Source organism: Anomalospiza imberbis, chromosome 3 (assembly GCF_031753505.1).
Source record: "Anomalospiza imberbis isolate Cuckoo-Finch-1a 21T00152 chromosome 3, ASM3175350v1, whole genome shotgun sequence".
Classification (NCBI taxonomy): Eukaryota; Metazoa; Chordata; class Aves; order Passeriformes; family Viduidae; genus Anomalospiza; species Anomalospiza imberbis.
The window spans coordinates 74,317,653-74,440,763 of record NC_089683.1 but is presented as its reverse complement, the minus strand read 5'-3'; the positions used below and the strand labels follow the sequence as shown (position 1 = coordinate 74,440,763).

Genomic DNA, 123,111 nt, shown 5'->3' with positions numbered 1-123,111 from the left:
GACAGTATCTGAGTTCCTTAGTAAAGGAATACTATCTCTTTTGTGCCAAACATGGAGGGATTCACTGCTCTGTGTCGTTGGATTTTCTACTGTCCATATAAGAGCACATTTACCATGTTCAGTAGAGAGTAACTTGAGATTGCTATTTTGCAGAACTGAATTCCTCTGTAATTATCATGTTGGTTTTGGTTTTTAAAAAAAGAAACCCAAACAATTGTAGTGCAAAAATAGTGCTATTTCCCACTTCCAAGAAGCTGACATGTCTGTATCTGGTATACTTCTATATTTTATAGCCAAATAGTATAATGACTGCTTTCAAGACCACGTAAATCTTTCAGTGCAATAGAGTAGAGTACCAAGTAATATTGCTAATGCATGTCACATTTTCACCTTGGAAACCTCAGTGAGAGACCCCCAGCCATAGCCTGGATGAATAGTTCCTGTTCTGGGTGGCTTCTAAGGAGTCCCACACGACCTGAACCCACAGGCTTCGTGCTTGTCCTAAGACCAGCCCTGTTGGTGGCCGTGTTCGCAGTTAGTGAACAGACTCTGTAGTGCATCATCCAGCTCAGTGTCAAAGCAAGGTCAGCTACAGCTGCTTGCCCAGGGCTGGGTCTAATCGGGGTTTGAGTAGCTCCAAGGATGGAGACCCCATCATCTCTCTGGGCAGCCTGTGCCGGTGTTTGACTCTCCTCACACTTCCCTTAGACTCCTGCCTCTTGTCCTGGCCCCTGGGCACCACAGACCACAGTCTGTTGTGTTCATACTCTCCCATCAGATATTTGCACATACTGCCTGGATCCCACTCAGCCTTCCTTTCCTCCAGGCTGCACTTCCCCCAGGACACTCCGTGTAACAGATGTCCCTATCCCTTAATCTTCTTTGTGGCCCTTACAGCCTTAGCCTAAAGCACACATCATCAACTGCTAGGGGGGAAGTCGCGTAAGCCAGTGTCAGAGCTCTCAGTTCTGTCCTTCTCCTCCTCACCCTTTGCGCTGATGCGAGGTTTGTGCCCCTGAGCCCAGGAACGGGGTAGCCTGACACCGGCCTTGGGAGCTCCAGGCTTTCCTTCTGTTCCTGCACCCCCTGCCCTAATCCTTTGTCATGGTGTCTGAGATCGGGACGCTGCAGGCGGAGGGATCCTCAGCCCCCATGGATAATGGGTATGGACCTCTGAGGTGACTTGTCCCACGGGACGCTGCAGGCGGAGGGATCCCCAGGCCCCATGGATAATGGGTATGGACCTCTGAGGTGACTTGTCCCACGGGACGCTGCAGGCGGAGGGATCCCCGCCCCTATGGACAGCACGCCCGCTCCCTGCTCAGCCTCCCTGCTGCGGGCGCGCTCTGTCACAGGCGCCCGCCGTGGCCCCGCCCCGTTCCCGCTCCCTGCTCGCGGATTGGCTGACTGCCCTGCCACTCAGGGACGGGGCGCGGCTGGCAGGCTGTGGCGCTCGCTCAGCCAATCGCAGGGCGCTGGGCGGGGAAGGGGCGGGCCCGTCGCCATGGCAGCCGCGCTCCCGCCCCAGACGCGTCCCGGGTTAAATCCCCGCCGGAGCCGGAGCCGCAGCCGCAGCCGTTCTCGCTCCGCCTCGGCGCGGGACCGGGCAGGATGATGCGGCCGGGCTGCGGGCTCGACTCGAGCTCCGTGTGGGCGCAGCGCCTGCGGCAGCTGGAGCAGCGGTTGCGCGTGAGGGGGCGAGGGGCGGGGCCGGGGCGGAGCCTGCGGGCGGGCACGTGCTGCGGGGCCGGGCCTCGGCCGCCGAGCGGGAGAGGCCCCGGCAGGGCGCTGCCGAAGCCGGCGCCTTCCTGGGCGGGCGTCCCGAAGCCGGCAGTGTGGGGCGGCTCGTTAGGCCCCCACGTGTCGGAGGAGCCTGCTCCTGCTGGGGCTGGGGTAGAAGTAGAGTGTCAGAGGCGTGAGCAGCTCTCCTTCCCTGCGGCCCCGCCGCCGGGCGGGGCGGGCGCTCGGCGCTCTCGGGAGGCGGCCCTGTGCTGAGCGAGCGTCTGGCCCCGACGCCCTTGAAGACCTCTGATAGTGCTGCTGCCTTGGAAATGGAAACTTACGTGCTTATGTGTAAATAAATAAAATAGTGCTTTTCTAAGGACCACGGTTCTGGGAGATGGTCCAGGAGGAGGTGGTTTCGCAAAGCAAAAGCGCTTTAAATTGTGTACCTATGCGTTCCCATGCAAGCAAGTAACAGAACAGAAAATATAGAAATAAAGGAATATTAAGAGTTTATCCTAATTTTTGCATGCCCACAGACAAATACTGTTGTGATTAGGAGATGAGGGTAGGTAGTCCATTGATCTCAGAAGTTTGAGAAACAGTGGAATATGGTAATGAAGTCTATCACAATGAAACTATATTAATCAGACTAATTTTTTTTTAACTTTAATTTTTGTATATTTGGATGTATTTTCTTCCTTAGACCAAAGAAGAAAGAATAGTTGTCCTGGAAACTGAAAATGCTGTTCTTCATCTAAAACTTGCAGAGGTGACTGTTGTTTATTTTTTTCAGAAAGAATTCTTGTGGAAATAGAAAAAAAATACCCTGGAACCTGCCTTCCTCTTTTCAGGTTTTGCCCTCTTTACCAGCTGGGAAAATCTATGAAGGGTTAAGGCTCAGCATCTCTTTCTTTTCAAAATCATGAATAGTAGCAGTAATGATAGGCTGATTAAGTAGCTAGAAGTTAGCTTGAATTTAAATGTTTGCTATTGTTTTAAATCTAGAAAGCTGAACTGAAGGAATGACTTTGGAAGCATTAAATGTGGAATATTTCTTTCTTCTGATAGCGAACATGTTGGTCTAAAAGACAATGGCAGATTTTTCAGGAATACTTTTTAGACACAGTTGGAATGATGCTTTGAAAAGAACTGCTCACAGAGTGCAGGACAGACATTTCATTAGGAGCAGACTTACCAGGGATGACCTGCTGTGTGTGGTTTTAGTACTGGTATTGTTGCACATGTGCCTTGTCACACAGCATACAGCAATAACTGGATGTCCTCATTGCCTTATATCCTTCTACAAAGCAGAGGTTATTCCTAGATCCTCACTGAAATAAGCAGCAGCCTGTGATAATGTTTGGGGCCTTCAAAGGGGGGATTTTAGAGACTTAAAGAATTTTGAATATAGATCTAGGCTGCTAGAGCAGAGCCAGCTGTGAGTATTAGTGGTGAAACAAACTGTTGACCAAGAGTTTCTAATCTGGGCTGAAATATTAACTGGTTGGGTGACCTCAGGGAAGCCATTTGCCCTCCCTGTGGGTTTGCTATCACCCCTGGATAAAAGTGGGTTTAACATTTTTCAAAGTCTAACTGGAAACAGGTGGTATATCTGAGATGAGTTTTGCTAGATATACAGAAGAACGCTGATTTATTCTGAGGAAATGTTTTTATTGTCTTTGTTCTTCTTTACAATATTCATTGAAAGCCTTAAGTATTTCAGCTGATTATTTTTTATCCTCACAAGCACAAGAAATAAATTATTCAAGTCAGTAAGGTATATCAGATGTAGGAAGGAGTTGTCTGTGTATTAGAGAATGAAGCCTTGTTTTTGAAATAAAGCACTGCTTCATTTTATTGAAAAATGTGCTGGAAGAAATGGGCACCTACAGACACACGAGGAGTGCAGGCAGTGTTGGCACCATCAGTCAGAAACAATGTCAAATTAAATCCTTTGCAATTAACCTTGCACTAATGGTTCTTGCACTGATTCAGGTGGTTATTTAAACACACTTTAAAAATTTGCCTCTTCTTGGTTAATTTGCTCCAGCAATCTGAAAATATGAGCTGAACTGACATCTATGAAATAGTTTTACCTTAATTGAAGACCCTCTATTAAAAACAATACTAATTGAAATGAGTATTATTTAAGGTTGTGCAATATTCCACCATATGTCCTAATATTCTACCAGCTATGCTGGTAAGAAAAGTTACTGCCCTCGACTGTCTATCCCTGATCCTTCAGATCTGCCAGTGGAGCTGCCTGAGTGATTGAGCTGTAACAAGTTCAGTCACACAGACCAGGGTTAACAGAGGTCTCATTCTTAACTTGTAAAAGCTAATTGGATTCATTTTGTCTGGAGTGAGTTGGGAAGCTTTGGAGACAAACTTATGAGGATTGCCATAAATTAGGATTTGCAGTGTAAATGTTTGTCTATAGATTGCATCAGTCTTATTAAAATTTTATCTCCTGCTACAGACCTTCCCTTACATCCTTGAGACAGTGATGAATTTCAGCACTTCTCCTGTATTCTGCAGCCTGGCATATTGTTATCCCAGCAGCATACTGGAGGGGTTTTACTGCACATTGGCAGTCAGATTTCTAGGTAGACCTCCTTTTGCCCTGTTTTTTCCTGTTTGGAAATCTGTTTATCTACCTGTGTAGCCCTTGCTTTTATTAGCAGTCTTTGAGGTCCTAACCCTGCAGCCCTCTTTATGTAAAGCTAAGTCTGCAGAATGGATCTGTTTGCAAAACTGAGTTTTCACTTCAGAGAACACTATTGAATAGTTCTGTTTCACTTCTGCTTATAATAAAGCTGACTGTAAAAAGGTTTTAGTCCTTTTTTTGCTTCTGTGCTCAAGCACAGGATTGCAAGTGCTGGCCTATGAACAACTCTGGTGAATGTTAAAATTATATTAGTGGAGAAAACCCCAAAATCAAGGCAACGTTTGCAATAAAGATGAACTTGATAGACAAAGTGATGCAATGACAGTAGCATCTAACTTTCTGCTTTTATCTTAGTGTTGAGAAATATGGAGGGTCAAAGGGAATCTGTGCAGATGGTGCAGATTAGGTGCTAAAAGGAGGTTTTAACTACCCTAATCTTACTTAATAACAAGGCTTGAGTACTGCAATTGCTTATATACATATGCTTAACTTTTCACGAGATACTAATTTTGGTGCACTACTAGTGTGCATTTTTGGGAAGCTGTTTGTAAATATTGCACCTGAGTTACGTGAATCTTGAAAATCCTTATATTTTCAGAGCATATAAACACTGTATAGACTCAATCTCAATATCAGGGACCTTAAAGCCTGTAACAAAAAATCTCTTCCTGCTGTTTCCTGTAAGAACTTTTTCTAATTGTGCTAAGGTGGTGCATTTTTGTACAGAGCTTCCACTTGCATGTGTAAATAGAAGATTCATGCTTTGTGAAGGTGAAAAAGCCACATGAAAATATTGGTTTTGATAAGTGAAGTACTTTTTTTTTGAAAATACAATCTGTCTTTATCCTAACAGCTCCAGGATGTTGTGCTGTTTTTGTCAATTTCACCTGTAGTTAAGCTGCAATTAAATGTTTGCTTTTTACCTGTTATTATCAGGTGATTGGAATTGAATCAAATCCATTGTGTGAGTAGGTTTAGCTCTTTCATGTCTTTTGTCTCTTCTATGCGTTGCCAATTTAAATAACAGGGAATTACAGTCACAGAATAAATGGTGTGAATAAAGTAGGAAATAAGTCTGTGCAAGAGACAAGTGCATTTCAAAAATAGAGGCAATTGATACTGGTTAATGAATGATAGATGTGAACAGGTGGCAGGGGAAAATAGTTGAAGTTGCAGCTCATTTTAAGAACCAGGACTGTCAGAAAATTACAAAAATGCATTTTTTAGTGTTACACAGATTCTTCCATATTGCAGAATTTCACAAGAAGTCTCTACTGAGATCACTCTTCTTGCATTCATGCCTGTAAATATTTAAAGTTGCATTATTTCTATTTTCCTTTTGATTTCAACATCTCAAAAAATTCTGAAGTTGGCCATAAAAATTGCTTTTGCATAGTAGGTAATTTTAGACTGTGAGAAAGCATTCTTCTCCACAAACTTTTAAAATTGCTTTGGTTGTTGTGATCTCTGAAGACCCAGAGTAGGGCTTTGTTGGCCCAGCATGGCACCAACCCTACAGATTGTAGTAGAGTTGGTATTGTCAGGGGCACAAAGTTGGGAGCTGTGTGTTACCCACTAATTCAGGGCTTCAGCAGTTAACACATTTGTCTTTGTTCTGTTTCATGTCCTTCCACAGTGCTTCCTGCATTAAATCTTGCCTCCAGAGACACTTAATCCAGCTGTGTAACCAGCCCTTTTCCCTAAGTGAAGGCACAGTTTTAACCTTTTAGATCTACCTCAAGCATAAATAAGAGGGTTCAGGTACTGCAGAAGCATTTTAGTAATCTGGTGCTCAGGTGTATGACCCAAGAAAGTAGAATTTTGTGATGTTGGCCTGTTACTATGAGGTGATTCTTCACATAACTCAGAAAAAGGTAAAAGCAAAGAAATTAAGTATGGACAATATCCTATGTTATCATATAGCTGAATTACCAATATTTAAAGAGAAAAAAGGGACAGAATGGCAAAGGAAACATGAGTGTATTAAGTGATTTTTTGTGATTTTTTTTTAAATAGTATCAAGTGTTGGCTGGAAGAAGCACTAATGAAGTATTGCAGCTCTATGCTGCTCATGGCCAACAGATGAAATTTCAGAGGAGGTCTGTTGTAACCCAGCTGCATGGAGCAATAAAGGTAAAGGCATTTAGTAATAATGTAGACATAACCAATGCCCTAAACATTTACATGCTTGTCAAATATAGTAAACCCCAGAAAATTGTGTGATATGAATCTGATATGTGGTTTATTGTATTCACAATGGAGCTTACAGTGAGGCGTAACAATGATTTTATAGTAGTTTTGCTGTAATAGGTTGCAAAGTCACCTGAGAGGTTGGTAAAAGTGGATGGTCCTAAGCTCCAGGATCTTACATATAGGGTGCTATTAATACCTGAGGCAGATATTTTTGTGGTCAAAATTTTAAACTTTAATCTGTCATGCAGACATTCCTAGAAACAGTAATTGTGATATACTTTACCCAAGTAGGCAAATCCTTTGAAAAAAGCATTTTAGAGCTCCACTGATTACTATGAGTTCTCTGGCAGATCTCACAAGAAGAGTAGTTTGCTGTATGCTCACTCAGGTTTTAATTTTGCATCAGAGAGACTGAAACTGTTCTCCTAGTGCCAATACCATAGTATTTGCCTTTGTTGAAGTACTTATTTGTGAAGTTGCTCCATAGAGTAGTGAGTTCCTTTTATGGACACTACCAAATATCAGCTTTTCTCAGGGCAGCACCGAATGCCTGCATAAAATGACCAAAAAGTATCTCAGGAAAAAATCTGATTCTTAACAGACAGAAGGATGCAGCTTAACTGGAGCATTGTTGGACTAGATGATTGTTGTAGGTCCCTTCCAATAGAACTATACTGTTTTATTCTAATGATAACAGTTCCGCTTTGTAAATTTTGTAGTAGTATTTTACATTTTTGATTAGCTCGAATGGCAGAACTGCTTGTGATGCAATACCAGTGGACTGAGGTAGTACACTATCAGATTTCAAAATAAAAGTCTAGATGAACAGCCATCCTATACCCATAATAACAAAAATATACGCCTTCCCATTTACGTTGTATGGCTTTTGAGAGTGAGAAATGCAATGGTTTTGTCCCTTTAGTTTAGATTGCCTTTTTATCATTGAAACTAATTAATTAATTCCAGATCAGTACCACAGTTAGAAAAATAAAATGTCCCACAATATGTAACACCTTGTAACACAGTCTCATAATGAAATATCACAGTGTTTCTGTGATACAAGGTATTACTAAGTTCACCTTAGAGATGGCTTTACATGTCCATTTCAGGACTTGAATGTCAGGAACTTTACTAATCCTAAAATCAGGTAAATTTGTTTTTATTTAAGTGGACTTGTAAGTGAATATAGGCTGATCTTGCAAACAATTAAAAGTCTCATAATGTATATTACACTGAATTACATACATAATACAAATACTTATCTGAACAACATCACTTTCTGTTTTTTTTTTCCAAAATACATCTGTTCTCATAGGAAGACATAGAACTAGCCTATGCAAGTAATGCCTCGAGTGAATCCTAGCAAATACCTTCTGATCAAAGTGTGGAAAATGAAAGTAAGGGATATATGGATCACAATTTTTAATTGCTAATTCTGGCTATGACTTAAAAGTGGACAGAACCCACACATGCTCACACACACTTATTTTTGTCTGATGAAATAACAAAGAGACTTGGTTATAACTGAAGCTGTGTTACAGTCAAAATAGGTATGATAAAATGATAAGGATGCATAAAGTCTTGCTGGAACTTTTAGGAAATTACATTGCTAAATGTTTTGCAGGATCCTTCTCTAAACATACTGAAAGATATTCTCTCAAAGGCTTCCTTCCATCAAGTAGAGGGTTCTTCCTGCTTGTGATGTCTCACCATAATAATTTGGGTTGTTATATTGGTTCTTCTTAACTGCTGGTTCTGTGTTTTTATAACATATTTTTCTGCTTGCTGAAAAGAGGCTTAAGCAAGACCTGAAGAGCCTTCATTCATTTGCTCTTGAGCTTTCAAAAGACTTTCAACGTCAAAGCAAGACTTGTCTTTACCAAGTTCTGGCAGCAGTCCAGGGGATACAGCTGCAGAATGAAGCAATGCAAAGTAAGGCTCATTGCACTTAGATTTCAAACATTTAACATCAACAATGTAATTGTTCAATGTTACTAATGTTAAAAGGTTGAGCTTGATTTTTGAGAAATGTGTCACTGAAATTGTAGCATTTGTTTCTTGTTTGACATTAAATCATCAAGGAGTTCTGCAGCATTAGAAGAAGTACAAATAAGTCTGCAGAGGTTATGACTGATAATTGGTATTTTTCTTTTGTGTGGATTGCAGCTGCTATTAGACTGCTGCTGAGTTGGCTCAGCTGTAAAATTTTTAAACTGAAGTTCTCAGGCTTGTTATCTTGGCTATTTTAGAAGAGTCAAATAAAGAATGCATTGCTTTATAAATCTGAAATTTGTCTGCTTTTGACTGTACCAGGAAAGGACTTGGCTTATTTCAGAGGTTTCTGAAAATACTGCCTGAAATTAGGATAGACTCAATTTTTAATATTTCTCTGTGTTTATATAAAAAAAATACTTCAAAATCAAAAACCAGTTGCATCTGCTGGACTGTAGATACTAACAGCACATGGATTGCTGTTCTGGAATTCAGGCACTTCCCTGTTCATGTATACATAGGAAAGAGAGCCAGTGCAGTGGTACACTCTGCCCTCATCCCTGAGGATTAAGTGCATTGGTCCTACACCTGGATCCCATGGTGTGGATCTCTGCACTTGCTTTCAATATCCTTGATTCTGGTGAAGCTCCTACCAGGCCTGGCAATCACATGACATGTGCAATGCTTAAATTGTTTGATGTGTAGCAACCTGATGAACTACAACAAATACACAAATTTACAATCAGAAGCCCTTTGTGATGCTCTGAAATCCATGTGTCACCATTTAAAAGGTATGTTTTCTTTCCTTGAATTATTTCATTTTGGGACTGATTTGGTTCCGATGGGACTCCTCATGTCAATAGCAACAAACAACACTCTTGGTGATGGGTGTTTACAGAACTTATTCCTGTATATTAAGTACAAAGTTTTAAATAAAATGTGATTACTGTATTATTCTTATAGAAAAAAATGCTCCTTCAAGGAAAAAATCCCAAAGTTGAAAATTACCTTAATCTAAAAAGTGAACTTTTCTCTTATTGAAGCAGGGGGCTAAATGACAGATATGAGATTGAGTTTGGCACTTGAGCTATTGTGGTATAAGTAAATAATAAGTATTCCTTTGGAGGCCTGGCAAAATTGCATTGACTGTTCTCAGTTTGTACTTCCTGGTGCATTGCTCTTTGAAATCATAAGCAGGAGAAACTTCCCTAACTGTAACAATATTAGCATCCAATTTGGTGGATGACTTTTGTTTTCAAATTGGCTGGTTTTCAGTTGTCTGTCAAGTGTTTTAGATGGAGATTCTATTGTTAAGGTTAAATATGACCATTGGAATTGCCATCCTTAAATTACATGTAATCTTTTGTAGACAGAAAGCCCTAAGTATATATTCTGGAGACAGTATATATTACCAGTTTAATCTTAAAATAGAGATTGGAAACAAGGGAGAAAATTACAGAAGAAGCATTTGAGTAGGTAAATTTCAAGGTTGTAGTTGACATGCAACAAACTATAAAATTTTCTTATAATAACTGAGTAGTCCTTTGCTTAGAAATATTTATTCACAATCTGAAAACCAAGCTACTGCTACCTTTCCCACTGAATTTAAGCAGTAGCAATTCATAAGAGAGAGACGTGCCCATTATTCTGTTGTTATAGATCTGTTTCCCTCAGGGATAAAGCTGATATAATTTTTGCTAAAAATATTGGCCACCAAACTGGAAATGGTACTACTGAGACAGATGCAGTAATTCAGCAGATTTTTGGAAAGGTAGGAATTCATTAAAATTTAAGATTAGTTTTTAGATTGCTTCGCCATGCAGATATTATCAGAAAGAGGAAATTGTGGTCACTTATAAGCCTAGTGACTTAGATATGCTTTACAATTCTGGGACACTTTCTCTCTGGGCTGGAGAAGATTAAAAATGGAGCTTTCCCATTTTGTCTATGTGCTACCACCTATGCTCTTTGCTTTTGCTGGAGAAAGTTGAGCTCTACACTGTGCTAATGACTTGTATTGGTGGAATGTGAACTACCATCATCTTTTATCCTCAACTCCACAGGCGATTTTCACCAGCTCAGCTGCCTTTTGAGAGCATTTCCCTTATCATGGAGTAGGGAAGTAGGAGCAGGACCTTGGATTCAGTAACAGAAATATTGTAGCAGCCCAAAGATTAGTCCATAGAACGGTTTGGAAGAGATCTGGAAAGGTCATCTATTTTCATTCCCCTTGCAGTGAGTAGGGACATCTTCAACTAGATCAGGTTCTCAGAGGCCCATTCGACCTGACCTTGGATATTTCCAAGGATGGGGAATCCACCACCTCTTTGCCCAACCTGTTCAGTGTTTCACCAACCACACTGTAAAAACTGCCATTCTTATAGCTGATGTAAGTCGACCCTCTTTTAGTTTAAAACCATTACCCTTTGACCTATTACAACAGGCCATGCAAAAAATAATGTTACAGTGTGGAATATAAAATACAGCTGAATTCAAAAGAAGTTTTGGTATTAAGTCTATTGCATCATAGCTGCTTGTCTTAGAAGACATGATTAGATTGATCTTCTTTTAAAAAATGGACTCTAGACAATGTTTCTGGCAAGAAACATTAAAAACCCCAGGGAACTATGGGGGCTGCTACACATCCATGTCTCAGATGTGCTGTGACTGTGCTAGGTTATGCTGCACCTGTTTTTCATGTCCCTGTTATGGACCTTTCTGTTATGTTTGTGTAACTCTTTGTGAAACCACACACAGAACAGATCAGGGAGCTGAGCCAGGATAGAATTTGCTCAGAAGGAAGGATTCCTTTTAGACCTTTGTGTGACTGAGGAAACAGTTGTGTGAGCACAGCAGAACGTCTGGTGTAGCACTGAAGAGGAGGGAATAAAAAGCTCTGGGACTGTCAATTGAAGTAAGGGGACTGTAAATGTTACAGTCCTGAATATGCCTGCAAGACATCACAACTGTTAGACTGATGTTACTGTGGTCAGTAACATTTAAACAGAAAAATTGTTGGCATTCCCAGCTCTCAGAAAATTTCCATATCGATCAATGAAATGGGCAAAGGATGGGGAGAAGGGATGTCTGTAATGGCTGCATTCATGTGGTGACTACTTCTCTTGCCTAATGAAGAGTGCGTTATTAAAACAGATGTACCCAAGGTATACCCTTAGGTTAAGGATAAAAATGTAACTCCTGTATAGCTTGCATCTGATGCCAAGCAGAAAACTGGGAAAATGTTAAATGCGTGTTCATACTTCTAAATGTGCATAACTTCTAAACTATACTAACTTCTAAACTATACTTCTAAACTGCGTAACTTCTAACTATACTTCTAAACTGCATAACTCTACTTTCAGAAAAAAAAAATAGAAGTTCAGAAATAATTTATGCATTAGGAAACTTTTTTTTTTCAGGACTGGAATAATGGAAGAGTACCCTCAGCATCTATTGCTTTACCTTACTGCTTGTTTCAGAGACTTAGGGAACTCAAAGTGTCTGTACACAAATATGTAAATGAAAATACTTATTGTGGAAGTTACTTAAATAATAAATGGAATATTACTTATGTAATCAATGGAGTGTAACCTTGTGTTTTAAAAATTACAGTATAATTAGTGACTGTAAGTGTCAGTATCAGTGACTGTAAACAGCCCTTCTGAAAATTTAGGTAACATATTTGCATGGGGTTCTTCAAATCAAAGCATGCTCGTGTTACTCCACTGGATACTCTTTTGCTGGATGTAAAAGAAGGATTTTTTTCATAGTGAACCTCCTAGACAATGATTTCCCAGCAATTAACATCATGCTTCTCCTGCATGCATGCACTTGTGGAGGAACACTGTGAGCTGGAGGTGAATGGCATAGGTATTAGAAAATGAGACCTAAGAAATCTCTAGTGTACACAAATGTCCCTTGGAATTATCTGATTTTTAGTCTAAACCAGTAAGATTAAATTTTATGTGTGACCATGCTGAGATACTAAGTCTGTTCCTTGCTCTGCAAGGTAGCACATACTGAGGCTTGTGGCCATCCAGCTAATTCACCTTTCAGACCCTGGTTTTGACTTCTTGATACTCTGAATTTTCAAACTGCTCACTAATTGCTGGGGATATTGATTTCCCACTGGGGTTCTGAAAAGCTTGCTTTTTACACAAGCTTACAGTTGCATAATGTGTCTTCTGGGCTGTATGTTTGTTATAGGCCTGCTCAGTGTTAATGTAATTGGGCTGAAATAAAACCATTTGTGAAGTTAGAAGGCTTTTATAATGACCCATACAAGTCTTCTCAGTTTGGTGAAAGAGACCACCTAGGGTTCAAATGATCCATCTTTCCTATTAATTCCTCATGGAGTGATGGACCTATCTTAAAGGGGAACATTACAACTGTTGTAAAGGATTAGTAGCACTGTAAGTGAGGCTGAGGGTAAATGACAGGTTAACTTCTTGTAAAGTTAGCCCACATGAGTCTAATAAGTGCAGATGTGGTATGAGCCTTGCAAGTGACAGCCCCATCTAGCAGCAGGCTGCTTCAAATGTAGGTTTCAGGCTTTGCTGGCAGGTAACATCACTCTGCCTAAACTGACACATTTGTGCTGCCTTTAAATATCTTACATTATTGATTGCTTTTCAAGACTTCCCATGTATAGTTGGGGTAATAATTTGTAGCTTCACATAGCAAGAACTATGATGGGATTTTTCACAGATGTCTAGTAAATCAGAAAATAAGCCTCCTAATTGAAATTTGGTAGAAGTTGAGAGGATTTGTGCTTATATTTCATGAGGTGCTACTGGACAATTCCTTTTGTAAAGTCATGGAGTTTTTATATCTCTGAAACTGCTTTCTTCTAGTGATTCAGATAAAAGCTTTTGATCTTGAGCAGTCTCTACAAGAGGTGACAGAGAGATATGAGAAAGAAAAGCAGAAGAGGAAGGCTCTACATAACAGCTTAATTGTAAGTATGTTTAATAACAGAACATTGGCTTATTTTGTTGAAATTATTTCCATAATTTCCTCACCAATATAAGTAAAGAATATACTTCACATGGATATATTACTTGCCCCAGCTGTCTATATATTGTGTGTTTATTTGCTGAGGCACGTTTTTCTTATAATAAACCCTGCTCCTTTCTTTTTACACACAATCTTCCAAATGCTCTCATATGACCTATTGCCCTAAAGAGTATCATCCATTTTGAATAGTGGACAAAAGTTGAGTTTCTTTATCCTCTTCTCTAAATTTGCAGCTTCTGAAATAGTTTTGAAATTCTTAAAATTATTAACTTGATATTGCAAAGTAGTCATCCTTTATTTTTCCAAATATCTCAAGCTGTATCCTGCTCAGCCATTAGTGATGGTTCATTTGGGATTAACTTTTTCCAATTTGTACTTTAAATTTACTCTTACCCCCCTCCCCACAAATGACTAGTTTTGGGTTTCCTGAATCAAGACCTGATTTTTAGAAACACAAGCCTCCTTCAAACAAATTTTTTAAAAGTTTTTCTACCTGAGACAATTTATCTCTTTGTTAAAAAGTACCTACCTTCTAAAATTTGCCTTGTGTTGCAGTTTACTGAAAGGATATTCCCCAGAGCAATGGAGCGTTAATACCAGTGGTCAATAGTCCTCACAGGCAAGCTGTGTTCGGTCATACAAAATGAGCAGAACTGACCACCAACAAAATGGAAGAGATAAACAGGTCTAAAATGGCCTACAGTGAAAAATCAGCTACTGGCTTTTTAATCATGTAGGAACACAGTGGAGAGGAAAATATACAACATATTTTATATTCCACATCTCCTCAGGACTGGTGGAAGAGAAATGGAGTGTGTAATGTTGTCTGTTGAGTTAATACAGGTGTCTGAAAAAGCTCATGTAAGGAAGAAGGAGAAAAAGGAAGGGACGGGGAAAATGGCTCAGAGGGAGGTTTTTTTTGTCCATATGACCTCGAGAGGGCTATACAATTCCAGTGCTCTGAAGAGCTCATACTTCCTCAAATACTTTGTCCTACCTTACTGAGACAAATTATACCAATTCTGTTTTTTCCCCCACAGAGTCTAGGGCTATGATGTGTTAAACACTGGCTTTCTTAAAAATGTTCATATCTGTTTGACAAATTTCAGTGTATATATTCTCTCCAGTAACTTGTGTTAAATACAGCTTAATATTCTTATCCCAGGAACTGAGAGGAAATATCAGAGTCCACTGCAGGATTCGACCATTGCTACCTTTTGATGATGCTGCTGGACATTCACAAGACAGGTAATTTGTTTTGATTGTGTTAGGGCCCATCTGGCTCATAATTCAAATACAGAGAAAACAATAGTTATGTTTATGTGAGAACAACTGTGTCCTTGATTTTTCTGGTTTTATGTGTGTGGGGAGACAATGATTGTATCATAAAAACTAATTGCTGTTTTCTTTCTCCTGCTAAATTGGCTCTGGCCAATCTCATGCCCCTGCCTAAAAGTATGTCCATCTCAATAGAAAGCCATAGTTGTTCTGCCAAGCCAGGATTATCCTTGGCTTGGCAGAAGTAACACAGCTGCAATCAGTTTAGCATGTATTCACTATCCTGTACAAATTCTGGGATGCAGTAATGTGAGAGCTGCCAAAAGTCGTGGGTAGGGACACACACTCAGCATTACAGTTGTTTTGTAATGCTATAGAACACACTGGCTGTCACCACAAACATTGGTAATTCTATTTCAGTCTAATTTGGCTCTGCATCCCTAATTTATAAAACGTTTACTGTAACTAATGTGTCAAAACATTCCAAGATCCAAAAGGAAAAGAGGGATTAGATGCAAGTATCTGCTTAACAGGCTGAATTCTCCATAGATGACTAACATGAAAGAAAGTAGGGATTGAAGTGTATACAAAGAAGGAAAGAAAGAAGGGGAAAAGTAGGTGGGTGGTTAGAACCAGTAACATTATTGTTTGCTTTATCAGTAAATAGCTGATTTGGGGCTTTCTTATACTTTTACTGCTTGGTGATTCTAAAAGAGTACATTCAGTGTTTTAAAGTTTATTAATTTTTGGCAAGGCTTAAAAAGAAAAAGATTGTCATTTTTGACATTGTTTTAATTAAAACAGACAAGATATTTCAATAGCCCTGAAGTTGAAACTTGCATTAACCTGTGCTTTATACACCTGGGAAGGAACCCACTCACTTTTTTTGTTGCAGTATGAAATAGTGCAATCAGGTGCTGACTTGCAGTGTAAAACAGGATGGACTGGGCCAAACAAACAATTGTCAAGGGTAACTTTTCTTAATGTATCAAAAAGTAATTTAAATAAAACTTATCTGTAAAACTATGGACTGATTCTCCAAAAACTTGCACACATAAATAGATTTATACACCTCAGTAATCCCAGTCAGTGTTTGGACTAATCATGGATTCAAGATTAGAGACAAATACCTGAAAAGAGGGTGTTTTTCACTTTAATTTTCTAAAGTGAAAGCCTCTTCTTAAAGCTCATACAATAATTGCAAAATAATAGAATGGCTTGCATGTGCATTCATCTTAATTTGGTTTGTTCTAAATGTCTTTTCTAAAGCAAATTATTTTGCTTGATTGCACTTTAATTTGTTCTTTACTCAAAATTAACTGTGGTGTTAGTATGTTCATAGGACATAATAATACTGGCAATTCTGAAAGGTACTCTTCAGACAGTGTGTATTTCACAGACACTTTCAACATTGGTTTTTTTTCAGCCAATTGGAACATTTATGGTTTGAAGGTACCTCTTCTTCCCCTATTGATGCTTTTTCTTCCCTTACAGGCAAAGAAACTTTTCAGAAAAAGTGGCATATGCAGCTGATGATGTGAGTATTTGACGGTGGAATTCAACAGCACATTCATAGATACTAGAAGAAGAAACAAAAGGGGCATGAGAATCATGAGTTTAAAAAAACACAAAACAACAAGACCAGGTGGTGCTCAGATTTGATTACCTCTGGTTGCAATAGCGGGTGATTTGTGCTATTTTTGTCCTGACTCTCTGTAGTGGTAATAGCTTGGAGCTTCTGCTGGGGCAGCCGTCCTTTAACCCGAGGTTGAATGTTTGCAACAGTCAAACTGCTGCTGACTTCCTGCTGTCAGTCCCTTTGAACCACCTGTATGTGCTGTAGCTATTTCTAAAATTATGTCAGGTTTTTTTTCAGATTTTACTATTGCAACGCAGCTAATGCATTAGGACAGAAATCTGATACCTCGTGAACCACAGCAGCCTATGTGGTGCTGCAGTCAAGCATGTTAAAGTATCCTGGCTTAGATCCATCGGAGGAGGAACGGTCATTGAGGTTGCAAACCCAAATGACATTCCAGCATTAACTGAGGCCATTACCAAGATATAAAATTTTAAAAGGCACAGGAGTGTGAGCTAAGGTCAAAGTATTAACTTGGGTTTTAATTTTCATAGCCGCTGTAGTTCTTAGTTGGCTGCTCACTGTTACTTACATGGTGATGAGCCAAATTCTCTTTTATAGTGTAGTACTTAAAATATTGCTGAAGTGACATACAGTATGTTATGCATTTAAATCTCTGAAATTATAGTTTCATTAGGCAGATCTTACTTGCATAATATGCATAATTATATATATATCTGTATCTATATGTGTGCAATTAGGTAACTAATGGAGCTCATAAAGAGATGATGAAAGTAAATATATCAGGGATAAAAAACAGGGATCTGTAATGGTAGACATAGTATTCTGGATATTTATTGTACTATAAAATACTGCAGCCATTTCTGACCTGTTAAATTTTATTGCATAAGGATGAAATTAGGCATATTTAGGTTTTGGATTATTTAATATAGATATCAGATGTATTACAGTATTGGTATGTTTACAGGCAAGGCAGTGTTGGCTTACTTATGTCAATTGATGAGTTTTAGTTTGTATGAAAAAGTAACCTTCAATATGATAATCTTATTAAATATTTCAGGAATATAAACACGGGATTGAGAAATGAAATTTGCAAAATGCTAACTTCCTGGTTTTGGAAAACACAATATAGACTTCAAATGTTTTATTGGTATGCCTGGACATTTATTTAGTTAAAATACTTACCAGTTTTGATCAAACACCTGAAGTCTTTGTTAGTTTCTTAATATGAATTTATTTTTCTTTAAGGAAAACAAAAATTGTTGCAAGAATCCTTCTTACAAAATGCAGTCAATTTAGACTAATCTTATAAAAGTAAAGGAAAATAGTGTTTATTGCCTGTTTACTTTGCCGTTAACAACTGAAGATGTTATGCTAGTGGCTAGGAGAAATGTGCAATTTTCAGATTAAAATATGTGGCTTGACTTATATTGAGCTTTTAGTTGCTACGCAGTCAAAGATTGTATTTCTGGAAACAAGTTAATCATTTCCCAGATAATGATTTAAAGGAAATTTTAGATCAAGGTGAAGGGAGACTGTGTGTGGTAAAGATGCTGAGTTTATCAGTTTTGCTTTCTAAATCATGACTGTCTCTCCAGATTTTTTTTCCTGAAAATACTTTGTGTGTGGCATAACCAGGCAGTTATTTGCCATGATTGTGTTAGAAAGCAGATCCATGGAACTATATGACTTCCATTTAGTCTCTGAGTGGTTTTTGTTTGTTTGTTTGTTTGTAAATTCCTATCATTCTTAAGACACATGGTCTTTTCTAACATATTGTTCATCTTGTCTAAAGAAACTTGATTCTGATTTTAAATCTAAAAGAGACTTACGATTTTACTAGGTGTACCAGAATAGTATTGCATTTCAGATTTTGAATTACTTAAAGATTTTTTAAATTTTCTTTTTGCTGTCCTGTGTATGCTCAGCTCCTCAACATAACATTAACAACTGTTTGAGCCTTTCTGCTGAAGCTTGTTGTGCAATAACTGTGGAGAGTGAGTACACACCATATATCAGGTTGAACCACTCCACCCACATTAGGGCACTGAACAGTGCTGGTATTGTCAATACCTGAGAAAATGAGTAGATGAGGAGGTACTGAATGCACAGACTCTTTCTGGTGGTGACAGCCCAAGGGGGAATGAGTGCAATCTAAAATACAGGAAATTTAGCCAAAACATGAGAAGGAGCTGTGAGGGTAGTCAAACACTGGCACAGGATGCCCAGAGAGGATATGGATCTCCATCTTTAGAGATATTCAAAGCATGACTGGATGTGGTCATTACAAATGCTCATATGAAACTTCTGCCTGTTAACAGTCAACTCTTTTGTTTCCATGTTAGGCAAATAGAGGTTTTTTTCTCTTATTTCTCACCTTAGAGAAAGCTTTTCTGCAAGTAAATTAGATATATGAATCAGACATTTATTCCGTCATTCTATATATTTTTTTCAGTTTTTTTCCTTTTTCCTTTTCTCCAGAGCCTGTTGGTTGCAGCGTCTCGTTGGTTACTGATCCTATAAGAATTTTTGTCAGGCCATTTAGTAGCAGTGTTGTACTGACATCTGTACTCAGCTAAATTTACCAGTACTGGTGTGGGTAACACAGCTCATTCTGTAGAGTAATTGCTTTGTCATCATTAGTTTGGTAATTATACATTTCTCCTCTCCAAAGAGGTAGAAATACTCATAAATTCAAAGGAAGAAATTTGATGTTTATTAGCCTTTTGCATGCTGGGCATACTCTTATGTGATTGTTATTTGCTCAACTCTGTATAGCTTCAGTCTGTGGCAATACTTATTTGAAGGCCACTAGTTCAGCACTCCAACCCACTTGTCTGAAGCACCTTAGGAATTTCAGCACTCCCATCAAATGCAGTAATGTAACCATAGGTTAGAAACTAGCTAGAAAGTCTCTTTGAATTGGATGAAGTATTTTGTGTGCTGGAGAGCTTCCACCCAATTTGTTGTAAGCCCCCACATCCTTTTCTTTGCTTTTCTCAGCAATTAAGCAATATTTGCCATGAAGAGCAGAAGAGCACAGAATTTGCTAGCTAAGCCGTGCCAGACTGCTGTGATTGTACTTTGGTAATAGTTTAAATGGCTGCTTACATGTTTGTCAGACACAAAATTACTGTATAATTCATCTGGAAAGTGGATTCCACTAAAACCTCATGGAATTCTACAGATTGTTGTAGTGCAGCTCTTTCTCTTAGTTGTGGACTAGCATGTTTCTTAATAAAATCTGCATCTTCTGCTTAGTTCTAGACAGAGCTATCTATGAAATCAATCTGAAAAGGTGCTGTGAAAATTTGCCCAGCAATAAAAAAAGAACTCTTTTTTTGCAATTCTTTGTGCCTGTAGTGGCAGCTGGGGAGCTTGCGTTTACTTGCCTGTGACTTTCTAGGTCCAATAAAAAGTTCAGGTAAGGGTTTGGATCTTTCTCTTGAACTTAAGTGTATGTTTTGTATTGGTTGTTAGTTAATAATCTGAATGGGTTTTGAGAGCCTTTCCTATGGTTTTGCAAGTTCACTGCATTGTACATGCTCTAAAGCCTCATGAATTCGTGACTGCTGGAGAAAGGCTTTGGACTTCCTGGTCCTTAAAGCTGTGACCTGATACATTAAGACTGATGGATATTTGGTTCTGTGTGTGTGCCTGTGATATTAACTATAGATAATTTACTTTTTTCTCTTAGGAAACTGTCCTTGTCAAGTGTAGCCGTCCTGGTCATGCCTCAGTAAACAAGACTTTTCAGTTTGAGAGGTGGGTAGTCCTGTGTAGCAATCTGGAAATCTGAATTGCTGGAAGATTTGTGTAGTGAAGACTAATATTTTTAGTACACATTAGATAGAGGGTAATGCTCTTTTTGGTTGGGATTTTTGAGTAGGGCAGGCAGGATGAAAATTCTTGGGGTTTTTTTGGTGTAATATTTATGTTTTTCCCAGGACAGAATAATGCATTTCAGGGAATAGATAACAGTCTTCTCTCTCAGTAAAGACTACTGATACAGCTGAGTTTGAAACCTGTGCGAGACTTACTTGTCTCTTTTCACAGCCTGAGTAGCTGTCCTGATCCTTGCAACATGTTGCAATGTAGCAGAATGTTTCAAAGATAAGGAAGCCTTGTTTGCCTTCTAGTGCTTAAAGGAGCTCATAAGGAAACGGGGCCAAACTTTTTAGTAGGGCCTGTTGCAATAGGAGCGAGAGTAATGGTTTTAATCTAAAAGAGGGTCAATTGAGACTAGATATAAGGAAGAATATTTTCACAATGAATGCAGTGAAACACTGGAATAGGTTTCCCAGAGAGGGACTAGATACCATATTCCTGGAAACATCTGAGGTCAGGTGACATGGGACTCTGATCTAGTTGATTTCCCTGCTCATTGCAGGGGGTTGGACTAGGTGACCTTTAAAGGTTCCTTAAAACCCAGACAATTCTATGGTTCCATGAATTGAGGTGGATTGCAATATTTCAGCATTAGACATAGAGCATGACTTGGGCAGAAACTGGACTGAGCACTTGTATGAGCTGATGTTCAAACAGCCTGACCAGAGGCAGAGCAGTGGCAAGGGAATCGGTGCTCCCCAAAGGAAAGGCTACAGTGGGACTACTTTCCATATTAGATGCTCAAAAATCCACACAGATGAATTGGATAAGGGGATTTGTGATAAGGGTTTTAATGGGACACCAGAGTCACTGCCAGTCTGTCAATGAGACAGAAAACTGCTGGGAGTCAGGCTGAAGAGTGCCTTCTGTTCTCTCGAAACAGTGTTGACTTGGACCTCTGAAAACAGGAGTGAAGACTTAAATAATACAATGAGAACTCTGTAAATGAAGAAAAACACTATTTTACCCCAATGCCTCTTTCTAATACAAACTTTGAATCTGTATATTGCAATTACTCAGGAGGCTGTCCACACTGAACCATGATGCAAAACCCTCTGGAAACAGAATACAGGAGGACAATTTCATGCTTCCTTGCTTGAAGGCAAAACTTGATTTAAAGTCAGATGTACCCAGCATGAATTATCTGTCCTGGTTTAAACTTAATGTCTGAGCCTGTTCAGCTGAAATTCCTGTAGGTTTGCTAAACATTCTTAGTCTTTGACCCTTTCCCCAAGGCATTCTTGTAAAGTGCTGCAGTTTTCTACTCACAGGAGAATGGGGATTGCTGTCGTACAGGCCACCAAGCACCTGAAAAATCCTGAAGTAATGCAGATCTCGGGGAAGCTTTACTGATCCGACAGGTTATAGGACTTCTTTGGTTCAAGGCATGTAGGATCTCTTAGGGTACATGACCTCCTCACATGTTGCTAAGCTACTCAAAGGAATTCCTTTCACTCTTCAGCTGTACCTAACCCAGCCATACCAGTTGAAGTAAACACAGAAAATGCTGGAATTCAACTCTGTAAAGCAGCAGAGTTAATGGTACTGACACACTACTCCAGAGGCGCTGTGATTCTGGAAATATGGTGTAGATCCTGGTAATCAGGAAAAGGGTTAAAAAAAATGTAAATCCCCCAAAGAATGCAGTTCTCCAGGAATGTTTTTTTAGTGTCCCAGTACAGCTATTTTTTTATAAACAGAAAAGCATATGTTTCTTATGAACTCTAAAATGTTTATTTTTTTAGCAATGTTTTATGGAACTAATAAATGTCAAAATATTTGATTTCAGCTCAGGAAGAAAATTCCTGCTTTCAACATGTTATGCTTTTATAACTTTATTGGCAAATCAGTTAGCAAAATAAAAAGGCAGCTCAGAATTTTCAATGTGAAATTCACATTAATCAGTGCACAGGGACAAATCTATCATTCCGGTAAAAATACATGGGGTTTTAGAAAGAGCTTCTTTGGATTTGCAGCATCTTTCATGGTTTCAGATAGCTAATGAAGTGGGTGTCCATGCTTCAGCCAAGGCTGTGGTTACAGTGTAGCATAAACTAGTTCAAGACTACTTTAAACCACTTTATTTCAGTATGGATAGCATTTGAACCACAGCAGCTAAGTAGTGGCAGTAAAACCCCTTTAGGAAGTTGAGTAAATATTTGAGTAGTTACTGTAACATGGAATCACATGCCTTTCCTCGGATCAGCTACTGGAGCCTGACCCTGACACAGCTGTACTGACCCCAGCTGTGGCTGTACTTGGAAGAAATGGCCTCAAGCTGTACTAGGGCTTAGGTGTGTGTCCAGCCTGTGCTCAGGTAGGACGTCAAGAGGATTTTCTTCACAGAAAGGGTGCTTCAGCTCTGGAACAGGCTGCCCAGGGAGGTGGTGGAGTCACCACCCCTGGAAGTGTTCAAGAAACAGCTGGATGTGTCACCTACTGATATGGGTTAGTTGGCAAGGTGATGTTCAGTGAAAGGTTGGACTTCATGGCCTTGGAGGTCTTTTCCAAGCTAATTGATTCTGTGATTCTACTTTGCTGTGCAAATGAATGATTGATTCTAGCCTGGGTTGTGGCCAGTAGCAATGTGTTTGCTTTCTTAGGCAACAAAAGTCATCAACTGTGTATGTTTTAGTCTTGTCTGTCTTAGTATTTTCTTTTTTTTTTTTTTTTTATTTACAACATAGCTCTGAGATGTTTTGATGTGCAAAGAAAAAATATTTCAATACATACTGAGTTAGAGACCTAGTTGGTTATAATGGAGAACTGGGTGCTAATGAATATTTCATCAGTCGCAGATGATAGATTGAAGCAGAGAAAAGCGCTTGGAAGTGCTTTTGCTCTTTTATATTGAACTTGCAGATTGGATGTGCAAAGTTTACTGAAGCATATGCTCATGTGCATGCAAAGCAGGGACAGAGTATTCAGTCTCTGACTCCCAGTATGAACTGTACCACATATTTGTGCATATTCGTTGGTTTCTCAGTGCACTATGATGGCACATCAGTGGAATGGCAATACAAGCAGTATTTGTCTATCAAGCCAGACAAGTGCTCCTTTCCTGATTAAAGAGAGTACATTTTCATGCAGTTTACAATTAGTCTGTGGAACACATTGCCACAGGATGTTGCTCTGGGCCAAGAATTTTGCAAGATGCAGAAAGAAACTGAATGCTAATTCTAATAATTTTCTTTTTTTGAGACAGAGATTCAACTCATATTTCAGTTTTGAGGCCAGTATACAGCTTTTAAGGATTAGGATGAAGCACAGAGATGAATTATTATGTTTCTGGCCACCATATTGTCTCTTGCTCCTTCCTCTGGCTGTTGTCAGGAAAAATGCTGACTTCAGTGCATTGGCTCCAATCCTGTATCTGTTTATCAGTGATCCCTCTGTATAATCTTATTTATGGGAGAACATGAATACAAAAACTCTATTTGTGCAGTCTATAGACTGTCCCAGACAGATCATGGTCAGATATACAAAGAGGCTTGAGTAAATGCTGAAGACCACCCTTTGTCTTTATTCAGTTAACCTTGTAGTATCCTGTACAGTCTGTGGGATACTATTAAGTGAAGTGTACTGGTGTACTGTATACAGAGAGAAGTGACTACACTTTGTAACATTTGCTGCTACCAAAATTCCTGTTTCTAATTAGCCATTTTGCTGTGAGCTAAAAATAGCATATATCACCTATTGGAAAACAGAGCTAGACAAAAAAAAAATCACCACAGAAAGATACCAGAAAAGGAAACTTTTTTAAAAGATAAACATTTATGCCTCAAATATTTAACTGTGGGTAATGACATTCATGTTTTAGATTCTGTTCATCTTGTGTAAACAATGTGTGCTGCAGGCTGTAATCTTGGGAAGGATACATTTTGGTGTGCTACAGAAGAAATTAATGAGTTAGGATATCCATGTTTTATGATCAGAATTTCCTCTCTCTGATGATTTCCTGTTTTCAGGTCTTGATTTTATGTTGTGCAAACCTGAAAGGGTTGGAGGAAAGATTTCTTTGAAGATAACTGTTGGGTTTTTTTTTTTTCTCCTTGCATTCAAAAAACATATGGAGTTGTTTCAGACATCATTGTATTGGCCCAAGTATTGAAATGTCATTGCTCTTTTCTAAGAGGTAGAATAACTCATGCAATTTAATTGTCTTCCATTCTGTTTAAAAAGGTCTGCATTCCACATCATTATGTAAAAGAAAGTCTTCCCTTGAGTGAGAAGTGTTGGTTTCAGAGTAGGTAATTCATCAGGGCTAGGGATGGAAATACCTTAGGCTGATATTGCCCCCAAAGATAGTACATCCTTAAACATTACCTTCAGGAGCATTCTGATTTCTGCTGTGCCACTGAGTCTTCTGAGACAAGTCCTCAGCAAGTTTGCAGTCTCTGTAGCTCTTCCCCCCCTTGCCCCCCCACCAAACTTTACCCACATCTAAAGGGCAATACAACCTGACCACTGTCTTCCACTAAGCGATACATAGGAATCCCAGGCAGCAGGACTATTTCACATTCTAGTAGGTGTGAAAAAGTTACAGGGATCCAGTACAGCCTAAAAAAAAAGACTCTGTGCGCCAGAGGGGCAGGCAGAAGGTTTAGGATGAGCGCAATCCACAAGGGTACACCCATGTTTTGTTCTTCCCAAAACACACAACAGCTGCTCCCAAAATGCGAGTGAGAACTTAGGTGTTCAAATTTTCAGTTCTATGACAGAGAAATGTCAGCAGGTCCCAAATTGTATGTCACTGGCCTACAGTTTCTATGGTCTCGGGACAACATTTATATTTTTTATATTTTATATATATGTTTTAATATTTTTTTCTTTGGTTAATCCTTGCACTTTGTTCCTCAGAGTTTACAATGATTTGGAGTCTCAAGATGCAGTATTTGCAGATGTAGCCCCTTTGCTAACATCTCTCCTTGACGGGTAAGTTAAAAGGTTGCCATAAGAAAGCTAAAGCACAATAATTTACTGAAATCTATCAATTAAAAAAAATACTTAATAATGGTGATCTAGTAAAGTTGTATAGTTTTGCAGTTCCTTTTTTCTGTTTTCTTTCTACTCAGCACCAAGTGAATGCTGTTTCTCTGTATAAACAGTGAAAATATGGTTTACAAAATTTAACAGAGCAGAAAAATTTGTAAAAATTAAAAAATCCCATTTTTTCTTCTGATCTGCTTCTGTCAAACTGATGTTTCTAATGGAAGATGTTGTCTTTTTTCTTTGTATTCTTTAGGTTATGTTTTATAACTTTTCCAGTTACAGACATTGTATGATACATCTTTTCCAACAGAGTGTTCACTGTGAATGTTGTGTTCAATGCAAATGGCCTGCCAGGACCATAGGAGGTGGTGCAATTGATTCCTCATTGAACCAGAACTGAGTATTCTCAGTCATTCTACTGCTCCTTCAGGCACTGGGGTAAAACAGAATTCTGGTTTGAATACAAAACTGATCAGTGACAAGCATTAACAAATACATGAAATTACTTCTAGCTACTGAAGCTCATAAAGTGTGATTTTTCAGAATCTGAGCCAACTTAAGCTATTCTTGCAAGGAGGCTTTGATGTGCATATTGTTATAATCCTTGAGGCTTGAACTGAGTTTTATGCATAGCTTTCTTTCCATTCCTTTTTCATCCCTGTTCCAATACCACTTAATTATATGGTAGGGCTGTCATGGACCTTTCACTCCCTGTAGAGGAAAAGGCAATCCCTTTCCATTCACAGTGGCATAGTTGAACAGTGGCAGTCCTTGTTCCCAGCAGCCTACACACTGAAGTTTCCAAGGTTCCTTTTGTTAAAAGCATCCTAGAAGTGGTATCTAAAGATACCGTGACTATTGGGAATTCCATATGCCACAGAGAGGCCCCCAAGGGTCTCAAGGCTGAGGGAAGTCATAGATTTCATTATTCTTGTTTACCAGTGATGAGTAACCACAGTTTCTTTAGCTGACCAACCTAGGGACCACTACGTTGCAGGAGTTTAAAGAAGTCTTAACACTCCTGCTTTTTCTCCCTACTTTTCCTTTTGCAATGATTGTAATTTTGCCTTGGTTCAACAGGTCCCTTAAGTGTCTTCAGACGTATCTGATCTGTACCTTGATCTGCTGTACTTCCCACTTACTAATTTTCACATGAGGAGAATCCTTTCCTAGAAGCTAAGATTTTTGTATTCAGTTAGGAAATGTTCTGTAATTGAAAACAAAAGACCTGTCTTGTTCTTCCAGAAGTGCTGTTTAAACGTAAGCAGATTCTCAGGAAAGGTGAGTCTGTGCATATGAGCACAGCAGCCTTCCCACTGTAAATGGGAAACAGACATACTTAGTCTGAACCTTGAACCTCTTTGCTGCTCCTGATTGTTTTAGTCTGGGTTCCAAAGTGATCTGTATCAACTTCTAGCTCGAGTAGAAGGGAGTGTTCTCTCCTTTTCCTTATTTTTTTCTATGTTTTTCTTTCTTAATGGATTGTTTCATTTTTCAGTACAAATATACAGGAAGAAAAGATTGTTCCATATGTAAACCAGACAAAGTATAGCAGGCTTCGAAGTTTACTGTGAGCCACACAGGGCCAACGGGGGAGTAAAATAACTTTTCTTTTCTTTACAGCATTGAAGAATCCAACTTGTTAGTTTATTTTAAAGAATTATTTTCTCCTCCTTTCATTTCCTTTAACAGTGTTCTCTCCTAGGGGTAACTTTGCTAGAGTGAACACCCACACTCTTTTCAGGAGAGAAGTGCTACAAAACTATTGGTATTTTAACTTGACAGTAAGAACTTTTCTAAATAGTAATATAACTGTTATATATAATAATAATAAAGTAGAGAAGGAAAAATATTGGGGCACATAGCTGAAACATAGTCAAAAATCTTCAGACTTCTGTATTTGAAAGCTTTATGCTGGAGCTAGATCGCCAATGATGTAAACTATAATAAATAACTATTATTATACAGATAAATATAAAGTAATCTGCTTCCTGTCCTATTGTTGAATCCCACAACAATTCACTATCTCCTGTACCTGATTAGATATGATACTGCTTTGGCCAGTTTTACCTCATTAGGGCTGACTGAAACACAGTTTTGGCTTTAGCAGAGAAGTTACCACTGATTGATACCTGACTTGCACCTCTATCTTCAATGTTGCCATCCTCTGCCCACTTAACTTCTAATCATATCATCTGTATCTTGTCGGAACTATTTTGTCCATGATGCTTACTGTCTTATAACTAGCAGCAATTAAGGAAAATTTAAATATCTGGACTGTAGGAAAGTCCTTTAGGAGAGACTTCTAATAAAACTAATTCTGTTTTTCCTAAGGAGAAACATCTGGCTCCTTTTTTGGTTCCAAAGATCTGTTTAATTTTGAAATAGGGCTAGAAGTTTCAATAAGGTACAGGCTGGCCAGGCAGTGTGTATGAGGGGTGGAACTGTGAAAATTACTTCTGGTTAGTCTAGCTAAAAACTACCAAAATTAGTGTGAGCTTTTCTACTGAGTTATGTCAGCAGTGAATACTTCAGGAAATCTCTCATTCCAGATTTACAGCCCTAATTGCTATCACATTTAATTTTACTGTAGTGCTCTTTGTTTTCAATTACTGTTATATCATCTCCTTTACTTCATAAAATCTATGACTAGACTCCTATTTTATACTCTGCAGTGCATGCTAAAAACTGGAGGGACCTTACTATAGATTCATTGACTGCAGCTTTGACTTCACATTCTCAGAAAGGGTACCCAGGTATTTTCCGTGTGACTTATCAGCCCACATTTCTTTCTAACAAGTGAAAGCTTTCAAAATAATCCTTCTGAAATAATTGCTTCTAGGCATGTTTAATATGCATGTAAGTATTTCATTACTTGAAACCATACATTTAAAACAATTAGATGAGGGGTGTTCATTGAAATATGCTGGCATGTGCTTGAAACTACATTTTTGATATGAGAAAAAGCATCAGATAATCAGAAGCAGCTGTTTCAGGTCTGCTCACAGAGGAGGTAGCTTAGGCAGTGAAATTTTATTCCCTGGCAGAAAAGGAACAAGCCCATTCTTGCAACTCTAGTAGAGCAGAAGTTTCTGCAAACTGTGAAGCACTTCCTGTGTATGAAGGTTCTGCTAATGTCGTATCTCTGAACAAATAAGATAGTCCAGGGAGAGAGCAGTCCTGTCAGCATAAATGCCTGTCTTCCAAGGCTTTGGCAGCAACGAGTTGCTGGAAGGGGCAGCAGAGCAGGCACAGCCAAGGAGGGGCAAAACTTCAGCTGCACAGCAGTGTTGGTCCTCCATACAAAGCAGTACTGTGGCTGGATGCATTTGTATCCACCCAGTTATTTTGCTTAGGATGTTGACTTTGATCTGATTGTGTTAGTAAAACACTCTCTAGATAGGATTCATACATTTCATCACAGTTCATCCTTGTGGCACAGACATCCACAACAGTGCTCACAGCTGTGAACAATTATTTTTCTGTAATTATTTTCAGTGCAGCCAAGAGGCATTTTCAGAGTTCTGTTCATTAGACGTATTTACGTGTCTGCTTCAGAAGATGATATTTCATAGGTGCCTGTTCCTTTGCACTGATATTGTACATTTTCATTTTCTACTTGTCCTTATCAGAGCAGTTCCTGCCACCTTATTTCAGAGTAGTCATTGTGTGCATGCTCATTCTCAACTGGTGCTCTTGGTTTAAAACTTTTGCCTCCTATTCTTAGGGCTGTCTTCTCTGAGGTCTGTGACTGATGAGCCTTCCTGAAAAAGGCTATGAGAGATGAAGAGTTCCCAGCTGTTAGGATACAAGTGCAGTGGTTTGCAGCACAGCACTGTAACATAAATCAAGCCCAGAAATGGTTTACTTTAAACTGCTGTACTGTAAATTGCAGTGGTTCAGGAGCTGATTAAAAAGCAGCTCAGTAGTGCAAAAGCTGAAAGTTGGGCAGGCAAGGAGGTCTAACAGCATCAGTCATTCCAAGCTAAGGATCCTTTAAACTTCTACTTAAAAGCATCCCTTCAACTCTGCTTAAAAAAATAAAATCCGTTTAGGTGATGTTATGGGCAGTAATTACTGTCAGACTTTAAGATCTGTAGAAGGAAATCGGGGGCAGTGTTTTTATTGTCTTGTTTAAGTTTGTGTTCCTCAATTGTTTGGAGTTTGACTTGCCACCTAACAGACACATTTGGTAATGGTAAAATAAATTACAGCACTTCTATTTTTCAGGTACAATGTGTGTATCATGGCTTATGGGCAAACTGGAAGTGGGAAGACATACACAATGTTGGGACCACAGTTAGAGGAGAACTTAGCATTCGCCATAGAAGAGGAATCAGAACTTGGAATTATTCCTCGAGCTACCCAAGAAGTGTTCAGGTAAAAACAAAGGCTTGCTGTCAGTGGTAGTCACTTTAAACTGTATAGAAAGGATGAAATAATATTTGCAATGTATTTATCATTACAGATTTCAGTTTCAAAATGGTTAATATTTATAGCTTCTCTGACCACCATTTGATATTTGAGGCTTCATATAGATTTCTAGTCTCTCTCCTGCTTAATCCGATTTTCTGAGACAATAAGATTATGCAGTTTTACTGTGTGTTATCTGTCCATCTGGCTTTCAGACTCTAATTAAACTTTTGAAAATGCTTCAACCATAGTTGTGGGAGTCCAAAAGATAATTAAGTTCCAGAAAATTCTGTGAAAATTGACAACTGGAATACATGAAGAAGATTCAGATTAGAACCCAGTCCCAAGGAAGAAGGATAGTAGAATTTTTAACTGCAATCTGTTTCTTGTTTTAAGGGTTCTTAGATTTTTTTCAGTTGAACCTAACACAGGATTGAACTGAGATGCTGCTATGTTATAGTAGAAAAGCCATTAGAAGTTTTTCCAGCTAAGCGTGTTTGTTTTGGAAAAGAGTATAAGCTAAATCAAAGAACCAACCAATTTTGTATGAGAATAACTGTCTAACTGTAAATACTCTCCTGAATAGAGAAGTCCTTAATTTATGAATTTTCTGAGGCTGTGAACAGATAATTTCTTCCAGATATAATTTCCCATCTCTGTTCATTGCTTGCACTGTGCCAGATTTTATACTCTGAGTTCTGAGTGCAATAACTGCCAGCATAGAAATGGTATAAAAAAAATCCTGAGGTGGGAGGCTAGTGGAAAAAATTAGCTGGCACAGCTGTTTGGAAAATTAAATTCTATTTACTTCCTCAAGTATAAATAATCTGTATATTCTGATTCTTCAAGTTAACATTAGCATATGGATGAAGCAATTCCATGGCTGCAGATACTTAGTAAATGCTTTTATCAGATTGCAATTATATTACAAATAAAGAATAGATCTCTATTTATAGATTGTTCATTTGGGGTTTGATTTCAAGATTTTTGGACTTTTTTTTTCAAACTTTTTTCTCTTTTTTTATTTGCCAGGCTTATTTCAGAAAAGCCACCAGGAAGTTACTGGGTTGAGGTTTCTGTTGTAGAAGTGTATAATAATGAAATTTTTGATCTTCTGGCCAAAGACAGTTGTGGAAAAGTGCTTGGTGTCAAGCGTGATGTTGTCACAACCAGAGAAGGGAAGAGTGATGTACCATTGCTGACGCACGAGTAAGTACACAGCTTGTTCCTACCATCCAAACACTATCTGATGCTAATGCCATGTAGAGCTGTCACAAAATTGCATTATAGGCACCAGATTGCTTCTAAACAATGAGTCCTTACCATATGCAAAAGAACAGTTCTATTTCTGTTAGCTCAGTCTATTAGACTGCAGTTGGCTGCAAATGTCAAAATACTTCCAGAAATAATGTACAATTACTTTGAGTTATACTCCTGTGCTAAGTGCCTTCCTCTCAGAATGCCTGAAGATTGCCGCACATGTTGTCGTTGCTGGATCTATGGCATCTTGTCAGCTGTAGAAAAAGAAGTGATAATCTAGTCACAAAGCACTTTCCATTCAGTCTTATTGAATTATAAAATTTACAGATTATAATAGAAATTTAAGTACAAGTTGCAAATAGTTAAGCAGCTGTAGGGTGTTAGCTTTCCCTTTATGCATTGGAGTTACAAAAAATTAGAATAAGATTTTAAGTGATCTTTTAATACAAATACCCATCTTAATATTACTTAATGTTCTGTTTTCATAACTGGAGGTGTTAAAGCTGGAATTGTTATGTTGGCATTTGAACTGGTAGGTCTTGAAAATCGAGGTTCTTCAAACTAAAAGCTAAGCAGCAAAGCTTCTCACCATTCACTTTTAAGATGTCCCTCCCCAGCATTGGTGTATGCCAGGTTTGATCCTTATTTACACAACTTCACAGTGTAGGGAGTGCTAGGGTATTTAAGGCTACAGCTATACTTACTTTAATGCCTTCTTTTACTTACTAAGCATTACAAAGATTTGCTCTAGTACTCATGGGAATGATTCTTGGCATTATGTGAGCGTGGCATACAAAGCAAATGTACAGTGCTTTCTTTTTCATCCATTAACAAGAGGGAATCTGTTTCAGATGCTTCCTTTTGGTAATGGCTGTGTCATTTATCATAGAATGTCTTGAGTGGGAAGGGGCCCACAAGATCATTAAGTCCAACTCCTGGCCTGGTACAGGACAGCCCCAAGAACCCCATTCTAGTACCTGGCCACCCTCTGGGTGAAGAACCTTTTCCTAATATCCAATGCAAACCTCCCCTGACACAACTTCTGGCGCTTCCATCAGGTCACCAGGGAGAAGAGGTTGGTTCCTGCCCCTCTGCTTCCCCTCACAAGGAAGTTGTAACTGCAATGAGGTCTCACCTCAGCCTCCTCCAGGCTGAACAGACCAAGTCACCTCAGCTTCTGCTTATGTGGCTTCCTCTCTAGGCCTTTCACCATTTTTGTGGCCTTTCTTTGGGCCTTATGCTAGTAGTATCAACATTAGCTAGAAAAAAAATAAATTAGGATAAGTAGTACTAGTGGCAGCAGGGAGGTGATGGTACCCAGTGGGATTAAACTGGACATCTCTCTGTAAGCACCCAGCATGAGAACAGATTCCAGAAGGGAGCATGTGCATTATCGAGATGTCACATAAAGGTGTGTCCTGCTCTTTGAGTAAATAATGTTTGTAAAAAGAAACATCTTGCTCTATTGAAATGCTTAGAACAACATTTGTGTTTTCTATGTTTCTGAGGAAAGGTGATGTTTTTCTTTGCTTCTCTATAGATCTTGTAATGATCTAATCTCTACTTTTCCAATGGGAATTATCAGTTAGATATGAAATGCATCCCATGCCAATTAAATAAAATGCACCATCAGTGGAGATAATTTTGTCCTGTGGGACTTAGTCACATAAGCAGACCAGTAGTTTGTTTATGTGGATTTAATGCTATTCCCAGCAAGCCTTGATAAAAATACAAGAATGTACTGGAGGATTGTGCAAATGTACTTTTATTCTACCTAGTGATATGCATTCATTGATTTGTACTTTCTAGCAATTTAATTGCTCATAGAAAAGTAGGAGCCCAGAGAAATTGTCAAGTAGTTTTCTTCACTGTAGGAGCTATAGGACTCTCCTTTCTTTCTATGAAATAATAAGAAGTGCAATATTCTCAGAAGGATTAACATTTGTATCTGGGGTTTGCCTGCTCTTTGGTCTTGAGGTTAAATACAATTTCCATAGAAATTCTACAAGCTTGATTGCACTCTGCATGCTCCATAAGAGCATGGAATGAATGAAAAAGTGACTGGAACCTAAAGTGATGAATCCTTTTGCCCTTTCTGTCTGTATTATGCTGACTAGTAGCTTTCTCTATGTCTATTCTCGTATTTCTGCAACTGTGACTCTACTCCAACTTTTAGTATCTAGTTGAGGCTCTGCTGTCAAGGGAATGAAAAACTCCAGAAGAGGCTGGGAGCAGAACTTAACCTGTGTGTGCTGAATCCTTCTTGGAGGAGCTAATCTTTTTCCTTTGACTAGACAAGAAAGGAGCCATATGACTGAGAAAGTGAAGATGGATACATGTAGTTTAGGCATGCTGGGAGTTGAACTTTGCCTGTTTCATCAAAACCTCCAAGTAGTTTTTAATTATGGTATTTCAGTAACTAAGATGCTGGCCTGGCATAATTTTATTCCTGAAAAATGCCTGTTCCACTTCCCAGGGGAGCTTTGCATAGTTAGTGGGTGACCCATCTCTTTTCATAGGTTTTGGGCAAGAGAGAGGTGAGAAGCAGTGGGACTTGTGCCATAGAGACCAAAAAAAACCAAAAAAAAGCTGAAATAAGGTTTCATTTGTCCCTCTTGTTAATAAAATGGCTGCTCTGTTTATTTCTGTAAATTTTAATTTATGGCAAAGGAACCTGGCGCCTTGAACTAAAACTCTTAAAAGCCATTTATCTCAATCAGTTAATACTAAATTCTAATGCAAACATAAATAAAAATATGGACTTGTATCTCAATTACAATGCAAGCAGTGAAAAAAGTCCAATTCATCAACAGGTTATATTAATAATTACATAGAAAGGTTAATAAGAAAAAACAAACCCAAACAAAGTAAAGGAACCATTGAATGCGGCCACCCAGCTGCCCAAAATCTAAAGTAAACAGCTGGTGCTTTGAATAAAAACACATCCTCATTTATGATAATATTTCATCTAGAATATATTGGCCTGCTGGGTCTCATTGGCTTCTCCATATATCCACTAAAGTACAGTAGTCTCTTTCCTGCTAACATGTTCATCTTACTGAATCACGAAAGCCTCAGTCTTTCTTCTTTTATAGCTTGGTTGACTTTGGAGAACTTTCAGCATCAAATTTTTAACGTAACCACAACAGGGCTTCTCTTTGTAGAATCTGGTCCTGGAACGTGCGGCACATAGAGCACGATGAAGTTATAGAGATTATACTAAAATATTATTTCTGTCAGTCCTGTGGAGGAGCTACTGTGCCAAGCTCACCACACTGGGCTGGGGATGTTGCTTGTCTTCAAAGCCAGCTGCAGCTTCCCAGCCGTAGGTGACCAGCACTGGCAGCACACCCTGAGCCCTCTCTTCCTTGGCAAATGCAGGGATGGGGCAGCAGCTTGGAGCACTGACCCTTTGCCAGCTCACAGCAGCAGCTTGCAGAAGCCAACAGCCTGGTGCTGCATCTTAGCCAAGGCTGCTTCCCCCTCAGGCCTTCCAGTCCTGGCCGACTAGCCACTGGAAGATGCAGTTCAAGGCTTGGGAAGGCAGGATGTGTGCCCCCTTGGATGGGAGGCAATAGTCAGGTCACCCCAGTGTAAGGCTCTGACTGTAGGAACTAGAGCCACTGGTTCTTTGCTGGTACCAGGTCAAACGAGCAGGAGACATCCCTGCTGAGTGCCTAGGGGTAGAGGTGTCACAGTGGAGGCCAGCACATGCGGCTCAGGATTGATAGGGGAAGTCTGTAGTGATTGTTTACCTCATGCAGCCCTGGATACACAGGGAACTGCACTTAGATGGCTGCTTCGACCAAGTGCCTATAGATATGGTGTAGTCAAATGCTTTTCTGTGCTTCAGGTGCCCTTGCTTTGTTTCTCGAGGAAATTGTTTTAGTTGAGTATAGTTTGTTTTCTTTTGTTCTTCTGTCTCTAAAACTCTTCAAGTATGGCTCTTAGCATAAAATAAGTTTGTGCCTGGTGTGACTTTTACTGAAATCAGCCAAATCTAAGTCATAAACACCTTGCCTTTTATCACATGCTAGCTGCTGCTGACTGCAGCGTTGTGGAACCAAGCCTGTGGCCTGTCATGAGAGTTATTAATGGTTGTGCTGTTACAGAGCACTCCATGACCAGGCTATCATATGCAGTCATAATTTATACTCCCACCTAGAAACAACTGTTTAGGTGTTCTACCTTCAATGATTATTGAAGAAAGCAACACAGTGAAAGAAAAGGGTAGGCAGTCTTATCTAATTTCTTTTAAACATTGCAAACAAAGGGAAAATGATAGTGGGTTTTTTTATTTACCTAGCCTGTTTATTTCATTTTCTGTGTGTATTTCACTGTGTGTGCTAGGTCTTTGCCCTTGGATTGATCATATTTCCAGTACTTCCTTTTACAGGAAAGGAAAACAGATAGTATGAGATGAATGGTCTATAGAAATTCATATCTATTTATTCTGATGTTTTGCTCATTGAACAGTGGAACTGGACTTTTTTCCAGGGATTCTGGATTTAAGTCCAAATGTAAAATATGACTTCCAGAGGCCCAGAGAAATTTTAGAGGGTTTTGCCTAATTCTGTACCTAAGAAAATGAGCTACCTCCGCATAAACTGCACAAATCTACTTCTGTAAGACCAGAGATTCCGGCAATGTCTAAACCTGTGTCTTTTGTTCCAAAGTGTGGAGTACAGAAATGTCTGTTGCTTCAAGAGCGGAGCTGTAGTACCTCTGGACCTGCAAGGCTGGCAGGCCACTTCTGCAGCACCTTCAGGACTGCATCACAGCTTTTGGCTTGAATTTTCATCTTTATTCCACCTGCAAAAGTCTGTTTGTGCAGCTCAAAACTGAGAGTAGTATAAGAAGAAGAGCAGAGAAATGGAAATGCTGAGGTTCTCATTCAAGTTGTCAGCTTTCTTGTGTGATTTTTCCTGCGAGTCAGTTAAATGGCCTTTCTGTTTCTTTACTTCTTAGGACTGTTGAAAATGCATCTGAATTTTTGCATCTTGTCAACAAAGGCCTACAGTTGAGAGTCACGCACCCAACACTGGTGCATGCTCATTCCTCTCGTTCTCATCTGGTAGTGACATTGACCATAACCACAGTTGTCTTTGGAGATAACTTTGGTAAGTAGGATGTTACTAAAATACATCTGGAGCCAGTTGTGTTTAGAAAAACAGTCTGTGGACTGGGAGGTTTTCATATTGCTTTTTCTTCCTTTTTCCAATGTTTGATACATTCCCTGAGTTCTTTTCCATTTTTCAAACTTCTACGTTCCTTCTTAAATAACAGACCATTTTCATGTTTGAATGCTACTCAAACTTTCAGTTTCATAAAATCTTAGTAGCACTTAGCACTTTTCTTTACATGCCTTGACTTCCAGAGTTGTTGAAGTTTTATTGCATGAGGCAACTAATGAGTGAGTGTTATCAGAAAGTCATAAGATAAGGTATAAGATAGGAAAGATCTTGATAAGGTAGATACTCAAAGTAGTTAAATTACTTAGAATGAATAATTGCATGTCATACAAAGTTTGTGGTTAAGCTACCCATAAATTTTAGGGATCATCATATGCTTGTGGTTGAGAAAATGAAATTTATTTACTCTCTGCCTTGCAAAAATGTCCTTTAAATTCAGAATCTTTTGAACTGTTAATAATAGGCCACTGTATGAAAAGACAAAATACTTGTGCTATTTACTATGGCAACATTGATATTTCTACTTTCCCATACCACACCAAGACTTACCAATTTATTGGTTGAGGAACAACTTTCTACTGGGTCTCTTGGGGGTAACTTTGTTTTCTTTTGCCCATGTTATAATTAGGCTTTTTGCTTTCAGTGCTGAGGTCCATCTCCTTCATATTCTGCAACAACAATATGATTTTAGAAAGTGGAAAATATTTTTTTCCTTAGACTGCTATCAGAAATTAAACCAACAGTATCAGAAAAGCAGAACAAACAGTGTCCTCTTTTACCTATGGGCCTTGCCAAAAGACACAGTTACTTCATAAGTTACAGCTCCAGCATTCCCGATGTTAATTCTAGTCAGCTCCAGATTCTTGTCAGTTAGACTGATGGTACTTTTCTAAACTTGGTGCTTGTACCATTAGCACAGCAGCCATCTTGTCTAGTCCAGAATTCCCTTTGCCACTTCTAATTGCAGCCACCCCACTGTGCCATGTTGCCTGGCAGCAAAGCTCCACAGAAAAGTCTAATTGTTGTTGAATGCAGACTCTGGCTTTTGACTCACAGCACATGGGTGAAGATGTGCACATCTAAGGAAGAGAGCTGCACTGCAGCTGGGACCTCACTGCAAGCAGTGTGTGACAGCACAGCCTGGCTTGTTTAAAAGGAAAGGATCCTGATTTAAAAGCCAGGTGCCATCGTCAAATATCTCAATGTCAGATACCTGAGTCGCTAAATAAAAAGTTGTAAAGTCTGTCATGAGTTCTGCACCTAAAGCCAGGGTTGACAAACCAGCACTTTTGCAGGTTTGATTAAGGCATTTTAGCATTTTGATCAGAAATATCTGTTGTTTCAGGAGAGCTGTTTCTTAATTTAATTGTCTAAAACTGAGGAGGAGTGGGAACACTTTGTATGACACTGTATGGCCTGAAGCCATTTATTCTGTGTAAAACAACACAGCTGCTCTGCCTACACTGTGAAGAGCTGGCTCAGGGTTTAGCAACAGCCTGCTTGGAGAAGTATAGAACTCTGTAATGCAAGTCAGTCTGCTCCTTAGTCAAGTTTTGCAGTTGGAAACTTTCTACTATTCCAACTAGAACTCTGTAAGCACCCAAGGAGGTCTGTTGTCTCTATAACCTGTAGCAGTATATGTGCCTTTTATTCTTTTGCTTTTTCAGAGAGAGAAAGAAAGAGATAGATGAAAACCAAAACACTAAGAAAATGCTTTGGGAAATCCATTTTGCATATATTCCTGCTAAGCTAATGTGAAAGCAGACTTTCCCAGAGAGTCTTTGTCTTCCTACCCAGCAAAGAGAGAAAGACAAATGCTTCTGCTGAGGAATGATACTAGTAGGTAACCAACCTGAACAAGTGAGAATAACATTATTGAGGGTAATAGCTCATCATGTGGAGATCTTGCAGTGGGATATGAGGGCTGAAGGAATTCTAGGGGGAACAGCAGCAAAGGACAAAATAGAAGAGGCAGAATAAGGATTTTTTTTTTGCCAGAGCACCAGCAGATGATGTTTCAAATACGTAGAATCAGTTTTCAGAGCCTACTGCTCCCAAGCATCTGAAATTTTACTTTGGTTGCAAACAGTGTAAAACTTTTTAAAAAACCTCTTTAAAGTCCTTACTAGACTCCCATTTCTTGTTTTCCACACAGATGTGTCAACAATGGGGATATTGGGTACAACACAATCTACACCAAAACTTGTTACCAACTGGTATGATCAGTTTGATGAGTAAAACTTTAAATAATATAGAAAAAGTCATTCAGCCTGCCTGTGCCATGGATTCTGGCTTGTGCATTGCTTCTGTTAGAATAGCCTGAAGCAGCAGATACTGTGCATCCCCTATTGATGCCTCATTTTTAGCCCATCTCATTTTTCAGTGTCAGTGAGAAGCTTTCTTTTATTTTTTCCATTAACCAGGTACTTTATGGGAAGATGAACAAATCAGTCAGAGACTAAATAAAGAGGCTTCCTTCACCTTTACACAAAAAATGAGAGACAGTAAATCCACATCTTCTTCCAGAGCCTCTTCACCAGTGCTGCTTGAAGCAACTGAGAAAATGAAGCAAGTCAAAACGAAACTGCAGCTGGTGGACCTGGCTGGGAGTGAGTGTGTCGGTAAGTGAACGTCTGTTCGTGGGCATGGATCTTCATGGATCTAGATTACAATAAATGCCTTTGTTCTTTAGGGAGGGATACATGCTACCCTGCTCTCACACAGGGGCGGTTTGAACCCACAGATCCTGGCATAAACAACATTTTGAGGGCTGATTGATCCGGTTTTACACTGGTATAGTTTAATTCAAAGTATGGCTGTATAAGCTTGAAATAAGCCCAGGATGGTTGCCCATATCATAGATACACTATTTGTTCAGACTGCTTTTATTAGGCCTGTTTTTCTACTCTGAAAATTAGCATGTCTTTGGTACAGGAATGTTTAAAGGGCAAAAATTATTTAAATATTACAAATATCTGTAATAATTGATATGACCATGTGTGGATTTTTCTGCTTTATTGTGGAAAAAGTCTTGGAGGAAATTAGTGTTGAAAAGATAATATTGTTTTCATTGTTTCTTCAAAGCATTTTCCTCTTGCCTCCTCTATGCACACAATAATTTCAAAAACTTGATTATTTCCTAAAGGGAAGCTTTCTTACCAAGAAAAACCATGAAGCCAAATGTATCATTCCAGAAATAATGTTTTGAAAAGTGAACCAGTATTATGAAAGAGTCTTTTACTTTACTGCCAAGAATTCTTGCTGTTGCTCACTGTTAAACTTTTGTTCTACAGAGAAACCAAATTTAATACATTATTTTTTCATTTGCTCTAAATGCTGAAAACATGTAATTGAGCAACAGGGCGTGTGTTTGTTCTCTAAGTTAAACCAGGACAAACATTTCCTTGCTTTGGGGCTCGGCAGGCCAGATCCTCCAGTGAAGCCAGAAGACCTGTGCTCACATCAGCGTTAGATGAGTTAGTTAGTGGCAGACTGACCTCTGCCATCAGATGTGCTAGTGGACATACTCTTCTGAAAGTGAGGGCAGTGTTAACTCGTAATTGTTTTAAAATGTGGGCAAATCTAAGTGAGCAGCAGTACCTCAAGCTTCTTACACATGTCAGCACCCAGCCCTGTTGGCTCTACAGCTGGCCTGGGTCATTTGCAGCATTTACAATCCAATTGATCCGTTTTTAGCAAACTGTGTTTCACTTTGAAAACTCAGCTAAATGCTTTGTCAAAGTTCATCTAACTAAATGCAGATAATCAGCCGTTTAAACATATATCCCCTCCTCTATTTGCAGTTTTCTCCTTTAGGGGAATAACTGTTATCCCGGGAGTCCACTTTTCCTTGATATACAAGCAGACTGAGGATGGCTGTATATGTAATTACCCCAGTAAAGTTACCCTGAGATTCATCCTATCTTGGATTGTTATCCACCCTTTGGCAGGGTCTTCCAAACTGTTTTGCTCTGTCTCTTTCTGACACCTGGAGACTCTACCATTCCAACCTCATCCTCTCCCACAGTCACAGTTCTACAGCCCTCCCTGTCCAGACTCCTGGGGTTTTTGCTATTTCTGTACTTCTTCACATTTCCCTCTTGAACTCCTCCTTTGCTAGAAAATGCTGGCCTAAGGGGAAAACAAGATTTCTAGCCACTCCCTGCACCTGTCTAGAGGTAGGAGAGTAGGCAGTAGAGGAAGCTGTTGGCCCCATCTGACCATCCCACTGTCATCAGCTCTGCCTGACATGGATCGTGTGCTCTGGGTAAAAGTGATCTGTACCTCATCCACTATCCTCAAGAAAGCTTGAATTTGAATAATATGATGTAAATAGCAGATTTCTCTTCCCCAAATGCAAAGTTAAGGACAGCAGGAATTAATTACTCTTAACTGCATCCTCATCCAGACTGATCAAAGAGTTGAGCTTGCAGCACCTCTTTGAAATGGTGCAATGTGTTTCATAGACCAAACCTTTACAGTGTTGCCCAGGGGCAGCATAGCCACATACAACCATGCTGGGTGGGTGGTAGAAGGGCACCATTTCTTACAGCAAATCATGCCATAAAACATCATTCCACAGGCTTTGGTGAACAAAAACACTTCACACTTGTGGCTGTTGTACAGTTTTCTCTCTGCAGCTCGTGCTGTCAGTGTCTCTTCTCTTTTTCCAAAAGTATACAAATGGGACAGCTGACTAGTATAAAAAAATGGTGGAACAAAGCAGGCTTCTCTTTGGGGCCACTGTGGACTCGTGTTTTCAAAAAAAGTGTTGTCTTGTCTGATCTAAAGGTGTTCCTATTTTCTTGGTTCCTTGCTCTTAATACATATGGAGCCAAAAATGCATTGTATATCTGCAGAGATAAACTTTAACATGAGATGCTTTGGACCATCTGTAGACACTGAATCTTCTTTAACCTTTCCTCCACATTACAGTTTTGAAGGAGTTTGCTTAGTGTTACCAGTACCTTTTTCTACACTACCAGGTATGTCTGGAGTGACAGGGGCAGCACTGAGAGAGACCTCCTTCATCAACCGCAGCCTGTCTGCCCTGGCTGATGTTCTGGGAGCAATAGCAGAGCAGCGAGCTCACGTCCCATATCGGAACAGCAAACTTACACATCTGCTTCAGGACTCTGTAGGTGAGGGATTATTCTGACTCTTGTTCAACAATATAGATTTCTTCTCCTGATTTTTCCTCTCTTTTGCTGTGTAAAACTAGAAGATGATCTTATCCTCCTTGCTTAAATGTGCCCTCTATTTCAAAGACTCTGGCTCACTGTGTGTCACACAATGACAGTTCTGAATCAGGCTAAACCTTGTTGTTTCCAAAGCTCAGTTGAAGAACAGCATCTCAATGGGATCATGTAAAGGGTAAAAATTGCATTTCACCAGTGTTTCATGTCAGGTACAGTTTAAAAGTTAAACTTCAATCTTTATTACTACAGGAATGCTTGCACATTCCTTAACATTGTGCCTTGTAGCAGCAAGACAAAGGAGGAAGACAGGACATGGCACTTTGCTACAGTTTTGTGTTGGGGTCACTTCCTCTTCTTTAGCTCTTCATTAATGCAGTTTTAAAGCAAGTGTTATGCCTGCAGTAATGTCAGATTTGTGTCCATATGTGTAGTACATTAGTCCATTTTTCTTCAGCCAGAAAATATTAGCCCTTATGCTTTTATTTTCCAGTTCAAGGCATTGACAGTGAATGAGGTAACAGTTCTTCAGAGTTTCTGAAATACTATGAATTTTTTGCTTAAGCTTTGATTTTCACTTATTACTGGAGTGCCTACTGTGAAAAGGGAAAGACAAAAAGAGAAGTGAGAGCTATGTTTTATGGGTGCTGAGCCTGATTTAAACTAAGTCTGTTGTATGACTTTGGTGAAGTGTTGAAAATGGCTGTTTCCTCCTTTGTTTAATCATTGTTTGCAAACTTCAAGTTTGTTTTTTTTTTATTGTCAGAAATTTGTTTTTTTTTATTGTCACACAAGCCATTTTGCTATTACCCCAAATTTACAAATATTTGACAGAACTTAAATAAGTGTTCAGAGCCATAACATACATGCTGATTAATTGATGAAGCTAATAGGGAAAAAAAAAATCTACATTACAAATTGTGAAACACTTGGGGGCAAATATCATATTGTTAGATATAGACTGCTCATGAAGGAGCTGTCTGTTTCAACAGCACTTCCCAGGAGCAGTCTTCTACTTCATGAAAGCAATGGTAACCTGTGCTCACTTTTGCATAGATCAATATGGTAACAATGTATAACTTACTGAGAATAATGAGGTAAATAAGTGTGTTTTGTCTTTCCCCTGCTTTTAGGAGGTGATGCTAAACTGATGGTGATGCTGTGCATCTCTCCTGGCCAAAAATACTTAACAGAATCAATGCAGTCTCTGGGATTTGGAACTCGTGCTCGGCAAGTTCAGAGAGGACAAGTCAAGAAGAAAAATTTCCCAGTGCCGAGTAAAGGAAAATAAAACCTAAGACTCCTATGGATTAAAGTATCATTAATGAGTTCCTCAGACTGAAATGTATATTGTTGTCCTTAAGCCATTCTTTTAGATGTCAACTGCCAGCTAAAATAAACAATCCTCAGCATGGCATTAGTAAGCAATAAACCTGCTAATGATGCTCTTGCTCCAGATATAATAGCAAATATTGACAACAGCTACCCACCATGGTGGAATGGTAGAGAAATAAACTGGCCTATAAGATGTGGCTTTGGTGATGTGTTTCTTTAATTCTGCTTGCCCTAAGTCAACAGGGCCCTGATTTAGGGTGGTTTGCTTCTGAAAGGCCAAGGATGCATTCTGTCTTCTCAGTAGAAGCCAGGAGTCTAAATATCATTCCAATGCTTCATAGCAGCAAGTGAAATACTTCCTCCCAGCTTGGATTAAAATGAGACACATAATTTTTTAATTGCTTTTCTATCTGGCATGGATGGGGTCATTCCTAATGCACTAGCAACAGGTAGGAGTGTAAAGGAACCCATCAGCTGTACTGAACGGAGTTTTGTTCTCTGGTTTTAGGTAGGAAATAATGGCATTCCTGAGATGGAGAAAAATAAGTAAGGCTATATCTGTTAGCCCTCTGGAATGTAGCTTAGAAAGCAAATGAGGGATTAGACAACTTTTTGAAAACACTCTTAAGTTAAACAGTTGGAATGAGTCCCAGCTCTGCTGAGTTCATTAAACCCACAGCTTTGCCTGTTTTGAGGCTATTTTTGCTCCATGAATGCTGAGAGGCCCTGAACTACAGATCCTAATAGGACCCAACTTGTACAACTGTAGTAGTAATCTGGCCTATTGTTTCACTTGCATTTCTGAAGCAACTTAAACACATCACAACCTTCAGATTGTGATGTGCCTTCAGATTAAAAAAGACACTGTGCCTTCAGATTAAAAAAGGATAACCGCATAAATAAAACACAAAACACCAGCTTGTGATATGCTGTTTGTCACCTGCAAGAGGCTTTCACCCTTTTACACCAATGGTGAGACAACATCATTCAGGGTTTGTGAATGAAGTGACACTGGGAGAACTTTCAAGGAAGTTTAAGCAATAATGTTAGAGGTGAGAAGTAAGTCCAAGATGAACAGTTGGGTTCAAGCAACATCTGATGTGTTCAGTGCACTAAATTATTGCTCGGCAGAGGCCTCAAGAGCCACTCTTAATTTTTTTTCCACCAGCAATTACTCTGCCCCTAGACTGGGAGAGAGGTCGTTGTTAGGTCACTGCAAGAAGGCTTAAATTGCAGTGGCCTGCCACAAAAGTTGGAGTTTATAGTACTCCAAGTCACTTAACCTTCACAAGCACAAATATTTATCCAGGGATTATGTAGCATACTATTATTGGAATTTCACCCTTGAATATATAACAGCTGCTGTGTTGCTTGCAGTGCTCAGAAGATAAGTCTTGAACCAGAGAGCTGTAATAACACTTGCTATCCTAAATAATATTATGAGGGTAAAAAAAGCCTTAACTTTACCTGATTGCAGCAGTAACAGAGAGGTAGAAAACAAATCTGGCCATGGGAATTTAGGAAGCTGAGTGATCAGTAAAGCAATCTCAGGTGAGAAAGTGTCAGAGCGAGGAACATCAGCCTGGTAAACAAAATGCAGGAGCAGCTTCAAGCTCACCTTAGTCTCTGGACAGCTAGGTTACTAAAGCAGCCTGGATTGCAGCTCAAAGAGAGCTTAAATAACAAGGGCTGATTCCACCAGTAGTTAAAAGTAAGGTCAAGTATTTTAAGGATTTGACATTTTTAAGTGTTACACAGAAGTGCAACTTGCCATGAGTTGTTCTTTCTTTTCTTTTTCTGAAAAACTGCCCTTCAAAACTTTGGATTTATTTATAATCTTTGTTGTCGGAGAAGAGCAGCAGTACTTATTACTGAAGCAGAGAAATAAACCCCTCAAATATGAGCAAAAAGGTTAAGTTTCTACATTAACATTAACTCTGCCACACAGAATACGCAGCATTCCCTAGTCCTGTTTTCCTTGTCAGCATAGCATGTCGCTCACTGTTTGACTTGCACAACAGAGTGTACAGGATATGCAGGGCAGCAGGGTTAACATTTTGTTCTAACAACTTTCAGGTTTGGAATTTCCTGGGTTATAGAGATGTGATTGCTCAATCACAGTGTCAGAAGGGAAGAAGGGTAAAAGTTGTACGGGTGAAATGGCTTTACTCATGTGTCTAAGCTGAATTGCCTTCTGTCCCAAGAGTCACTGAGGCCTGCCAAAGGAGAATATTCAGACATGTAACTTATGTCTTGGGGAGCAAGCAAAACAGCATGTGCAAGGCCCTGTACTTCTTTCTGTCATTTTTCAATGTTTAGGTCTTTTGTGCTTTGCAATTACATCTATTTTAGAAAAGCACGTGATAGATATTCACAGAGCTGACCTCAAGGTTTCCCTTGTTGACTAAAGCCTATCCTGATAAACCACTCCTCACTATCTTGGCACTGTAAAGCTGAAACATACATACCAACACTAGGAGAAAGAAAGGTGATGTTTGAAAGAATTCTGAAATATTGAGATGGAAGGGCATAAGCACCAGGGAAAAGGTGATTGTTCTTAAGAGTGCCCATGTAGGCTATATGCTAAAACAGCTTTGCTCTCTGCAAGGGCAGGGGCACAACCAAATGAGAGTAAAAACAACATAAAATAAAGGAGAAGATCTGTTCAGTGAAGTCCATGAGTGCAAGTAGCATTCAGCTGGTGTCTTGGGGCACTGAAGCTGGAGCACTCTCAACCCTGCTTCAGACAAGGCACTAGGTCACTGTCTCAGAGTGCGGCTCAGTATAGAGGGGTGCTGTTTCCTACCCATGATCCACATGCCTTTGTGTCAGTCACCATGTTAACCTTCCACTGCTGGGCTCTCATTCTCCTCCCCTGGGCCCTGACAAGTTCTCTTGTGACATTTCAATTGGTGCTCACCTATGTCACACCTCACACTGTCCCCTGGCTGGCCCTAGGAAATAGGCACACATCTACAGGATGCTGCAAGGCTCCACAAACCCCAGCTACCCATGGGATTGGCCTTCAGGAGCTCCTCTTGAATTTATGCAGCTCCCTGTAGAGAAGCTGAGCAAATAATTTCAGCAACAGTATCCAGAAATCTCCAACTCTTCCTCCAAGAGCCTGCCCACTGCAGAAACCACAGCAAACATGAGAGAATTTGCTCTTGTGAATACTTTTGGTACTCAGCATCCTGGTTTAGTGTCCAGGTGGCCAAGGAGCCAACGGTGTGAAGCCTGACCAGCACAGCACCTGCCTGGAAGGCCCAGGGTCCCACAGCCATGCAGATGTACCCCAAAGCACCTTATTTAAATGTGGAAGCAGCTTCCACACTCCTAACCCATAGGCCAGGCATCCCCCCAGAAAGGAGAAACTTTGGATTCAGTTCAAAGACAAATCTTTGAGCTCCTGTCTCTCCCAGTACATGTGAATGCTCTAGCTTGAAGGTCGTTTAGTGCATCTGGAGATGGAGATCTGGAGATGGGGCAAGGAAAATGGGACTCTGCCAGACCAATCCCCAAGGCCTAATAGCAGCAAGTGCTTGTCTAAGGTAATATACACAGATATGTGTACACATAAACCTACACAAAGTTAGCAGAAATCTAGACATATCTAGAATCACACAATGACCTTTAAATTACAAGTCCAAAATTAGGCTCAAAATTACAGTTTGGTGCCCACATTTCTCTGTGGATTTATCATTACAGACTGAATTTATCAGCTGAGGTTGGTGGTTGACTTGAAGCCAAAGGAAAGGGATTAACAGGATAGATCTAGTTACTATAGATCTATAGTAATAGATCTATAATAACTCTGCAAGAACTCTGCTTCTGTGGTATATCAAGGGAGTCCAGGCACAGGGTTTAGAGCACCAACTCTCAGTTTGCTACAGCCAGGGAAACTGATTGCTCAAGGACTTGATATTGAAGAACATACAACTGCTGTGGAGGATTTTCACTTATGTTTTTCAGCCTTGAACCCTACTGTGCCTGCCCAGCTCTGCAGTGCTGGTTCACGTGCCTTTCGACCTTTGCAAATATGTCCCCAGTTCCCTTGCAGCTTTCAGAGCAGGGCAAGGTCACATGAAATGAGGCAGAGCAGATCACATGGCAAAGCAGCAGGTCTCCACAGTTCTCTCTGAACATGTTTTATTTGGCACCTGCAAGATACATCTTTGTGCAGGGCAGTTCACAATTTTTTTAGCTTTGAGTGCTAAACCCACACTGCAGTTCACAGCACTCTGCACCCCCTCCAGACAAGGCCTTAATCTTCCTCATCACCTAGGAACACTCTTATCAGCAGAGCCCAAGAAAGCACTGTGATCCACCATTGCTTAAGAGAGCTGCATATCATCATGGGGTTAAAACAAACCAGTAATCAAACCAGACAGTGCCTTTTGCCTACTCTTAAACAAAACCTTGACCTATGCTGACGTTTGAAAATTATATATTTAATTTCCATGTGTGGCTTCATGATTTGGCAGCAGCCACACCACAAAGAGAGCCTGCTTTTAGCCAGGCTAGAAAAACCATAATCAGCATTGGAAGGTTCACAAAAATTTGTTATTAAATTGCTGATTCCATTTTATGAAGCACTTTTCCAAACCCTTGCAAAATGTGAGGAACAGGCAGAATGAAGTGGTTACTGGAAAAGGCTTTTGGCTTTTGCTAAAAAGAAACAGTCACAAGCTGATGGGCTTGCAAGTCCCTTCCAGCCAGAAGAAGCAGCAGCATCTGATCATGGAGGAGCAAACAGGCTCAGAGTGTGGGGATGCCAAAGGTTCCGCAGCCTTTCCCAAAACCAACTTGGCATTTAAACATGGACATTAACCATAGCCCCAACCAGATCAAAATGCCACATATCTTATAATGGGGAGTACAGGGGGATCTAATTAAAGGACACAAGAGACAGGAAACATTGCCTACAACTATTTTTGCCCTCTTGTACACCCACTTTTATCAAACCAGGTTTTATCTTACAATGCTCTTTTTATTTTTGTTTAGTTTTTAAAAATCTAAGATTAAATTTCAGCCTTCTTGAATTCGTGCATGTATCTTATGAGATTAGCATATCTTATCCACAGATTTTCAGGCCTAAAGTTGCATCTCTGCTCATTTCTCTGGAGAACCTCACTTAAGTCAAATTATCACCCCCTTCTTCTCCCAGCTCCCCGGGTTCATTTTTGCAAGTATCTCCTCCAACACGTATCCCCTCTTACTGTTACATGAAATTGCTATGCTGCCTGGGATGAGTCAGTGCCCAGCTATTCACTTAAAAGCAGCACCAGGAGTGCTTTTCCTTTTCATTTTCCTCTGGACTTTACTAATTACTTGTGTCCCTCTTCTACATAAAACAAGACAAAACAAATAAACCAAAGGAACCATCAACAAAAAAACCCCACCCCACTACTATAAAAAGTTTTGGAAGCCACACCAGAAGCTTTGAAGTTCCAAGAGACAGAAGATGGTAGCTCCTCCCTCACTTCAGATGTCTGGGTTTTTTGTAGCATGAGCCTCCTCCTCCACCTCCTTCTGAGCATGTACACATACACAGAGACTTTGCCCACTACATCCTCTTAGCTGTTCTTTTAAATTATACAAGCTTCAGGAAAAACACACAACTAAATTCAGAAATGGGAGCATTTTGCAGGGCAACCAATACACTAGTGAGCACTGTTTCTTTAGGCTTTAGTCCTGGGCCTCAAATAATTCCAGCCTTTTGGCCAAGCAGCACCAATGTTCCTGTCACAATGTGCATTACATATGCTCTGATAAGTTTTGTTTGCATTTGAGATCCAAGTGTCTGCAGTTATTTTCTCCTGACCCATGTCCCACACCCTCCCCAAGGCAGGTGGCTCAGTGTGGGTGGGTGCATGCACTCATCCACATGCTACCTAGAAAGGAGGTAGATGAGGAATCCATGCTGCTCTGATGGGCTCTGCTGCCAAGGCTGAATCCATGGAAAATGGTTAGCAGGTATTTACCATGCCGATGTTCAGTGTCTCCTAATGCAACCAAGCTTAGTCAGGTCTGACAAGTTATTTCACAGTGTGTTTCTCGTGGGAAGCACTTCCCAACAGAGACAGAACAAAGTTTACAAGAGGCATTTCAATATTGCAGTATCTAAACAGAGACACCTCATGGAGAAGGCACAGGGCTCAGCCCAGAGGGACAATAATCCAGCTGTTGGGGAGGTGCCAGGCAATGCAATAGCCTCTGCCTGGGCTGTTTCCAGTGAAGACAAGGGGCCATAAAGGGCATTGTACCTCTGGAGAGCCCCCACTGATGCTGCATTATGGAGAGATGTGCCCAGTCTCCATCCAGAAGAAAGGCTGACTTCTACTTCCTTACCAACATCTGTTTTACCTGCTAGATTTGGCATAACACTTGCAACAGGAAGGGGCAGGATGTGACTGTGATGCCTGAACACAAGAAGCTGTACCTACACGTTCAGCAGCATCAGCTCTTTTGTTTGCCCACGTGAACAAGGAGAGAGGACTTCTGATGGACATATTGATTTGGGCACCACCTGGCTGTAAGAAATTCACAACAGCCACTTTAAGGACATGGGATGCAAGCAATAGGCCTACAGTTCTCCAGCACAAGTAGGCCTATGTTAAACCTTCATAGGAGCTTTGTCCCATAAACCCAGACACACCAAAATGTCACAACCTTTGCAGTCCCATCTGCATGTCATGAGCTCAGCTCCTGTGCCATACAGACATAGGGCAGAAGAACTGGTGAACAATAAAAATGTTAAAATGTGCAGTTGCAGGGGGACATGGAGCAGAGGACAATAAGCAAACTACCTGCACAGTCCCAGGAAGAGTCCTGGTAAAGAAATCTTCCCTGGTCAAGTTACACAGCAGGGAAATGGAACACCTGGGGAAGCTGAGCACACAGGTACTGCTCCTGATCCTCACATCACCAGGACTGCACCCAGTGTGGTTGCGGGCCTTGTATGAGCTTAGAAGTAGCTACAGGTATTACCTCAGGCCATATTCAGACCAACAGAGCAGCTGCTCTCTCCACTCATATTTCTCCATCCACCTCCTCTTACTGGAGGTGAGTACTCATGCTGTGTCTCTCCTGAAGTGAGCCCTGCACTTCCATGGCATGGTGAGCTGGTCCCTCTGCACAACATCCCTGCCAAGCTAGCGAAGGGGTGGTGCCACTGAGGACACCTCTGCCTCTTTGCAGGCAAGTCTGGTGCGGCACAAGGCAGGAAAAACTGCCTTTGCCCAGGACATCATTTTGGAGAGACCAGCCAAGCACAGATGATCCCAACATCCCCAAATGCTCTGGGAGAGCCAGGGAAGGTTACACACTACAAGGCCAAGCATGGACAGCACACAGGAGTCCTGCAGCCAGGTGTGCTCTGGGCCACACACAGTGTCACAGTTACAGGGGGGTGTGGTGATGGGGAGCTTGAAGGCAAGGCAACCTAACCGCAGACACAAGAAAGCAAAAATATCCAACTTCAAAAAAAGGCCAGGGACTTTTGGACACCATTTACTTCCCAAAAGGAGTGAAAGGGAAAAATGGAAAAGGCCACAGAGTCCTGAGCGAGCTCTGATAAAGTAATGGCAGGCACGAGATAGTGGAGATGCCGTGACACTGGCTTATACAAATGTTGACTCACTGTAGTCCTGAAAACAACCCTGGCAGATCAGATTTCATTGGCACTTAGCACCACGCAGCTGAGGTCCCATCCTCATTGCTGAGATTTTGCCAGATCCTGGCCAGAGTCTCAGCTTAGGCACCTGCTTTTGACAGAGCAGATCTGAGAGGCCCTTAAAGAAGGGCCCTAGTGTCTCCCATCCACACTCACAAAGTGGCACTGCCACCAGATCAGTCCCTGCAGGTGTCCCACTGTTACATCCTGCTGTCCCCTTCACCCAGCTGCTCGTGCTGCCAGGCATTTAGGGCCCACATCCAGACAGGGCTGCACCCAGTTTGAACTCAGCAATCACAGCACACGTGCCCTGAGAGAGGACACTCTTGGGCAATTGACATGAGGCCAAGGTCCTCTGCAGCTCAAAAGACCAGGACTGCAGAGCTGTTTTCCCATGAGAATCCCAAGCTCCAGGCAACACAAGAGCCACAGACGTGATAAAATAAGGGCAATTAGGAGTAAAATAAGCCCTGGCCTAATGATGCAGAGAAAACAGAAGACCTATCAAGGTCCTGCCAAGTTACTGCTGCCCTCACCCATGCCATTGCTGTCTGTAGTCCTGTAGTCCTTGCAAGTTATTCCTTACACCAGCACATCCCAGGGAAGAGTCAGCAGTTTCACCATTAGGAAATACCAGATAGGAGGAAAGTGGAAACAGTTTGCAGGACACATCCCAGCAACTAATATGGCTCTTAGAGTGAACAACATTTGGAAAAGAGTAGGAAGCAAACAAGCGCTGCCCCATTACCCCAGCAAGGCTTTCCTTACTTCTCTCCTGGGCAGTCATCCACAGGACCACAACACTGGAGCTTTCTGGTCACTTCTCACAGACATTCTGCTGAGCCCTTCTCTCTTACTTGGCTCTTTGCATCAGAAAGACAGCTGATTTCCTGTGCCTCAATTGCCTTCCTCTGGAACACCCTCCTCCTGGACCTGCTACCAGCTGCAGCAAGTTAAACACTTGAGCCACTAGGAGCACTTTGTGGTCTCTGCTGTCAGGTGTAGGAGAGTGGCTTAGACACCAGAAACCACTTCATGCTCCTCCATACCTGGGATGTCACCACCTCACTGTCCCTGCTGTCACCATGCCTTGTGGGGATCTCTGTTTAACCATTCATCCTGAAATGGGAAGAAATTGTACTTGGAGCTTTGTGGGTACCTGCTTGGAGTTAGAGAGGCAGCTCTGAGCTAAGGACTACCTTGATGAAGCAAGGCCAGAATGGTGGCAGTAGCAGTCTGAAGCAGCAGCTTTGAGGAGTCTTTAAAGTTTGTTAACCTTAAAGATGCTGGGTTGTCCAAAAGCTCAGCTGTGTCCCTGGGAAAAAGAAGTCTGTAAGAGCTCCTATCTGCCTGTGTTTATCCTGAAAACAGGTTAAAGTTGACATTATGGCTGTGGAGCTCTCCCTAAGTTTGCCTAAGCTGCCCTATGTTTTTCAGTAGTAGTGCTGAAAATTTTGGAGCTCAAAGGGGTTTGTGCTGAAGCAGATTGGAAAGCAATGTTTGTACCCTTTCTATTATTTGCAGAGCACATGTTAAGCAAAGTCATACCCAGCTGCTCCCACACCAAACCCTGCTGCAGGATATGGCTATAGCTGAATGCCAGTGCTGCCAGCCAGGCTGGGCTGGGACAGGCTGGGGGCACAGCCGCTCCGGGGGAGTTGTCCACACTCCCAGTCATTGTGTAAGTGTGGGCTTGGATCTAGATGTTCCGAAACATACCTGTACTCAAGGCTCTCTATTGCCCTTCTGGCATGGGCCCTTAAGCTCTCTTATTGTCCAATTTTCCCTTCAGCCAGGTATGCTGAGAAGCATTCCTTGTTTTCCTTCTTACAAGCTGTAAGCCTTATGCAGAAGCATGATTCAGGGATCTGGGTTTCCAAAGAAAACCTAGAGCACTGCAACACCTGCACACATGTGGGAACAAAGTTGGCAATACTAACACTGTCCCCTGCCCCCAGCTGCCTCACCGGCCTTAATGCACCCACTCTGGTGACTGGCACATCCTTCCTGACCATCCCAAGAACAGGAGCTCCCAAAAATGCATCACATAATCCAATAGCACTTTAACATAGGAATTATGGGAGCCCTCTCTTCATGTCTGACTAGAAAGACCACAGGCGGAAAGTTTGCATTGGCCACAGAAGGACCACATGGGCAGAAATCCCTCCCTGACAGCAGTAGTGGTGCACTATGTGCACCTGAGGACAGGAGTGGGACACCGCTAGTGTCACTGGTCCTGCAAACACAGAGGGTTTAAGGATCCACTTCAGGGGACGATACAGGTAAAATCCAGGCCGGCTTCCGTGCATCTCCCATACACCCAGAGAGCCATTTAACCCTAGAGATAAGGAGTGCCAGACAGGGAAGATTTCAATACCACTGTCAGGAACAACAATAAACTGCATCTCAGTCCTTATTTCCAGCAGTGGGTATCTCAGAACAGGACAAAAACCTCCTCCCTCTCATCCCCAGAAGTTACACATGGAGGAGAGAAAAGTACCTGGCTTCCTGTAGTATAAGATTTTGCTCAGGAATTTCCATCCCAATAGCCAGAGCTCTTTTGAATGTGCTTGCATTTGAGAAGGTGCAGAGGGGAGGGTAACCCCAAAGCCTGCACTGAGCAGAAAAGCAGGCAGGGGCTGCATTGATGCAACTCTTCCAGTCTGAAAGTCTTTGATTTGACAGAGGCCCATAGTCAAGGCTTTCTCTTTTACAAGGGTGTAGAACATGGATGTGGGAATTGGTCTCCATTGCAATGATTGTCAGACAGCTCAGCTCAGCTGTTTGTCATCTGGTTGTAGCAAAGGGGCTGAACGCTTTCCGTGGCTAACACAAAATGATTTTTCCTACACTGAATGCTCTGCTGTTACTAAAGTGGTATTTTCCACGTGGTGGCTTGAGACATAGGCTGCAGATTGGAAAGCAGCACATACCATATCCAGTTATCTCATTGCATGTGAGAATGGCATTGATTGAAGAAAGAAAAACAAAGGTTGGTATAAACGTATTTATGAGATTTAAAATAAAAATGTGATGTTTATATTTCCAGGAGTAAAAACAAAGCAGAATTTTAAAATACCACAGCTATGCTCTTCAATTACCCATACTCAGCTGCCCCTGCAGTCTGCCAGAAAGGATAAATATGATTTTTCATCATTACATCTCTGCAGTAGAACAACAGACTTCCCATGCAAGGCTTGCTACCTGGATCTTATTCCAGCAACTACAATCTTCTGCTTGCAGAGACAAAGGGTTCAGAAGGGTCTCAGGGTTCAGAAGGACAGATAAAGCCAGTACCTGACTGACTGGCAGCATGAAAATACAGCATGACTATAGGCTCCAGTGTGCCCCCAAAAAATGAGCCTCAGTGCCAGCAAAGGAAGGACAGGAACTACTTTGGGCGGGATTTACTTTATAAAATGCTGTTTGGATGAGAGAAGTGAAAGAAGACCCTTTCTGTACATTTCTCCATCATCACCTTGCTTCCTCCAGCCCATCCCCGCTGACGCCACACTCTCCCTCTCCTATGCTCCCCTCCTGCTGAAGCCCTGCACCAGTCAGGGCTACCCAGAGTGTGCCATGCCAGGAGAGCGTTGTGTAAGAGGCACCTGTGCGCTGTGTCACCAAGCTGTGGGCTCAGCCACTGTGCCAGCTGCCCCTGCTCCAAAGGGGCTGAAGGCAAGGGCAGAAGGGCCCAGCTGTGGACAGACAGCAGCCCAAGCCTAACATTCAGCTACCCAAAGGGTCCATGGAGCTAGAGCTGGATGGTGGGCGAGTGATTGCAATGGCACTCAGATGTCATTAAAAATTCAGAACATCTGATTTCCTGGGTGCACCTAAGGGAAATACCCAGTGGAGCTGCTCTGACACTGCAGAGGTTCTGCAGAAAGGAAGCTCGCTCCAAGTCGGAGAGAAAAGCCGCGTCACTGCGTGGTGTTTGGGGCTCCCTCACACCCGTCCTGTCTCCCACCATGGCCCGTGCGTGGCACAGACGGCGCAGAGCTGGCTCAGCACGCACGCACCTCCATGCTGTCCCAGCTACAGCATCTCAGGGTGCACAGCCCCTGGGGCTTCTCATCCCATTAAACCCGTTTCCTTTCTTAAACTGTGAAAAATCAACTTGTCAGAGGGAGGGAAGGGTCTGAACTTGTATCAGCGTTTCACGGTTAAATTATCCCGTGCCAAGGGTGACCAGAAGCTAAAGGGCATCAGCGTTCTCCGCAGTGGAGGTTGGGTACACATCCCTCCTTGCAGGAGCTGGACCCCCGAGACCGGGAACCACTCCATTACGCTTTTGTGCGGCATTCAGTGAGGACCCGACGGCCACCGCTGGCTTTGGGCTCTGCTCACTCAAGTACCGATCACCCGGGGCTGCCCCGTCCCAGGGGAGACGGTCAGCCTGGACCCGGCAGAATGCTGACAGAAGCTGCCCGAGGTGAATCGGCACCGCTCGGCCGGCCAGCTGCCGGCCCCCGCCTGCCCGGAGCCCGGCCCTGCCCGGAGCCCGGCCCTGCCCGGCCCTGAGGCCGCCGCGCTCCTCGGGCGCCGCCGCGCGGCCCGGCCCGGCCCTGCCGCACAGCCCGGCCCGGCGGCAGCCGCGCTGGCCCTTGCTGCCCTTGGCGGGCCGGGCAGAGCCGCCAGGGGACACGATGGGTCCTTTCCTCCTCCCCACGCCACAGCTGGTGGGCGTCCAGGAGAGACATGAAGGCAGGAGCCAGGCCACGAGCCCGGGAGGACACTCCAAGAAGGGGAAGGCGTCATAGCAGGGGCTCCGAGGTAGAGGTAGAGCAGAGTGGAGGGATGAAGGAACAGCTGCCACGAGAAGCTGGGCTAAGTAACTAGGAGCCACCCGACCCAAAGAGAAGAACCTTGCTAGGGGACAAGGAGTTACAGCCTTCCAGTGAGAGGCTTTAGGACCAGTTCTTGCTCAAAAACGTTCAGACTCTTAAAATATGGTATCAGCCTCCAGTGTCTCAGAATGTGCTGCCAAGAAATCCATTGAAGAACTGCACTCACCTCACCCAAAACACCTGGGTTGTTTTACCCATCAGCTTTAGCACACACCTTCAGGCCTTACCTCCATGCAGCTCCCACAGCTGGCATGCCCCAAAACAGATCTAGTGTAGTAACCACATTGTCCCCATCCCACACTGCAGCACTTGACTGAACCCACACAGGATTTGCTGGTACCATGAGAAGCCCCGTCTTCTGAGACAGACTCATTCTACACGTGTTGGTCAGCGGCAGTCCACCCTAGAGGGCAAGAAAGTGCTATTCCTTGCCAAGCAAAGAAACAAAGAGAAGTGACCAAGTCCTTCAAATATGGGCGACTTAATGTTGATCTGTTATTTAGTTTTATCTCCACACAAAGCTCCATGGGTAATCAAATCACCCTCTCCCAGCATCCCCAAGCCAAAGTTGGATGAGTTTCTAAAGTCCTTGAAAATTTGTAAACTGGAAACATGGCAGGTACTGGACAAAAATATGAAGTACAAGAAAGGAAATATTAAGAATAGAGGCAACACTACATACAATACCAAAGTACAAAATTTTTTTTCCAGAGAAAAGGAAAAAAATTATAAGAGGCTCCCAATGAGCAAGCTTCTTCAAGAAGAGATTCAGATAGTCCTGCAGCACTCCTTCATAGATTTATGACCCAAGAAAAGAAAAGTTTCCTTTATCCATGGCAGACTCCAGGCCAGCAGGTTAGGTGACTTTGGTGGAGTGCTCTTCAGCAGCACTTTGCATCCTGTGGGCTTGCAGCTGTCCTTGGATGCAGCCCCCCCGAAGGATGCTGACAGGATCTCTCTACCTCCTTGGGAGTTCACATGCTTGGTTTACTTGACTAACCACCAGGAGCAGCCTAACTTGTCTCTTCAGTCAGATTCAGCCCCCTTGAGTGTCTTGCTGACTCCAGCCTGCTCAGCTGTGTTCTTAATACCTGACATATCCTTTGGCATTGTGCTACTTAGAATAGCAAGGAGGAACAGGAGTTGTTCCAGTGGCTGCAGTGCCTCTGGGTTTGTCATCACAAGCTGAGCTCATATGGATTAGTCTGGCAGCAAATTCATTTCTACAACCCATCTCAAATGGAAGATACAATCCTCCTTGGACACAAAAATGGCTACACAATTACCATTTTTCTATCCATACTTTATTGCAGGTGTATATATAATTATTTATATTTTATTTTAAACAAGAAAATCCTTTCATGGAAAGGAGAAACTTTTGCCATTAAAATAGAGTGATTATAACACAAGTATTTTACAAATATGTACAAATATTGGCAGCTAGTTTCTAATATCAGCTGATAAATGCTTACACACTAATGTCTACCAAGCTATCAAACCCAAAAATAAGAGACCTTCTAAATCCAAACAAAAAAATAAATGTATTACTAGCAGAAACAGGTGGGTTTTGTTTTTTGTTTTTTGTTTTTTTTTTTTTTTTTTAATACGAATACAAAAGTTGCATAATAGATATTCACAGTGCTCATAAGATATTGATTCATTCTCAGTCTATACACAAGTGTCTGGTCTCCCCTTCATATGCGTATGTCACTTACAGTACTGGAGGGAGCTGCACAGACCACAGAGAGAAGACGGTCAGACCTGTAGAGTTTGCCTTCCCTACCAGCCATGAATAAATACAAGAACTCCTCAGGAATGTACAAGGCATTGGAAGTTCATGCAAGAGTTGGTTACACTGTTTTCGGGCATTGGTGCATTTTGTAACCAGTGGCCGCAGGATTACAGCGCTTCACCAAATCCTTTGGATGCCTGCAACTGCAAAACCAGAACAGTGAGGTGCCTGGTGGCAATAAACACTTCTGTGATGTGGTTAGGCTGAAGCAGATATGAATGTGATTGTCTTTGAGAGAAGTGTGCACATGGTGCACACGCATTTTATGACCCTTTTCCAAACAACTATACCCACTGAATTTTGACCTTTTATTCCTGTTAACAACCATTCCCAGAACCACAAGTAACTGTACATTTGTGTGGGTGGGAGAGCAACAGGTTAGTGGGGTCCTCACTCCAGACCTCCCCCTCATGTTTTTCATGGACAGGCATTGCTGCAGTAAGAGCCATCCCTCCAGCACCGTGGTGGCTGCAAGAGCAAGGCTCCTGCATTGCTGCAAGGCTGCTCCCTGTTGTACAGCCACTGGCCTCCTGCCCATCTCCTGTGGCTTACAGCCAAACAGGACCCAGGTAACAGGGAGTGACTGACAGTGGGAGGACTGGACTGTTCAAGAGCAGCCAACCAGCTTTCCTTTACCCATTTAGATCCATTTAGAAGAATTTATTTTGGATGCAGTAAACATACCTCAAGTACTCTTTGCAAAGGCATTTTGGCTTTGTTTGGAACAAAGGAAAAGAGGCTACAGTGAACACACAGCTCCTAACTGTTCATTACAACAAAAAAGAACGGTGTGATCAAAGAGGGCACAGTCAATTAAGTTGTGGCTACAGTGCATGCAGCTTGGGTTTGGTGCTGGATTCCTCTTGGAGGATATAGAGCAGTAGAGCCCACTTCAGTAAATGCAGATGCACCTGCCTGGCCTGTCTCTACATCCCATTCACACAGAAGTAGCAAGATGATAGACTTCAAGGATTTGCTACTTTAATGACTTATGGGAATGCAATTTACCAGACAACTACTGAGCTTGCAAGCCCACCATCAAAGCAGCAGCTCAAACCTTCCTTGTCATAGTCTGGCTTCCTTCCTTTCCTGAATTAGGCTATCTTCAGCTTCTGATGACCAAAACTGCACAACACACACTTCCCCAACCAGCAGAATAGTATTCCTCTGCTTCCAGAGTTTGCCAGAACACACCTAGATGGCTGTCAAAAGCTGGGCATAAAGCTGGACTTTCAAGTACAAGCTTCCCAATGCTGGGAATTGATGAGGGGAGGAAACCGAACACATTTATTTGCATGTAACAAGGTAGCAGAATGTTTTCCACACCAAATGCTTGAATCAAAGAGCATAATTATGATTATTCCCCTAGTGAGAGCCAGCACAGCCAGATCCACCACTCTCAAGATCACCAAAACAAGTACCCTTGGTCTAGCACACAAACACCTTACACTTGCACTGTCATCAGCCCTGCAGCACCACACACACATATCTGTATGACCTATCCATGACTAAATAGGACACAGTCACTCTGTCTGTCCTTGCAAAGTGACTTTCTCCAGGCCTTACCTGCCTCCTAAGCAGAGGGAAAAAAATCTAAGGAACAGTTTTATTAAAAACAAAGAAAAGAACAGCATTAAAGTATGAATCAAAGTAAGGGGTGATCATGCCTGGACAAATTCTCCAGTCACACTCCTCTCTTCAAAAGCCTGTCAATTAATGCTCTTGCCCTCTGTACTCTCAGAAGCAGCCAAGTAATTTGCTTTATCTCCTCCCTATCTCCCCAAGGATATAATGCAAATCTGCATCACAGCACTAGTAGACAGCTGACAGTCCGTTCCGTTTGTTGTAATAAAGAAAAAAAAAATAAAGACCACACATTGTATTTGGCTGGATGCTTACAACAAAATAACAACAACCAAAGAAGAAACAACTCCTGGCAGAGCAGGTCTTGTGCCCAGTGCAGCCAATAAGCAACTTGTGTTCATTACAACTGAAGCAGGCCAAGCACTTCCATACACATCCCTCCAAATGTGCTAAGAGTATATCCTGGTCTGACAGCTGTTGGCAATGTGGCAGCAGCACAAATTGAACACAAACTATCTGTACACTAAAATTAAGAGACATGGACCACAAGAGAAAGGCAGGAACATGACACAGACTTTAAATTTCTGATTAATCCATTTAGACAAAGTTTGCTTTACTAGCTCACTGTCAGTTTTGGTCCGCTGTTTTTTGGTTTTTATGTTGGTTGTGTCCCTGCTAAGGGTGCAGGCCAATTCCATTTTCTGCTCAGACAGACACTACCAATGCCAGTGTTAAGTGCTACACTCCACTTGATTTGCCCTGTAGCCAGGTCTGCAGAAGTGATGCCACTTACAGATACGGAGCTGAATAACAAAGCCGCTCACCATCTCCTGCAAGAACCAGAGTGACATCACATGTGTTAATGAGGTATATATTGCCATGATGAGCTATTTCCTGGTATGGAAGAGCTCCAATCTCATTACACCACAAACTCCTCTGGGAGCTGGTCCTCTCCCAGAAGATCCAAGGAGAGGCAGTTCATGGATCGCTTCCCGTAAAGGGCAGACTTGGTTTTGCAGTCCGCTGTGGAATACACGCAGCCGTAGACAGACAGCTTATCCTCGAGGCTGCAGCCGAAGGTGTAGCTGTGGGACGTGTCTGAAGACAGTGCGTCACTTAGTGACGGCTGCCGGCGCTTGTACAAGCGGATGTCATCCAAACTCTGGCTGTGCTGGTCCATGCAGCTCCGGCTTTTGGGCAATCTGACCTGCCAGTTCAGCAAGACACACACGAATAAAAACAATGAGCTCAGACACAGCCTAAGGATGCTGGCTGTGCATGCTAAAAGTTTCTCAAAATTGTTCTTCCCCTCTTTCAAAAGAGCCCCACCAGCCTTCTGAAAGATGTTGCCTTAAAGAAGGAGCTGTGAACAATTCAGAAATTACAAGTGCATTAAGCTGCTATGCCAAGTTGAGCTGGGTCCTGATCTGTCTGCCCTGTGTCCTCAAGTGTCCAGTACAATGGATGAAACACTTGACATATACTGACGCCTGAAAGACCTTACACTTCTTGGCAGATCCAAGCAGTTGTCCTCAAATGGACAAAGTGCACTTAACAAAAAACTACGCCAAGTGCCTGAACACATTAAGTCTAATGAGCTGAAAGGAAGGTTCAGAAGGCAACCATGCAAACTAATACATTACAGTGTCCAGTAATTGCCACAGTTTCATCTACATAACACTCTTCTAAAGAGCAGCAACAAATCAGCAGTAATTCCCAGAGGCATCATCTTGCTACATAAGCCTCTGTGAAGGAATTATTGACCAATTGAGAGTATTTCCAGCTTTAACAATTGTATTTTTTACTTGCTCTGCCTCTTTAATAATCACCTGTTAAATGCTAATATAAAGGCTAATTTAAAGAATATAATTTTGAAACCAAGACACTTTCATTAGCATTACAGAAGACTTTCTCCCAGTATCACTTCTCTCACTGCTAAGGGAAGGGAATTTAAAAACTACCCTGAGGAAATCTGATGCTGAGTCAGCTGTACTCCAAGGAACAGGAATATGCTGCACTATCTAATCAACTCTAAGGCAGCATTTAGTTACATGGCCTTGTAAGGAAGATTTTTACAGTTTTCTAAGGAGGCACCAAATATGTGATGCACTAAAGTGGTAGCCAGGTCTTTGCAATCATAGAGACAGTCCTGTGTTGAGCAGAACCATTTTTATAAAACAGATACTTCATGATCATTTAACAGCAAAAGCATGATAACAGCAGTAACTTTAAAAACATCACAGCTTTAAGCAAGATGCCTACTTCCAGCCATGAGCTGTTAAGTCTTCCACTCAAATAGAGGAATAAATTCATTATGATTTGTACTGTATGGTCTTTAGCTTTGGAAAAAATAACCAAGATTTTGTTCAAATCTCCTACAGCACTTTATGGACTATTTTGCAGATAAATGAAAATTTCTTTAATTTTTGACTGGGTCCAGAAAGAAACATGCAAAATTAAAAATAAAGTCCTAAGAAGTGATTGAAATCCTTGTTATGAGTTTTAGAATTCTCTCAGCAAGTAAGGCAAATTTCACTTAAGAGAGGGAAGAGAGAGTAAAGGTGCTTTTTTTTTGTGGTTTTTGTTTTGTTTGGCTGGGTTTTTTTCAAAAAAACACAACATTTCTACTGCAGTGGGTACAGCTATACTTTGAAAAGAAGTCTTAAAAAGACATTTTAATAAGCTTCTTCCAAATATAACTCCTTCTGTGACGTACTTTGCCAAATATAATTTGCCTTTCTCAAGTGTTTGATGAAAAGAAAACCTTGACAAAGACTTTAGTACACACAGACTATAATCACACAAATGATATAACTAGAGCTTGAGCATCTGGTTTTGCTCTGATGTAAGCTACTTCTGGCTTCAAGATGATGAAGTTTGCAACTAGACCTCATTACACTAGACCTCAGTTCAATGCTCACACACAGACCCTCCTGCTGAGCAACCTCTTCCTTACCTGGTGAAGGGATTCCACACTTTGTCCTCTCATTTTGATTAGTGTGACTTGCACCACAGACAGAGATTCCTGATTTATAGCTGCAAAGGAGAAGCAGGAAGTGAAAAGTGTTGCAAGTTTGAGGTTTTGTGGGCTGTAGAAAAGGGAAGTTGTTCTCACAGGCCACATTCAAACAGTGGTATCCTCTTAAGACAAATATACATCATTAAGCACCTTCAGTGCTCCAGGAGTTTTGCTCACAAGTACTCATTTTTGGCCCTAAAGATCAATGTTTGAAAACTTTCAAGAGAACAGTTTCTTGCCAGTTTATCCAATTTTCACCCTTCTTGTTTTGCTATAAAGGCTGTATATATTAAGGCCAGACAACTCCTGCATAACCCTGTTGCCTAGCATTCCCTGCATCAGAAGCCACAAAACTTTACCTAAGAATTCCTGTGACCATCCCATTATTCTGCGGTTGAGCCCCTTGGCTGTTTTGTGGCATACAAGATATTAAAGCATATTACTTCCCTACAAAAAGTTTACCTCAATTACCTTTTTGTCATTAACTGACTATAAGCTTGGCACATTTAGAGAAGGGAGACTTTGAGGAGCACAGAGGAGAGCAGCACTGTACATACAATACAAAATGCTGGCCTGTAAACTCTAGATGAGCTGCCTGCAAATCCTGTTGCAGTAGGGCAGTAAATAGCACTGGCAGCTGTTTAGAAGGAGATAAGAGTTTTTGTAGATCCCTCAGATTATGCTTGTTGCTAGAGCCTTAAAGAACAGCACTGAGCAGCAGCAGAAAGCCATCTCACCTTGGCAGCTAGCAGCATCTAGAGGCAGGGATTCAACAGATTCTCCCACAGTGGCCTCCTCTAACTGGTCTCCCTCTAAAGGCTCATCTACAGGCATCTCCTCTGGCTCATCTACTGCCAGCTCAAGCTCTAGGAGGAAGAGAGCAGCAGGAGAATGGTTAGCATTACACTTGTGCTCCAAGCTGCTGTACGGTCTCTTACTCCCTGCCCTCCTGCAGGAGAAGACAAAAGTTGGCTTAGAGGTTGCTCCACATATCCAAATTCTTTACCATCATCCTGAGCGTCATCTTCAGCCCGCCCTTTGCTGCCACTGTCAATGCCAGAGCTACCGTAGCTGATGGTTGAGCTGCAGGATTTCTCTTTCCTGTGCACTCGGTCAATGCTGAAGGGCTCATCCACTGACATTTCCACAGACACGCGGTGCCTGGAGTCAGCCTCGATGCCCGAGGTGTGGGAGCTGCCGTGACTCCCGGTGGACTGGCGCGAGAGGCGGTTATCCCTGCGGCTGCCCCCGCTGCTCCCGCTGCCACGGGAGTTCTTGTCACACGGGTCCAGGTCCATGTCTAGAGTGTCACTGATATAGGACTCCCGGTAGCGCTTCTTCTCTGAGGAAGAAAGAAGGGAGAAACCAGTAAGAACTTTAAGGAAGGGTAACAAAATATATCCAGGAAGTTCTGTTGGCATCAGCCAACAACTAACAACCGCTGCAGCTACTAAACAAATACAGGGACAGCTTTGTATTTTGTTTGCTCAACAGATGGATGCTCAGGTGGTTGTAAAAGAATTAAGTCATACTCGCAGTAAACCCAGCATCTCCCAAATTAGAACAGGCAGGTAGAGGCAGTTATGATACAGAAAACAGTAGGTTTCTGAGTGAAGTTCAATAACAAAGCAAAACAAAAGCAAACAAAAAAAGGGAATTAGTGAAATTCAGTGCTCAATCTTTACAATCAGATGCAGTGATTGGTTCTTGAAATACCCACCACTACATGAAGTCAGCTCAGAACAAGTTTCCTAGAGCTGGTATTTAGTAATGTTGTATTATTTCTCCCATGGCATGTATCTGCTGAGGGTGAATTAAGAAATCCATGCGACACTAATGGACACAAAACAACCGAGGGCTTTTTGCCCAAGGCACTTGATCAGTGAGCCACTGGTTGCACCCACACAGCTCAAGGCCACTGCTGTAACCCCACTGATGGGAAAGACAGAAGCCACTTGAAAGGAGATATCCCTCTACTGCTCTCACACAAACACAATTTGTGATTGATGGTCTACAATGTGGGAGCCATAGATACTTCTTAGGAATGGACTTGAAACGTACCTAACACCTCTGCTTCTATTACTGGCTCCCCAATAAAGCTGAAACACCATTAATTAGATGACAGTAGGCACCATGAAACAACAGGAGAGACTAACACATTGTACTGTTCCTCTTACTAAACTCAATTGGATGTTCCCTAACATACCTTCAGCCTCCTCCAGTTTTTGGATCTGCTTCAAAACTGGCTGAATATTCAGAAAGAGCCGGTGGCTGTTGCTGAGTAGCTGCAGCAAATGGCGTGACCTGAAGGGGCAACCCGTGTAGTAAACCAGTTTCCGTGCAGAGGGCAAACCATCTGGCTGGATTTCAAATTTTTTCCCCTGCACAAAGAGGAAAGATGCCAAAGAAATGAGCAAGAGCACATTTTCAGCCACACAGCTACCAGAGATAGCTGTGGTCTCACACGTGCAAGTGACAGGCCCTAACGCAGCAGCACAGGCAGGCTGACAGCTCTGCCACATCCCAGGCTGGCAGCCACTGGCAGATGGCCTCCATTCCATCACACTCACCAGAAAGGCCAGCTTCCCAATGTGTGACCAGGGAAAGTCGTAGAGGAGTTGGCGAACGTGATTCACCTCCTGCAACACATCAAACTCAGAGTGACACAGGGACTGGCAGGTACAGGGTGGAATCAGCGATGTGCAAAGAATTTGCAAACAACCAAGAATTTGAGATATGTGGAGCCTGGGGTTTGCAGGGGAGGCAGAGGAGCCACGGTGAGGGGGGAGGACAGGGAACTGGGCAGAGTTAATGCTACACCAGAAGGCTTTCACAGCAGTCTGTTACCTGATAGATGTGCATTCCTCTCAGGGTCAGGCCCAGGATAACTGTCGGTCGATCCTCCTTCTTATCCTAAAAGAACAGAAGAGTCAAAGGTTAATCTACAAAGACCACGCTCTTGTTCTGGCACCTACTGCAGGAGAGGTAGCAGGACTCCTCATCACACAGATGCCATCAGCTCATTTGGTTTTTATTATGTTTGTTAAGTGCACCTTGCCTTGTTGACCCCTGAAATACCTACACCTAAAATCCCCTCATGCTGGGAGGCTCAGGCATTTCACCAGCATATGTCCTAGTTGCCCTGGGCAGGGAATCCTGTAGCTTTGGTGATTTGAGAATGTGGACAATTACTGTTCTCAGAGGTACCTTGTAAACTCTCTTGTAACCACATGCTGTCTCTGCTGTCCCCATGAACATGCACCACTCTTGCTCTCCAGGTGACAGAGAGCCCAAAACAGAAGGGGAACCCATTCCCCTCTCCTTGCTACAGCACTGCTGTTCCCATCCAGGGATTTGCTAGATCTCAGCTGTCCCTTGGCTGGGGGGGAGCTAATCAATGCCCAGTTACTGGGACTTTCATTCTAACATTCGACCTTGGTGTTAGGAGTAGGTGGTTTTACATGAGTTTTATTATCTGGGTTGAAATACTATCTGACTTTTAACTCCTGCTGCATCTTGGTATGACATACATGGCCTCCATTCAGATTCTTTTGCTTGAAGACCAAAAATATCATAAACTAATTCTTTCAGCTTCTCCTAATACAGCAGAGTTAGGGAGGGGAATGAATGCTTTTTTTTTTTTTTTTTTGTTAGGAGGAAAAGCAGAAAAAAATGTGGCGGTAAAGATGTATGGGCTCACAGAGCTCAAACTTTATGTCACAACTTTCTCTCCTCATCTGGCTTGCAAGACACAAGCCTTATGCCATCCCATTACCTCCCCCTTTGTCCCTGGTACCATCCATGTCTTCAGCTCAAAGTAAGAAATATTAAGAAATAATAAGAAATATTTTCTGCCTCCTAAGGACAAAGAGCTTTGTAAATCAGTATTGGTCTGAATGACAGATGGGGGTGTGTTGTATTTTCTTTTACAGCTCCTAACCTCAGTAGAAGCCATGAGGAGGGTGTTAAGACAAAAGTGACTGCTTTTGAAATCTCAGAGCAATCAGAACACTAACACCTCACCTGGCATCCCTCTGCACTTGCTCAGGCAATCTGTGATGCAAGCATCACCTAGGAGGAGCATCTCTCACCACAAAATGAGATAACTGGGTCACGCAGCAGGAATAAGACTATTAAGGATCAAACAACACATGGAAGGGTACATGATGCCTAAATCCTAAATTCAAGTCAGACAGGAATTTAAATATTAAGAGCAACCAATTTCACAGCCTTGGTGTTTTCAGATATAAAATGTATCATGTCCTGCCAGCTGGATTTCTTATGGCATTCAAGTGTAACTAACTCTCTCATGACTGCATCACTAACAGCATTAAGAATCAAAACAGAGAACAGAAGAAAGGTAGGTGAGCATCTTTGGTTTGCAAGCAACTAAGCCTGGACTACTGATCAAAATTTATTTTCTCTAGAAAATGCATGTTTCTTCAGTAACTAGAGCTGTTAGATATGTTCAAAGTACATGTATACTTCCCAGACATAACTGCCACTGAGCACAAAAACCCAGAAAGTTTCATTATGAGTCTGACAGAGGAGAGTATCTCCATTTGGAAAAAAAAGCCTAAGCCATTCCTAATTGCATAGGCAGGTTTCACTCACCTAAGTGGAACAGAAAACTTCTCATTAGTCCCATTTCTAGATCTAAACACTCAGCACGTGAAAATGAAGCAGGTTTGGGTAAGGAGTCTAACAAGGAACAATGTAGGAATTCAAAACTGCCAAGAAAAGCACACAGCTGAAAAAATGCCAACCACTCTGGCAGGGTTGGAGAAGGAATGGGATACAAAAGTTGGAATGACTCAGTGTCACCCTCAGTTATTACACGACATTTGTGTGAAAGCTGGCTGACCTCTTGTCATTATTTCAATGAACTACAACAAGGAAAAAAAAGGCTTAATTGATTCTCTGGTGCAATTCTACTGACAGGCAGGGACAAATATGAAGTTTGCCATTCCTGTGGCCAGTTCCTTGGCTGAGGAACAAAACTTGATTCCAGCTACATCTGTACATTGGTCACATCTGTATATTGGATTTGTTTGTGGGGACAGCCCTCATTTGGTTGAGAATTTTAGATTTGTTTTGCCTCTCTAAATCAGAGGCAACCATCCCTCAAACAAACAGAAAGAGAAAAATGCCATGGTGCATTCAATTAATGATGGGAGAGAAGTTCAAAATAAGAAGCTCTTTGTTTAACCTTCTGCAGCCTGTAGAAGTGGACGGGCACATCTTCCAGCAGGCAGGACTCCTTAATGAACTTCAGCACTGCTTCCTTAGCGCTCAGGCCTTGCTGTTCTCGGTGCATCTCTGGGGCATGTTTCAAGATGTAGTCGCTCCCCCTCTTTGCAATTATCTAAACCGCAAAGAAAACAAACAGGTCAGCAACTCTTCAGCAATCCCCATGAGAGGCAGCTGTGATCAACAACACAGCAGTGGCTGGAGGTGGAGGAGGTTCATATATTCCCTCAAGATGTTGGTCTTGTTTGCCTCTACCTCCCTGGAGGATAAGCATTTAAAACAGCCCAGATGACACCAATATCTCCAAACAGATCCTAGTGGCAGAACAGTAACAGACCAAGACTACAGAGATCGTGTCAGCCTTTTGCACTTTTAAGTATTGGAATTAGTTTTCCTAACTCTCGGTATCCATAAATGTCTATGGGCAGATAACAAATACTTCTCTGCATGCCAACATAATCAGCAGCAACATCTCTGTTGAGGCAGAAATACTAGGTTTTCCTTTTAAGATCAGGCTTATTTAGCCTGATCCATTCTCAAAAGGTGTGGATAACATTATCTCAAGGTATTTTTTTATCTATTAGGAGTGGTTGGCAGCCATGTGGCTTCACTAAGCAGTAGAAAAAACCTGCCCTGGGCCTTTTGGTCCTGCCCTGCAAGTGCCCAATTCCCATGTTTGCCCACATGCCCTCTCTGTACAAAGGTACTGGACAGCTCAGCCCTCTCCCCTACTCAACTGCTTCTTTTCAGGCTGTGAGTGGCAGTGACAGGTAAGAGGGATGATTGGCTGAGTTCACTTCCCAACATCCCCCACCACCAGGGGCATTTGAAACTGGATTGCACCAGGTACCTGAGAACATCCTGCCAGCAATAACCTGTCCTGGCTCAAACCAGGACCCCATCACCACCCAGTTCCCACTTACATTTAATATTAAAGCCCTTGCTTACTCTGTTTGCTAACGCCTCTGCATGCCCTGCCAGATTGGTTGCCCTCCTATGAGGAAGGCTGGCCTTGGTGGAGGACAATATTGATGCCATCAGCTGTGCAGTGTCAGCAGAAAGAGATGTGCCAGATCCACGGTTCAAAGCTGGGTGGGTCAGCCCAGGGCAGCAGTGCCTCTCCTCACTGGCACGAGACTTGCAGCAGCCCTTGGCCAAATGATATGAAGCACGTGTTGAAGGAAGTGATTGTGTTGGAGGAGGAGATTGCTCACTATCTCCCCATGGGAGCCCAGGGGCAGGGAGAGAAGCGTCCCCATGCCTGCCAGATTTTGCTGTTTGTAATGATGTAATAAATCACCCACATACTTGCTTGGGGTTTGGCTCAGCACAGGTGAGCAACAGTCTGTAATAAGCCCTTTAACTGCCTCAGAAACAGCACACAAGACCCACCATTTCCAGCCCTTTGTTAGCTACCTCCTGACAGGCACTCTTTAACAAGGAATGGCATGGGATGATGGCCTGTTGTCTGGGAGAAAGGCACACTGCTGCACAGCAAGGCAGGCAGGCTAGGATTTGTGCATAAAAGACACTACTGGTCTTCAAGATAAGTCTGGTCACTGATCTGAACCTTCTCCCCAAAGCAGAAGACACTGCCATCTTACAGGAGAGATGCAACTTGCCTGGGACAAGCAGCCAATTAACAGAGTCTTAAGTAATTTGCTTTCATTTGACAACTAAATCAATTCTTGGTTGTAAGTCCTGAAGTCACATGCACATGCTTATAAACAAACATGCAAATGCTTTCTCTTTCCTCTTACTGCACTTGAGGCAGAGATTAATGACAAAGCAAGCACCAGAGGCACTGCAAAGCAGTATTACCCCATAGGGTTTGGATCTATCCATCCCTGAGGCAGGCGTTACAGAGAGGGGAACAAAGGGAAATAGACTTGGCTTTGCAGCCCTGAGGTTTTCTGGAGAGCTTGGGTTGTGCAGATCTTGCTGGAAACACACAACCCTTTAAGCCTTTAGAAGAATTAAACAAAGACATCTGCACTGTCAGAATTATTCATGTGACACCAACACATTCCATGACCAAGGAAGGATGTACCACCCACCTTATTGATGAGTGAGCCCAGGAATGTGCACTTACATCCAGTGGAAAGACAAGAGATCTCCTGAGGGACCTTGAGGGTGATACTCTACCCATCTGCCTGATCACTGCAGTAGGAGATGGGGCAGTTGCATGGCTGCAGTTTGGTACCACCTTGGCATAGCTCCTGCTGTATGCATGATCTGTTGACAGAAAGGTTCCCCCTAAACTTACCCATTGTGGGAAATAAGCCTGAGGTTCAAAATATTTTCCAGCATGGACCTTCTCTCTGTAGTTGCCCAAGTCTGCCTGTAAGCTGTAGGCAGCCAGCAAGAAGTAGATTTCTTCTTTGTGGTTGCAATGAGACATAAGTACTTGCTCTTTGAGATGGCAGTAGTAGAGCTGCCGTGCCACCTTATCGCTGCAAGACAAAGGCAAATCTACTTCAGGAACAAAGTTCAGATAAGGCCCCTCAAAAACACTATCCTGCTGAGAAGAGGGATTAAACTTTGACACGTCTCATGTGTGCCAATGCCACCCTGATACAGTTGTGTGTATAAGGAGCACCAAACCACGATCAAGGTCTTCTCCCACTAAGTGTTGTACAAACATGAGAAATAGTAGCTTCTACCTTGAGAAGCATGAGATCTTAAGAAGTTAGGGCAGAAGGCAGATGAAAGAAAAATCACATCACACCTGTTTTGGAGACTGACTACAATCAAGCACTTCTATTTCCCTGGAAAGCCTGTAGCAGCCAGGAGAGTCAACTCCCTTGGACTCTCAGTCCTGTTTCTTGCACACCTGTCCTCCTTTTCCCTCTAAACTTGGCACTGCTTTTGTTTCACCTTGCCTTAGGCTCATGATAGTTCTTAACAGCTAATTCCCTGCAAGGTAGATCAAAAGACATGGGAGCCCTGGGCTTGTTTTTGTCTTCTTCCTCAAGTTGCTAAACAGGGATTGTCTGATAAGGACTAACTATGGTATAGCCTTGATAACCCACACACCCCCTTGTCCTCAGAGATCACGGGAAGCCGGCTGCTGACATGTGCATGTAGATGAGGTGCTGGACACTGCAGTCTGCTTGTAAAAGTGTATAAGTATAGTTTGAAGGGGGCAGATAACTATCTCTGCGTGGCTCTACAAACCTCTCCAATTAAATTACTAGTGCAAGAGAAATATGCCTGTGATGGTGGAGGATACATAACTTGGGAGTGGCAGAATGATATGCAATCTCTTTGTACAAAAAAAAGCAAAATTGAATGAAAAACACTTATCAGCCAGACAGACTCCATAAGAAAGAGTCCCCTGTATCCAAAAGTGAAAGACTATGGGGAGAGAAAACATATAAAACCACAAGCTTTGCTCAAGACAAGAATGAATGCCAAAAATTTGGTAAAGATTTTAATCCACCTAAATGATCTCAGCTCTTGGCTTCCCCCAGGGACAGAGCCACACCAGAAGTGCTGATGTAAATTAACTCTGTCAGTTGTTCATTTTTAACTACCTCATCCTTTGTTCTGTACCATGGGTGAGGGTGGTGCTGTTTTGAGTGCAGCCCATATTCCATGTTAATGGACTACAAATGAAAAACTCTAACTTATTAAGTAATTTCTTTTGTCCATGTATGAAAGTTCATTTCCAGGAGTAGACTTCACAGAGCACTGCTCAAATACAAAAACCAGATCCAATAGTATAATAACTATTTTTGGTATATTCATTCGGCGCCTTTCATACAACCAAAAGACACAAGCAAAAGAGTGCTAATCATGTTTTGATAATGTCATCATTCAACCTGCACTTTCAACACAAATGGAAAAGCAGTCACAATTTTCCTAGGGATATGGAGTATGATTCAGGCAGAAAACATTCATAGCTGAGTAAGGACGTCTGTGAAGGTCTTGAAAAAAATTCAAGCAGATTTTTGAAGCTTATTTCAATGAGTTCACAGAGATGAGCTTAACAAAGAAACATTTTTCTTTCCTTTTCAGAACACACTGAATAATTCAAAACACAGTAATTACCACAGAAGAGAACTTACCCTATTACTCTTCCATTTTCTACGTAGTATTGTACTCTAAAGAACGCAACAAATGGAGGGCTGAATTTCTCTGTCCCCTAGAGCAAAGACAGAAGACGAATTAAATTATGATCAGCATCCAAAATTCCTGTTGCCCTATCTGGTAATGTTCTCTCCTCTGAAATTCGCTCCCCATACTGCTTTTCATTTTCTACTCTTAGCTCTTGGCAAATTTTAGGAGGGAGTCTTACTGTCTTGGAGGCTCATGACAATGAGGCATCACAAAACATTCAGACAGGTTGAACGACAAAATCTCCTAGGAAGAGCAGGAATTTTTTGGATAGGAGAGATGAGCTGGTGTAAGAGTCCCAGTGTAGCCTGGGGACACCCAAGCTGGCCCAGAATTACCTAGCTCAGCACCTGGCAGCACCACAAACACATTCGTGCTGAATGCAGCAAGTTTAGCCCAGCCTCCCTCAAAGCACCAGGCAAGGCAGCAGTGCAGTGTGCCACACTGGTACGGCTGTGGCATTTCCAGGGCACTCCTAGGATCACCCATCCATCCCTGCACCACACCACATCACCCAGCCCAGACACACATGCTGCCATGTTCAGCAGTCACTGCCTGCGGCTGAGGCACACCAGCCTGGTATCAGCTCTGTGCCTTTTGTTTGGGAGGGCTCCTGGTTAGTTATTCACACGTTCCTGCAGCCACAGAGCAAAAGGCAGTGGTGGTGTCTGCTTCACACTGAGGAGTGCTGTTAGAAGAGAGCCAGCATGAGGCCTGTTGTTTTCACTACAACCTATCTTTCCAACTTACAGGCTTGTTTGAGCAGGAGAAAAAAAAAAAAAAGGGAAAAAGAAGAAAGAAACATCTTAGTAGCTCATTCTCTCATCCTTCCTACTTTGCCACTTTCATGTTCACACAGGTAACTTTGCTCCCAAGGTTTTTCTGGTCAGATCCATGTCACTGGGACAAGGTACATGGCATGCCCTCCACATCTGATGCAGACAGCTTCTTGACCTTGCAAACATCTCCACTTTTTCTGGAAGTTGTTCATAGTCACTGTATTTTATTAGCTGGACTGGGCTTTCCACATGAAACCTCTTCATAGGAATTAAATCCTTCTCAACTAACCCAGTCCAATAGGCTAACTCATCTCAGACTGTAGTACTGCCAATGCATTCAGCAACTCATTCAGTCTTTTGTGATTCACATCACACCAGAGGTTCAACACTTATCCTAACCAGAAAAGTGTAGCAAGAATCCAATCACAGAGTGACCTCAAAGCGTACCCCATCCTGAGGTGACCAGAAACACCTGCTTTGGGAAGCTCTCACTGGCTGGACAGACAGCCCCTCTGCATGACTCTGGCTGTTTCTGGAGTAACTCTCACTTGTTTGGGAAAAGCAGAGCACATGCTTGGGGATAAGAGAGATCCCCAAACCTCACTAGTTACCTACAAACTTCTGTAAGGAGAAGAAATGGCAAGTGTGCCTATTCTGTGAAAGAAAATGCTTAGGCAAGATGGAAAAAAAGTCATTTACAACTTTTACAATGACCCAGTTAAGATATCTGAAAGCAATTGCATGCTATACTTTGTTCTAGACTATGGCTCCTCTATTAGTGACACACACAAATGGACACTATCATGTCTGAATGAACAGTATTAAACAGTTACATAAGCTTGTCTTTATTTCATGTAGTTTTTCCCTCCCTTGTCAGGGCTAGCTAGCTTTAAAGAACTAGGACTCATCTCAAACAAAATATTCTTCCTCTCCCTCCACTGTCCTTTTGCACATACTCTGGAAAGAGTCACAGCTCCAGTCATTTCCCATGCATCAGATTCAAGTCACAAAAGGTTATTTTAGGCTGTTTTGCTTAAGGATAAAAATGAGGCCTCCAGATTAAGATCCAGATAAATTAAAATGGAAAACTGACCAACTAACCTTCTCCACTTCTGCAGCAGCCAAGGAGCAACCATGTGGTTACTATTGCTCAGCTAAAGTTGCATAAGGGGCTGGTTTAGCTCTTTTAATTAATTGTACAACTATGTAAAAGTCACTGCATCTTGTTACTGAAAAGTAGTCTGCAGAAAATGCTTTATGGACCCTAGTTTAAGAATTTTCATTTCACTGTGTAGTTCAAAACACCTCTCTTACTTTGGTGGTCTCTTTCTTCCATTCCTTTGAAAAGTATTTGCTGAGCTTCTGCGCAAGGTCTATAAAAACATATTCATTATCTGAAAGATAAGAAAAAAGGAATTCAACATAAAATAATTGGAAATGTTTAGTCATTAAACATTTAGGTTACTCTACAAGTTATTCCAAATCAATACATTTGCTGATCAGGAAATAGGGCAGGGAATAAAAAAAAAAAAGGAGTACTCTTAAGTACATGTGCTACTCCAGACAGCATGGAAGGAAGGTCATTCACACCTTCAAGAGATCCTGAGTTAAAGGTTCCCAAACACCTTAGCCAGAAATGCAGAATTCCTGCTTTATAATCAAGAACCTATTTACAAAAGAGAGAAACATCATCTTACCCAGCTAATTGTATTGTCTGCTTACCAGATTCAGTTTTTTATTATTATTAAACAAGCAAGCCCTACCCAAGCTTGTATTCTACCATCATGTAGCACCATGGTCCAACATGGCAAAAGTAAGTAAACAGAGCTGGGTATTTGACAGGTTTTATCCTCTGCATGTGAAGGGGATCCTCTGAAAGGGTGAGAAACAAGAGGACCAAACACAAACATCTTTCTCAGAAGGTCTGGTGCGTCCTGTTCACACCCAACTTCTTTCATATAGAGAAAAGATGAATGAAAGGAAGGGAAACCTGGCCTGCCTCAAAACACTAAAGGACCAAGACTTGCTCTCCACCCTAATGAGAGTGAACAAGACATAGCCTGAATGGCACATCATCTTGAAAGAGGTCTGTGCTGCTTTCAAAGCTGATATTTCATAACATTGCTTACCAATTATCAAATACAAACAACTCAGCTAGTGAAAGACTTTTTCCTGAGTCTTCAAGTATCTTAAGGAAAAAAAAAAAAGACAAGACTTGACAGGTGTTTCAGGCTGCAGTAGCAATGCCAGCTGAGCACATTCACCTGACCAGTCCCTCTACTCTTTGATCTTACTTAAGACAGTGTTTTGACAGGTGACACAAGTGCCAAGATGAAGAGCTTAAACTTATTTTCATGTTTAACCCCTTAAACATGAAAGGAGCAAGAATAAAAAGGGGAGGGAAAAAAAACAAAAAAAGAACTCTTCACAAAACAAATTTCTGCCCATTAAGACCAGCCCAGACTTCCAAATGAGAGCCTGCACTCATGTCTGTATTACAGCAGATGCAGGCCTGGCACGGCCAGTGTTACAGTGTTGAAGGGGGCTCTGAGCTACCTCACAGCCACCCTTCCAAAGCATTCCAGATCCTTACAGGGGCAGATACAACAAATACTTTCTTTGCTAGCTTTCAAAAAACAAGCAAGCAAAACAACCTCCTATTGCCACCTCCTTCAGCTCCTACCTCAAGTTAAAGAAACCACATCTGGTGCTATCCAGAGCTGGCCCACACATCACCCTACTAGGAAACCTTCTGTAAAATAGCAGTAACACTGAATACAAATAACACTGGATACAAAAAGGACAACTCCAAAAAAGTCCTGTTTCTGTCTCCACGCTCTTTCCTGCATTATACTGCTTGCAGCTGTACTTTTAATATACCTACACATCTGTTTATCGCATTACTAGACACATTACATACAGAAACAAAATAGTATTTAACTGCACCATCAAAGTGGCTGTATGGAACTTCTGAAAGTATCTGTGGTGGGAATTTAAGTGCTGTAGCACACAGGATGATATGGAAGTTATTTTTTCTGTTTTGACAAGGAGAGGAAGATTTTTTTATCATCACAGAGATTGCATCTCATACCTGCCTCTTCACTTCTGTCTAAGACAGGGTGGCTGGGGTCTACACTGGCCCCAGCCCTTCCTTCTCTAGGTCCATTAAGATCAGATAACACTGCCTGGAAGAGGCTGATAGAAGTCCTAGTCAGTAAGAGAGAAAAGGGTTTGTTCATGTTAGGCTTGTCTGTGTCAGCTGCCAAGCTGGTAAGCATCACCCCATAAAGCTTTTACTAAAAAGTAAGTAAAAGCTCATTTAAGGAATCAATTGCACAGCAAGTGACAGGAGTGGGATAACATAAGCATGCCACCCAGTCCCTCCCTGGGCTTTGGCAGTCCTGGAGCAGGGCAAACCCTCCACTATGGTCTCCCCACACAGCATGGGGTTGGTTCTGTTGGCACAGCAATGCTGGGTAAAGCCTGCATCAGCTCTGCCAGCACTGTGGTCTTTAGCTGACACCTTGTTAAGAGGCTATAACAAGTTGAAGGGTCAGTTTTCCTTTCTATTTCAACAATGATCCCATGCCCAGACGTATTTAGAGAAACTCATTCATTATTCTTCAATCAGGAGGGAAAAACTGCAATAGCAAGCACAGTGACATACCCCAAACCCATCCCATCACCCCTGAATATTACCTCAGAAAGGGAAAAATGTAACAGAACTATTACACTACAGTAAAGCCATTTGTTACCCACACCCCAGAGCCCCTCTTTATCTGTCATGTTAATTAGGTTAGAGATGATTTTGTGAGGGCACAGATGTCACACCTGAGGATTCCAGGTTATTATCAGGGAGATAATAACTGGGAGATACACATAAACCACAAGAATAGGCCAGGCTACAGGAGGACACAGCAATGTATCATCTCTTCTTGGGGGTCCCACTCCTCCCCAGCCCAGTTCAGCATCCTCCCTCCCATGCAAGAATGCAGCACTGCATTCCTGCCTTAATGAAGTTAATATTGCTGGAATGCCAACCCGCAATGTAAGCCTCCATCTACAAAAACAAAGAGGTATTTCCCTCCACAGCCCTACTGCTTTGTGGATGGCTTTGTTTGGGTTTTTTTTGTTTTTTTTTTCTTACACTGGATTAGCGATGAAACCCTAAGAGATCTTTTGCCCGATGCTAAAACTGTCTGCTTTGAAAATAAGCATCTCTAACAGATATGAGGGCACCAAACTGCAGCACCTCCGAGCAGTGCCGTAAAGGACAATATAGAAATGCACAGATGGCCCCCTTTCCAGGGAGGCATAAATTTGATCTGTGGAACCAAACAGGGCTGGATACTCAGCAGGTACAAACTGTCATTGCTTCAGTGGCCTCATCTGAAGGACAAGTGAAAGGTACTAAGAAGCTGACTGAGAAGCACAAACACATAAAATTACACTCCCATCCACCTGCAGCTACTGACACCGAGTTCATGAATCTCATCTCAGCACTGTAGGCAATCTCACAAATACATCATCTTCTCTTGAAAAGTTCCCCCATGTACATATGTACAGATACCAGACCTGGCACAACTCACACTGCACTGTAATCACAAGAAATGCATCTGGACAGCCAGCTCCTTTGCAGTAAAGAAATTTACACACTTCTCCCAATTTCACCTTTAAGAATTCTCAAATTAGATTGAAAGCTTATGCTGTAAAAATCACACTTCAAAATAAGCAGTTACCAGAAATGTAAAACAGTTCTACTCTGCAAAATTAGCTTAGCATATTTTATGTATTTAAAAAAATATAGGACACGCATTGTTGCAAAAAAATAATGTGTCAGGTCCCCAGTTAGAAAAAAAGTGACACAGTTCCAGTGAGTGATGCAGACTTACAATAGGCATTATTTGCACTGCAGGAAAAACGGGAATAGAAAATTATGGCGGTAATACAGGGTCAAAGCAGTTCCGAGTCATTGTTAACCCAAAGGCCATTATTTTGCATTAACAGTTCCTCCTCATCTCATTTTTTATGACAAGTAAGTTCTCTGCATAAAAGCTAAGTAATGGTGAATGCAAAAAACCTGCTCTCTTCCTATGCCCATTGTGGGCTAGGAGCACCAAGAAATTCCACAAAGGTGTCCTACCAAGAGTCAGAGCTTAGGCCCCACAGGCAGCCAGGAAGATCCCATTAATAAATTTGGCTGAGTCATGTATATTTTAGCAATGCAACTAGACAGCCCAGAAGAATAGGATTCAAATAAAATACGAATTAGTGTGAAGCCAAATTTCCACATAGCAAGCATTTTCTGCCTAAAAGAGAAGGGAAAAATTATCCATAGCTATTGCACTTAACTTTCCCCAGACACTTCAAGAAGCTTTGTGGCAACACCCCTATGTTCCCTGAGGTGCAACAGGAAAGAGAGCAGGAGCAGGACAGAGGGATGCTAGAGTTAGGGGAGAGCTGAAGCTTAAAAAAACCAATAAACAACAAAACCCCACACTACAAAATACCTCACAACACATGCTGTAGACCTCACATAACCTGAACACCAGCATGGATTTTTTTTTTTTGTTTGTTTATTGAAGAAGAGCTAGCTACATACCCCCTTTTGCATGTAGATCTCCCCAGGCTTTCAAGCATTAGTGATTTGGGAAAATCACCACCCACATGGCACCTGCTCCCACCACCTCTGCATAGCTTCTCAATCCTCCTGGTGTTACCTTTCAAGCCAATAGAAAGAAATGTTATCCGCTTTCTGATATGTGATTGATTAGTTTACTAAAGGGTCTAAAAGAACTTGGTTCAGGATAACCTTGTGTTTTTAGCTTTAGCTAGAAAGTACATGCATCCCAAGTGAAGGGAAGAATCACAACAGAAGCTGGAAGTAAAGCAAGAGAGGTCCTGGCTGAGGTCACTTGACCTGGGATGGACACAAGGCACATGGAGGGTTAGTATGAAAGGAGACAATATCGAGAAGCCTGAGATCTTGTGGTGTTAGGAACTGTTGAAGTCTGAACACTGAGCTAAAGGTTCAGTCATTCCTGGTAATGGATAGGTACTGCTAGAATTTTATGTTGGCATCTTACATTTAGCAACAAGACATGCCCAGGCAAAGGTCTTCAGACTTCAGCAGTATCACAGGGGATTCTTCTGCACAAGAAGAGCGGCAGAACCATTTCCAGCACTGCTCATCCAGAGGCAAACAAACCCTTTGCAATTCTCAGGCAGGAGAGCATTTGGCTGGATGTTGTACTGATACCAAAGGAGAAACAATTGACAGGAGGTATAGGCCAAAAATTGCCTTCATAGGAAGAGACCATATAAGTCCTTTCAAGGAGTACTTTATACTCTCTGGACATCTGAACCTCTGCAACTCCCTCTAGGTGGTACATTTCCGCATGTGTTTTTCTTATATTGCATTTAACTCATCTGAGGTACCAAAGTAACAGTAACAGAGTTGTACCTTAGGTTAGAATACATGAGAAATTCATAAAGGACATTCAACTATGCAAGTAGATTTGAGAGAGGGCAGACAAGAAGCATGGATAGCGAGGAAGAACTGGTGTGTAGAAATCATCATAAGGTATTTCAGAGAACTTTTGTTATTTGTCTCCTAAGAAATCTTTTGTTATAAGAGACACTCATGTGATATAAAGATAACCTGTTAGCATATTCTGTCCATGAATTTCAGTACTGGAGGATATACAGATGCAGAAGAGTTAACTGGAGGCAGAGTGGTTTTGGCAGAGTTAATCACTGAGCTCCTTGGTAAGCATGTGCTGGAAAGCATGGGCCTGGCAAGATGAACAGCCATTAGCTTTAAAAAACAGAGTATTATCCTTGAGGCAAGGGAGCTGAAGCAAAGGGATTTGGTTTCATAAGAAAGCCAGCCTGACAAATTCATAAGAGGACACAGAGACAGTGGCAGGGTATAGGAGCTGCAGTCTTGCTCCTTTCCAATTGAAGGCTTCCACCTGGTTAGGTCAAGCAAGGTTTGCTCCTAGAAAGGCATTGCTCAAAACTCAGGATCGAAGGGATCTGGGCTATAACAATAAAGGAAGCCTGGCTGTTCTTTGTCTGCTGACATTCCGTTTTGTTTTAGAAGACTGAATGTGTCACTGCACACACTTTCCGATAACAAGAGGGAAACCTCCTGCAGGGCACTAGATAAGGTTGACCCCACAGGAGGGTTTGCACTGAAGACCCTGTTGCTGAAGCCTATGGAACCAGATTGAACCTGGCAGGGTCACAGGATCTTTCACTGAGCAAACTACAAGTGAAAAAAAAAAAAAAAAAAAAAAAACCAAACTAAAAAACAAGCACTTCAGCAGCAGGAGTACACAAGGTATAGCCTGCCTGCTGATCCATGACAAAACTAGAAGAGCAACATGTCCCAAGGTTTGTAGGACCTCCCATTAATGGACATTCCTGAACTTGATTTTCAAAGTGATCAACTTCGTACAGATACAACTTTTTTTTCTTCTCAGATATATTGGATTGAAGTGGTTTTCCTCTTGAGAATAAAAAAACAGCTCACGAGCAGAAGGGATGAAAAATTCTATCCTGACACTGTTACTGTTACCCTTAATCCTGAAGCTTGCCCTTAGCATCTGCAATAGCCAGAAGAGAAGGCAACATATTTAGGCATCAAATGCTGGGAAACTTGCTCCAAGACCTGCAACTTAGATCTTACAGCATTCATGGATTGCAGCTTACATGGTGCTTTACGGTCCCGTTTCCCTTTTTGCCACACTTGTGGGTTAAACTTCTGTTTATGATTAGGGACCCCAACCTCTCCCCCTCACACACATACTTTCTATGAGACCAACTGAGCATTAGTGTATCTGTACAACGTCTGCAGGTCAAATGGGCTCCTAATCCAGATAATCCATGCAGTATGATTGGCTACAGTTCTGTAGAAATCCTTTAATTTTCATTCTCTTGCTACTGCTGACAGTCAGGGTTTTGTTGACAAATTAGCAGCAAAGTAATGGATGCAGGTGGATTAGAATACCTTGTTTTGCATGTGGCAGTATCAGACTGCCAAAAATAAATACACATTAAGAAACCAGGAAATATATCGTTACTAAAACAGGGTGGCTGTTTTTTAAAAAATGTCTTCTTGAAGCTGCAGCACAGAGGTGAAAGCATGATGAAGGAGAGGATTACCCTGTTCAAAAACACAGATGCTTTCTCTCCATTTTTTGGTTACCCAGCTCAGCTTTTCCCGAGAGACCAGGCCCATGCCTCCCCCCTTCACAGCCTCTGTGGGATGTATGCTGACTTGCTACTCAGCCAAGGCAGTTGACTTAAGCAGCCACAGGTGTTGGCAACCCTAGGAATGAAAAAGGCAACCCTGGGAATGCAGCTTGCCCAGGCCTCCCCACTACCTGACCTGAGCGCTTCCCTTTTTTCGATGATAGCTTGTTGTGAAGTCAAAAGTCCCTGAGAAGCAGGCAATATCTTAAAGGCTACTTCCAAATGCCAGACTCGGTGCTACACTAGCTATAGAGGCAAGACCTTAGCTAGCACAGGCAGAAAGGGAAATTATCACCAGTCTGTTGACCAAAACAAGGTGGAGAGAAACCAAATTGTGGAACAGAAAAAGTATTTCCTTTCAGGAAAGCAAATAACTAGTTCCCGAAACAAACAAACAAGATGTTAATTCAGGATACTGGACTCTTGTAACTCATTTCCTTGATTTTTTAAGAGCTTTCTTGAAGAATTAGCTGCTATAAGAAGGAAGAATAGTTCCATGAAGTGAGAACACTGTTTCCACTTAAAGCTGTGGACAATATACTCTAAAGTCTAGTCAGAACAGCTTTGTTATGCTCTCTGGGATGCAGTGGTTACAAAGCATTTCCAACAGGTTGAAAGGTATCTGCCACTACAGGGTATTTTGGGACCAGAAGCCCTGTGCTTGACAGGGTGAAGAAAACTGCTACACAGAAAAGGTATGAGGGAAGGAAAAAGCAGGGTTTGGAAAATATGAAACAAAAAACATGTGAAGGGGGGGAAAAGTGAAGGAAACGGGAGAAGAACAGGAGACGAATTCAAAGAAAATAGGAATGAAATTGCCCTGTCTTACAGGAGAGGACAAGGGCTCCAATTTCAGCCAAGATGTCCTGCAAGTGGAATAGGCAAAACCTGGTGTTAAAAAATGTCACAAAGGAGAGGATTCAGAAACACAGATGATTTGTGAAAAAAAGTTAAGAGCATTTAAGTCTTCTCACATAAAAAAAAAAACTGTGCTGGTTTAAAGCACAGCTATATTAGGTTTAAGTAACGTCTTGGAGACTCTTGGAAACTTTATGGAGATAAAAAGCTTATGTTCCTCTCAGTTTGAACACTGCACTCAAAAAAGTAGTTCTTACAGAATGAGAGCATAAAGAAAATTAGACAAACTTAGAAAAAACACCTTATTTTATCCTACATATTTATAAGAGGCAAAAAAACCCCCTTATTTAGAAGGACTTATAAAAGACTACTGTAATTTCAATAAAATATCTAGAATTGCAGTAGTAAATAACATAATTGAGAGAAGTTTTTGGAGGAGAGACAAGTCTTTCAGGGCTTTTGGAAATGTGGGGAGGCAAGATAAATAAGATGACAGATCCATTTCTAATTACTAAGAGTTGAGGTGTGGGAGGGAATGTCAATGCTTACACCATACCAGAAATGTGATCTCTCATATCAATTTGCTTCTTAAGGCATCATTTTAACATAATCTCCTGGCCAATACTAAGCCGTAGGACCAAGCAAACTGGACTGTAATTCAGGGACTAGAAGTTTTGAATAATGTGATATTTCAAACCCCAATGTGTCCCACGCATGCATTCAGTCCCTTACAATCATTTGAGTTTCCTCCCCAGTGTCACATTCTTCACATGTGACTTCAGAAGATAAGTAACACTTTCAGCCCCAAAATCCTTTTAAAATCCACCTCCCTGTTCAATACCTATAGTTTTGAATATAGTAACAAATATGTTGACTAACAACTCCCACTACAGGAGAGAAAGAAATCCCCACAAAGAGGTGGAATCCAAGAACAAAGGTGGAGAACAAAAGCCCCCCCTTTACTCAATTTGTCTGCCCACATACCAAAGATCAAAAGAGCTCTGGGAAGGCTCTGCATAATCTACATACTTTGTGACCTTATTACAATCAAATTCCCCCCGCAGGCACAGCCACTGTGTATATATGCACACACTGTAAATACACAAGCGGGTCTGTGGATGTTTGCCAAGTCACTTGCTCGTGCATTGAGTTTGCTTACTTTTAACAATGCTGAGGCCAAAGAAGTGAGGCTCTTTAATCTTCACTAAATCACAAACTTGCTGAAAGAGCTCCTGTCCAGTGGCTTTGACCTGAAAGACACAACCAATCCAACATTACAGATGGCTCACGCGCCTGGATGGAGCAACTATTCTAAAGAAGAGTTCTAAAGAAGAGTTGCAGGCCAATACATTTTTGGGTACAAAATACCCATCCACAACCACACCAGAGAACATGCTTTGTCTTCAGTATTATTGCTCTTATCATAGAATAGTAATCATTAATATTTACAGAAATGAAAATACTGCTCTCTTGCAGATTTTTTTTTTTGAGAAAAGAAAAAAAAAAAAGCAAACCCAAAGGTTTTCATTCAGGACAACCAGGAACAAAAGTACCCAAACAAACACAAGACTGAGCAGCTCATAGGTTAGAGATACGGTTTTTCTGTACCCCACACAGAAGAGCTTGTTCTGTCTCCTGCTGACTTCTAGTCACACAGCCATTGACATCTTCATCTTTGGCAGCTGCAGCCAAAAGCCTGTAAGACCTTGCCTGTTTCCCTGCACACTGAGACCTTCCGATATCCCTGCCTCCTGTAATGCACAGACTGCCCCAGAAGGAGCATGGTTCTGGTTAACTGCATGTGCAGACCTGGATGTGCACTACGATAGGAAGATTCCCCCACTAAACATCCCCCATCTATAGCCTCATTTCCCCCTGTCCCACTGCACCATCCCAGGAGTACTGACAGACAAACCACAGGCAAACACAGAAATCCCCCAACCCACAGAGGCACAGGGAAAGGAGTTCAGAGAAAGAGCAGATGGGGAGAACAGAACAGCACTGGCACCAACAATCTCAGCTCAGGCTGTGGTGCTGCCAACTGCAGCTGCAAAAATGGGCCAGGACTTTGGAATTTCATTACCCCACTGCTGGACGATGCAGATTAGTAGTGCCAGGAGCAGCAGGGGTATAGTGCAGAGCGACCTACCGAGCAACAAAGATGACAGGGCAGAAGTCGGCTGTTTAACTCTCCTACAAACCAACCACCATCCTAATTTTTAAAGCTCTTTTAGTATAGGTATGCCACACACCCCAGAAACTGGCTTGCACTTGCCTCCCTGCCCCAGGCTGTACCATGTCACTAGACATGGACAATGGGAAACAGGAGGTCATTTAAGTACTCATTTTCTTCTACTTGACAAGGCATCAGTAGCCAGACAGTCACTACTGTTTTATCAGGAGCTCTGAAGCCTGCACTACACCAATGCAAACACGTGTAAGCTTTGAGCAGGGAGGAGGTAGCGCAGAGTTCTGATAAGACCCAAAACCACATCTGGGTCTTATAATTATGATTCTCTGTGTGAGACTGCACTCTTTCAGTCTCACACCTAGATGTAGTGTTTGGTCAGACACCCAGAACACACATTTGGAAGGTAAAGTTGGGCACAGAGCAATCTTCTTTGCCAAAGAAGCAAGCTCTGAGCATGTTCTCCTACCTGAGAAGGATTTACTAAGAAAGATGTGACCTACCTCTAGCCAGAATGGTTATGGGCATTTACAGAAGTCACTGGCAGCACAGGACTACCTGTAAATGCTACACAATGAGACAAATTTTCTAAGTGGCAAGCTTTCATACCTAAGGAAAGAAAAACCTGCTTTAAGATACTTAATTCTAGGGAACTGAGCACTTCAAGTGACAGTTTTGTGGCACATAGCTCTAAACAGTGATTTGGGCAGAGTTCTTGCACAACATGTTACTACTACCTTGTCCATTCTCCTCTTGGCACTTCCATTCTGTATCAAGTTCTACTCTCAGCCTTAAAGGCTATGCAATACCAATTACACTTGCAACTTCTGTTGCCTCCTCCTACTTTCTCCTCTGCTCAAAGCAACCAATACTTCCCTCTGCATTTTTCATCTTTGGACTTTCCTCCCTATGCATATGGTTCCTGTGCCAAGACTGATCTCAGAAATGTTATGACTCATTCCTTTCACTGATACTCAGCTTTGCCCCATGTCAGGCTCAGGGCTTCTTTTCACGTGAAATTTAGTCCAAAGTGAAATCAAGTGCAAGTTTTCAGAAGGTAACTGCTACTCCAAGGTATTCTGTGTGCAGATACTCACGTGCACTAGTTGCCTATATCTATTTTTCTTAGTACATATGCTTTGAATCATCAGCTCTCCTATTCACAGAACAACTGAAAGACTTCAGACATATGCTTGGCATTCACCAACCCACAGGACCTCACCAGACTACCTCCACTCCACAAATTTCGCCCACTTTGCCTTGCCCTCCTCAGAGCAGCTGGTGAGCTGCAGCACACCCTAGTTCCCCTCACCTTCAGTCAGTCCTGAAGTTCAGTTCAGGCAGTTTTATTCCTCACCATCCCCCCAGATTCACTGTACATTCAGAAAGGTAGACATCAAAGCTAATTAAGAGCTACTTGATTGTGGGGGAAGAGAATTTAAAATGACTCCTGCTCTTCCCTCTTCAACAGCACTATCTGTGAATGGTGTAAGACAAATACATTTTAAAGAGCAAGCTTCAATCTATATGTGACCACATAAAACACATATAGGTAAACTCTTATCTGGAAGGGTGGAATTTATATGGGAGGGGAGAGGGAGGACTTACCTGCATAAACACTGTGCTTATCGTGGGTAGGATCTATAATTTATTCTGCTGGAAAGATAACCATTCCTACCTACCTCACTGAGCTGCAAGCTTGTTTAGTATTTGCATTCCACACTGAAGAGGTTAAAAGGCTTTGGAAATCTTTAGTAGTGGCATTATTATTCTAATAAATGCACAAAGTATCACCTGTGGTTGTGCTAATTACATTTGGGTTCTACCAACATCACTAGAAAATTGTCTTGATGTTTCTTTAAAAAAGAAAGATCTCTCCAGCTGTGAAATCTTAATTTTTGTTGCTGTTTTGAATGAGTGTTGTGGTAAAGTCCGAAGCCAAATGAAAAGCTGTTTCTGGTGACTTGCCCAGCTGTAACAGGTCATGTTTCACTCTCTATGCAATTAGGACACAACTATGTGTTGTGGTCTCATGTTTTGGCCCAGGCAGCTATTCCCTTTCACGCAGGCATCTCCAAGTACATACTTTCCCAATTTCCCGGACACAGAAAGAAAATGGTATCAGAAATGACAAGGGCTAATGTCTTTAAAAGGAATACAAAGGGATGCTGTGGAGGATTCCTCTGCAGGACAATGCACTGATGCAGAAGGCACCCCAGCTTTTTGAGGGGCAGCAGGCTGGGACAGGACAGGGGAACAGGAACAGGAAGGGACACAGCACTTTTCCTCTGTCCCTGTCAGTGCTCAATGCAAAAGGCCATTTCTTATGCTGATTAAATATTTTAGAAGTATTAAAAAAGACATGCAGATGTACCATTTAGGAACCTGGTTTAGTGGTGGACTTGGCAGCATCATGTCTATGGCTGGACTCAAGAGTCTTTCTCACCCCAAATTTATTTTACGATAAACTGCAGGTTTTCGTGATTTACTTGGAGCATGACCCAGTGGTGAAGGAACAGCTGCATGCTCCATTCAGGCACAGGTGCAGTGAGGAGCAGCGACAGAGTCAGCCCTGCTGATGCACTGCCCTCCCGCACCTTCCCCATGGCCGGCTGGCTCTGCTATCTCCCATCTTTAGCCTCCCTGATAAGAGCTATAAGAAGGTGAGATTTAGGGTCAGCTGCAACAGACCATTACCCAGGCTTGTACACCTGCTGCCAAGAACTTAATTAAATCATCGTTTTCTGCCTTGCACAAAAGCCAGCAGATTGCAGAAGCCTTCTGGGGCAGTGGATGGGCTGGGTTTGAACCAGTAACCTAGAAGCAGAGCGTCCCAGATTTTTCTGCTAAAGCTTTATTCCATCCAGCCCTTGAGGCTGTTTCAGTTACGGACGCTACACTTACACACAGCAGGTAGGAAAATTCCGACACGGATTTTGAAGATTAGCACGCATAGTTTCAAAAGCCACAGTTGCAATCAAGTACTTAAAATAACAGTTCACCTCAACTGTCTTCTCCCCCTCCTCATCCCAAAGCAGGGGAAAAAAACCAACCCAAAACAAAGCCAAATCTCCCCAGCCCACCGAGTGCGTGCACACGCTCACAAGAGAGCACTTATCTTTGAAACTCGCTAGTCCTCTGAACGCCAAGTGCCTCTTGTCAAGCTCAGTTTCTCACAAGTTCAAGGAGCAGCCAGCATTGCACAAAAAGGCACCGTGCTGTGCAGACACCGTGCCACCCTGGGCTGCCAGCTGAGCTGGACCTGCTGTCATTCATGCTCACTTTGAGACATTCGAGGCAGCAATCAAAGAAATGAAGCAACTTGAGTACTCAAGAGGAGGGAAAAAACCCCACCCTCAATGGCTGTTTGCCTTAGACTCTTTGAAGGGATCTGCAGGCTGTCAAAACCAGGGATAGCTGGACTCTTTACAAGAGTAAACAGTCATATGTTGGGTACACTTGCTAAGTAATCAAGGTATTTCAGGTTCAATTTTTAAAAAATTGTTGGATTATTACGAGCAGCAAAACCATTCAGAGATAATAAAATGTAAATAACAAAAAAAAAAAAAAAAAAAAAAAAAAAAAAAAAAAAAAAAAAGACAGAGGAGACCCCCACCCTACAAACACAGCCATGACTTCTAAGGAACGCTGCGAAGAATGAGTTGAAGCTGCCCAATTAGAAAATGGAGCACCAATTACCTTAAGCTGGCTAATAGCCTTTCGGTCAGCAGACCAGCACCAGGCTTTTGGGAGAACAATGGGAGCTAAAAAAACTGAACCGTGGCTGCGATGCAGCGACCTCCCGGCCACTCACCCCGACGGCCAGGCTGAGCTGCTCACGGGTGGGCAGGAAGACGCAGACGTTCCGGATCTCTGGCTGCATCCTGCCTGCCAGCAGAGTCCTGCTCATGGTGGGCAGCTCCACAGGGGCTGGGGTCTCCTCTCCAGACAGGTGTCAGGCTCCCTTCATCCCATGTACCTGTTGAAAAGGTGAGAGCATCAGTGCTGTGCTTCTGTTGGCACTGGGAGCAGCTCACAGCATGCATGTGATGAGATGTTTAAAAACAAAACCACTCCCAACAGTCATCCATTTTCCAGGGCCAGTCAATGTTTCCACCAGCATCAAAGCATGAATCAGGTAGCATCCATCTTTTAAACAGCTTAAAGTCCCATGAGAGGGCCATAAAGCAATGAGGTCTCCCTGGAATAGCATACCAGGGAGGTTTCAATAACTCAAGGTTTCCAGACTCATATAAGCGATAAGGCAGGTGGCACCTTGGGCCATTGCCTGAAAACATGTGACATGGGGGAGCGCCCCATCCTTCAGCCAGGCACCTCGCTCACTCCCAAAGCAGAGATTTCAATGGGCTGTCAACAGGCACATGTCAGTGCAGAGGACTTCATCTGTGCTGTCCTATCCCTCACTCCATCCCTACGCCCTGGGAAAACACTGCCTGAAATCCTCTACACCGCAACTCAAATGAGGAGGTGGAACACAAATTCAAAATGCTGAGCCACTGTATAACACCTTTTGTGAGGTAAGCACTGCCCTCTTCTCAAGTACTGAGCACAGGCTGCACAAGCATCTTACAGCTGAAGTTCAGATATTAACAGAAATAAGAGATGGAAGTTTTCTGTGCAGCCAAATGCAGAACAGCCAACATAATCTTGACTTTACAGCCAGGTTAGACAGTTTCCTCAGCAACTTGTACCATTTTATGTATAGTCCTTTCCTCTCCAAAGCTCTCAGCATTCCTCTCAGGAAGTATTCTGTGGCACCTGATGAATCCATCAGGAAGGCGAGAGGTTCCTCGAAGGTGGGTTAGCAGTCATTGCCAGCAGACACCTCAACCAGCAAGATACCAACCGTGGGGTCCACTCCATCCCCATACAAGTTTTGATGTAAGTCAACCCCCAGCTGCCCTGAACAAAGGGGTTGACTCCCTTCTACCAGCAACACCTGAGCACTCACCTACAGCACAGCAACAGAGGAGCTGCTGGCTGATGCCCAAAGCCCCCACACACCCAGGGAGAGGTGCAGACCCCAGCAAGGGCAGCCCAATGCACTGGTTCTGGCAGTGCCACACTCTCCCACCACCCACAGCCCAGCCCACCTTCAGGGGACAGGCTGTGAAGGGAGCCATGGGCTTTTCCTTCACCCTCCACAACACATAAAAGATGATGGCTCACAAGCAGCAGGGAAGCAAGCCATGTTATGCTAACACACATTCACATATATACATGTCCATGCCTGCGTGTGCACTACAAATAAGTTCTAAAAGCATTTTGTGTTTAAAATCATGTTTGTCCTGGTTCAGGAGAAAATTTTGGCAAAATCTAGTGCTTGTGTTGGAGATGGGAAAAGCAAACAATAATGTAGAGTACAGCAAATAGAACTTGGATTTATCCCTCTCCTTTCAACTCTGTACTCAAGCATCAATTTTTTAAAAATTACATTTTAAAGCAAATACAAGATAGATGCAGGAGTGTCCTCTTGCAAATACAGAAGCTGTCCTATGCACTGCCTTCCCTGAGCCAGCATATATAATGCTTCTTAATAAAGCAATTTTTGATTCAAGATATGTAGAGCATTCCTTATAAGACAGAAGAACATTAAAAAATGCAGACAAGGAGGTTACTAAAGTATTATTTCAGAACAATTATATAATTGTTGAAAATACATTATTGAATTATATATATTATTATATTATTGAAATAATTATACTGACATGCTCTCTTAGGGTCCAGACTACACATTATTAACAGCTCTATATAAATTACAGATGTCTACAGAATGACTTAAGGGCAACAGGTCACCACTATTATTGCCAGCTGATGTAATTCATGCCATAAACTTTATCAACAGCATAAAGACCTCAAGTATGAACTTATCTTAATTGTCAAACGGCTGCAATGGCTACTACACATTCCCTCTCACAAGGAGATATTACAACCAGTGAAGAGATTAATGGGGCTACAAATAGAACTGAAAGTAGGGCAAAAAAGTTACCATAAAACACAAACACATGCACACAGATTCCTTTGGACAGATGAAGAAACTGACTCCCACTTCCCCATAGCCCATACAATAAAAATTTTCTGGACAGTTTTTCCCCACACCTGCTTTTTCCATTTGAATTTTTAAGAGAACAGCTGTGGACCCTCGGAACAGGGAAGCTGAGAAAGGCAGAAGAGAAGGTGTTTTTCTTCTTATGATTCAAAACAAATAAGCTTCTGGACCCTCCCACGACAGGTAAGGGGTTAAAGAAAAAACGTCCTTAATCTGAAGGGGGAGGTCAAACACAAGCCCAGCTCAACCTTCTCTTCTTTAGAGGTATGTTAGGATGTGATAAAACCTAATGAATCATTAACTTGCCAGCAATGAATGTTTACACCTTTACTTTTTTTTTTTTTTTTAAAGTTGTGAGTCAGGAGTAACTGCTCAATGAAAACAACTGACCAGAAGGAATGCTCTTACTTAAACATACACAATTTCAGACTGCCCATATGCCATTCCTTTGTTTACCACAGATTCCAACCTCTTAACCTCAATTAAACCATAAAAGCTCCAGCAAATGCACTGCAGATGAATTAATAAAAGCTGAAGTCAATCATCAGCCCCTGGGACACCCTACAGGTTGTTTGTTTTTGTTGTGTTGCTTTTTTTAAACTAACATCACTTTATGTTTTAGCTCCTGAAGAAGTGCATTTCGAGATGCAGTTGCTTGGTCAAAGGCCCATCAAGCCTATCAACTAAAACAGTCAAAGGCATTATTTATTTGTATTCTTCTGGTATCAGACAGGAGGCCTATTAGAGCCCAGAGTTGTGGCACAGCTTATTTAGCAGTGTTTATTTTACCTAAACACACATGCAGAGGATCTTTGGAAAACATGCCTGTCGTTAACTTCAAGCCTTCTCTCACTAAGCAGCTCAAACATGGACATAAAAACTCAATTAAATCTCCCCTCCTCTCTCCACAGACCCTCAAGTTGCCTCCCAGCACAGGGACAGAACCTCAGTATTTGCTGGGTTAAAGCAGGAATAGATGAGATTTGCCCCAGCAAGGTAGAAAAGAGCAACAGAGCACCCCATGGGAGGAAGAGGAGTTGAATGAGAAGGAAGGAGCCATTTGCTTCAGGGATCAGCAGGATGGCTCACTGAAACACCTCACATCCCAGTGACACAAGGATGTCCTGCCACCACTGAATTTGGGGAGAAGAAGGTCTCATCCAGACAGCATGTGGGTTCTCGTAACAAATGCCACTGTATTTTCCACACTAGTTCGTATCACACAGTGAATTGGGTCCTAAATCTCATTTCAGCCTCTAGGTACAGCTACAACCACATCTCAAGGGGATAAAGGGAATAGATGCCACAACTTACCAACTCAGAGGAGCAAAGCAGAACAAAGTTCTTATCTAGCAAGAAAAAAAGCATAGGTAATTCTGTGCTTCTCTCACAAACACCTGGAAACATGCTTTTTAAGGTTTATTACAGTAAAACATCTGCTTTTGCTAGAGCTGATAGAGAATGAGCACCGAGCATCTTCCTGATGAAACCTTACCAGAGTGGCCCTACGGCCTCTCATCAAAAATTGTCCAGAAACATTAAGACTCTTCTTAATATTTTCCAGACATCATCCAGAGATCTCTTGGGCTTCTAAGAACACTAGGCTCTTAGGCTGCAGTTTCACAAACAGCTTAAGCAGCTTTAATCAAGGCAGTCCTGCAGCAAGACAGACAGACAACTGCCTGGAAACAAATCTGCCTTTGGCAGCAACTCACACTTGGGCTGCCTTGTACACATGATGAAACACAGTTGTAGGACTGAAAACCCCCCTCACCTTCCAGGTATTTTGTCCCCTCAGATGCACACTGTAGGGCACCAGAGCTATCTGCAAAAGAGAGTAATAAAGAGCCTAAGCGAGTAAAAGATGTCATGATGGCATGTATAAGCCTTCCTCAGCAATTTTTAAAAACTCCACCCACCTCCTTTGACTAACCCCTGCAATGATGAAAATTCTCTGAGAAGATGCATCAACCAGGAAGGAGCGGAAACAAAGTTGCTTGTCAGGGCAGAAGACAAGATTGAAGCTAAATAGCTTTATGTCATGGCTGTAAGACAATGTGAAAAGTGCCACCTGTGATCAGCAGTCAGGACAACTAGGTCATATCCTGCAGCAAACTCCAGAAGCAAATTGTCTTTTCAAATGTGTCTACCTCAGCATGATTCCAGGACTAGCACAACAAGGGCAAATATGTCACAGGGAGGCAAGGTACCAAATTTGGTATTCACACACTGCTTTTTGGGTAAAATACACACCTCTCTACAAACACTGCACACTACTTTGTAGGAAACCCCTATTCAAAGCCATTTAACAAGGAATACCAAGACACCTCCCAGTCACTTGGGTGCTCTGAAGAACTGGATTCCAGAACTGGTGCAGCTTGGCTGTGGACACGTGCAACACTGACAGCAGAGACAACTGGTTTCAGCCCATGGAAGTGGGAGCTGCAACTATAGCAGGCTTTCTGCACCTGGTCAGGTGTGACCACAGTCCTCTCACAGGACAAAGATGTGGGCCTGGCCCCCACCTTTCCTTTAGGATTCTTCAAGAGGTGCAATGCAAGGTGCCTTCAAAAACTTCAGGGCTGTGAACCCAAGCAGATGTGATGGGGAAATTGCTGTGCATTGGTTTTAGATACCAGCCAACATCCCTTTTTCCTTTCTTCCCATACAAGCAGCACTCCTTGGTGAGACTGAGCTTTAACAATAGCAAGGAACATGCTTTCTCACTAGTCTTCATTGCTGGATTAGATGCAGCTCTTCATTAGTCATGACTGCTCAGGCTCCCCACCTTTGTGCTATGAAGTCTTCCTGCCCTACATCAAGCAGTAAACTGAATCCTAAAACAGGAAACATGCTCTAGTGCTTGTAACTCTTCTACTCTGCACCCCCACACAATGTGCTTAGGAAGAAGGAATGTCCCAAAATTCTGTGAACACCCATTCCTAACCTGGGACCATGCTGCTATGATACTCTGTAGGCTGCCCTAGTCCTTAAGCTCAAAGATAGGGTCAACTCTCCTAACCCAGGGATGCTAGCATTCTCTTGCAGCCAAATAAAAGTGACTCATGTTTTTGGGTGCACTAACTAGTCCTGAAGGAGTGGAAAAAATTCCTAACAAAGGACAGAGCACCAAAGGAGGTGCTCCTGCAGTGCATGGAAGCACAAAGGCAGGGCAGCAATGGCAGGACCACGCAGGGTAGCTGCCACACTTCCATCCACCTCTCCCTTGGGAAGAAAAAAGCTCCTCAGCAGTTTGCTCTCTTTGAGGACAGCACAACATGAATCACTTTATGAGCTCAATATTTGGCTGAAACAAAACTGAGTTCAGGAGCTCTTTGAAAGATATAGGCAATGAGTATTAAAGGCTTCAGGCAAAAAGGGACAAATTAGGATCTCATAGGGATTATGTTTTTCCATCGCTTTTAAGTGATGGAAAGTGGCTTTGAATTTTTGTACACAAAAACAAGCAACATTTTAAAATACATTATTTTAACAGTACTACATGCAAAACTTAGCAATGTACACATTTTAAAGAACACCCAAACAGTAAAGTCTGCATCTAGAGCATGCAATTCCTTTCCAGCATGCTTTTTTACCTGGGAAGACAAACAATCTTCTTGTGGGAAAATAAATGGATCAACTGATCCTTCCTTCTCACTGACTGGTAAAAGTAGTAGTATGCACCCTATTGCATCTGACTATTGACATGCAGTTTCTAGTGCAATGAATTTCATGCCGCTGCATAATCTACTAATAGACTTGTTTATTGAATATCAATCACTTATAAGTCTTTCTCATACTTCATAAATCAAGCACATTAATTAAAGTTTAAGAGTAAGTGGTAATTTAAGGTATCAATTGGTCTAGACAACTGCAGAAGTTCAAGAAAAAAACAGCAAAATATGGCATTGGGCATGAGCCAGCCTCAGTATCCATTACACCTCACACAGAGCAGCTGCAAAGGAAGCCTGGTCAGAAATACCAAGCTCCATTTTCTCAGCTGGATCCCCAACACACATCACATGAGAGCTTGCAAAAGTTAAGAGAAGTGAATTTCTGGAATAGCCATTCAGTAACAGCAACCTTGTCACCCCTCAAACACACTGACATGTCCCTTTTGAGATGGACCCTTAGGGAAATCTCATTTATGGGTGTACAAATGCACAGCCGGGAGCGCAGTGAAGACAATGCTGGTCCAGAATCTCAGAGTAAGAACAAGAACAGAGATACTTCAATTTAGCACTCCAGCGCCTGGCAATTCTGCCTTGTAAATTGCAGCTCTTTAGTAAAGACCATTCATCTTTTCTATCTATGGGAAACAGGAGAGGCAAAGTACAGGCAGCAAGTTCTTTACAATAAGGGAAAGCCAGGCTTCCTTCACAGGCACTGCAACTGTCAGGAAACTTAGGAAGAGCAGGAGAGCAGCCGCAAGACCTGGCCTCTCTACTGGCAACTCAGAAGAGAAGCACCTTCCTAGCCTGTGCAAATTGCAAATGCATGACATGTCCTTACCCAAAAGCCTAACAGTTAATTCTCCAACTGGAAACATATTCCATTTTTAGTTTACCAAGGCTATAAACAGGATTTCTCCCAAGGGGATCCATTATACTCTTGCCTCAAGCACATCAGATGAGAGATACTCTTCTACAAGCCTGTCTTTGCACAAGTTATTTTACAGGGATAGTATTTTTTCACTTGAGCTACAGAGGACTGATTTGGAATATATCCATGAGATTCCAGAAGTCTGTTGTAGAACTGTCCAAAAATTTCTCAATTTCTGTTCTCACCAAGATCTTGTAACAGTTATAGAAGCAACAGACTACAAAGTCTTTATTAAATAAATAAATAAATAAATAAAGAGCAAAGCGTAATTATAATTTCAAAAGCAATACCTTGAGCTGCAGGACAAATAAGGAGAGACGTGGGTTTTTATTTTTTAAACAAGGTAACAAATTCTTCTGAGTAGGAACAGCTTCGCTACCAGTAATAACCATGTAAAAAAAAATAAATTGGCTTGCTTCCCCTGAGGAAGGGGAAAATCCACTGCTGATCTCATTGTATTTGAATCACTATCTAAATATCCAGACCAACCAGGTAGTTTCTGCACCTGCATCAGTTTGCTTCTAACTTTTCCCCCCCTCAAGTGTACAGCCAGTCTTGGAAATACTCAGAGCAGAAAGGAATACTGATATATGTGAGGTGGACAATAAGAATAGATAAAACTCCACCTGGAACACAGCTTGCCTCTGTTACAAGTGTGAAAATGCCAATCTGCCAATACCTTGATAAAATTAACACAAACAGCAGGATCTTTATGATTAGATGCAGTTTCAGAGACTGCACACAGCACTGTCAGACACCAGCTTTAGCAAAGCAATGGGGAAGACACAGACCAAAAAAGAAATAGAAACAAAAAAAAAAAAAAACCAAAAAAAAAAAAAAAAACAGCCTTACAGAGTGCTGCATTTTTGAGGTGATACTGAATTGTGCAAAAAGAGGAAATGGAGGGGAAAAAAAGAAAAGGCAAACATAGAAATGGTTAAACAAGAAGCAAATTATCTCCTGCGATTCTCCAGGGAGCAGCTCCTACTTGTCAGAGGATCTTTTTTGGGCCAAGCCCACCGTTTGTCTGTGCAGAGTTACTAACCACACACTACGAATTAAGGTGCCACTGCTTAACACCACCAAGATAATCAAGCAGCAGCACAGTAACAGGCAACTTTCTGCAAGAAAAGAAGTGTAACCCTGGAGCACAGTAAGCATGCAAGTAATTTACATTGTCTCACTTTGGAGGAACAGTAGGGCAAGACTTTACTACAATAGCCAACTGATAGAGAGCTAATCATTGGATTCATATTTTTTTACCTGCAGTGTTGGGACAAGAAAAGTGCTGTAGCTTCAAAGTACTATCAGCTTTGATTAAAAAAAAAGCTAACTAAAATATAACAAACAAAAAAAAAGAACCCAAAACTCCACAAAAATTCACCCATAAAACACACTAAAAACCAGGCCCTCTCCTAGGTCTAAAAATTTCTATCAGAAAAAGACTTAGATGAGAAAACCAAATGTAAATCCAAATGGTTTTGATGTTACTGGTGTTCATCCCATTTTATCAAGTTCGTATTAAAAAATCCAGTTAACAACAACAAAAAATCTAAGGGGAAAAAAAAACTGTCCAAAAACCACAGACAGATTTTTTGTTAGACCACTGCAAAGAATCACTACAACTCATGTTCTTCAACAGCATTCTGTAGATTTATTTTTGTCTTTTTTTTTTGTTTCCACCCCTCTTTTCTTCCTTAAGGTGATCTCTACAAGAAACCCAACCCCCACTCACCTCTTAGAGTCCATTTTTTTTCTGATTTGACACTTCTTATCTGAAGCCAAAACAGAGGCTACTACACAGACTCACCACCACCAGTGCTGAAACCAGAACACTTTGATTAAGAGTGTTTAATTGTACAATTAAATGGGAGGAATAATCAACAGTAAGGCCAAGGCATTCTGTTGTCATTCCAAATTTTCCAGGAACAAAATAAAAATTAAAAATGCTAAACAAATTAATGGGTCACCAATGTTCAAACAGTTGTGGTTTGTTGGTTTGGGTTTTTTAAAACATTTTTGAAGTATTTATTGTCAGGGCCTGAGCATCGCAGCGGTACTCTGAAGAAGGGACAAGGTTCAGACAGTGTGCTAGTTTTCTGGTGTGGTGGAAAAACACAGATGTGCATTTTAAATGCCACAGGGGAGTTAACCTGAGAGCCTGTCACTGCCGAAGAGCAGGAGAAACATCTCTCGAAACAGACGATGACGACTTCTCAGCACAGGAAACCCAAAGCCTTTCCCTGTAAATCGTTACCAAAAAAGAATTCCAAGAGGTGGAGAAACAACGAATACGGAGACTTGTGCCTTGCTGACGCTCACCCCTTCTCCCGCAAGCACACACCTGCGGGGACACTCTCCTCCTGTCCCGTCCCGTCCGGGTGCATCAAAGTCCTTCACGGCTGTCGGACCACCCAGACCAGCCCCACGAGATGCCTCCAGCCCCTCGCCCCCGAGGCTGCGCCACGGAAGGAGGCGGCCCAGGTGCTGCCCCACAGGGTGGGACCCGCGGGGCCGTGTCCCTGTCAGTCTCCCTCGGCACCTGCGAGGCAGGTGGCAGCCAACCGAGCACCAGCTGGGACGCGTCCCACACTCGTGCCATCGTACGGCCCCACGGGAGCTCTCTGGGACACGGCCAGCCGCCTCGGGTGTCTCCCGTCGCGCAGCCGGTGTATTGCTGATCCCGCCCCAGCATCACCCCATCATCCAGCGCCAGCGAGACCCACCGGCGGGGCCCGGTCCACGACAACGAGGGACGGATATGTTACCACGACCCCAGGCTCCTCCAGAGCCCCACTCGCTCCTGTTCCCACCTTGTCCCTGCCCGCTGTCGCTGCCTCCGCCCAGGAGCGCGCAGGGACACCCACGGTGGCGGCTCCGACGGGAAAAGCCCCCGATAACGTGACACAGCCGGAGATCGCTCCGGCCGAGGCTCGCACCGCCCATCCAGCCACTAAGTTGTAAATAGACTTTCGCAGCCGCTGCCGCGCGGTGGGACCGACCGCAGCAGCACGGAGCCTCTCCCGGCCCCGCGGGCAGCGCACCCCCGTCCCAGCGCCCTCGCCCCCACCATTCCCTGCCCCCGGGCGGCGGGCGCAGCCGGGCGCCCCGCGGGTCTCTCCGCTCGCAGCGCCGCCCGCAGCCGCACCACGCCCGGCGGCTCACCGGCACCGCTCCCCGCGGGCGCCGCTCCCACCCGGGACCCGTCCCCCTCGCCTTTGTCCCCCGGCAGCTCACCGGGACCGCGCCCGCCTCCCCCACGCTGCCGCAGGAGCTCTGGGACACTCCCTCGCCGCTGTCCCGACAGCGGAGCCCGCGGACTCACCGCGGGGTAGCCCCCACCGCGGAGCTCCTCCAGCCGCTCCGGTGCAGCATCCAGCGCCCACCGAGGCAGCGGGGCAGCGGCGGGCGCACGCCGGAGCCCGGGAGGAGGACCGGCGGTGGGGCGGGGCCAGGCGGGGCGGCACACGGGGAGGGGAAGCTGCGGGGGCGGGACGGGACGGGCGCTGTGTGCCGGGGAAGTTGCGGCGGCGGACGCCCTGCGTGCGGTGATGAGGGGTTGCTGGCGGGGCTACGAGGCGACTTTGGTTTTGGTGGCTATTCAGTTCACCGCACTAGCATCAATGAAGCTTGCGTAGGGAAAATTGCAATTAAGAGTAACCACAGCAAGTCACTGGAGCTCGGTCCGGGTGGCTGTGCCACAGCCAGGTTAAGAGCGCGATGCTGGCAGGGGGAGATGGCTCGAAGGGTAAAGAGGTGCAGTGTAAAAGTCGGGATCGGATCTGGGACCTCCTCGCCTGGAGTTTCAGGCCCTGGGAGCTACAGTGCTCGAGAGGGAGATGCTGTGCTGCACGCCTAGCATAAACCCTCTTGTTTCCCTCCCTCTTCTGTGTTATATTCTGCTTTTTAATGTAGTAATTTTCTGAAAGAAGGCGGACATCATCTCAATTTCTGTTGAGTTGCTGCCTCACGAGTAGGTTGTTGCTCAATTTCCCCACGTATCCAGTTCCATGTGAGGATGCAGCCGGCATGGGAGCTGGGCTGGCAGCAGGCTGTAAGGGGAGCAGGTGGGAGGGCTCTTGCACAGTGTTGCACAACTCCATTGCAAAAAAAAAAAAAAAAAAAAAAAAAAAAAAAGAGATTTGCCCAGGAGGAACCACAAGAGTGAGCCTGACTTGCTGGTCTGACATGGCCACCTGACAGGGTGATGTGAGCAGGGCATCAGGTCACCTGTACTAACCCCCAGGCTTTAATCTCGCATTTGAGGTTGGACACGAGACTGGCTAAAATCCCTGCTGGCATGGATAAGAAAGAGGACAGTTTACTTTTGCCTCTTCCCAGCTGGACTGTAACAGTAAGGCTGCTCTGTGAGCAGAAGGAACATCTTATCCCACAACAATCTTCTGAGAGAAAATATTGGTGTCCTACTCATTATCTGAGCAAATGGATAGGCACCTCATCTCAGGAATGGTTCCTGGGCTGTGGGTCCTAACTGAATAGAGACAACTCCCAATGGCTGAGATGAAGTCTTTCATGGCTTGTCCTTTTGTTAAGCCAAAACTGATCTATGTAGTTGCCCTCTCATCATGCCAGCTATTTCTAATGCTATTCTGAGGTGCCTAATGTGTGTTTTCATGGGCAGCTAACCTGGCATGACATCTTCCTTCTGTCCATAGAAACATGTCACACTGTCCATTTTTATTCTGTACCATCTTCTGTCTCCTTCACTCCCTTTGCTCATGGTTGTAGCACCTTCCTTAAGCCAGCACTGGAGCACTTCAGATTGCTAAATGGTCAGTCTTCACTAAATGGAAAGAAAATCCCAGCTTCTCTCTTTTTTTTTTTTTTTTTTTCCAGCATGAATTTGCAGGATTGAATGCACAGAAGGACACAGAATCTAGTGCCCAAGTATAGGCTCTGTTGTTGAATCTGCTCTTATTTAAGCTGCCCTGTACCATGCATAAAGCCTCCAGTGGAGCCAGCACAGTTGTCTGATCACAGTAGGACTTTCTGTCATACTCTGACAGCTAGTGGAGAAGTTGAAATGTTAGCAAACAGCTCTGAACAGTTGCTGCGTTCTTCTGGGTTTTGATCATTTGAAAAAGAAAATGTTTCAGTAGCTTACAAACTCATGGCTCCAGTTTCTGTGAAACGGTGCTTTAGCTATCACAGGAGGCAAGCACCGTGTCTAGGCTGTTGAGACAGGGAGGTGCTCTGTGGCACACCCCCTTAACCTGCTCTCCTCATCATTTGCACTAGAATCCTTAGGGCTATTTCCTTCACACAGAACCTGAGTAGGAGAGTAAAAGTGTAGGTTATGTGCTGGTGATGTTCCCAATGCAACTGTGATCGAAATGGAATTTAGTTCAGAATGTCAGGTACCATTACCTTAATTGGAAGTATAACAATTATCACACATAGCTGGTCTTCTAGGATTGTGTTGCACCCTGGAGAAAACAAGCTGCATTTTGAGAAACATCAGGACTGCAGGAAAATTGAGATAGTGTCAGCCTGTTAGTTTTTGAAGGAGACATCAAAGTGTTGGAGTCTGAAGATATCTGTGTTCCAAGGAAATACCACTGCAAGTTTTCAAAGCATCAACTCCAGCTGTCCTTCTTGCAGTGCTGATAAGCAGCTTCATCCAGCTTGCTCTGTAAAGTGGAAGCTGGAGAGGGGGATTTGTGGATTGGTTCTTAACAGCTGGTGTCTTCAGAAAAATAGAGCACCTTTTGTAAGCCAATGTCTCATGCAGAGTCATGCTGGAGTCAGAGGGCCCCCATGCAAAAATAAAAGTTTGCATAAGCATATGTCTTTATTCATGGTCTTGTCTGTATTGCATGTAGGCAAAGAGATCTTCTCATGCAAAAGGGAAAGCTGTGGCTTGCCTTCTCTGTTTCGGAAAAAGTATCCCTTTCCTTTTCTTATGATAATTATCGTGGTGCGTGTAGGAGATAATTTTGTTGCTACTATTTATTGTCTAGTTCACAAGCAGCACCTCAGCTTGGAGAGAAATGGGTTGCTTGTAGAGTTTAAAAACAAAAGGAGTTTTCACTAATGATGTCTCGGGAGCTGAAGCTGGCTTCAAGCTGTTCAAGTCATGAGAGGATGACTCAGAAGTCAGAAATTTGAGGCATTCCTATGTCTAGCGTTTAATCAACAGGCAAAGCGTTGGGAGGTAAGCGGAGGAAATCAATGGCAAATCAAAGAAGAATAGGTCAGCTATTCATTAGAGAAAGGACTGATCTCAGGGATATTAGCAGAAAGGAGGGCATGAAATGAATCCTAAAGAAAAGTTTGAACTGTGTTTGCAGTAAGCTGGCAGTCAGGGAGCCTTAAAAAAATTACTTGAATGTCTTGCATGAAAGGGTATTTGCAGAACTGCATTCTCAGAGTCAGATTTAATCAGCTGCACACAAACACTTTCCAGCCATAATGCAGCTCTTGCAGGAATAATTATTATTTGTGTATTTTTCATTACGTATACATAGGTATTACACATGAAATTATAACAATCTACTTTCTGTTAGCATACATGCTGAAGCAAAATCCTATTTGGTGATGTTCTCAGTGCATGTTACAGCTTGATTTTGCTGGCTCTAGCCTTATTCCTAGAAAATGATCAATAGCTTCAGTGAGACTATTCATCATGCTACGGCTTTCATGATTAACATGTTGCAAAATCAGGTTAAATTCTGAGCTCCGGGGCTGGGATTTTTTTTTTTTTAACATATGAAATATCAAATTTATCTGAGATAGCATGTAAACAGTAAAAATAAAGTTGCAGTGTGGTTTCTCTGCTAGTACAGTATTGGTTATATTATTGGTAATAATTAGTCATTATACCAAACACCATATACAAGGTATAGGTATAATTGGTGAGGTGTAAGACACCAGTTTATATTAAATAAAAGTCAAATGCTGTTGTGCTGATCATTGACCACATTACTCTGCAAGTGAAGCCAAGGTACGGGTCTGGAGCCATAAACTGCTTGTGGGCACTTGAAGGATGCCTCCTGTGCCAGGGATGTGCCAAGTGACTGGGGAGGACATGGGAGATTTTACTTTATACCCTGTTGTCTCTGGTGCCTTATATGTCACTGTGTATTGCATCTTTCATCCCAGAAGATCCTGATGTTCTTCTTCAATAAGTTTTTCATTTGACATTTCAACAGAGACACCTTCAGGTAGTAAGGGAACAGCTGCATAATGTTGCTCCATCAGCAACCTTTGAAAACCAGGTGGGTAATCTGGGTAGGGAGAATGGGTTCATAAATCAAATTTGATCCTAGAGCACAGAGGTTGTAACTCTTGCCCTTGGCAGAGTCTCTGTGGGACTGTATTTACTAAAATGGTCACAAGCCACATTTCATTATAAAGAGAAACAGAATCTTTCAGCAACACAAAATCATTTAACATCATTAAAGGCTTATGGTTTTATTCTAACTCTGACCAAATTCCCAGGGCCCTTGGTTTCAAGATTTCCTAACCCAAGCTCTAATCAAGCCCAAACCTGCATTCATTACACAGCCTCCTGAAATCCCAGCTGGTGGTGGCACAGCCACCATGTGAGTTTGTCACGTTCTCTCTGACAGAACCCATTTGATGTATCTTTGCCTATACAGGTGCTCTGGCAAGTTGGTATCTGCAGCTAAATACACACAAAGTGCATAAGCTGGTACAAATTCCTTACTGGGGACAGAAGTTGTCTGCTGATTTCACCACACACTGAAACTCAAATTGTGAAGTTTTGGTTACTTTCTGATAACTTTGAAACCATGCCAGAGCTGTTAAATCCCTGCCCAGTGCTTCACAGTGCTTATCATGTCTCTGCTAGGCTTCCATCACAACACTAAAATAATTTAATGTCCTCAGCATGGCAAACATATACAAATATTTTCATTGACTGCTTAATAAAGAATTCTTTCTGGCTGTCTGTCCCCTGCAAGTTTTTCTCTCTCGACCCCTAAAGAAACACTCCTGCCAAAGCATACCTTGCAAAGGAGTAAATGGCTTCTGCTGTCTCTGAATGTGGGTTCCACAAAGGCTTTTCACTTCATTTTACTTCCCTTCAGCTATGTGTTTTGATTTTTGTTTTGATTAGAACTACTGTCTGTAATATTGTTTTCCCATTTTTAAACTTTTTCTCTCTATCTGACTTATATATTTGTGGTCCAAAAGGAAGAATAATACCACTAGATGATGGGGAAGGGTGGATTATTTACATAAACTAATCAACTTTGGAAATATTTGGAAGAATATTACAGGGTTAAGCTTTTTTCTAATACTATAGGAGACTTTAGTTTTCTTTTTTTAATCTGTTTTTATCTGTTCTTCCCTAGATCTAATAATAGAAATGTCTGCAATTATAAAGTGTTAGAGTATTAATAAAAAAGCAGTAAAGTCAGGCAGTAAGGCCAGGAAACAGTTTTCTACAAAACCACAGACTTTTTCAAGCCCAAAGCATTGGCCTTTCCTCTATTTTGAAAATCCTGTATGTTCCTTCTGATCCCCACCCCCCAGCAAACTGGGATGTGGAAGAAATGTAATCTTGGCTGCTTGGGTCCTGCCTGCAGCTCCCTGCCTGGGGAGCACCTTGCACTGCCACACAAAGGAGAGCTGGTGTTTCTGGAGGGGGAATGGGGAGGGGGCTGGAGAGCATGGGAAGGGAAACGTGCCTGGGAGCAGCTCCACCAGCTCTGAAATCCTACGTGCAGGAAACAATTGGCTGAACAGAGGCCACTGCTTGCAAATGCCCCGGCAGCCCTTTCTCTACCTTCTGCTACCACGCAGTGCTGCAGATTTCCCTACCTTGGGAAATCCCGTGCCTAGATAAGAAAATACTGGGGGGAAAAATGGAGAGAAAGCCAAAAATAAGCTTACAATCCTGCAAGTTTAAGGGAAGCAAAGGGATACCTTTATGTGTTGTGTCATCCTGCTTCTTAAATGAGAAATGGGGGATGAAAGGAGAAAAGAAAAGGGGCACATTTAGGCTGAAAATTTCCATGAAGTAATGGCACTAAAATGATTTTAATTACCCACAGGATGAATTTAGCCTGACGTGTAAAATCTATTTCTGCCATTATCACTGCTAACCTAAGCCTATTCACAGATAATTACAGTCAAGTGCTTACCGTGCTCTTGCTCATCTGTTTTCCCCTCCTGCCCATTTAGTAAATGCATCAGTTATGTATTAACACTGCTATGCTGTGTCAAAGCAGCAAGAGCTTTGAAATTAGGCAGCAGAAGCAGAATATAATATGACAGGAAAGAACCAGTGAAATCTGTAAACAAATGGTTGTAAAAATTGTCATTAGAAGTCAGTTATGTTCTAGCAAATTAAGATCTTAGAATGAAATAATTTGAATTTACAACAATGTCAATGCAAATGGGAGTCAAATGTGGTAAGTTTAGCTAAAATGCCAAAAAATTCAGTTTTGCATTTCTTGGGGCAAAACAGATGTGAACATGAAGAAAAGTCATTGCTGGCACCTGACTTAAAATGCTGTTGAAATTCACGAAGTGTTATCTTCTGCTGTACAGTGTGAATCTCCTGCACAGACCCATTCCATGAATACTGTTCTCTCCACCATGTTCTGGATAAAATTACTAATGTGCAGATCCTGTCAGCTTTCTTCCTCATCACATTACCTGACACTGAGTAAGGGGTTTGAATGAATTCCCAGCTCCTGTGCAGAGCCAAGAGATGACCGGGGAGAGTGCTATGATATCTGTCCATAAAGGAGGTGAGATTAGGAAAAGTGCCTGAAGTATGGGATTTATTCCACCCAGAGAGTATACTTTTAAGTATATTAGAAAAAGAGGCATCTAGATCTCCCTTCATTCCTGATAAATTCCTTCTGAGTGGTTTGGTGAGTGCCCAAGGGTGGATTTGCTCTCGCCTCTGAAAATGGGGGTCAGGTTCAAAGGTGCTCCACAATCTCCTTTTTCTTACAGACAGGGCTCTGCCCCTACCCTTCACAGCAGCACCACTCTGGTCAGAGGCTTCCTTACCTGTCATAAGAGCTCTTGCTATTTTAGTATTTCTCTTGTCTCTGCAGGGGGTGGTAGTTCTTCTAGTGGCAGAACAAAACAAGTTACCTGGAATTGAGTGTTTCAACCTGTCATTCTTCAGGAAGAAAAAAATATCTTCTTCCTGAAAATAAACAGAGATTATATGAAAGCTTATATCAAGAAATAATAATCACTTTTCACCAAACTTCAGTAGTTCTAGAGGCTGCCTGGAAGTGTTAAAATGTCTGCTGCAACTCATTAAATTCTTTCTGTATCGAAAGCTATTTCATCACATTATAAACATTTCATCAAGTTATAAAAACAACTTCGGTATCTTATAAGTATAAAAAGTCTAGAGCACTGAAACCCCCTTGTAAATAAAGAATGTGGCTCTGAAATATAATCCCTGGTGGGATTGGTTTCTGTCCTTAGAAAGGACATTACTTTGAGACAGGCAAAGACAAAGTAAAAGCTGGAGATGATGGCTGGTAAGTGGAGAAAAGGCAAAAGTAATAAAAAATGTACACACAGGGGTTGCTAATCAGCAATGACAGTAAGCATGTCTCACTGACTTCAGTTCTGAATAAATCATGCTATCTATACCAAGGTTATCTCCTTTTGTCATCATACATCAAGTAAAGATGAGAAACACAAGTCAGCCTGGTTCACTTAATGCTACTTCCAAAATGTAAAATGATTCAAAATCTGTAAAAGGTAGGAAGTGTTCTCTAATTCTTTGTATGTCCCATAAAAACTATTGCCATTACTGATTTTTGAAATCTTTGAATTCAAGGTTGAGGATTGAGTTTTGGGGGTTTGTATGACACTCTTTTTTTTTTTTTTTTTCATGGGATTGAAGTCTGCAGCCTCTTGGAAATGATCCCACAGAGGAGTCCTACTTTTTAAAAATAGCTGTTTCTCTTCCTTCCATTAAAATGACAGAAGAAATACTCATCTCAGTAACATTAAAAGCAACTTTTAGAGTTACCCCTTGCATCTCCAGTAGTAAAGCTGAGCTCTAAAAGAGAGAAGTCGTGCTGGCACGGGAGTTCCTTGGGGGTGGGTCTCATTCTCAGGGGGTGCAGTGGGCTCTGGACACTGCCCCAGACGTAGCACTTTGGCATGTAGACATGAGCAAGCTGCTGCAAGAGCCCTTTTCTGAAGAGGCCAAAGCACTTCAACCAGGCATCCTATGCTGTAGTATCTTCCTTTTCAGGCCACTGAGAAATTTCATGTTAAGGTAGATAGCACTTTATAATACCCATCCCATATTTCTTTGAGTTTTTTAACTTCCTTTCAGGTAACAGGTACATTTTTTTTCTTCAGTTTTTGTGTTGAAAAGAATTATAAGGAAATTAGAAAAAGGTAGTAATTTCCAATCACCATGCACGTGCCAGTTACATGGCCATCTATGCTCATCAGTTTTTTTGATTTTTACTTTGCTGTGACTCTGCAGGGGTAAAAATAAGTGGGGTAAGTAGTTTTAAGTAAATAGAGATACCTTTGTCATGCTTTCAGTCACATGTCAGGTGTAGAAAGCCAGTCCAGTGTCCCTGGACTGACAGGCATAAGGTCATTTCAGATATCTACAGCATTTTTGCTCTCTAGCTGCTCTCTCCCCTGCAAGCTCACATCTCTGAAACAGAAAATAGTATTCCTGAAAGTATTTGAACTTGATCACTTCATTTTACTTCATCCATAAATATCCATATGTGTGCATCCAGGCCTATCCTCTATTTCAGAGGAGGGCAGCATCATTGGCACTGATGCACGGAGGATGCCCATGGTAAAGATCGCTCTTCTGTGTGCCCACAGAGACCCTGAAAGCAGGGATGTCATGACCTGCTGAGGAGGCAAACAGAGCATGGCTCATGGTTGACTGTGTCCCTGCCTTGTGGTCGAAGCTCCTGGGTGGCAAGGGGCAAATTCCTGCTCTCTGTTTTTAAGGCACCTAATTTATGATACGGTTTCAGGTTACAGCTAAACTGATCCAGCCAAAACCAATGTTCTGCTCCTCTCCCTCTATCTGTCTTCTTCTGCTGCTTCTTTGGAGTGCACTCTAGTGATGATACAGCTGCAGGGTGAAGCCCATTTGGCCTACCCTAGAAAAATTGATATAATATTTTTCTGACTCTGTGTTGAATTGGAGAACCTTACTCCAACAAGACACAAAGAGGGATGGTAGGAACTGCAGTTGAAGTTGCTGCAGTGGCAAACAGCCTTTTCAGCAGAAACCCACTGCTTAATAGGGTTTATTGAAATGTCAAGTAGCACCGAACTCACAGAAAGAAAAAGACTAAATATTAAAATTTCCTGCTTTCTAGATCTGATGTGAAACAGAAGAATGGGAGTGGATATCTGGGGTAGCTGCAACTGGGAGATGGTCTATCCGTGTTTCTAACAGCGAAGATACTTAGAGGGAATTCTCCAACTTTTCATAACATGCCTCTTCTCTTCTGGAAGAGTTGTGGAACTTCAAATGTACCTGCCTTTCCCAGTGTACATTCTTTTTCCCTCTTCCCTGGATGGGACACATCAGCCAGTCTAATAAAGAAACAAAAAACCCTGTTTCTGACTGGCTGTGGGGGGCCCCTTTCTCTTCTATTACTGTACAGATCATCTTACCTAAAATTGGGCAGCATAAATAGCTCTCAATAGTCCAGGTCTGCATAGGCACCTGATGTCAATCACTGATTGGCATGTAAATAAGTCCGCAGTTGTCTGGACCTTAAGTACTTGATTGCACTGCTAGCAAAGAAAATTTGGAATTTCTTGGTTAATTGTAGGTGGCATGAGAGAGGTTGAGATATGAAACACTGTCTGTGACACCTTCAATTTTGGTGACTAGAAGCTTGCCCAAGTGCAAGAAGATATGATGAGCCATGTGTACATTTGGGTAAGACTTGGGTCTGTAAAAATAACACTTGCAGATGTTTGCAGGGACTTGATCTACAGAATTCCCCCTGACTGGGACACAGGTCTGTATGAGGGCAGGTATATTCCCTTACTGAAATTGTCAGTAACTGGTTGTTTACATGCTATTTACTAAAGGCAAATATTGTACTGTCACTGCAGATGCTCCAGCAAAGTGCAACGTTTTCTTTGTTAGGACATAAACTAAGTAACATCATCCATCCTGTATTAACTCACCCTTAGCCTTACATGGGATAAACTGGTGAATGAAGCCAAATACAATGAGATAGTGGACAAAAAACAATGTCAAAATCTATTTGCGTTTAGTCAGTAGCCCAGGAATGAGAGCTGTGGTGGTTGTGGTGAGCCGGAGGAATGCTGCTGGTATTAAGAGCTCTTTGCTGTGTCACACATTCCTGTATTTTGCAGGATCTGAAGGAATTAGCCTCAGGAAAGCTCGGAGTTTATTTCAGGTGGGTAAACCCTGTTTTCTGGCCTTTTTGTCGGTGGTGGGAAACATTCATAGCGATTGAAGGGAAGATCAACCGGCTAGATAAGAATTTGTTATCTTCCAGATGGCAGGTTATGAAAGCAGAGAAGAGGGCTGCGTCTGTCAGGTGTAGGCTAGGAATGACAAAGAAATTTAACTCCATTCCAAAAATGTTAACCATATTGTTCACGCTCAACAGTGAGGAGGCCTGTGGCTGCTGTGAGATTAACCTTGTGACCCTGACAAGAGTTTAGACCAGCCTGTCAAAAGCATTATGCTTGAAGGCAGTAATCGTTCCTTATTAGAAGAACAGTTACTTTGTGTGGTTTCGACTGCCCACCTATGAATTGCATTTTGGCTGCAGCACCACCTTTAGGAAATGGTGTGTAGTTTAATTATTAACAAAAGCAGATTCCTAAAGGTTGTGGGCAGCCTCTTCAGTGTGGTTTAATTTGCCCTTAAAAAGTAGCTCGATGTAGAAATGCACTAACTTGGTATAACAGTGATTTGTCACAGGGCTGTTATGGCGTTGTTAGTAGACTGTAAATTATTTCAGAGCATGTGAATATTTTTATTAAAGGAAAATGGAAAAAATTAGTTTTGTTATTTTCAAGCTGACTTAAGAGCTAAGTTTTTAGAATGGCTGTGCCTATTTATGGCCATCAATTTCGGATCATCCTGTGAAAGGCACCTGTTTGAAGAGCTGCAGCATTGAGACTATTTCAGCCTCGGTGGTCCAGGGAAAGGCTATTATGTGACATTAAGAGCTCATACAGCTGTAAAAAGTGAGTGAGCTTTTGGGCCCAGATGCTCTTCAACAGGTTTGCAGAGAGTAAGCTGCTCCTGAGTTCTCAGCTTCCATAACTTTGGTGGAGCTATGGCTGCTCTGCCAAGTCTGCAACAAAAATTACAGTTGTAATAGCTCCCCACAGTTGTGGGATTTTTTCACATTCTCTGTTGAAAAGTTCTTTCAATGTTAAAGTGTGAAGTGATTTAGTATTTTGCTCAGTAGACTGATTCACTCAGTTTTACTCTAGTGGTTCAGGCATTCTGTCACAACTGTATTACAGCACATGCTTGTAATAAATACGCACTGAACAAGAAAATAACTAATTTAGGCCACAGAATATATTCATTGTGGTCATAAAAACCAGTTTCAAAATACATGAAAAGCATTTTTAAAGGAAGAAATATTCCTTTAATAATATCATTTTATATGGAAACTGCTGCACAACCATATAACCACATCAGACCACTTAGTTTTCTGCAAACATCTGGATCCTTATTGCAACCCCTTGCCTAACTTTTCATCTTTCTGACCCCTCAGGCTCTGTGGATGCTGGAGTTACATTTGGGAACATCTTAACTGAACATGACTCCTGCTTCTTACCTTTATAACATAAAGGAGATGTCATTTCTACTTTTCAGGAGCACTGTGGCTGTTCATACTACTAAAGCAGTCTGCAAGTACAAACTCCTACTGCTGCAGACTACTTATACCCTAGAAGTTACTAAAACAGTGATATTCCTCTAAGTTCTTCTTTCCCAGTTTCCATGCTGTCCACTTTGAGGTGTTTGATTCATTCTTGTGTTTATTTTGATGAGGATGCTGCCACCTGCTTTTTGCGATCAACAGATGCTGCCAGTGTGATCGTAATAGGGCACGTTCAGCTGCAGTCTCCCTTGGGACTGGGAGGATCTCTCTCCTAGCCTTTCAGGACAAAAAGCTGCAGCAAAGCCATTCATCTCAGGGTACAGGCATTACATCACAGGGGGAGATGCAGAGTTTTTAATGCATGAAGTCACTGCCATTCACAGCGAACTGTCTTTAGCTATGTTTAAAATCCCTTGGATGCCTGTGTGTGTGTGTGCACTGAGAAACAGATAATTGATACTGTGAGGTCTTTGATGCCTTTTTTCAATGAGGCTAATGGTCCCCGCATAGTTTTTGGACAAGCCTGCAATAGTGATGTTTGGTTGCTGCCCAGGATTAGCATGTTTAGCAATAAGAGAAGGAGAAATAGAGAGAGATGGCATCCAGTACCTAGGTGATGGGCCCAGCTCTGTGACATGCATCTGAAAAAGACATGCCTATTTAACCCTGGAATCATTTTTCTAGCTGATCATAGAATGTGCATGACATTTGTTATTACTGACATTATAATGCATCCATTCACTCTACTAGAACTGCTAAGCTGTTCCCACTGAAAGTAATGGAAGCTTTGTATAAGCTGAAGAGAAGCAGAATTGAGTCCCACTAGAGCAGGTCAGGAAGTTTCTCTACTCAGCTTTATTTTTAGGGAGCCGGATAACTGAAGTGGAAGCCCTCCTGCTGCAGTTTTGGTAAGAATACATTGGAATGTTATCTACTTTATAGTAATCTTTATTTCCACAAAATAAGTTTGCTCTAAGAGTATCTTTGAATTTCTTGGCTTTCAAGAATGTAGTTATATTTGATTTTGCTTTATCTTTATTACAGACAACATTGTAATTCAGTTTTCATTCCCATCAGAAGCACTGTGAAATCACCTCAATGCACGGCAGGTGACTTAGAAAGCTGAGGGAGCAATGTTCGCCCTCACCCTGTTGGAATTGAGAGGATTTCTTGTCCCTGTTTTGTCACTGACAGTGACCAAAGTGCCAGCCATTTTGCTTACTGATTTTGCACTGGGTAAAAAACATCATTGGTGCACTTGATTTGCCTGCCTCTCAGAAGTGCTACAGAAATGTCTGAGACTTTGAGAAAGTCACAGTAGTGAAAGACACAAATAGGGAGACACATGGTCCAAAACATTAGACACTTAATTCACTGATGCATATGTGCATGTTCTGACACCCTATGCATATTTGACAAACTGGGCCAAAATGTACTAGAACACAATGTCAGTGTTAAAGCACTCTGCAGTCTGCAAATAGGTGTGGAACTGGGATGCCTTTGGTTCCCAGGCAGGAGTTTTCTCAGTCCTAGTTGTAGTTGCATATTGGTTTGCTGTTGTGCAACCAAAGAATACCATAAAGATTGTTTTGATCACTGCATATTTTCCACTTGCAGTTATTTTAAATATCCTTTGAAATATCTCCTCCACTTTCTTGTTGAGAACAGAAACTGGCTCACATAACAGGCAGATTTCTGCTGATTTTCAGTCAATCTGGCAAGTGCATGGTCTGATGCCAACATTTTCGTTAAGCTCAAGGTGGTGTTAAGGAATTGATTTGTCCCTTTAATGGTCTGATGTGTTGTGTTTCTGCATGTAATTTAGACAGCTATCTAATAAAAGAGTTTTAAATGTAACAATAACATTGCTCTCTCTTTTTGTATCTGGTGGCAAACCCTCAATTCCTCTCTCAATAGTCATTACCTGTAGAATACAGCAAAGCTCTGGGGACAAGAATAATGTTTCTTAACATTTACACAGCATTAGATACACATCAAGTCACTGCTCGCTGGAGCCTAAGCCTCTAATCAATATGAAGCTGTATCTCTTGAGGATATAGTGTAGTAGAATTAGTTGAATGATTGGAGGCAGTGGTTAAAAATTCAGCTGTGTCCATGGCTGGAATATGGAACTAAGAGGACAGTTCTTCTTTCTTACTGTGCAGCACTCTTTTCAGTCCCATACTGAAGGGGACTCCAGCATCAAGAAATAAAAATATTCTGAAAAAAGCCTTCTGACTGCGTGCTAGATGTCCATGTGCGGAGACATGGGTGAGCAAGTTGGGGCTGACAAACTGATAGCAACACCTGAGTCCTGTCCACTGCAGCGCTCCTGCCACACTTCTGATAGTGTTGTGGTAGAACAGAATATTTTGGGTTGGAAAGGTTTATAGCACATCTAGTCCAACAACCCTGCAATGAGCAAGGACATCTTCAACTACACCAGGTTGCACAGAACTGCATCCAGTCTGACTTTGGATGTTTCCAGGGATGGGGCATCTGCCACCTCTCTGGACAACCTGTTCCAGTGTTTTACCACCTGCTTTGTAAAGAAAAGGTCTGTCTTATATCTTATCTAATATATCTTCTTTCAGTTTAAAGCCATTCCCCCTCGGCCTATCACTACATGCCCTTGTAAAAAGTCCCTCTCCAGAACTCATGTACCCTTTCGGTATTGCAAGGCTGCTACAAGGTGTCTCCAGAGCCTTCCCTTGTCCATGCTGAACAACTCCAGCTCTCTGAGCCTGTCGTCATAGGAGAGATGCTCTAGCCCTGTGATCAACTTAGTGACCCAATGTGCTGGTTTCAGCTGGGGTAGAGTTAATTTTCTTAAGAGTGGCTAGTACAGCTTGGCTGCTGACAGGGGTTAAACCATGGCAGTCCTTCTCTGGGCTTGCTCCGTATCCAACAGATCCATGTCCTTCTTAAGTCTGGGGGCTCCAGAGGTGGATGCAGTACTCCAGGTAGGCTCTCACCAGAGTGGAGTAGACACCACTCCCTCAACTTGTTGGTTACTCTTCTTTTCATAGAATCCTAGAATCATTCAGAGTGGAAAAGACATCCAAGATCATCAAGCTCATGTTAGAAATGGCCATCCAGCCAGCCTTAGACCAAATATAACACCCAGCCTTAGACCAAATTCCACTGTGCCCACTAAACCATACCACAAAGGTTTGTTCAGATGATGCAGCCCAAGATACTGTCACTGTGACAGCAGCAGCAGGGCAGGAGAGGAGGTGAAATTCAGTAGCGGAGGTGCAGGCTGGAGGAGGGAGCCTTCCTGGGGGCCAGGCAGCCCGCCCTTTGAAGTCATGGAACAGTTTCCAAGTGCCATTTGTGCCCCTGGCTTGGTTTGCATACACACGGCATTACCTCACCCAACAAAGCCGCGTCAGCCAGGGCTGCACAATGGTGGGGGCTGGCTGTGCCCCATGGGGGGCTCCCAGTTGCCCTGGGAACGCCGCATTCCAGCATCAGCTGCTAATGTGCAAAGCATGCTGCTGGGGGCTGGCCCGGGCAGAGCATGGGAACATTCTTGCATACTTTATGAGACAGAAACAAACCGACTTTCAACAGAACAACAGCCAGGCATAATCCCCCCCATCCCTCGCCCCACCGCCTTCACCCACCCCTCTGAAACCAAAGCTCTCTGGACCTTTGTGTGAGATCTAGGAGGTTCATTTCCAGGGTATTTTGCCAATAAAATGAACCAAGGATATGTTCTGATCCAGGAGTGAATTTTCCACGTCCTGGGAGAAGAATGGCCTTAGTGTTGAATGCTTATAGTGTAATTCCCTACAGTCTCTTAGACCAGGGCACCCAGGCATCCTTGGCTAGGCCTTCCTGTGGAAGGTTAACACCTGGGACAGCTGGGACACTGACTGACCATGATCAGCCATCTGCATTTCTCAAGCCTCCTTTTTATTTTTCCTGCACATTACCATCTGCAATAAGAGTACCAAAACATGGCTTGGCTGCCCCTAGAGCCCCTACCCACAGTGAAGCAGTGGATATTTACCACAAAGCAGTAGCCCTGGATATCACCACAAGGCTTTTGTGGGGGAAAAAATGAGTGAGACCAAGGAAGGCAAAGTGGTAAGGGAAATTAATGGCAATTTCCTACTTCAGGATTCACTAAGTGAGAGTGCAACAGTATGGGACTGTGTGGAGCTCTCACCTTAGCCTCCACTTATGGGCAGAGCTGGTTTCAGCAAAGTCAAACCCGACTCATCTTTGTTTAAGAAGAAGCTAAACAGTAACTTTATTGAGTAAGTAATTCAAGGCACAGCCTCTGTGTCTCTGTAGCACATTGTTGTAACAGAAGGAACAGTGATGCGGAGATCCTCTTAGCAGGATGCATTAGTGAGGCCAGTTTTTACACTGTTCATGAACCTCTAATTATTCAAGGTGTCCATGTGCAGCAGTTACTTGCGGATTTTTTCTTCTCACACAGAGGAACTTGAAACATCCCTGTGTAAGGCAAGCTGCAGTTGCACAAGGCAGCTCTCATCCTTTTGCACTGAAATATTCCAAATCCTCTCTGTGGCTCGTTCAAAAAGCACCTTTAGGAGAAGTGATGGGCAGGGTTTGTGTTGCTGGTTTGCAGTTGATGGCTGTTGGGGATGCAGGTTCAGTCTACCACTGACAATGGTTCTCAGATCCTGCAACTCAGTGCCCATTGATGCGACTACTGGAAATAAATTTGGTGACAGGCCTTTGCTTGGTGGTAATCCAGTAAATACTGTCTGTTCCTAAACCAGGATTTTAAGAGACAGCTAATGCTGCAGCACCACATGGCAAGCTCTTTAAAGGAACATCAGTTTCAAATCTCTCTCTCTCATCTGTGCTGTGCTGGTGCTAATAGCTGCATGCTGTACACAAGGCTCTTTTAACTAAAGATTTGAGAGAAGGTTTGCTTTTGTCTTCACAGTTTGTTTACTTTGTAAACATGATGTTATGCACTGTCAGTTCAGCTATTTCCTCCTCCTGCAGTCTTCTGAGATTCTTTATATCTTGCTTTCACACAGCATCTGAGGAGAGAAATTGCTGTGCCATATGTCTGTAAAACTGCTACACTTAATAGGTAGGCTGGATAGTAGATACAAGGCTTACTCCTACTTCACCCTTTTTTAAAAAGATCTTTTTTGGCATGAGGATGCAGCATTTCTGACCTAATCAGAGCACTAAAGCTGTATTTACAATATCATCAAGTGGCCTGGATTCTTCTTGGGGCCCCAAAGAATCTGGGGACACATCTGTAGCAAATCCCTTAAATCTCTCGTTCAGTGCTTTCAAACCATGTTGGTCATGACTGAATACTGCTATTGTTCCTTGCTTTCTGACACATCTCTTCATCCAGTTGATCCTCAGCTGAGTGGTTGCAGATCTTTGCAGGCTGCTTTCCCCGTGACAGAAAGATTCGTGAGCAATGAGAGGCCAAGCCCGGCTGTGTGCAGTGGAACACAGATGTCCTACAACGAGTCTGGAAGCAGCCCAGCGATATTTACACTGTACTGAATTTGAGTTAACAGCTTCAGAGGTCCTCATATCATGTTCCCCACTGTGTCTGATTCTGTTCCCATAGGTGAAGGCAGACACAAAGAGTATCTTGCAGTGTTCATGGTGCTCCCCAAAGCAAAAGGAGGAGCATGGAAGGGTAAAGCATGGGAGGGGAAAGCATGGAAGGGGAGCCAGTCATCCAGATTGTCTACCCCCAATCACCTTTACCCTCAAGAATTTATCCTGTTCAAAGTTCAGGCAGAGACCAAAGTGTCCATCTGCCAGTCCCACACAGTGTCTCCATAGGGATGTCTCCACACCACCACCTAAGCCCCAATCAGCAAAAATGTGGTGTCTTTCAAAGAACCAGCCTATATTTGCATTAAGAAAAAGGAATGCCTGAAGACATCTGCCCAGGTGTTATCATCAGGCAAAATGTAATCCTAGGCCAAATGAGAGGCAGATATACTGAAGAACACATTTTCTACACAAAGTACCCGTCTGATGAGCAATCTTCCCCTGAGACTGGGAGAACACACTGCAGTTTACAGCTCGAGGCCTGTCTGCTCTCCATGGCCTTTCTGCCTATGCACTGCTGCAAAAACACTTACTACTGTTCAGAGCTGATCCAACTATGCAGCCCACTCTGGAGTGGGAGCTCCTGGCTGCTGCAGCTGTTGCATTTCTGATGTCCAGCTTTGACTGCAGTGCTGCAGGGAGTAGGGACAGCCTTGAGAAAGCCCATCAAAATTTAGGAACAAAATTTAATGCAAAATTTAGAAGCTGCTTTGCTTAACTGTGTGTGTAAATGTCACAGCATTTCTCTGCATGGAGAGATTGGGCTGGGCCATAGCTGAGCTGTTTGCTTTGTGGCCAAGTTATTACTAAGGGATTCAGCACTGGGCTGAAGGGCTGAGTAAAGGATGCAATCCCACCAGTTCTGGAATAAGCACTACTCCATTGGTGAGGGTAAATGCACTCTTCCTGCGAACATTGCACAAGCACATCCCCTCTTGCCAAATAAAAGTACATCTTTATCACACTCTCTGGAATTTTGTAGTATTTAAATATCTAGTTCATGTAGCAGGGGCTCTGATATTCCTGAGCTGCTGACTAAAGTAAATCCAAAACAGATTTTGTTTGGCTTTCCCATGGCTCAGTAGTCCCCAAAAGGTGTTTTTATTATTTTAAGTATTAGGCATGTGCATGGGAAAGAATTTTGTTAGTTTAGCTCGACCACTCCCTAGGAGTTTTCTTGTCTCTCCCAGCGGCTCCTTACCCTCGGGCTGCTCATATCTTTCAACAGATCTCACTACTGGACTCAGCAGCTCCTCGTTCCCTGCCTTTCCATGCAGATCCCAGCAGGGCTGGGCACCCACCACCCTCACCAGATGGGGAACCTGTGGCCTTTCACAAGGAAGGGAGGGGTCACTCTTTTCAAGGGCAGGGGCTGTAAGGGTGAAACTCACGGTCTAAAGTAAAAGCTAGTGCAAAGCTGTATGCTACCTGGATCCCGAACAGATTTCAGACCCTTTCTCAACCAGCCTTCTGCATATTAGTGAAATCCATTGCTTGCCCTTTATTCCAATCCCCTGCTTCTTGCTTGTTCTGTTTCTTGTCTGAATAACAACAGTGCAGTGTAGTGCTTTTCTCTGGCTAAACAGTAAGGAAAGAATGCTGCATTTTACACCATGAGAAAATTTTTCCCCAGTTTCGGAACAGAGTGGTAGGTGAGCCGCAATGGAAGATGCAGGCAGATAAATTCAAATGGGAAATAAAGAGCATGTTTGAACATTCAAACGCCTTCAAGTAAAGCTATCAAATATTTCTGGAGCAGAAGGACCGAAATTGTTCAGGAGTCTCTTAAGGTCAGCAGGAGTCTAATATTCTGAAATTGTTTGTGAAAAATGTAAGAAGAGATGTCATAGGCAAACAGAGTATTGCAAACCATTTCCTTCCTATTTGTATTTAATGCTGTTTGTATTACTTGAATGTTACACTTCAGTTCAGAAGAAAGCATCACATAGCTTGTCACTCAACAACAACTGCCCTCAGTCCTAAACTGTCCTTTGTAGGAGCTGGCTGGGTTCACAACCTGGGCACAGAGGTGAAGCTACCCTCTTTTTTTGAGCCTGTCCAGGTGCTCTTTGCTCACCAGACTCCTGCTGGGACTTTGTCTTTTGTTAGCTGGAAGCCCAGGCTCTCACAAGGCTGAGCTGATAAGGCCAGGCAGAACAAAGACCAAATATGGATGAAGTGATAAGATGCATGAGAGGGTAGAAAAGAGGTGGATCTGTGGAAAAACTGGTCCTCTGGTGCCACCAGGGCAGTGTGCACAAGATTATTTGCAAAAGGTGAAAGAGGCAAAGGAAGAAAATGCCTAGTGTGTTATGTTACTGGCAAAACAGGCTCAACTCAGGGAATTTTTACGTGCTTCATTTTATTGCCAGTGAACAGAAGCTTCTAATCACTGATTTGGGTATTGAGAAAAAGAAACCGTGAACAATTAAGCAAACACTTGGGTAAGCAGCTTTCTTGACTCTTCTTCCCCAGGCACTATTCAGCAAAACACCTTTCCTTCTCCCTAGTCTCACCTCCCCATTTTTGATGTGGGTTACACTGAATAATCACAGAGGTTGGGACCATTTGCACAATAGGTTTACTCTGCTGCCTTTCCACACTCCTTACTGGCATCCCTTTGGCCATCTGTCATTCTTATGCTTTTTCCTCTGTCCTTCTTGCCTCTTACAGTTTTGCCTGTTGGCCACAGTCCCTCAGAGCTGTCTTTTCCATAGTGTTGATCACCCATTGCCACAGTCCCACAGGGCTGTCACTGCCCACTCTGGGTTGCCTATAAGCCACAGGCTGCCTCTCTTTAACAAGGAACTCTTCCTTCCAAGAGTGTGTCCCCAGATCCATGTCTCACCAATTATCTGTGTCTTCATTTGTCCAAAAGTGTTATCTGTGTATCTCCTGCTTGCAATGGCTGCTAATCTTCCTGAAATATGTCTGAGCTGGGTTGCTGTGGGATCCTCTCCCTGCCTGGCTGCAGCTGTGGTGTGTGGTGGTTGCACAGACTGGTTTCAGAAATGGCTGGATCCAGCTGTGACTGGCATGCGAGTCCCCACCACACAGGTCCCTACCACAGCCCCCGCTGCTGAAATCCAACCATGAATGAAATCCAATCCAACCAACATATCTTAAGTGAGACTGAGAGATAAAGAAACTAATTTTTTTTCCAGGGAATGGCCAGACAGTGGAAAAGGAATGCAGCATGCAAGGAAGGCATGCAAAGAGTGAAGGTATAACTGAAATTCACATCTCCTTGTACAGATAAGCATTTACTCCTCCTCGTATGTTATAAGAATACTCAGTAAAATGGCCAAGCAGCACTTTGAAAAGGTTACTCCAGAATTTCAACTGTAGAGTAAAATGCTTATGTGTTATTTGGGAACAGTAAAGAGCAGGAAAGAGATCTCCTCCTGCCAGTGTTGGACTCTCTTTCTCTTGCCAATTTTTATTTTCAGTGAATTTGCTATACTGATTCAAACACCAAGGACTGCAAATGATTCTACTGTCATAACTATTCTACTGTCATATCCCATTCATGTTTACCTCCTGCAAGGGATGAAAAGGCAAAGAACACCTTGGCCCTGCTGCAGGAATTCCAGGCATCCCTTCCCCAGTAACCAGCTTTTGTGAAGAGATTCTCATGACTCTGAGGAGAAGGAGAGTGGGGATCCATCACAGGCTTGTTTCAGACTACTAGTTCCTCACCTGAGTGAACAAACTTGACCTGTCCTCTTACCAAATGAATGGTAGATTTTGTTACTATTGCCAAAGTCCTTATTCTGCAGTCCAGAATTTCTCTCTAGAAGTGCAAGTCCTGTAGGGTTTGTTGGCACAGGACAATTGCCCTTCTGGAGGAGGAACATCTGACCAGATTCCTCAACACAGCTCTAGAAAGCAAAATTTGTTCTTACACCTCCTCATCCATGCATCAGAGGCCATTATCAACAAAGCCAGAATATTGACAACATAGTGGCTGCAGCAATCCCAGCTGATGTGGTAGCGGGCCCTTACAATTAGACTTGCAGTGATCTCTGTCCTGCTTCTCCCATTTCACTGCTGTCATACCAGTTTGTGATGAATTTTCTGTGCCAGCTTAAAAGCCTTTCCTACATCACAGAATTGCTTTTCCATTTTTTAAATTATTAATATAAGAAGTTGTCTATGATTGCCATAAAAATGACATAATGAGAAAAAGCTCTCGTTACCATGGCTGTAAATCATCCCAGCGATCCTGATGTAATCAACTTCTTCTCAGGCTTCCCTTCCAGGGTTTGTGATAGAATCATGGGGCCTGGACTTGCTCAATCCCCACCTAGTACAACCTAACAATGCCTGCTAGCAATTTGATTGGTCCACCACTGACATCAAACAGATTTATCTTTGTAATTTTGCTTTTTTTATACCTCAAATTTTTAATCTGTCCCTCTTTATAGGGAGTCTTCTCTGCTTCTTCCTTCATGTAGGAAAATATGTGATCAGGGGTAAGATCTACTTAGCTTTTGTCCTCTAAAAGTTAAGCACTTGGTCTGTGCTACTTGTTTGTCTTTTTAATCAATGAAGACCAAAACCTCCTCCAGAGGGCAACTGATCCTGTTAAAACAGATGTCTAGCAGATATGGAAAGAACTGTCCTTTTGAGGTGCTTTTAATGTTGTCTCCACTGACTGTAGATGAAACTCAGATAACTAGATTAACACCACTATTTTAGATGGTAAAGAACTTTTGATGCCTAGAGGATGAATAAATCTGCTTTCTTTTTTACTGACTGACACAGCAGCAAGACTGTCCCTCAGCTGTTTTGTACACAACGCTTTCCTGAGCTTTTGTGATGATGGAAGGAAAGTTACAGAGGAGGCGGAAGGCTTTCCAGGAGCCTGACCAGTACCACAGCCCAGTGTTGGGCATTTTCAGGCTCAGTCAGTAGCTGGGTATCTCATGACACAAGGGTGGTACTACAGTATGAGCATTCCATCTTGTGCCACACTGGAGGGCTGAATGAATATGAAAAGTGAGGTGCAAGAGGATGACAATCAGCTTGCAGCTGGCCCTGCTCCACACAGCCAGTCCAGGGATGCTCCTCTGCTGTAGTTCAGGAAGGAAATGCATGGAGAATAAGATATGTGGAGCAATTGTTACTGGCCTGGAGCTGAAGGATGCTTGGGGATATAGTAACACTTTAAACCAGGGATTTCACCTTATATAAAATATTTCTTTTGTGCCTTGTGTTTAGTATTTTTGAAAACTTTATCAAGTTATGTTTTAAAATTGTCATGAAGTTTTAAAAGCTGGTGTCAGTTGCTTTTTAAAGATTTTTGTATGAAATTTAAATTCTGCAGAGGTGCAATAAAACTTTTCTTTTTATAGTCACAAACCTCAAAACCAGAAAGGTAGGTATTTTGTGCTGCTTCATTGTGATTCATCCTTTATCGGTGGAGCTGAAGAGAGTCACAACTGGTTTTAGCTGTGCTGGAGAGAATATCTGTTTTCCTGAGCCCAGGCTACAGTCTGCATATTATTTATGTATTCACATACTTAAGTAGAGTTGTAAGTAAGCTCTAATGAATTAAAGAAATACTTGTGGTTTCACCACTGGGAACATGGCAAATATCTGTAAACAACACTCCTGTCCCAAACCCTCTTTGCATTCAACTCAGAAGTCAACCCCTTCTTGCTTCACAACAAAAGATAAGTCTTAAGCTATGGATCCTATTTAATGGAGAAGTTTCACGGTTTTCTGTTCCCCTTCTTTTGTTTGTTCTTCAAAGCCTGAGACAAAAGCCTCCAGTGCAAGTTGCCTGCTGTGCACAGCCCTGGTACCTGTTTGGTGAGGTCAGGCTACGTGCGTGCGCTTGGAGCAGTGCTCTTGGCACTGATATCCTGCCACCAGAAAACAGATTCATCCCAAGTGAGCCAATTGTGAGAGCCTTTGGCACAACTGTGGGATACCCCCTGGGTGAAATCCTGCCTAGCTCAGCCTGTGGAAAATCTTGCTGATGGCAAACAGGCCAATGAAGACTTGAGGGCTATCATTTTTCTTGCAAATTAGGGATGCTCAGGGCTGTTTTCTGTCCTAGAACTGACTGGCACACTCTGGAGATACCCAGCTGCTCAACTCCATGCATGTTGGGTTCAGAATTTGTCTGGGAGAGTGCTCATAGGCTCACTGTGCAGACAGCTGAGCTGAAGCTCTGCACCAGTGTTGATGCAGCACAACTGAAGCTGAAATTTCATTGCAAAGCAGACAAAATTATATGTAATAAAAAGATCCCAAGAACTTTCCAATTTTCCGTGGAGATGATCAAATCATAGACAAGATGACTAATTTGTGATACTGAAACTTTGGTTCCCTTTGCCTAGAATTGAACTCTTGTTATCTGTGATGCTTCCAAGGAGTCTTCCCAGACTTACACAGTGTATTGAAGAACATAATTTTCAATCCTGTGGCTTTTTAAATCTAAATCCTTTGAGCCTCACTGAATTTATATATTTGTTAAAATGACAATTATTTGGATTGGGGCTATCTCAGCTCCTTGTCATCTGAGAGGTGTGAAAGCTCCTGTTAGCCATGTTGTGATAACTTTTCAGACACCAAAAAGTAAAAAAATAATGAGGCTGTAGTCAGAAGAGTTTCTGAGCCAGTTAGGCCAGTTAGCCAGGGCTGGTGCACCACATGCTGTGAACACAGTGCAGATGCCCAGTCAGGAGCAAGAGGAACACGAGAGCAGAATCTGAATGTGCTTGTCAACAGGAGCCAAATGAGGTGTGAAACTCGGCTTTAACTGTGCTGTTATATCTAGGGATGTTTGAGGTCCATGGCCAGGCAGGGCAGGACTGAGGGGAACTGGAGACTAGTCCTGCTGCAGGGACTATCAGGGACTGACATGAGGTCCTGTGCCATGGGCAGAGTGGGAAGTGCTGGGGAGGCTGCAATGAGATCTGACTGGGACAGGTACAACTGGCAGTGCTACAGCTCTACATCCCTGAAAGCAGCACCCCCTCAGTCCCTCGTGACAGATGGTGAAGAAAACATTGAAAAGCCATTGCAATGGTCATTGCAGAAGCTCCAGGTTACACCTTATAGCAGCCTCTCAGCATACACATTTCTCCCATCTGTGTACATTGTGAATGTTGTATGTGAATGGGTGTATGCTGTAAATGAATGAATGAATTCTCCATATTTCTATTCCCTATAAATTCCCTCCTTGGTTATACAAGGTCTCTTCCCAAATACAGCTGCAGGACATAACTGACATAAAAGTAGCTTAAAAATATTATGTTTAAGGATGTTATGAAAATGACACAATTTAGAAGCAAGAGATAGGGCTCTTTCATTTTTGGCTTCCGAGGTAACTATGCTACCAAATCTGTCTGGGAGCGTTACATGTGTAAGATATGTTCACTCACAGACTTCAGCTACAGTCCTAGGAGTTCAGAAAGATGTGCAAGAAGTCTGAGCAAGAAGCTCAGACCTGAATTTTGCCAAAACTGAAGTCTTCCTTTTTTTTTTTCTCCTTTTTTTTTTCTTTTTTTTTTTTTTTTTTTACTGTTATAGCTAAAGATACAGTCTATAGCTAAAGGCTAAAGATACAAATTTTTACAGTCTATAGGTAAAGATACAAATATTTTTCCAGAGCCTTCACTGAAGGCTTTTCTGTTCTACTCCTCTCCACAGATGTCTGGGACTTGTGCCTGGCATGGGGCTGATGCATTTCATGCTGAACAACACTGTCTTGGGTTGCAGTGGAAGAGAAGGAGAGAAAAAAAGTAGTTTCTGTGGAAGGGGCATTGATGGCAACTGGTGAGATCTGTGAGAGCAACAACTAGGCTATGTAAACTTGTGAGCCAGACAGTCACCCCTGTTGTATTGTGGTTTTATATCTCTATAACAGTTCTGTAATGGTTTGCCTCTTCACCCCGCATTTTCGCCCAGTGGTTCCACTCTGAGCTTTCCCGCCTTTCCCTCAATGCCAATCTCCCTGAAAATGCCGTCATTCCACTGTCCCCTCCCTGGTACCCTGTCCATCACTCAGCTCCCCATCCCACTCTCCCAGAATCTTCCACCTTGGGCTTCGAGTGAGTGAATGAGGGCCAGGGGTCCCTCCCTTAAACTTCCCCCATTGGTTTGTGTGTCTGTCTGTCCCTCCGCCTTCCACTCCCCCAAATCCCCCCGTTGGTTAATGGGCATCCCTTCTGCCTTGTTACGCCCCAGTATTTAAGACGTTGCGAAAGCCTTGAGGGCACTTTCGGCTGTCAGACGCTCTGGCCTTCGGAGCTCCTCGGAGCTCGGATTAAACCTGAGACTTTTTCCCTGGCCTTGAGTCGGCTCCCTTATTGCCTCCTCGGACGCCGCCTCTCCTCCATACAAGGCAGACAGCTCAGCGCTCTGTCTTAGCCGCTCCCCGAATCTCCTCGAGACACAGGGGAGTGTCCCCTGCAGCTGACCGTGCCTCTGCTGGGCAGGCGAAGCCAGGGAACTTCAGGGTGGGCACGGCGGCACACCCCAGTGTGAGTGTGTGGCCCCACACATGTGCCTGTGCACTCTGTCAAGGGGGAAGAAGTAAAGAGTCAGAATCATACCCTGGTTTTGGTGCCATCCCAGTTTCTCACATAGGTCTTATCTGTCTTCACTCCTGTAGATGTTTACATAGGACAGACACAAGTGCTTTCTCTCCAAAGACTCAGAGAAGTAGGGGAGCTGAAGACCCCACCTTTCCCCCCCAAGTCTGTTCCCGGGCCTGGTGTGGGAGTCAACATCCTCATGCTGGTGGCACTACACTGGGGTGACAGCCTCCCATGCAGTCCTGGTAAATCCAGTCATAATACCAGTACATTAAAGCACTAATACACACCAAATTTGGTCAGAAACTCTGGTTAAAATCAGAGGAAGTGCAGATTTGTTG

General features: G+C 42.5%; 2 protein-coding genes and 2 long non-coding RNA genes across 12 annotated transcripts; 1 reads left to right on the top strand and 3 right to left on the bottom strand.

Annotated features, from left to right (window-relative positions):
- The first annotated feature begins 1,492 nt into the window (after positions 1-1,492).
- KIF25 (kinesin family member 25) lies at positions 1,493-42,942 on the top strand. Of its 8 annotated transcripts, none has more exons than XR_010997413.1 (15): positions 1,493-1,689; positions 2,429-2,494; positions 6,410-6,526; positions 8,380-8,518; positions 13,432-13,535; positions 14,760-14,842; positions 16,367-16,409; positions 20,170-20,237; positions 25,221-25,295; positions 29,583-29,732; positions 30,798-30,974; positions 35,994-36,145; positions 38,641-38,838; positions 40,338-40,484; positions 41,203-41,343. XR_010997413.1 is itself a non-coding variant. In XM_068185159.1 (15 exons), exons 1-15 carry the CDS (start codon positions 1,612-1,614, stop codon positions 42,701-42,703), a joined length of 1,764 nt encoding a protein of 587 aa, XP_068041260.1. In that variant the 5' UTR covers positions 1,496-1,611; the 3' UTR covers positions 42,704-42,942. The 8 variants fall into 8 exon arrangements, 7 of the variants coding, with proteins under 7 accessions (XP_068041260.1, XP_068041261.1, XP_068041262.1 ...); XM_068185159.1 differs by lacking the exon at positions 40,338-40,484 and adding an exon at positions 42,546-42,942 and having other exon boundaries at positions 1,496-1,689; positions 41,203-41,358; XM_068185162.1 differs by lacking the exon at positions 40,338-40,484 and adding an exon at positions 42,546-42,942 and having other exon boundaries at positions 1,555-1,685; positions 41,203-41,358.
- LOC137471119 (uncharacterized) lies at positions 30,837-55,945 on the bottom strand. Its single transcript, XR_010997414.1, has 2 exons — positions 55,500-55,945; positions 30,837-31,279 (listed from the first exon to the last, which is right to left on the bottom strand). It is a non-coding gene; the product is annotated as an uncharacterized lncRNA (long non-coding RNA).
- A 2,114-nt stretch (positions 55,946-58,059) lies between these two features.
- Positions 58,060-87,116, bottom strand: FRMD1 (FERM domain containing 1). 2 transcript variants are annotated; one of them, XM_068185156.1, is made up of 13 exons: positions 86,935-87,116; positions 82,092-82,182; positions 73,130-73,209; positions 70,988-71,064; positions 69,184-69,370; positions 66,877-67,032; positions 64,515-64,580; positions 64,238-64,306; positions 63,874-64,048; positions 62,674-63,021; positions 62,405-62,533; positions 61,605-61,684; positions 58,060-59,855 (listed from the first exon to the last, which is right to left on the bottom strand). In XM_068185156.1, exons 1-13 carry the CDS (start codon positions 87,028-87,030, stop codon positions 59,568-59,570), a joined length of 1,842 nt encoding a protein of 613 aa, XP_068041257.1. In that variant the 5' UTR covers positions 87,031-87,116; the 3' UTR covers positions 58,060-59,567. The 2 variants fall into 2 exon arrangements, with proteins under 2 accessions (XP_068041257.1, XP_068041258.1); XM_068185157.1 differs by having other exon boundaries at positions 62,674-63,009; positions 86,935-87,115.
- Positions 87,117-100,130: 13,014 nt separating this feature from the next.
- Positions 100,131-105,096, bottom strand: LOC137471115 (uncharacterized). The gene is made up of 5 exons (XR_010997412.1): positions 103,804-105,096; positions 103,441-103,520; positions 103,282-103,342; positions 102,924-103,073; positions 100,131-101,039 (listed from the first exon to the last, which is right to left on the bottom strand). It is a non-coding gene; the product is annotated as an uncharacterized lncRNA (long non-coding RNA).
- Between the last annotated feature and the right edge of the window lie 18,015 nt (positions 105,097-123,111).

Bases quoted from the DNA above. Each gene is read 5' to 3' on its own strand.
- KIF25 (XM_068185159.1), top strand. From the start codon at position 1,612: ATGATGCGGCCGGGCTGCGGGCTCGACTCGAGCTCCGTGTGGGCGCAG. The intron at 29,733-30,797 runs GTAAAAACAAAG...TTTATTTGCCAG, and splicing joins GCTACCCAAGAAGTGTTCAG to GCTTATTTCAGAAAAGCCAC. The intron at 41,359-42,545 runs GTGAGGGATTAT...CCCTGCTTTTAG, and splicing joins TCTGCTTCAGGACTCTGTAG to GAGGTGATGCTAAACTGATG.
- FRMD1 (XM_068185156.1), bottom strand. From the start codon at position 87,030: ATGAGCAGGACTCTGCTGGCAGGCAGGATGCAGCCAGAGATCCGGAAC. The intron at 71,065-73,129 runs GTAAGAGAGGTG...TCTTTGCTCTAG, and splicing joins GGAAGAAAGAGACCACCAAA to GGGACAGAGAAATTCAGCCC. The intron at 64,581-66,876 runs GTTAAACAAAGA...CTGTTCTTTTAG, and splicing joins ACTTCTACAGGCTGCAGAAG to GATAAGAAGGAGGATCGACC.